The sequence below is a fragment of the Atractosteus spatula genome, chromosome 14 (genome assembly GCF_055471065.1).
Source record: "Atractosteus spatula isolate fAtrSpa1 chromosome 14, fAtrSpa1.hap1, whole genome shotgun sequence".
Lineage (NCBI taxonomy): Eukaryota > Metazoa > Chordata > Actinopteri > Semionotiformes > Lepisosteidae > Atractosteus > Atractosteus spatula.
This window is the reverse complement of record NC_142719.1, coordinates 27,411,404-27,555,582: the sequence shown is the minus strand read 5'-3', so window position 1 is coordinate 27,555,582 and position 144,179 is coordinate 27,411,404. Positions and strand designations below refer to the sequence as shown.

Genomic DNA, 144,179 nt, shown 5'->3' with positions numbered 1-144,179 from the left:
ATCACATAACTCTATTGAGTTAGGTTTACATAAATGCTATTTCATGCAGTAATTCCTTATAAAATGCTGCAGTCTGGGCCTAAAATAGGTCTGGGGTGTCCCCCACCCACATCAGTAGTTGAAACTGTACATCTTTTCCCAAGCAGACTGTGACAGCTTGTATCTGCTTTAAACACAACCCTTGCACTCCTTCTCCTGTAGCCTCCTGTTACCTGTTAGAAAACTTTATATCACATCTTTATGCTGTTTTAGTCGAAGAACAGGACAAATGTGCTCCTGTGTCCCCCAGTTACTGCACACTGTAAGATTATTTCACTTTTATTTCAATCCTGAGATAAATTTAGGAAGGCTACAGAGGGGGTTACTAGATTAAAACTGTTAGTTCACACACGGCTCTCGTTTCAGCTTCTGACATGTTCTTTAATTGTGAAATCAAGCCTCTTTCTTCCAATTTCTCCAAAAAACACATTTTTTTTAGTAACTGCACACCAGCTTATTAGTAGTTTTGTCTTTGGGGTTTTATATCTCGGTATAACATTAAAGTCGCACAATAATTTCGACAAACTGGCGGCTCCCTTTTCTCCTCCTTGGGAGTCTTTTTACCTCCCATTTGCAGCGCTCGCACTTCTGCATGCATGCTTCGCGAGTTATTAAATCAAATCTCTCTCCGCTGTCCGTAATATCAGGAAAGCATAGTTGTACATTCTTGGCAACATCAGGTTTTAACACACTCAAGTAAATTTGTTTTATTACTGTGGAAGTATCTTCATTCACTTCCTTTTCATCGGCTAACCCCGAGTATACTATCCATAAAGCTATAAACCTTTCTGTAAAATCTGAAAACATCCTCACTTCCTTCTGCTGACATGCTGTTACTTTTCTCTAATCTGTTTTCGGTGGGTAATGCTCTTTCAAAAATCTCCACACTAATTCCCACCCTTCTCCCAGATTCTCTCTCAAGGCGTTCTATTTCTTCTTTTGCTTTTTCTTTTTCTACATATACAACTTCGTTTCGTTCAGCCATTGCTTTTAGCTTTTCCATCAGGGATTTTTCCGTCTCATCTATGATATTCTGTTGAATTCTCAAATATTCCTCTAAATATTTTTATCCAAAGGTTCATACACTTTTCTACATTCCTGTTCAGCCTAAATTCCGTCTGACAGTCAATATTTCTTTTAAATTTCACTTTGGATTAATCAAACTTTTTTTCCCTTCACACCAAACCATTTTCACGTCTCCCACGCGCCCCGCGGAATCCCCCAGTCGAGACAAACTGACGAACTATCACAATACGGGAACACGGACCAGGTTCCAAATCCTGGCTTTAAACACACAGTTGAATCGAGTTACCATTTTCGGCTCTTCTGCGAGTACAGTTCTAGTTACTACCTTCAGCCGTACTGCAGTCGTGTACCAGGATGCAACACCTGGATTTTTTCGCACGGGCAGGGCGAGATGCTATTCCTTCAGCAATCCCTCCTTTTCTACCCCACCTTCACAAAACAGACATCTAAAACACATACATCATTAACTCATTTTTTCTGTTGTACTTGCTTCAGCTTCAGGAAAACCCTGAACCCACCACAGCAACATGGAGAGGACAAGGGACTTTTTAGAAAAGAGGAGTCCTTACCTCTTTTTAGAAGCGGCCGCCTATCTTTTCCTCTCCATGTCCGTGTGGTTTAATTTAGATGGACACTTCTTCATCATTTGGGTCATGTATCCGCCAATCTGCCTCCTCCTTTTTAGAGGACGTTGTAAACCTTTAGGAACAATATGATCTAGCAACAAGGTTATGTCACTGTAATTAGGCTTAAGACAATCAAGAACAAGGCGCTTGCCTTTCTTCTAAATTCTTTACGATCATCAGGCAATTTAGGAAAAGACTTAACTAATGCAAATAATTCACTAGGAGACCAATGTCAATGTACTGTACATATGCTGGAGTTCCTTCTGGACCTGGAAAAGTGCACATTGGCGTTTCACAAACAAGTGAAAAGGCTTTGGCTCCGGACCGCTTTCTAATTTCGGTGGAGACTTTTTCTTTTTAGTACGCATGGCCATGACTTTAGCTGCAGCTTGCTGTTCTTTACTTTCAAGACTAGTCTTTTTTGAAGCTTCCCATTATTTCTGTGATTCCTCTTTCCATTCCATAAGTTTTCCAATTCAATTTCTTTCCTTTCTTCTCCTTCTCTTCTAAGTTTCCCCTTCTTCAGGAAACTTCTTTTTTCTAATTCAACTTTCCTCTGTCCATTCTGATTCACTTACAAAGATCCTTCATAGTTATGGGCCCCTAATTATCATATATAAATTATGTGCAAGTTCCCTTACACCTATTACCCTAGCTTTACAGTTCATGAACATACATTTTTTTTTACTCTAACCCAGGCTATAATTGTTTCTCCGAATTTGTCGTACATGTACTTTTGCTGGACTGCTCGGCCCCATTTTCGTCTTTGAATTCTAATTTCCCATTTTTACCGATCGGTGCCTTACTTAGAACCTTATCACATTAACTACTCTGCAGAGCAAAAACCACACGTCTGTGTTAAGATAAGTTCTTTATATGAGTCCCAGACTCATCAAACCCGCGTGAGAACACCCTTGTGGCTCGCTTCTCAAACTATTAATTTTAAAGGATCACTTACTGACGTCAGACAGCTGCCAATTCTCCAGACGCGTCTCTGGAAGGATAAACAGTTTATCCTCCGAGGTTCGTCCAATTTGCTAAAATTCTCCGGGTCCGGATGGAGTTTCAGCAGCCGTTCGCGTTCAGGTTTGTGATCCCGGACGAGCCCCCAAATTGTCATGGAAATATAACTATCAAGGAAGCCACAAGAGAGAGTTCTCACCTGAGTAAGGTCTTTATTTCAATATTGCAATATTGGGAGCCCTGCTGCCACTTCGCCAAGTGCAACCAGAGACTCAATTTGTTACAAGCAGTACAGGGTTTTTATAAGACGTTGCGCTGTAAAAAAGTTCAGCACTTGGTCCCTTCTAAAACTTCCCCTTTCTCTAAGAGAAAACAGATTACATCATAGAGCGAGAGAAGAAAAACTAGATTTGTTATTCAAAGCTTATCGGTTACTTTCAGCTAATTCAGCTAATTCTAATGACCCAGACAGCATATATTGTTTTGGTACATTGTCTTCTAAACTAACCTAAACAGTGTACTTTGTTGACGAACTGTTTTCTAAAATTCTGCACGCACTGTAGCACAGCAGTTACATCCTTGAAATATATTATCTAAAAGCACCAATATATTTCTCTACATTTTTAAGAATCAATTTACTTATTAGATTTCCACTTCATTGGAAATTCAATATCCAATATGTATGACTTTCTGTTCTTTTAAACTGTTTTAAAGTGTAACGGCACAGACACACCTGATTACTGTTGTCTTAACCAATGTTCTTGAACTACAAAAGAGAAAAGGCTGTTTCTCAACAGGATACTAATACTGTAACTGATTACCAAGTTCTCATAAATCATTTTAAACAGTTTCTTTCATGCAAAACTATGATTGTGCTACAATTTTGATTGCATGTAGCATCAGACATACAGTAATACCCCAAAACACATTTTAATGGCACTAATACAAAAAGAGTTTTATGTTGAATTGAATACAGTTTTAGAGACTATGATTGTGATTGCAAATAACATCAGCCATAGTACACCAAAACACACTTAAAGCATAGTGTGGCATTTTTATATAATGCGGTTTCTGTTGAATGGAATAAAGTTTTGCATGTGCTGACTTCGAAGACTAAAGGTTTGCAGAGGAAACTAAATATATTTTAGGTAATGTCACGATTGTAGTCCCTCCCCCTTAAGGGCACTCTGGCTCTTCCTTGTTTTGCCTCATTCCCCGCACCTGTTCCTTATTCCAGCCCCTTTTCCTTATTCCAGCCCCCTTAAAAGCCAGACGCTGACACTAATCAGGGTTCTGCATTGGTTTCCACATCATGCGAGCCCAGGTCCTGGATGTGTCTGGCTCCGTTATGTTTTTTACTTCCTGTTCCTGTTCCTGTTCCTGTTCCTGTTCCTGTTCCTGTTCCTGTTCCTCCTGCCAGTCCTGACCTGGTTCCCGTTTTTAATCTCCTGGATGGATCGCCTGGCCATGGACTTATGCTTGTTTTTGGATATCTCTTTGGTCTCGTCCCTGGATTTGTTTGCCTCGCTACACCTTCCCCAACCACCAGCACTCCTTGGACACGCCCCCCTGTTTTTATTCCCGTATCCTGCATGACTTTTTCCTAGTGTTTCCTCACTCAACCCCGGATTGTGTCGTCCGCATAGAGTCTGGAAAGAACACTTTCATTACAGAAGAAGTGTACAGAAAGAAATATAGCATGTCTCTAATGCAAGGTGATTCAATGTATCTGCAGGCTTTCCTTTGAAAACACTAGCACCTGAAGAGCTGGGAGAAGTTGGTAAACTCATCCAAATAGGTCTTTTACATGTTGATTTATGCCTGTAAGATCTGAGTTGAAAAGAAAACCTGTTTCAAAGAGCCACAGGTCACTCAGGTGTAGAAAGAACAAAACCTGCTTCAGACATGTGAAAATCATATAGCATCAGAAAATCATATTCCAATAGCAAGGAATCTACGTTTTTGCCATGATTTGTAGAATGTACCTGCTAAGAAAGAAAGGCAAATATTGTCTGTTTGCAATACCCCTTTCCAGTTCAGCTCAACTGTTCAGAAGAACTAAGGAGCACATCACCTACAGTGTTGAGGGGGAAATAGTCCTGTATGAAGTTTTCTCTCTAAGCAGCCTTTCTGAAAAATCATTTTAAAATCTTACCTTAAGCCCACCACTGTTTACCTCTCTCCTCTTCGGGATTGCCAAGGAGGGGCAATTGTATTTATTAAACGTAGGGGTCATTCAGAACTTACCTGCAGATGTTATTTTGGGAAGGGATTTACCGGTCTTGATTGATTTGCTGACAAATGTAAATGCTTCCATAATAATGTCTAATGTACAAATATCATGTCCAGTGATCACGAGGGCCCAAGCAAAAGTCTGCAACCCTTGCCAGACCTAGACGATAGTCTGTGTGAAGGTGGCACCAAAGGGCCTAGGAAAACACATCAACAACATCGTTTGGCTAAATATATACAGTAGATACACCGGAACCCTGGAACACAGTGACTTCAACAGAAGAGGAAGAATATGAAGACTTGGGAACCACAGGTTCAGACATTTGGTGCATGTGCTTAGCTGAGGAGCCCGCTTAAACAGCATGTAGCCCCCCCCCGGAACAAACCTTTTCTCCAATTCATTTGCATGTGGTTTTTCTATCTCCATAAATTAAACTTGAGAACTGGGGTTAGGTTTGGCCTTCTGAGGCCACCATAGGCTGACCCACCCTGGAACTACCAACACCAACCAAACAGTGAGTGTCATCCATTTTGAGAGCACTCTCCATTCACACCACAATGGTATGTGTTTTATGTATGTGAATGTATATGAAATTAAGTAATAGCAGTTACTAGTCAAGCCCTGAGTGTGCACCCTCAGGAACTTATCTAGCAACCGCTCAATGGAAAGTGTATGAATACTGTATTTCCCATGCTGCCTGTACCTCGTGACAGGCTCCTCTGTCACACTATAGGACATAATGTGCATATCTGCTGTCATGTTATAACACAAAAAATGAAGGCATGCCACACCATGCATTAAGTGTTAAAGGTTTTCTCAATTTCTAAAATACAATTTTAGACAAATAATAGTTCCAGAATGTTCACAATTGCCAACAATAAGCTCTAAAATCCTCTATTTAAAAAAAAGTTACGTAGCATAAATGAATACAGCATGTATAATTTGAATGGAAGCAGGACGATCCACTTACTGTATTACAATGAATGCATGAATTCAATGCTTGCATCGATCTTTGAGAAGATTACTTATCGCTTGAGAGGCAGGCCTCATGTGTTTGCTAAATATTGGACACTGGTTTTAATGTGCTCACTCTAGTTACTATTTCATCCTTTTTTTCTGTCACTCAATGTTTCATGTCAATATACTGTATAAGCAATTCCTTCCAAAATTACTGAAAAGCTATTTTTTGCTTTACAGTCACGTCATTTGTATTTGTGATCATGAGATTAATATATATCACAAGCACAATATAATACACATAGGTAACGTCATAATATGTAAATAACATGCTTTTTGTTGCACCCAGTGATTTTGAGTGACTGTTCATTCAAAGTACATTTCAGAGTGTAAATGTTGGCATTTGTTTGAATTTGGTCACTTTAAATGCAATAGCTGCATGAAGACTGACCTCTTGAGCTCACCAAACTCTGTGTGTAATCATTTAAAGGTTATCAATAAAGAAAATTGATCCATTTACATTCAGGCCATGACATTACCTCCACCATTTGCTCAAATGTACAAAATACACAGCTTTATCTTTGTCACAATATTTGGGGGGGCACCGCATGTGTTGTTATACTTCCAGAAAGCCTGACTTGAAATTTTCCAAATAAATAATGCTTCAGCTTTTTTTAAATGAAGTTTCCATTTCAAATTTTATTATAGATCTTTCATAGCTAAATGTCAGCTCCAAGTCACAAAATAATGAGATATGTTACGGCTGAGAATTTGGAAAATACAGCTAGCTCTTTATGCAGATACACCATGCAATTTCAAAACTCCTAGAATCAAATATTAAAGACATACAGAACTATTTTAGGATGCATTTGTCATACCTGATTGGCACTTAGACATACTGTATCAACTGCAAGTTCAGCCATTGCTTACAATGAAAATAACAGTAAAATACATAATATATATATAGTGCAGTACACACATTTATACTTATTCCTCATCGAGTTGCTTATTCCTTTCTTACCATAAAGAAGTTACACTTGTGATCACACAACAAAACTCCTCTTGTGGACTGGGAAAACAGGAATAGAAAAAAACAAAATAGTTTCCTGCAAACTATTTTGCAGGAAAACCATTCCCATACCTCCACAGGATAGAAGAAATTCACATTGTCCCAGTCTATGACAAATAGCTTTTCATCCTTCTTATCCTTCCTAGTTCAGTCTGGACAAGTCACCAACAAAGACTAGCAGCCTCTTTGTATTGCATAAGCCAAGAATTGTACTGAGCAAATAGCCCTGTTATGAGAGATGGCAGTACACATTGTGATAGTCCCTCAATGTGGGAATATCACAATGGCCAGGCAAATTCACTGCGACTCATTGTCAAGTGATGTTTCATCCATGCCCTGCAACCTTTTGCCAAGTTGAAACCAACACAAGATGCACTCATGTAGAGATATCTTGGCACAATTATGTTATAGTGCAACATAACCATAGTTTTAAAATAAATTTCTTTTAAAATAGACCAGCAGGAGGAAAATGCTATATGATAATAAATAACTACAATACCTGGAAACATAATAAGTTAGAATTTTAATTATTTTCTTTGTTTGGTGCACTGTTAAAATTTGCATTGTATTATTTTTGTAGATGCAGTATGAAAAGCCATGATTTGAATTCAGTTCAGTGAGCGTTTGGCAGATTTTCTAACTGCTCTGTACGCAGCTGAATGACTTGAAAGTTCAAATCTTGTGGACGTCTGACACCCACAGTTACTACCACGCAGAAAGTGAAAAGGTATTTTCAAAATGAATGAAAAGCACAAAAAGGGCCAAACGCTCTACTGTGCACACATTCTAAGTATCTCTTAGCACCTGCAATAGATTCAGTAGAAAATATCCCTTTAAGCGACTTTTAGCAATAAATACAATGTCTTATCTGTTTATTGGAAACCAAAGCTATGCAAATTTACAGTGATGGCTAAAAAATAAAATGATGACACTGTTTTATCTGTGATAGGCTCTCTCAACAATCTGTACAGCTCTTGAGGGACCTTTGCCTATTACACCACCATCAAAGCAAATAGCATTTTAAAGAGTTTTTGAAGTGCATTGTGAATATTAAACTGAAAGGAAACACACAGCAATGTATCAAAAGCTGACATGCCCAATGCCTGTCCTTATTCCATTGTCTCTTATCATATTGCTGCAGTAACTCTCTACCAGTCCTCTTTCTATCCCAGCTATTCAAACCCGACTGTTGAAGCACACCATCCCTCAATGACACACAGGGAAGGACTCTGAAGCAGTTTTGCAGCCTAAAGATAAAACTGCAATAATAAAAGTACAACTGCTGACCAAAGTCATTTGTTCTTCTTGTCCATGGCTTAATTATCTGAAGTCGAAAACAATAATGTCATGTATCATTGATCTGCTTCCTTCCTTCAAGCTGTTCAGTCTTTGATGGCCCTAGTCAAAAAAGTCACATCACTGTTGAAGCTTCACACACTTTGGTGGAGGATCAATTTTCACAAACATTTAAAAAATAAGATACTAGTTAAAAATCAATTTAAACGTTTGAGAATAGAAAACAGTAAGCTCCATGTTTATGCTGTCAAGATATCCAATCCAATTCTATTAGACCAAAGTCAAAGGAATGTACAGTACAAAGCCAAGTGAGTGTGAAACGTTTTAATGAAGAATTCATACCTGACAAATTAGATTTGTAAAAATAAAAACACTTCTGCTAAATAAAAAAAACATTTTGATAAATTGCTTAAGTAGATACCGTGTTTGCACTTTTTTGTACTGTCTTCTTTGCTACAAACATAAGGTAGAAAAGGAATGACTGTAATTCTACATGATTTTGCATTAACCCAGGAGGATATACAGTATTACTTATAAAGTGCATTCTGAATAAATGTTAGTGATATATTATTAACGATATCTCAAAGCCCAGCTGCGGAGATCTTGCATTTTTACCGTATGCAATGAAGGAAAATGTTTTAATCAGATAACATTTATTAACTATTCTAAGAGCAACTCCATATACAGCTAATTTTCAAAAGTATTTTTCACTAATCTGTCAATTTGAAAGCCAAATGTACAATTAGTTTGTTGGAAAAACACCCTCCTTCTAGCTTTGTTTAATTCACAGGGAGGAAGGCTGAAAGTAATCTTTTCTTTTCCAGGCATATGTTTTACAATACCATGTTATCCATTAGGACTGTTTCACAGCAGGAAACAAATGTTAGTTTTCCTTCCTGTTTAAATGTATTATTTATTATTAAACCTATACATTTAACACAATTGCATGATGAAAGTTTACTGTAACACTGCTGTTGAACAGGATAAATAATTTTATGTTTTATCCATTTTTAATAGAATATGTTACTTCTGAACTAGCCTTTTACCACTACAGCAGCTTAATGGGGGGAAACTAAAAGGAAGACTTTTTAACTGCTCAACTGGAAACATCAATGACATGTACAACAGCAGTAACATTTAGTTAACATTGAGTGGTTTTTATTTTGACAGTAATTTTTAACAAATTACAATCTTCTGTACGAGTTAATTTTTGCAGCATTTACAGTTAAACTGTATCAGTAAATTTTAGAAAATAGGCTTTTGAGTTTACCAAGATGCCCAGGTATTAATGTAAAAGGTTGCAGTCTTCCAAATTTTGTATCTTGGAATAACTGACTCCATACTTACTCTATGACCAACCAGGCTTTAGTACCAAATTACTTTATAACTGAGAAAGGTGATGACATTTTATGTTTATCTACAAACTGTAGACAATCTTCTCTTCAGAATCTTTGTATAGTGAAATCTCTTGTGTCTAGTAGAGGGGGTGGTACATCAAAATTGTACATCACCTTCCTACTGCTCTGAGACCATTGTCAATTTTTAAATCAGTTACAAACTATGCAATGAATTTCGTTTCTATTTGCAATGCTGCCTGTACTGTATATAGGCCATGAAAGCAAGCTTCCATTTTATTTCACCCCTGTTGTCTCATTTCACAAGGATTTGCAAGTTCAAATTTAATATTAAAAAGTTTAATATGGTGACGCGGTTCTTATTCATCAGAATTTTGCTTTCCTCAGTATGCGAATATTCCCATTCATGACAAAAGCCACATACATTTGAGATGCTGTCATGAAAGGAACTATAAAAACTACTGAATTAATTTAACCAGCATTTGTTTTATGTGATTTAAGACCAATGTATAAAATTGTGCTCTCAGCCAGGGGGTGCTTTAACGTATATCTCGAATAACAATCTTTTTTACTTTGTTGTTGTTGCCATTGTGTGTTTAAGTTGCTGTTCCCTTAATGTTTCTGTACTGGAGCATACATGTAAATAAACATTTTATTGCACTTGTTCATATGACAAATAAACAGAACTCCGAACTGAACTGTGAACTTTGAACTCTGTAGGTTATGCATATTTGCGGAGGAAAAAACACCAGTAGTGAATTGATGAAATCTGAAGGGTTTTGCTTGTTTGAAAACAAAACTGAACATTTCTGCTTTTGCCAGTACTACCCTGTACTTCGGTGATAATTATATTGTTGCCTCTGGAGATCTTAACGGGTACAGTGCCTTCATAGGTCTCCATGCTCATTTATTCACACACTCTTTGTTTTATTACATTGAGTTAAACCAGGCTGCAAAAGTGCAGGTGAAGCATTGTTTTTCCTCATTTCACTAATCCTGTTTACCTTTTCACTGTGGCTTTAAAGGTTAGTGCCACTCTTTGTTTTAGCTTTCTCATCCCTGAGGTAATCTTATTATCCATATTAGTGACTGAAGCAATGCTCAAAGAAATGACATGGATTGTCAGCCATGGAATATTTCGTGAAGGGCTTTAGCATAAAAAAAACTTTTATTTCTCACATTATGAGTTACAGTACACAGTGACCATCAAAAGACACCCATCACTATTTATACACATTTGGTAAGAGAAATATTGATAGATTGGATATTGATAGATATTGATTATGTGTGTTTGGTGTCATTTTGATTCGGAACAAGTAAAGGTTTATTCGATGCTGAAAAGAGAAGAAAGGAAACACAACGTTTTAGCTGTGGAGTCTTCTTCTGGTGTGAGTTGGAGGAAAGTCAGCAGCTGATAAAGCATGGGTGATCACACCTTCCCCCTTCTCTCAACGACAGACTCGTTTCCTGCTTATCCTCTCTATTCATTTTACAGGTTTTGATTTCACACCTCTCTTCACCTCTCTCGACTTCGCACCACCTGAATGCCCACTCTGCTTCCCCACTTCCTGCTCCCTCCTCCTCTCCACTCCCAGCTTCTGTTCTCCCACGCTTTTTCATCTGCTGACTTTCCTCTCTTTCTCACACCCAAAGAAGGTTCCACAGCCGAAATGTTGTTTCTTTTCTTCTCTTTTCAGCGTGGAATAAACCTTTACTTGTTCCTTTGCAGCCTACGCATGCTACTTGAACTAACTAAGTCATTTTGATTAGTTCATCATTCATGACTGACTGAGTGACTTTGCTCTACAAGAAAATAATCCCACTAGTGACTATTCGGGCATATTTGACCTAACCTGTTGAATATAAAGCCTGGTAAAAATCAAGAAAGAAACCCACAGAAAGGAGCTAATATGCTGTGCTCTATCAAGTGAGCAATACCTCTGTGTGACTGGTTTGTTAGAGCTTGTAATAGGTCAGTGCACATTTTTACCATCTTCGATGTTCAAAGCCAGAAATATCAAACTTGGTCAAATATTACATTTGCGCAGTCTGTCAATGACTGGCCATGATCTGTGAGGCTACGTGTCACAAAGTCACACCAAAATCATGAAATGCTAATCAGTATTGATTAATTGAACTATGTGTCATCAATAAAATGTCAGCAAGCAAATGTCGATACTGATATGTGAAAGACTGTCATTATCCTAATTACATGTTTTTTTTCAATTGCTGAAAAGTGATAACCTTTCTTGACACTTAGTATATACAGTGTCAGCAATATTTTAAAACTTCAGTGACTACCACTTCTTTCCAGTTCCTTTACTGCAATAATATTAGATTAGTTTCAGAGGAGAATAATCCAGTTTTGGATTTGTGGTGTAGAAAACATACTCCGCACTTACAGTATCAAACACCCACTGTTGTCAAACTGGAAGGCCTAACAGCAGGCAGCATAAATGTTGAATACATTGAGAGCAGAAGCAGAGAATGCCTCAGATTAAATAAAGTCCTGTATTTATTAAAACTAAATTTCATTTTTTTTAAAAGGATGATTTTTACATTGCAAGCCTAGGGTTTGTATACATAACAAACCCAGTGTTTTTTGTTGAAGTAAATAAGCTGTTTGTTCACCTAATGTATAGCTTCTGTTTCTTTCTAAACTAGAAGTTTAGAATAGATGATAAAGTTACGGATACTAGAATATATAAACCTAAATACATATTTATATAATAAATGCTTAAATGCAAACAATATATGTGATTTTTACATTAAGCTTTAGATGTATACTCTTAAACAATTAAGAAGATCTGCATAAATTAATAAATCTAAATGCTGTAGTCTAATTTCAGTGAATGGCTGGAAAAAAGCAATATATTCTGCTTAAATTCAACTACCATAACATCAATCATAATGGTAATTTTATGTCATGGCTGTGAATAGTACTGTGCAATAATATAAATTATTCCAATTTCTGCAAACTTGGTGTGAGCATGAAAGCCTTATGAGCTAATGCAGCTCCATCATTGATTCACTTTCAGTGATGTCCAGACACTAATTGGGAATATGAGTGCTATGGGAATTCATTATTATGTCCAAAGCAGTGAAAGTATAATAGGAACCTGAACAAAAGAAAATTAGTAAATAGTCAAATAAGATTAGAGAACAAATATATTCTGGCATGGTGCTCTGTGTCCTAGTAAGATAAATGGAACATCACATTCATCACATTTAATCATAACAGTAGCAGGTGCTAAAAGACGATGAGAAATCAGACTTTCCTTGACACAGGGAAGAGGAGTCTCTATCTAAGGAGAGGGGAAAGCTTGCTTAAACTGTTTAAAGATTCCTTCATTATCTGAGGTTTTGATAAATGACTCAACTTACATGATCCTTTATTCAATACAAGTACTAGCAGAGCTTGTGGGCCTATTCTGTGCAAAGCTTTTGCAGAAAATAAGGATGTGGTCAGTGTATACTACTGGCCGCCACAAGTGCCCGCACAGAGAAAGCTCACTCTCCCACATTCTGACCTAATTAATCTTTTTAGCACAGAGAAAAATAAGCTAAGATGCTATCTTCTATAGGTGTATAGGTGTTGTCAAACCTCTAATGTATAGCATGTCTGGAAATGTTTGACAGTGAAAGTGGAAGATCTGATGCAATTAATATTATGATGATATTTCGTTACAGCAACACCATTGCCTCTGCGTCTTCTGAGAACACTACAACAGCTTTTATTTATTACCGATGTTCTGTCTGGTCTGTTGTTGGTACATATCTTGAGATACTGTACTTTAACATACAGAAGCTTCTACTCCTGTGTCCAGGGAAGGCTAATAAACTTCTGCTCTGATCCCTCCTGAGAGAGACAGTGCACTTTCTAAGGCTGCCTTATGCAGGAGTACAATGGGATCAGTCACACCAGAAATCAAAGCATGAGCAGTAAGAATCCTGAACTCACAAGGCTTGCAGCCTGACTGGAAAATGGCATGTTAAAATTGTAAAGGCATGCCTATTGAGGAAATAAGAGCACATGAAGAATATGGACTGCACAGCTGAATGCAGCATGCTGTTGGGAACAGCTTTGTATAAATGTTTCCAACTGCTGCTGTCTTCTGCTTTTCAATCGAATTTTACCAAACATTTTACATCCATCTACACTGAATATTCCAAGAGTCCCAGCATAAGCACAAGGGCTGAGAACATGCTGATGCTATACTAGTGTCACTTGGAAAAAAGTAACATAGGCATCTTTTTCAGAAAGTAGCAAGTTCTGAACTCACGCTGAGAAACCTGTAATTTATTGTGATAAGACCTCAGCAAAACCTAACAAATTGCACTGAATTATCAGATGGATAATCTAAACCGGGGCAGCACAGTGCAATTGTGGCACTGCTGCTTCGCAGGGCTGGGACCCTGGGTTTAATTCCTAGGCTGCTATCTGGGTGGAGTTTACATGTTCTGTCCACGTTAGTGTTTCCTCTGGAGATCCTGATGTGCATGTGTGTGTGTCTGTGTCTACCCTGTGGTGGACTGGCGACCCATCCAAGGTGTATCCTGGACTTTGCACCCATTGCTTGCCATATAGGCTCCAGCTCCCCTGCAACCCTATATTGGATAAAGCATCTTGAAAATGCATGGAGGGATAATCTAAACAGTTCATCAGGGAAAGTAGTAGAATCTCTTGAAAAGATGTAGGACAACATTCCCATCTCATTACTGCAGCTGCTTTAAAAGGGATCTCACATGGAAATTTCCCTCACTGAAGAAAGTGAAGCTGATATACTGTACTGCAAATGCGTCCTTATCAATCATTTCAACAAAAAAGTGATCACATAGTGTATCACAGCATTCATACCACATAAGTGCTTGTATGAAATTAAGATGGGGTTGTTAATATTAGTACACAGTAAGAGATTTGCAAGCAGACTGCAGCAGCACTGAGCTATAGTTTCTATTGTACTGTAACACGGTATACTCAAAAGTCAGGTTTACACTTACCTAACAGTTCTGTCATTAAAGCTGATTACATTCATACACATTTAATTAGAACAAATTCAATTTAACACGGCTGAAATGAGTTTAAAAGCTTTTAAAATATCAGGAGTGTAGTCCTGATATTTTTTGTCTGGCAAATGAAGAAAGAGAAAGATGTTTAGAGGTTACATCGATAACAGAAATGTTTGGAGGTTACAGCAAACAGATTCCTTAACTCTAATGGAATCTAATTATGACTAATATAAACTGATATTAATAATTCAACCCTTAAGCCCCACTTTAACAAAAGAAATTGAAACAGTTACTGCGCCAGGTGTATTAGACTCTGACAGTAATTCAGTTATACCTCACCTTTCCCTGTGCAACAATAATCTGAAAGCTTATTCAAACTTCCAGCCATTTAAATGTGAATAAATCTGGCTCTGTGTTAAAATGAAGGTCAGTGACCTCACTGCTTAACTCAAGAGCCTCATCACCTAGAATGTGTGAGTGAACACAGTTCATCTTTTTAATTAGCATCGACCTAGCCCCCTTCCAGATATGGCTCGAAGGAAGGTGTTTAATTTCTGAAACACCTGCTTTATCTTCACTTGACTTAGGGGCAGCGGTGACTTCATTTATCACCTCTTCATTATGAACTGTCTGGAGAAGAAAAGGGAACCATTAATCACATTTCTGCAACTATCTGTACGACAATGTGCAACAAAAATCTTCTGAATAACAAATAAGAGTAGCAATAATAAAATGCTGGTATATAAACATTAAGATTAGTTATTTGAGTCGATATACAGTACCTGTATGCCATTATTCTGATGTAGTAAACAGTAACAATAGCACAACACAGCATGTACTGTGCCCTCCAAATTTATACAATGGACACTAGACACCGGCCAATGTAATGAAAAGTGAGAGATTCAGTTTCAGGAGCTCTCTGACCTTAACCACAATATCGCATGCCATGCTGCATGTTTTCTGTGTATTACTTTACTTTTATACCCCCGGGAGAAAATACATGACTGGGGGGATTCTTTATAGCTTCCAAAGAGCAGAAGGTTACTGCAGAATCTTATTATAAAGAAATTTCTTAGAGGTGTGAATAAATGTGATCCCCTTATTTTCTGGAATTCTCCTTATTATCTATGACAAATACAACTCTACTCTGTGCAATTCAGTTATGATTGCTGTATAACATTATCAGAGTGCCACACTGGGGCCCTGGGTTCAGTTCCTGTAATGCTATCTGCGCTAAGTTTGTACGTTCCCTCTGTGTTCGCATGGGTTTCCTCTGGGCGAACCAATTTCCTCCCAAATCCAGACACACTTAACTGGTGCATGGGAAAATTGGCCCTGGTGTTTATATGTGCTTTTCTGTGTCTGCGTGTGGCTTCCCTGCGATGGACTGGCATCCCGTCTATGGCGTACCCTGCCTTGCTCCTGTTGCCCGTCTCCATACCCACCACAACCCTATGTGAGATAAAGCAATTAGAAAATTGATGGATGGAGTATTAGAGTCCTTTAGGTGAGAGTCATTATTCAATCCATAACTCATTCTGTTATATGAGGGGTATGACTAAATTGGAAAGGCACTGTATATATAAACATCTGAAATGAATAAAGCAGACAAGCTGCTCATGTCAAAGTGGAAGCACCTCAGGTGGAGAATGACTTTTGTTAACATGCCTCTAGCTACAGTAGACTTTCTTTCTCCCTGTTATACGGCTTCACCACACATGCTCCTGTTTGACCACACATGCTCCTGTTTGGCTGCCATTAGAGCCTGCTTGACTTAATACTAGTGCCTCTATTTTATGTCAACTGTACAAAATGCACAAAGCAGTGAACTTGTGAATTAGCAATGATATTGAGCTGAACTGGAAAGGGGTATTGCAAACAGACAATATTTGCCTTTCTTTCTTAGCAGGTACATTCTACAAATCATGGCAAAAACGTAGATTCCTTGCTATTGGAATATGATTTTCTGATGCTATATGATTTTCACATGTCTGAAGCAGGTTTTGTTCTTTCTACACCTGAGTGACCTGTGGCTCTTTGAAACAGGTTTTCTTTTCAACTCAGATCTTACAGGCATAAATCAACATGTAAAAGACCTATTTGGATGAGTTTACCAACTTCTCCCAGCTCTTCAGGTGCTAGTGTTTTCAAAGGAAAGCCTGCAGATACATTGAATCACCTTGCATTAGAGACATGCTATATTTCTTTCTGTACACTTCTTCTGTAATGAAAGTGTTCTTTCCAGACTCTATGCGGACGACACAATCCGGGGTTGAGTGAGAATACACGAGGGAAAAAAGCCATGCAGGAAACGGGGATGAAAACAGGGGGGAGTGTCCATGAAGTGCTGGTGGTCAGGGGAGGTGTGGCCGAGGCAAACGATCCAAAACAGAGTCCAATGCGAAATCCAGGCTGAAAGCAAAAGGTCCAAAGCCGGGCGGTCCATCCGAGACTGACGATTAAAAACAGGAACCGGGTCGGAACCGGCAGGGGGAACGAGAACAGAAACAGAAACTTAAAACCATAACGGAGCCAGGCGCATCCAGATCCCGGGCTCGCACGATACGGAAACCAATGAAGAGCCCCGAACTGAGTGGGCGTCTGGCTTTTAGGGGGCTTTTAAGAAGGAGGCTGGAACAAGGCAGGTGCACAAAATCAAGTCCGAAGTGAAAGAGCCGGAGCGCCCTTAAGGAGGAGGAACTACAATCGTGACATCTTCACCGTTACTCTTTCTCCCTCTTTTTTTTTGGAATGATATAATCATTACAAAGGGTGGTTATTGGTGAAAAGTATGATGCCACAACAACTTATTAGTTAGAAAAAAGTAATAAGTAGAATACATAGAGAAAGGTCCACCAAGGTTGCAGGTAATGAAGCATTAAAAATATATTTTAGTATAGATCAAATAAGATGAGTTGCAACAACTAAAATGAACAGGCTGATGAACAAATAAATGAAAAGTAAAGATGGTGAATTCTGCAACATCAAAAGTATCCGTTGATTACACTGTCATTTCTCTCAAATTAATTTCATGCACTTGGGATTGACACTCCTTTGCGGACTGCGCACTGCGAATCCATTAGTTGTCTCAAGCAGAAGAAAGGCGAGCTGGAGTGAAATATTTAATAAAAAATGAAATTGGTAGAGAGCAAAAAAAAAAAGAACTCTAATCACATTCATGCCTCCTTTCCATAAACAATCTTGGCAAGTGCTGAAAGTCTCCAATAATTGCAAAGAAAATGCTATCAGAAACTTCATCTTGCACCTCTGCCCCATTTATCAATTTATCTGTGACTGTATTTCTGACATAAAATAAACAAAGCAGCACATTTTCCTACCAAGAATGCTCCTCACGAGGATATTCAATTATTTAATCTTTTACAGAACCTTTTTTATTAACCTGTGTAACTGTCCCTGTCAATTTATGGGTAAAAGGGTCATTCTCTATCTCTGCTTTAAGTTAGCATTAGATGCTTCTAGAAAAATCAAAGTGATTCTTAGACAATAAAAGGCTCAAGCCTCAAGATACAATATGTACAGTGACTATGGTATATCTAGGAAGAAAACGTTTGTTTTCAGTCAATTTATTTCTCAGTCGTTAATGAAATGGTCATTAATACTTTTACTTCAGGTTCATTTCATTATGCACAATAAAATCTTGATTAAAACAATTTCCACAAAGTATCAGAAAAATCAATATCCTAATCTGTGGGAAATGTTTGTTCTGTGTTGGGACTTCATAGCTTTCCTTTCTTACAGACTGATTGGGATCCTACAAAGGATCTTATAGAATGCTGTAAAGGGTCTTGTACAAGATTCTATTGATCCTTAGTGTGTTCCTTTTGCATGCTCGTACAAGATTTTTAGCAGGGTTTGGCACAGTTTTCTGTACATAATCCCTACAAGTAAATTCAGGGAAAGCAGATGTAGTAAATTTCACATGGACAGCTGCAGTACTGAAAAGCTGCTTAGATGAAGCAAAGCAGCCATGTAAAAGGTATATGCATTCATACAAAATTTGAGTCACATAGAAACCATTGGAATTGTGATTCATGTGTCTTTATATGTTATGTGGATTGTCACAGGTTCCCACAGTGTCTTTCATTAACCCCTGTGTTCTGGTTAAATTATTTCATTTAATAATGCTTTATTAATAACTCTCTAATCATTGTATCCACCCTGATGAGCAGAAACCTTACTACCTGTCACAATAGGGAATACATTTTTATATTCTTTAGAGACTGCCTTTCTATCAATCCTTTTTACCCATCGGGTTTGACATGACCAAATTTAATCCTGGATACAGGCACAGCTCTCATGGACAAAGCAAAATAAGAGAAGATGGACTCCACAAAATGCAATGGTCAGCATGGAATATCATTAAAAAATGGAAGAAGCCAGCAGTTTTACCCAACAATAGCAGAAACAAAAAATTCCAGGGTGAGTGGAATGTACGGGAAATTAAGTACTTGGAACAAGCAGATGGGAGAGCAATGAAAAGGTAAAAACATTCTGGCAACAGAAGGAAAAGACATGACATAATACAGTTTAAATAAAGCTTGAAGGGAACCACATTCTATTTTCAGTGTCGCATGCCTTTTTGAGAGTGAAGCAAGATAGCTCTCATGAATATAAATAACGGATCATGGCAAAGGGTTAAGAACACTGACACTGATCTGAGAAAGACTTTTTCCAGCAGGGTTACAACACTGTCTCTAGCTCCTGTGATCCCTCTTGGTCTGACTCTGTGTCGTCTTGCAAAATAGTGAATTCCCCAAACTCTTCTCACTCACTGGTTTCACTGCAGCCCTGAGCAAATCAAACATTCACTTTTTGTCCCTGTTCATAGCTTATGGTTTTCAAGCAGCCTTCTTCTTTCCCTTTTGAATTAATTTTCAGATTAATCTTCAGGAGCATTGATTCGCTTCTGAATTTTTTCCCCCTGGTCTCCCCAGTGAATTGTGTTGTGCTAATTGAGCCTGTGAAGCGTTGCCGATACCTGCCAGGAATAACATGCGTTTTAAAGTTACAGAGTCTGACACTTAGACTAATACAGCTCCTGCTGTCTTTCCTATTTTGAAACTCATTTACCCTTGCCTTTTACAGTCAGTGAATTTAAACAGTGTTTGAAAAAAATACAATGAAGTTACACCTCACATGTTTTAGACTGCATATGAAACCCTTGATCTGCTTGTAAAACTTTCCCAGTTCCCAAATACAGGAGATATTTTTTGCAATGACACTGCAGTATTCCAAAGAAGTAGAACACATTGCTAAATGACCTCTAATGTTTTATTGACATTTGTTTGTCATAAACCTACTCATCTCCAACACTTAAGTAGCTCTAGTTATAGTGGTTTTCCTGATTAAAAGCTTCCCGTTTATTAGGAAACATTAGTGTGACTTAAAAAAAGACCAGAATAGGATTACCAAACAGATGGTTTAGAAGTTTTACATGGAACTACGATATTTCTGTCCATTTAAAAAAAACACTGCCAATCATCAAAACAGATGGAACTGAGAAACTAAAACTTAACTTCAACCAATTATGTCAGCAGTCACTCCTACAAATGGTAGTTGCAAGTTTTTTAGTTTTTTTCTGGACTTTGAAGTTTCTGACCAGACTGATTTTTTCTCATCCCCAAAGTATAAAGCTTGGACTTCCAAGTTCATTATTTTATCAAGACAGGCTACAATGTCTTTGCCTCCTCCTTTAATTTAAACCCCTTTTTAAGACTGCAGTAGAGAGTTTTTTCCTCAAGGTTGCCTTGGTTTTACAAAGCCTGTTTTTTTTAAACAAGTTTGGAACCCGGGGAACAATAAAGATGTGCCAACTCCAGCTAATCAGATCCTTATGATATTCCTAACAGCCTGTGTGTGTCAGAACAGATGTGTGTTTAAATTGTCTCTTCTTTTAAGTCTAGTGTAATCAAGTCAAGTCAGAAGTGATACAGTGTCTCCATTTTGCATTCTTTCAAGTGTCAGCTAAGCCAGAGATCCGGAGACAGCACTGTACAGCACTCTTAGTCCTTTTCTCTGTTGTCTTACCTCTCTCCCCTGACATCTCAGCACCTGGCTTGACATGTGACTCTTTCCTCTGCTTCTTCTTTTTTCCCCTTTCAGTTTGCCTCAATCCACATGCCTTGACACTCTTTGTTTTGCCTCTCCAGATAAAGATTTTTGGAATAACATGAAGCTGCTATTAAAAGTAGCTGTAGACTTAATTAGCCTAACTTTGAAGCGAAAAGGCTGCTGTCAGTGGTGTGCGAAAGCTGCAAACTAAAGTTCATGCCAAAAAGCTTCACCCGCAGGGGTAGATGAGGGCAACGTTTTCTGAAATCATTACAGAGACTTTCTTTCTTGTTTTGTAAAAGCTTGCTTACAGAGAGAGAGTATATGAGGATTTCATATAGTTTAGTTTGCTTCTTTTTTTTTTTTACTTGCTTGAACTGGAATTTGTATGGACATCCAGATATTTCATTTTGAAATAAAGTACTTACATGGCTTCCTTTAAGGAACACTAGATCTCATTTCTCTTTATATAACTCGTTTGAAGAACCTGAAAGGCTTATGCTGACTTTTGAATCATGCAGGAGGCACAGTGTGTGAATTAAATTATCTCAAGTTAAGCATGCACTGCTGCTGCCATCTACTGAACAACCAGGAACTGCATTGCAGCTGGCTCGCATCAAGATTCCAAGTAATATTTCAAACAAACCACAACATTTCTGGCTTTTTAAGTGTAACCGCTCTTAGGTTCTCTAGGATATAATATTAATGCAAAACGTGAAGATAAAGTAGAATAGAAAAAATACTAACACCATCCTAAAACAAATTGCATGTAAATGTTACATAGTGCACCCATCTGAACATAGCCCATATTTACAATGATGACACTAATTCTTAACTGTGGCTTGGGAGCCCAGCAGCACTGAATGTTATCCTTATATGAGCTTTAAGTCTAGTAGCAGCTGTCTTCTGCCAATTAGGAAGCACAAAATGAGCACTCATCTCTCCTGCCCATAGCAAGTATTCAAGCTTAGCAGAATAGCTAGTATGCTATTTTATGCTAATCTGCCTGTGGATAAGAGTGCAGCCAGCCCCGTAGTAATCAATTTAGACTTAAATGTGAGCTAAATGAACTTTGGGCGAAAACATCATAATGCGATGGACATCTTTGGGTCACAGGTTTCAAATCATAGATTTACTTCAAACTGTTTAATTGAAAAATGCAAAATATTTTACACTCAAAAGTACAATTAATCAAGAGAGTTGTATTCCTCCACCAACCAATTTTTATTTTCCACGTTACCGTGTTCCATTTGCCATGAACCTACCAGAAAGTTGCATTTGTTTTTGCTCTTCTGAGGGCTCCATCAAAAAACTCCACCTTTTACACCAGTCAAAGCACCTTCATTCTTTCATCTGTTAAAGATGCGCAGTGTCTCTTTGCTTTCTCTACTATTCCAGATTCGAAAGCTATAAATTCAATTATGATTGCATGAGTCATTCAGCATCTTTTTTTACACACAGTCTGGTACAGTTCATGAGTAGATAAATGTCCTTTATCTTAATTAACTGATAGCACTTGATGTGCTCATTATTGGAACACACCTGTCGAAAAGCACAAAGGCAGGAAAATAAATTGTTCAACAAATTGTCAGATAATTGGAGTGAAGAAAGTACTGGTAATTTAATGTTATACTTGTAGCCTGATCTAGACAGATTTCCAAAGTCAAGAAGGTGGGCCTGGTAAGTAAGATAAGGTCACTTTATTGATCATTTACAATTTCTGGTACTAGGAATTTGTCTTTTTGCATACCCCATCTTGCACTCCATGAGACACACAGAGAGGGAGAGAAGCTTGGGGTCAGAGCGCAGGGTCAGCCATTTATAAGGCACCGAAGGAGCAGTTGTGGTTAAGGGCCTTGCTCAGGGGCCCAACGGAGTAGGATTCCTCTGCCAGCTGCGGGATACGAACCAGCAACCTTCCAGCCACAGGCGCAGATCCTAAGCCACAAAGTCACTGTACCATACTCAGAATGGAAGGGAAACCAAGGAAAATGAAGTTGTTGCAAGGCCAATAGGTGGCACTCTTTCCTTTGAAGCAGAAATTCCAAATCCAGTGTCACAGTGTGGTGACTGGGGACATTGTGCTGGAGGAGGTAATAATAATAATTGCTTACACTTATATAGCGCTTTTCTGAACACTCCACTCAAAGCGCTTTACAGGTAACTGAGACTCCAATACAGCACCACTAATGTGCAGCATCCACCTGGATGCTCACCACACATCAGCACATTTCTCTCACCACACTATCAGTGGGGAGGAGAACAGCGATGAAGCCAATTTATAGATGGGGATTATTAGAAGGCCATGACTGGTAAAGGCCAAATAGGAAATTTGGCCAGGACACCAGGGTAACACCCCTACTCTTTTCAAGAAATGCCCTGGGATTTTTAATGACCAGGACCTTGGTTTTACATCTCATCTGAAGGATTGTGCCTTTTTACAGTATAGTGTCCCCATCACAATACTGGGGCATTAGGACCCATACAGACCAATCTTTCATTCCAACTCAACTCTTAGCAAGATAAATCAGTTAGTTACTGGCATGACTAGATCAATTTAACTGTTTCTCACAGTTGTTTGAGTGCTGCTGTATTAACAAACTAAGACAAACAGCCCTGTATTATACCTACATTCAGGGCTGACAATCCTAGTTTCCTGGTTGAATTCACAATCCAGCTTCCCAGAATTACACCACAATTCTATTGCTAAAACAATTGAATACAGGAGGGAATTTTGAGAAATGTCTCCACTTGATCTGCTGTGCAATGAGGCCATATAGAGTGCATAGTAGTAGGTGATCACGTCACCCAGGTGTGTGCTACAATTCAGTACTGGAAGACATGGGTCTGCCCTGTTTGTAAAACTCTATGAGATCCTTTGGAATGAAAAGCACTATATTATCACAAGATATGATATTATGATTCCACTTTTCCTCCTATGAAAATAAAAGATAAATAAAACAGTATTCTATTCAGGCGGAGTGCATAAGATTTAAAGAATGTATCGTCTACACTAAATTACTTCCTTCAAGATGTTCAAACTCTTAAATTTTGTAGTGATGCCACAAGTGGCCAATGTCTTACCAGATTAAAGACATCTGTGTCTACAGTAGCTTAGATCTTTGCTCTGCTTCAGTCTCAGAAGCTAACAACACTGAACGTGTTATCTAAGATCTCCAAGGACAATCTGATCAAGAAACAGGTGCTGATGTCACCCTTCCTTCTGGGCCAGGATGTTTACAGCAACATGAAAGTTGAAAAATAAACCCTCTCTAGGCTGGGGCCCTTGTAAACAAGTAATTGAAACTCTTTTTGTAGGAAATTTCTCCTCCAATCCAATTGTTTGACCAGACCAGTAGTCTTCACCTTACAGGTTATGAAAGCTTTTGAACAGATTGTGAAAAATAAGATTGTGGCAAAGATACAGGATCAGATAGACAGATTTCAGATTGCTTACAAGGCAGGCAGGGGTGCTGGAGATACCGTGTGGAAGATACAATATGCCTTCTTAACCTTGTCCTCCAGCATCATGAAGAATATAAGACTCATGCTGGGTTGCTAGGTTGTGGATTTTTTTAGCATTTAATTATCTTCAGCATTATTTTCTGGCAACTAAGCTACTGTCTAATTTTGCTGTTGATCTTAATCTTGTCAGCTGGGTGACCGATTTCCTTACAGACTCAGAGGGTTAGAGTCAACAATGCTTTGTCTAATAAGATGCATTCCTACTCTGGTTCCTTCCAAAGATGTGTATTGTCTCTCTTACTATTTGCTCTGTGTACAAATGATTGTAAGAGTTATCACCACTGAAGACACTAAATAAAAGTTGCAGATGACTCTATTATTGTTAATTTGTTGCCAGCAGATGAGTGGGCTCATGGGCCAGTTGTAGACCGGTTTGCCACTTAGTGTGAAAACCATTTGAAGTGGAATGTCTTTAAGACTAAAAACATAGCAAGTGATTTTGGAAAAAACCCTCAGACCCCCACTCAAACCTTCATCAGCGGTGAATCACTGGAGATGTTAGATAAACATAACTCTTTGGGAACTACTGTGGACTGCTGTTTTCGAAAAAAGGGCTACAGGGTCTTAAGGAAGCTTAAAAACTTTGATCATTGGTTGTTGGTCATTTTTATTGAATCTTAACTTTTACCTGATTTGTTTGTTTGGGAATCTGAGGATTAAGAACAAACTGGGGAGTATTGTCAAACTATGTCAGAAAGTCTTTCGTGGTGATCTTTCAGCCCCAGCCCACGCCATCAGTTTCACATTTTGTGTAAGGCATATTGCATTCTAGCGGACCCTTCACACCTTTTGTTCAATGAATTCCAATTACTCCCCTCAGAACACAGATATGGATTTCCCAATTTAAAAACAAATAGGCTTAAATTCTCATTTCTATCTATGGCTATAACCTTGTTTAACAGATCATTCTTTTGTACATGTTTATGTGTTTTATTTATATTGTCTGTGTATATATTTTATATATGTATGTGAGTGTAACAACCTTAATAATTTTTGGTAAATGTTATGATAACAGAACATATAGGTAATACTACGTAGCCTGGCAACTAAATGTTATAGCAGTTGCTGTGTATAAAGAGTGGGAATAGCATAAATCAAATAAAAGTAATTAGTCTAATGTTTCTCTACCCACACTAAGGCTGTCAGCTGCATGTGTTATTTAAAACACATAGACCTTTGAAATGTCACTTTGAACAGCAGCAAAAAAGTCTATACACTGGCTAAAAAGCTGAATAATGTGCATTAAGTTAGAGAGCATGGCTGTTGTGTGCAGTATACATTTACACAATTTGGTTGAATGGGTTGTTATGACCCTGATTATCCCAAGTGGCAGTGAATGAAATCAGTTAGGCCCCAGATGCAGTGCAGTATTTCAGTACAATGGACTGACAAGACTGCCTGGAACAGCCAGTCTACATTACCCGTGATAGATGACTACAAAAGCTCATTTTTGTCTGACAGAAAAAAATGGTGGTTATGAAAGTAAGCGCAACACTCAGTGCCTTTAGTTATTAGCTTCCCCCTGAGTGCAATGGTGTTTAAGACCAATAAATCTGTCAATGACTGTCTCTTGGGTGTTGCTGTAACAGAGACATTGTCCGAAAACATACCTGGAAGGTTTTAAAACCTAGAAAATGTACTTAACATCATGTTGAGGAACTACAAGCCTGCTACAATGGTAAGAATAAATTAGAATTTCAACCCCATACAAAACATATATATTTATATTCTTAAATAATTCATTTCTTCAGCAGAGAAAAGCCAAAAGAAAAAAGACACAGGCTTCACAAAAGTGCAAGAGTGAAAAGACTGCATTGCAGAGAGCATCAGGGATCATGACGATGTGTTTGAGAAAGACCGGCAAACCGCACCAGACGTCAGAGAAGCAGAGTCCTGGGAGAGTGGAAAGGTTTGCATGAGGGAAGAGAGAAAGCAGTCTAGTTCAATATGCTCCATGGTGAAACAAATGACAAGTGAGCTGTCTGCTGTAAGCCTGAGAAGGCCTAGAAGTGACGTGGGAGAGTTCAGGATTTATACTCTACTATTGCACAGCCTGGAAATCCACCCTTAGGAAGGAGACACTTGGAAGCTGTTATATCTAAAGCCGAAATGTCAGCTTGTGAGTGTAAAGTGACAGGATCATGTCACCAACAATACACTGTGAGGCTGGGAGGACATCACTGTGACACAAAGGGCTAGAAAACATTCGGTACATGGCATATTTCTCCAAAGCTTGGCGAACTTAAAGTTTAAGTCTTGATGGCATTATAGTATTCTAACCAAGGGCTTAGTGTCTTTTAGGCCAATGTGCTTTGGCTCAGTGAACCCTGTGAAGATCAATACCATCTATCAATGACACACCAGGGTGAATGTTACCATATTCTGGACACATCAAGCACAGGCTCACCTTAGAAGAGCCAACATTCTCATTAAGCACTTAAACATACATTTTTTATACATTAAAAGTAGGCAAGACTTTAACATATTAAAAGGAACACAAGGGAAAGGGGCAGTGTCAGAAGTCAAACAAACAGGACAGGAAGGTGTCATTTGGCATCCTGCAATCTGTTTAATTTCTCCCTGGCTGAATACAAGGGTGTGAAGAATCACAGGCTTTAGTTGCAGAAAGACAGTGGTCTTAGGTGCAGACAGAAAACCTTTCTCGCGCATAGTCACTTTCTTGACCTTTTTCACTCCGTCTTCCACAGCAGTTTACTATGTTAGTTATGCTTACCCTGTATTTCAGAAATGGTTCTACGTTAATAAATGCTTTGTTTTCAGATCATTATGCTTTACAATTAGTTCCTTACTATACCGTACATAAGAACTTAAGAAGAGTTACAGAAGCCATTAGGTCCATTCAGCCCACCTAGCACTTAGTAGTTAATTGATTTGAGGGTCTTATCCAGCTGTTTCTTGAAAGACACCAGGGTATCTGCTTCAACCACATGGCTGGATGGCTTTTTCCTCACTCCTGCAACCTTTGGAATAAAGAAGTGCATTCTGTTCTCAGTTTCAAATACACTTAAAATATCATTTCCACTTCTATCCTATGATCTTCTTCCAAGATTTCACTTCTAGGATAAACAGACAGTTTTTCTAAGCCGTTTTCAATATTTCTTTTTTAATTTGAATCTTCTATTCATTTATATTGGTCCAAATATACTGCATATTTTTGTATTGAATAAAAATACTTCAATGTTGAATGGAACCAGTTCTATATGGATGAAAATGTATGGATGTGTTGTACAAAATGTTTGTATAATTTATAATTAGTAAGGCTACACATCTAGATGTGTGAGAGCTCCTTTTCCAAAAACTGAAAATCCTTTTCCAGATGTTGAAGGAACCATCTACAATACATTTAGTACATTTCTGGTGCATTTCTGTTGCATGTATAACATTAGAAAATTCCTTTGGGATTACTGTTGATCTCTGTGAAGGCATTTTTAGCTGTAAATGTGTTATATGGGATATTCCATTATGCATAAAATCATATCCCTATACTTTCAATATAAAATCACATTTTATTTCTAACACTAATTAGTAATGCATTGCTTGCATTTACAGTATATAGCACTTTTCATCCCAAAGGATTCCAAAAAACATATATTGGAGCGGACTCACATTAAAGAAGTATAGGTTTGGACATTCGGGTCCAAAGAGCTGAGCACCACCTACTGGCCCAACAATACCAAATGTAGCAGCAACCTGGTTTTCCTTGGTGGTCTCACATCTGAGTACTGTGCAGGCCCAGCTGTGCTTAGCTTCTGTCATCTGACAAGACCCAGACACATGGTAGTAACACTGCTTCCTCATCAAATAGCTTAATTTATCACATGCAAATGCTAAATTGAGGGTTGATGTAAGATTCAGAAAAATTGTAAGTTTGGAAGGTCAAGACTTCTTTATAGTCATTTATACTGGCGTTATCATGGATTTATTTTGGCATTGTCACCACCAGGACGTAATCATGTTCAATGAGCCTTCTACAGCAACTGAAATATTAAATCAACAATGGCTAACACTAGCCTCACTGGTAGATTCCCAACAATAATATAATAAATGATATTTAAAGTCAATTGAACTACTCTGACATCAATCTAACAGAATTTGGCACAAAATCTCACAGAACACCAGCATGGGATGGCAAGAATACTATAATAACAAAGGAAAAAATTTCAAAGAGGGAGATAAAGCCTAAATCTCAATGAACATTTAAAGATGTAAATTATCAACATGTAGACTATAAAAGTCAAAATGGTTTTTGCTCAATTAGTGATTATCTGATGTGAATTAACATTAAAGAAAGCTTTTCTAATACTTTTCAGAAAGTGTAATAATACCAAGCCAGGTTCATAAAGTAAAAAAAACTGATGAAAGAAGGGCATGCTAAATTCTATAGTCATGCAATGTTTACATTCTCAAATCATGTATCGCCAGACCCATTAAGAGACAGTTTGGAAAAAGCGTCAAAGCAAAAACATGTCAGTCTAGCAAAAGTCAGAAAAACACAGTTGTGGAACACTAAACCTCTGCCCAAAATAGTGCTACACTATTTAAGGGCATAAACCTAGAGGCTCAAATGCCTCTTTGCATTAATGGAATTTTATGCAAAGGGATGCCAGGTTCTTAGCCATTGCCATATCATATCATCATCACCATTAGACCCAGTAGGTAAATAAAATGCATGCAACTTTACCATCTCAGATGCAACATCTGCTCTGCCAAAAGCCGTGATTAGCACTTTCAGGTCTAAAAAGCTTTAACGTGAAACTGTAGGAGAATAGTACCAGCAGGTGACCTCATAATTAGTTTCATCTTCTGTGTGCTGCTGGTTCTCTGCTTTAAATTGCATTGTTCAAAGCCCAGCAAATGTGCCAAGTGCACATACTGTACAGTGCCTGTTCAGACTAGCAACATTTTCAGCTTGTTACCAGTGAGAATACCCTTTAAAAGCACTCAGCTCTTTTTGTTTTCATTTTGGCTGCACTATCTCAGTCATTTCCGGTTCACTTATGTGTCTGAAAAGAGCACTTTAAGTTTTATTCATAGGTTTTTCAAAATACCTAGAACATTACTCAGGAACAGTCTTGCCCATATGAACTAGCCAAGTATCATATTTATCCAAGCCAGAACTGAGTGAATAAGCTGTAGGTGAGCTTTGATTTTGAAACCTATAAACAAAGTATACACTGTACCTAGAATGATCACGATGGTAACCTTTTTCTTATTTAAAGAGCAATTTAAAGAGCTGTTTTAAAAGTATATAATGTTTTTGTTTAAAAAATCAATGCTTAGATTAGATCATAATAGAGTAAGATTATTTCACAGTATTAATGCCCTTATATTTTATTATATGAATTATAATAGATTAATTGGCATCCCAATTAATCTATTATAATTCATATAATATAATATAATATATCCAGGGTGCACCTTGCCTTGTGCTAGTTGTTTGCCGGGATAAACACCAGCTCCCCCCTGTGACCCTGAATTAGATTTAAAAAAATGGACGGACATATATATTGTTGTATTATTGTTGTATTATCTTCATTACTGTCTTACACTGCCTTTACTGCAAGTATAAAATAAACTTAAGAGGTGCTCTCGGGCAGGCTAAAAAATTAAAACTTCAGGGTTTTTTTCTTTCAACACTCCTGCACACACACAACACACACACACACCATTTCTTTGCAGTCTTGAGCAATCAATGTTTAATTTACATGTTAACACGAAATCATTCAAGCAGAAGAAATATTTATTTAGAATTGTAAGTCTCACACTAGCTGATCTGAAAGCCATCTTTGTGGCAGGTTGCATTAGGGACATCCTTGTCACATCCTGCGCATTCAGCAGTTCATTGTTAATCGGATTTAAGACTGATACTTAAGGCAGTTACTTTTGCTGCACGTAGGGATGAACTACAGTGCATTTTATTAGATATCCATTTACGAAGCAATAAAATTCCTAATCAGCTAACAAATGGGTGGATTACATGTAATTAAAATAAAAGTGATGCAAATGGTGAACAGCATAAATATCAGAGACTGTCTTGTTATTTATCTTGCTTTTAATTACCTACTGGCCAATTGTTTTTAATTCTGAAGCTAATTAATGTTTCAATTGAATTAAATTACACTGAAACAAATGTTAAATTGAGCTACCTATTGCGCTTACTGGCTTCAGACACCCAAGAAATACAACTGCTTCCACAGTGATTAAAGCATGTCTATAAAGAGCAAAGCTGGCTTTGCTGTTAAGGAGATACTATGCTAGTAACTTCTTTTATGACAAATTCATAAACCTTTTTTCTAGTGTGCAAAAAGAAACATTAGCATACAAATATACCAAACAATCTCTTTTAGCTCTACAAGTAACTTTTCTTACAATCTTTTTATTTAACAAAATATATCATGAGTTTAGTTGCAGCTGGCATTGAAAGAGGGGCTCCTATGTGCCAATACAGATAACATACAACTGGCCAGTAAATCAAATAAATCACTATGCGCAAGCTGAGCAAACACTTGCTTGTGACAAAGATGTATGTTACTTTCCAATATGCACGCATTAAAGTTTATATTTACATACAAAATTGTAAACTGAAAAAATAACACCAAGGCTAGTTTTTCTGCTCAATAATTTAATATTCTTTCATCAACCCATGGCCTTCCTTGAGAGGTTTGTTCTGCTGCACACACAGAAACCTGGTTAAGGACAGTGATTGATACACACTTCAAAAAAAAATTTTAAAAAAAACTCCTGGGACATCAGTCATTTACAGTGTACGGTAATCTGAGGAAATCCAGGAGCAGATTTTAAAACCCAGTGTTACTGAGGAGGCTGAAAGCTACAGACTGCAGAGGCACTTGATGGAAAATGATTCAAACTGCAGGAGAGTTTAAAGTACTTTCTTCAGGTTGTCTACAAATTGAAAAGCAGTTTCTGAAGATGAAGTGCTGAGATTGCAGTTGGCAATAGGACGATTCTATCAACTCAACTCGCTTTTTCAGGTGTTGAATCCCACGAGCAAAAGGCTAGCCACTTCGCCCAATCTCCCCTTGCCTGACTAATCAGTTCAGAACAGTGCAGTGGCCCCTATTAGTAAATGTTTGATATGCTCTCAAGAGGTACAAAAAGGACCTCTTAGAGGCAAGTTTGAGCATTCTTTATTAGTAGTGAGAATTATAAGTTTCAAAGAACATTTCTTCCTTCTTGGATAATGATTAGCTACTGGTCAGCTATTTCAGGTTTTGAGTTAATTAGAGCTATAATTAGATCACAGGGCACTCTTTTCTCAATCCTTTTAATTACCCTGTTGATAATTTGATGCAAGTTCTCAAAAGCTTCTCAAAATAAAGACTTTTATTAATTAAAAAGTTGTTAAATCTACACAAATTTATTGTAGATCCTAATGAAGCAATTTTTAAAATTCCAAGGGTGGCTAATCATAGTTTCATCAAGCAGAGTGTTTCATGACACTATACAATCCCTGACACAGGACATTAGAAAGCAATTGCAGCTTTGGAACCCAGTTGGTGAACCGATCTATGGCTCATTAAACTCCACAACTCAGCTCAATTTAAACAAAACAATTTTCTGTTCCCCTAAGACTGGAGACATCAAAGTTCCTTCTTAAGGAATTCTTTGAAATTAAAATGTTTTTGCTAATGTCCATAACTCAGAAATTTCAAATACAGTACTGATGAATGTGGAGACAGGTTTTGTGTAAAAGATCTCTGCATGGTATTCAAAAGTCTAGTTTCTTGTTACATGTAAAAAAATGCCAAAAGTCCTGCTTGATTTTAAAAGGTGTCATTATCCTCTTTTAATATGAATTCTCAAGCATTCTCAATAGCCCTTATTTAGTTACAGGAGAAACCACAAACTGTGGGAAGTCCATTGAAACTTCAATATAAGATACGCAATTTTAAAAAGGAATAAAAGAAAGCAATATTTACATTTTCAAATGTTTTTAAATATTAAAACATTTGTCTCCATTTCACGAGTTGAGATACATAGTCTAATTACATTAGTGGTGTAATACAACAGTTCTATTCTATACTGTATTTTGTTTTGAGATACACAACAGGATTGCCACCTTGTAGTCTGATTTTATCATGTCTCGGAAGCTAAGAAACATGGGGCTTGATCAATACTGGAATGGGAGAAACTCAGATTGCTGCTAAAAGTGGTGCTGGTGGGCTAATAGACAACACTTTTTCCTCTGGGCCAGAACTTCCAAATCAATGCTCCAGTATTGCACATGGGGATGCTGTGTTGCAGGAGGTGTGTTTAACAGTTAAAAATAAAGAACATATTTGTAATGTTTACATACAGTAAACATTACAAATATGAAAGTATTATAATAATAATAATAATAATAATAATAATAATTGCTTACACTTATATAGCGCTTTTCTGGACACTCCACTCAAAGCGCTTTACAGGTAATGGGGACTCCCCTCCACCACCACCAAAGTGCAGCATCCACCTGGATGATGCGACGGCAGCCATAGTGCACCACAACGCTCACCACACATCAGAATATTACAGCTATATTTTATGCAAGGCCTTCCAGTGTGCCAAAATATGGCATGTGGAAGTACTGCTGACAATCCTTCAGAATTCCAGGATGAAAAATCTACTTGAATTTGTTTTTTTTTCATTCCGTGAAGAGCTAAAGGGAGAAGAATCTTAATACTTCTGTTTATTATTGGGAATACTGATTACACCATGTTCATATTTGTTTAGCAAACATTTCTTTGCACATTCACATTGTGAAGATTCTAAAAAAAAAGAAGAGCTTGAGGTCCCTTTAGAATGACTTCACAGTATCCCAGGGATTTTTGACAGTCAGATTCTTTTCGAGGTCCAAATTCAAGGGTGAAGAAAAATCACACCATTGCTTTGTACACCAGCTTTAAAAGAAGTCTCCTTGTCTTTGATCTCTTTGACTCCCCTTCAATAAGACTTTCCGTAGCAGTTCATGTGGTTATCACATGAATCTCATTCCTTTCAAATCACTTCTTGTGCCTTTCGGAGGATTTACCCAGCACCGCTTAATTGATGTAAATAGGGATAAAGCTGTCAGATGAAAGATGTCCTTTTCTTTGTAAGAAGGCTGTTTAACCACAAGTGATCTTCAGCAGTGCTTTCTTTTGAGAGATTCGAATGACACTTTTTATGCAATTTCTAAATAAATGTATGTTATTAATTGGATTATTTATATCTGGCATTCACAGGCATGCTGGAACAAATTCATCTGAATATTGTATATACTATATTGCAACCACAAAGCTAATTTGTATTTTCAGACCTTTTTGCTTATACTTGATTAGTATTTTCTTAATAAAACAATTGCAGTTCTTGGCACACCCGTGACCTGGTATTTGTCACTACATGAATCAGAAGCACCTCCTATGGGGACTGCACATTAAACCTAGTTGACCACTGCTGATCCTGTAGAACATCCTAACAGCCTACTCCCCTTCCCTCCTCTACTTTCACATTAAATGGAACCATAGCATGAAAAATGATCTGAATTCAATGTAGTACTTTTGATTTTTATGATCTTTTTCTGCTTGGTGAGTAAGAACTCGTTTCTAATTAAATCCCTTTGAAATTTTATGAGAAAAAGGTAAACTCCAGCCCCTCGAGCTGCCATCACATTATTTCTGTTATTCGTATTTGGTACTGAACAAGAGCAAAGCATTACCGTCACCTTTTTCTGGTGAGAGAATTGCTCAGGCTCATTTCCTTATTTTCTCCCATTGTACAAAATGAAATTGGAAATAATCCAATCTCTCAGAAAATAATAGCAACCAAAATGCATTCTGTCAGCACTGAGCTGCTATTAAAAATCAAATAAAAAAGACATATTTATGAGAAAATTAGAATTTTGTAGAACAAACAAGCACCAGAATGCAAGTGCAAATGGAAATCAAGGTTCATAGAAATGCAAGCTAAGATGATGAACTCAGATTAGTATTCTGAATCTAAGATGAAGTCACACTTCCTAGTGCCAGCTAAATAACACAACAATCAGAGGGAAATTATCCCACAGAATAGGGAAATATTCCATGCAAGTGGCTCAGGGGGTGAACAGAAACTGTTCAATATTTATTGTAATTAGCTTTTGGTTTCATGTCTATATGTTAACAGGCCTTCTGCTGTATTACTCTGCCATGAGTCTATTCAACAGAAATGTCTCTGAAGCATAAGGACCAAAAAGCAGTCCATCACACCAAAGATTCCCGGTCTGCTCCTCAGAATAATATTACTGCTCTGTGATCACTTCAGGGTCTCTTTAAGACAACTTGTGAGCCTTGAACAGTGTACAATCAAGTACAGCAGTATAACTGATTGCAGTGGAAAGTGTCCCTCTTTGAGTAAAGAAGAAAGAGTAAAGATTCTAATCAGGACACAATGTGGGATAAAATAATGTTTGTTTTAATACAGAAGTAAACCTGGTTACACAGAAAGAGAGAATCTGAGTGTGTTCGATATTCAACACATTATCACAAACATTATTCATGGACTCCCAACATGTTAGAACACGTGCTGTAGGTGAGAAGAAATTTTAGCAGCACCCTTAATAAAACCGCTCTGTAACGCACACTAAAAACAGATCAGAAGGGAAACAGATCCCACATACATTTTGGAATTTCTCTATGTTGTCAGTTCCCATCCAATGTGTATAATTCCCAACCCAATCCCATACTTACATTTCCTTTCACAGCTTGTCATTGTGTGATATTCTCTTTTCATTCCTGTTTCATTCCTCCATACCACAGACTTCTAACTCTCCCAGGTACAGCACTACGTATCCTCAACATAAAAGTTATGGGATAAAAGTGCATTTCCAGAGGTATTTCTTGCCAACGTGAAAAGTGAAGAGAAATGACACAATTTGGATAGAGTAAAACATGGTTTGTGAATTCATAACCATCTATTTGGCAAAAGATGAATCATTCTAAATGAAAAAAAAACTTGAAAGCATTCAATTCTACACAATGTTCTGGTTAAACCTGCAAACACAGACAAAATTACCGTGGTCATTACATAAATCTAAGTGAATGAAATCCAACCATTCACAATGGATTGGAAAGCCTAAACAATAACATGTTCTAATCCAATACCAAAAAGCACGTTTTTATATAATGCTATACTGAAGTAGTTTCATCAAATAGTCAAAACATAGATCCAAAAGTGTAACGTGTAACAGAATTTAATGTTTCAGGCTGTACCCTTTGTGGGCCACAGCTGATCAAATATATATAACCATTTACTCTACAAATGATTAAAAAATACATAACTACGGCATTACATAATTTAGTTTCTACATGTCACACAGTTTTATTTTCCATCAAGCAAAAGCAATTTAAACTGCTTTTATCAAGGGAACCAGAACCTGTTTTCACTGTGCTGGCTTGAAGTGGGATTGAAAAGCCATTTTTGTTGGCATGCTAAAACATCTATGGCACTGCTGAGCGAGCATATGGACAAGGCCTTGACGTGAACCAGCATGACAACATGACCAGAATGGAGTCGCGTTGAACCTATTTAAGGCAGATGTGTAGGAGGGAAAGCTGAAGGAGTGGAGGGAAAAAAAAGGCAACTAATGGAACAAGCAGTATGCATGGATGCTCCTGGAGTGAGTGTCGGAGAAGGAAGCAAAGGGAATTTGGGAAAGGGTTCTTATTTTTTCTGGTCCTTATTTATATTCATTTTAAAGAAATGACAGTCACTCGAAGCGCACCCGATCATGGCCGTGTCATGGGTTCGAGCCTGACAGTGACTGGGATTCCACAACTGGATCAGTGCCACCAGAGGCAGAGGTGGAAGAGTCTTCCAGCGAAACACCACCTACTACGACCCCTAAGGTTTCCTCCCAGATTATACACACACACAGTCAAAAAAGAAAAACCTGCATTTTAGGTTTAAAATCTGTGGGTTATAAATGGGACCACATGTAAGCAATTTTATTGTGTATATTGCAAAAAAGTTACTTAATCTCTAAACAGTTCCAGATAAAACTCAGAAACGTCATGCAATTAGCAAAGGCTAAGAAACACGTTCCAATGTCATGACAAATGTAGCAAAGCAATGTGGTTTACATATTATTGGAAGTATCAATTAGCAAGTGTCCAGGAAGATAGTTGCCATTACTGAAGTTGATTGGTTATGCGGGTTCCACCATGGTGATCAGGTGGCTATATTGGTTTACACAGAAATCTCATTTCAGTGTAGTGTAATTGCATTGGCACCAGAATGATCCCTACTTGACTTGTGAAGAACCTGGCCAAATGGTTTTTATGTTCCAGGATGCCATTTGCCAAACATTTTGCTTTCCCATTGTGGGCATAAAAAGTATGGCTGCAACTTGTTGCAAAGCTGAAGAAGGTTTAAACTTAAACCTTTCAATTCATTCAATCGATTCATCAGTTCCCAGTGTTTTCAAGAACTTGGGTCAGGCCACCATTTTCATTGAAACAGGACCCCAGTGTTTGTCACAAATATTATGGCTTGTGTCCCTGTATACCGTATGAGGTAGATCAGCAACCCAATCAGTTACAAAAAAATATTTTAATCCTTATTGGCTTCCACTTTTAGGATGGCTACATATGCAGAATTTGGGGTTTTCCACATCATTGTTTTGTTTACTTTTTAGCATCACTGTGTTTTGGATTTATGCTTATTTCTCTGAGCTGCTGTGTAACAAAGTCATCATTATAATTTGATCATCTGATAAAATCAAATAACACAGAGTGGAGGAGTATTTGAGCCACAGATTTGTGCCAGTATGTGTGTTGCATGTATCATAGCTCTGCCTAAACACTACGATGCGTTTGTGGTGATAGTAAAATAAAACTGTGCACCTGTTTCTTAGATTTACAATCAGAATTACAAATCAGATAGGAAACCTTCTGGCAAATACATAAAAAGGTATTAAAGAGAAAAGACTGCTAAACAGGTGGGAAAAAATATTATTGGTAATTACAAGAAAACAAGACTTCCTTTAGAGTACAAAATAAATTCAAGTATATGTGTATTATATTAACTATATTTGAAATGCAATTTATAGTTGACATATTGAATCATTTGATTGTACATCCTGGAATTAAATTTGTATTTTGAAAAGAGTCAAAAGCTTTTAAGCTTTTTTAAACGTGCCATTCAGGTAATAAATAAAAGTAATAAATTCTCTTGGTAGCATTAGTATTTGTGGCAGTAAATTATAGCCATACCAGACAATTCCTACATGCAACATCTTTTCAGTTTTCTTGGGAAGCTCAGATTATATTGCAAATTGCAGACAGGGTTCATTTGAACTGTGAGCCAAAATGTGGAAATTTGCAGATAAATAAATAATAAACAAAAATGAAAGGGGGTAATGGAAATTTGCTGAGATGAAAGCCAGTTTGGCATGTTACTCTTAAGTAATTTATTCCTTAAGGACTGCACAGACTTGTTTTCCACTCAGGTACAGCGAGAAGGGCATTTTAAGAGTGTAAATTAGCATTAGTCCCTGAAGTAATGACTACCATTTTGTGCACAAGCCTGCATATTCACTGGCCACATTACTTTAAAAAGCATCAAGACAGAGATGTACAGTACACTCAGTAGAACAATGTTCTTTGCTTTGACCTCTGTAAGCCTGAGACTGTGAATGAGACAGATCTAATGTCAAATGTCTTTAGCTGCATATTTAGCTGCCAGTGAATACTTATAAGAATGTGCACGTTTCTCAGCAGAACACAACAGTATGTCTCTTTACTTGTCAAAGGCCCAGTATTGAAAAGGACTGAGTGTTTGGGGATGGGTTGAGGGGTGCTTACAGACACTTCAGAGAAAGCTCTCAGTAGGCTTTTTCACACCATGCCCAATTTCCCCCACTGTTTCAGTCACTTCACAGAACTATCATAATTTACCATTATTAAGGTGTGATATACATAAAGGGTATTTTAAAAAAAAATGGAAATGCAACATGCTTCATCACAGCAGGGGCTCTAGGAAACCGGTTCTAAACAGCTCTACCTGCAAGGCAAATATCGATTGGCCTCTTTTCACGTTTCGAGCATTGTGGGTAAAAAGCTTAACACGGATACACAAGTCTCCATGGACAAATGGAAAGTAGGTTAACTTGCATTGACAAAGACAACAGATAGGACAGCTTGTCCTTTGAAAAAGTGAACTAAATTAACCAGACAGTGAACATCCATTTCTACATATGATTCCCTATGGAGAGTTAAACAATGTCATCTATTGTGTTAGCATCCGGACAGCTGAAGTACTCTCACTCATACAAAAGGCCTTGCTTGATGTATTTCAGAGGCATTCAAACAGTGAAGCACAAAAACCTTTAATATCCCACGAATGCCATTTATTATTGGAGCAGCCTGCCTCTCAGATAGAGAAAAAAATAACAGGGAGAAAAAAGTGTCCGTGGAATACAACTGTAGAATTCATTCAGTTACTTCCAGCACATTTATGACATTGTGAACATCACAAGAAGTAACATTGTTTGCCTAAATTCATTAATTGACCATCATTTGGTGTTACAAATTAAAATATATTAATGAGTTATGTTGTGTTTAGTGTATAGTTTTATTCAATGCAAATGCTTTATGATGCCAGTGGCTCCAGGAGATGAGTGAGGAATAGAGTGAAAGGCATGTATGGACTCACAGTGTTTCTTTAATTCAGATGGTTTCTGTAACATTCTTGCTAGTTAATTAATACTACTGAAGTAGGACTACATGCTTCCATTTGAAACCTTTGCTTGTAATGCATTATCAAAAGTCATAAAAGTAGGGGCTTGTCATATCTGTCCAAATTTAATTTCCCCCCTTAATTCAATTGGTGATGTACCTTCTCACTAATTCACCTGATCTGCTGTATGGTATAATGGCTGCCAAATGTCAACCAGGTTTGAAACACCTTGGGATTCTTTAATGTGAAAAGCATTATGTAAATGCAAAGGGTTATTGTTATTGTTGTTAACATTATTATTAAATATGATTAAATATAGGACATAAGAAAATGCACAAACAAGAGCAGGCCCTTCAATTCATTATTGGCAGCAACCATATTACCCTGCAACTCACAACTGGCAACCCACTGAAGCTCAGCAGGTGTGAGCCAGGTCAGTACCTGGATGGGAGACCTCCTGGGAAAAACTAAGGTTTCCACTGGAAGAGGTGGTGTTAGTGGGATCAGCAGGGGGTGCTCACCCTGCAGTCTGTGTGGGTCTTAATGCCCCAGCATTGTGATGGGGACACTAGACTGTGAAATAGGCGCTGTACTTTGTAGGTCCATAAAACTGAGGTCCTGACTCTCTGTGGTCATTAAAAATCCCAGGGCGTTTCTTGAAAAGAGTAGGGGTGTTACCCTAGTGTCCGGGCCAAATTTCCCATTGGTCTTTACCAATCATGGCCTCCTAATAATCCTCATCTATGAACTGGCTTCATCACTCTGTTCTCCTCCCCACTGATAGCTGATCTGTGGTGAGCATACTGTGCACACTATGGATTATTATTATTATCATCATCATCATCATCATCCACCTCATTTGTATGTTAGTAACTATTTCATCTGAGGATCTCTTCCAGTTCTCTATTGAAAGAAGCCATGGAATCAGTGTTACAGAAAGTTATCCACAATTTACCCATGTGTTGTGGGTAAGCCATTCCATTCACCCACAACTCTTTGCATAAAGAAATGCCTCCTGTGTTTATATTTGCAAAATGCTCTGAGGAATAAGGCCATTTATTATTTCCATGTTTTTAAGTTGAAGAACAAGAAATCTATCCACTGAAAATCAACTGCACAGTCACACTTCATGCCAAACACAAAGATACTACAACCAACACAACATTAAATGCACAAGATATTATTGGATGAGCCAGGCTCTTCTGTTGCCCAATTCATCACACTGTTCAGCCATTTGAAACATATCCAATTGTAATCCTTTCTATTGTCTCAACTATTTCAATATATTTTGTTTTAACCTTTGTTAGGTGTCATACTTTTTAAAAGTTTTTTTTTTAAAGTGGGCATACACTTAAAAGCTATTGAATTAAGAACTATGGGTATGTTTTCCTTTCGGAGACAAATTGCCCATTTTATCACAAACCAATCAAGTCATAGCATTTATCACAAGCAAAAAAAAACTGAGGCTGCTTCCTTAATTGTTCTGGTTGATTTAGCTCAGAGCTTCAGGGATAGAAAGAGGCAAAAAGCTGGCCTTCTTCTGTTCAGTTTTATTGTTTTTTTCATCTGGCTGTTAATATCTAAGAGTTAAATAGAAGACTGAGAAATAAGTTTCAGGCTTTTTTTATTGGCTATGAAAGCATGTTGTTAAGTGATTAAATGAGCTATATAAAATAAGAAAAAAAGTTTTTCTTATTGAGGTGAGTACACACACATGCTTAAAAGCATATGAACCCTTCTTCCACACGAAAACTTTCACATCTAAGACAAATTAATAAAAAAAACGTTTAATCTGAGCCCCAAAATTTAATGAAGATTAACCAAATAATGGACACAAATACACAAATATGATTTGTGTATTATTTATTAAATAAAATGTTTATTTAACAGAAACTCAATAATCCTTATGTGCGAAACAATTGAAACTTTTAATTCAGTTAGTGGTGGCAAATCCACAACTATGGCAGTAACCAAACATCATTTCTAATCAGTCTCTTACATCTGCTTTGATTATTTTTCCCATTCTACCTTACAAAACTCATTCAACTGCTTCAGATGTGTTTCTTCCATGAAAAACCTGTTTCAGGTCTTGCAACCATATTTCTATTGGGTTGAGATCTGGACTTTGAATCGGCCATTCCAAAACACAAAACGTCTTCTCCTTAATTCATTCTTTGGTAGATTACTGGAATGTTTAGGGTAATTGTCATGTTGAAGAACCCTTATTTTGGCTCATCCTTAACTTGCAGTCAGAGGGCCCAATGTTTTCCTCCAGAATATCTTATGATTCTGAATTTATAGTTCCCTCAAAGATGGCGAGTTTGTCCAGGTCCATGAGCATAAAAGCAGCCCCAAACCATGACACTCTCACCACCATGTTTGAAAGTGCAGATTTTGGGGTTATTCTGTTGGTAGGTTTTTTTAACATTGCATTTTTGTTTTGGCCAAAAAGATCATTTGTAGACTCATCTGTCCACAGACCATTCTTCCTGAGAGAAAGGGTTTGCTCCTGGCTACCGTCCCATGAATGCCATTGCTATTCAGCTTGTGTTGTATTGGTGAGGTGTGAACATGGACATCAGCTTCTGCAGGAGAGGTCTGGAGATCCCTAGGTGTGGTCCTGAATTTGTTTTGGACATCCTGTATGAGTTTTCTTGTTCCTCTGAGGGAATTGAAGGACATCTACATCTAGGATATAGTTGTAGTCTTATAATTTCTTCATTTGTAGATTATTTGTTTTACAGTAGATTGATGAATTACGGAACATTTTGCTATGGTTCATAACTTTCCCCAGTTTAATTAGCACTTACAACACTCTTCCTGAGCATATATGTGATCCCTTTAGATCATGGCATGGTATATTACACTAACTTGTATGGGCAAAATGAAATTGACTAGGTTCCTTACCTTTATATAGTAGAGAGCTTCCTAAATATTGTCCTGGTGATTGACTCTTTGATTGGTGAGCTTGTTAACTTGTGTTGGTTAACTTGTATTTTAGGACCTGGTAGCTCATGGACTGAGCTAATGAACTTTGTGGTTCACTTATGTTTGCTCATGCATACTTCTTTATTTCTTTTTCGATTAATGCATCAATTCATCTAAACAATAGATTTTAGAAAAGTAAGGAAGACTTTTGTTTGAACACGGATTTCTTTGTAATAATGTAACATTTAAAGAACTACAGGAGGAATTCACAACCTTTGAAGCAGCACTGCATGTAACTGCACTTGTAAGTGGTTTTGCTCACTTTATTAGGATCTGTACCTTAGGAAAAGCCACTGTTTGCCCTTGTCCCCGTCCTGACTTCACATGCACTTCCACGCTTCCACATATTTGCACAAGAGAGAAATCCCTGTTAATGGCACATTACGTTAAACTGCTAAACTTAAGAACAGTGAAGTGTCTTTAAATTGCCTTGCACTTTGCAATGTCACAAGCTCTTAAGTTGCTTTCTTGGCACTTCAGTGGTGATTTAAGAAATGTTTCATAAGGGACCTGCATCCTGCTTTCATGAATTAAAAATCCTATCACGTGTACCCTTCAAAAATGTGTCCAACATGAATAGAATGCTTCATACCGTATTAAAAGCAACAGTGCAATTATTAAAACTGACATCTGTGTTATCACCATCATTGTTCATACACTAAGTTATAAAACTTCATAGTTCTGCTTAAGGAAGAAGTGTCTGGCTGAAGCAATAGAAACCAGTTTAAGTCGGTTACTTTAAAGGTCTTCCTTAGTGAACTAAACAAAAATATTAACACTGTGCAATGTTGTTGTGTACTGAGGCAGGAGAAGGAACAGTAGAGACATCCTTGTTGCCAATATGTTGGGTATTAAGGCAAAGGAAGGCAATAACTAACAACTGTATAAGAACTGAATAAGTAAAAGCACAGAACTTACAACCACATTCTGCTCTGTACATACAACAGCACATTTCCAGTAACTAACTGCACTTCGGTATGCTAGTAACTATCATAGCAACATGCAGCACTGCACCACGAGAGTCCATCACAATGTTAATAACCACTTCACATATAGGAGCCAATTTAAGAACACATCACAGATAAAATTGCAATTAGATAAGGCCTAACTATAGGAGAAACAAATGAAGTAAAAAGACTGGAATTTCTATTTGAAGATCAGCAGCCTGGGTTCTGTAGCTCCTGGCCCCAACCCAAACCTGGTTGACATCAGACCAGCTGTTTTGCAACAAAAAAAAACACTCATTGCAACTTTTCCTGAGTAGAAGGCCAAGTGCAACCCACAGATCAGAACCTGAGGTGTGTGTGAAACAGTCCTGTCACGAACTGTATCAGCACCTCTGCGGATGTGCAGAGTGTGATATTATAATTGTACAGTGCATTTCAAGCTTGTCTCGTACAAAAGGAATATCACTAGAGGAACTTTATCCTCAGATGAATGCTATGTGGACTGGAACGACTGAGGTTTAAAGGAGAATCAGCCTTCCCGACAACCCTGCTCCACAATTATCCGTGGCTTTTGAATAAGACTTAATGAAAGCATCCAACCTTATAACGTATATTTTAAAGTTTTTTGTGTGTAATTATTTATGCTTATCTGCAGAGACAAAGTAAAAGAGTGACCTAGTTGCCAGTATTAAAGCCAGGCTTAAAACATTTAAACAGTTCTTTATGCCCCCTGCATCTAGTCCACATTGTTTATCAGTCACCTGTGAGAACAAGTACACCTATAGAAGCTATTATTTCATGTTCTTCATGTTCCACGTGGATAGACCTTAACACTGCTGTCACTTTAATTTGTGTGTGGTATGTTCACAATCCAGCTTCGGCAGGCTAATGCGGCAGTTAACTGAAGAGATCTGTTAGCTGCAGCAACACTGCCACCTAAGTATCTCTTAGAAACCAGGCCAGATGTGCACTGTATTATTCTTTTCTGTTGAAGAGCTGCATTAACACATTTTTCATGAGACAGTTGTTTCATACCTGCTGTAGTATGGCACTTGGCTTTGGTGAATGCAAATATTAAATTGATGTCAAGGGTTATCCATATTTTGTAAATGACTATTGTTTGTAAATATTACAATTAGTGCTTAAAAATACAATCAAAAAACTACCAAAAATATGTTTGACTGACAATTAATGTACCAGTCTTTTTGCTCAATTCATTCATGTAGACGATATTCAGATTGGAAGCATAAAGACTTAACAACATAACAACTTCATAACAACTTCTCTATAGCTAGGACAGTGAGTGGAAGCTGGTAATGAGAAAATATAGATGTCTGAACTATAAAATCTACTTTCAAAGTCTTGAAAGAATCTGGGTAAGGGAAGGTTTACAACTGTTGCCAAAGGAATTATGTCTCGGATTTTACTTATCTTATTTACCCAAAGCCCAAACAGTGTCACATCTTTCCAATCACTGTGGCAAGGGACACCATTCAAGCGCATACAATAATACATTCTTCTGGGTATTAAATACTAACTTTTGCTGCATTGTAATAAACTTTCTTAACCAAATCGGCCAAATGAATTCCAAAATCTCCTTCTATGTATTGGATAACCCACATCAGCTATTTATCTGAAATAATAAAAAGCTGTGAAACAGAACACTGAGAGATTGTTTATTAAACTTTCATGGGAATTTTGGGGAAGGGAAGACAATATAATAATAGTTTTGTTATCACTATATGGATGTATCATTTTAAACATAGTGAACTTTATCTTCCAAAAATTCCTCTAATCAAAGACAGTCCACAATATGTAATATTCAATATGTAATAATCGATCTGTAGAGCTAAATATGTAGATAGACTTGTATATTGAGTCTTATATATGAACTGCTCTTATTCTTTAGTTTATGGCGCCCTCTAATGGTTAATCTGTGATTCATTCAAACAGGCAATCTGTGTAAACAACGCGAAATATCCGGCATATTTAGGTTTGGAAACGCATATCCAAAATGGAACCTTGCACCATGTACACTTAAAATTATATTTTATGAAAGCCAAAAAAAGTTTATGTTTTCCCAATTGATGTTGTTAATGATGGTAAGCAAAGACCCTAAACTATACTGAACATTAAAAATTCTTCACTGTACGTATTTATTTCAGGGGAAAAAAGTGTATGGATATAATTTGTTGAATAAATGTTTGGGGTGTCACAATTCATGACTGACCATGACACACTTTGAGTGGCTTAAGTTGCATCAATACTTAATCACCTCATTAAGGAAATAGTGGCTTGGGCTGGAGCAGCACAGTGGTGTAGTGGTTAGCATAGCTGCCTCACACCACCTGGGCCCTGGTTTCAATTCCTGGAGGGCTATCTGTGTGGTGTTTGCATGTTCTCCCTGTGTTTGTTTGGGTTTTTTCTCCCACACTCCAAAGACATACTGGTAGGTTAATTGGTCCAGTTAAAATTGGCCCTGTTGGGAGTGTGTGTGTCTGTGAGCACCCTACGATGAATGTGGTGCAGGCATGTGGAACGATATTCTATTTGTTGTGTTCAAAAGACAAATTGATGGGGAGGTCTAAGTGTGATTGTCTGGGCAGGAGTGTCTAGTCAGTACAGAAATCCCTGCTTATAGTGATTGATGGCCGCCTGACTGCACAGAGCCACATTGTTCGTGTCTTGTAATCTCACTTGCTGCCCTTCCTGCGGGCTTGTCTGAATGTGACAACATTCAAGAAGGACAACACGTGTCTAACAAAGACTTTCTTGCAAAAAGAGAAGGTGACAGTTACGCCATGGAACCTTGCTTGACAGACGTGAGCCCCACTGAACACTTGAGGGGTGACATGTGGTGTCTAAAGCTCAGAAACCTGTGAACAGGCACAGGCTTGTCCAGGAATAGAAATGAGAAACAATTTCACAAGACAGAAACCTGGTATAAAGAATGTGTCACACACGTACAGCTTGTATTGCTTCTAACAACACATAGATTTCACAATCACTCCCTGTTGATCAACCCTGTTGATGAATTTATCTCTGTCTTGTCTGTGCACTAAAATGTCAGCATCCCCAGCTACAGCTGTCAACTTCCTGGCAACTGATGTTTTCCTTTGTCGTTCAATGTATTAATGTCTTGAAGCTTTATCTGCTTTTTTTTCCTTAATATATCTTCCACTTTCAACAACAAACAATCCACTATATATAATTTTCACTTCAGTGGACCACCATGTTTTTGGCTTCACATGGAACTAGAGATCCGATAATATAGTCATGTGACTGAGGCTGAGATAAAATCAAAACCTAGACGTCTGATGGCAAGTTCAAGAAGTCACTAAACAGCCTGATAAACACCATCATGCACATTGTGGTTGCCTGCTGTGTAGATGTTTTTGTTTAATCAGGGACTAATTCAGGCTCCTGGGCTCCTTCCCCAAAACGCTACTGTGGGTTTTGGTCTTCCCTGCAGCACGAGGAATGAATGACTTAATTTATCGAATTACCTGTGCAAGGTTATTTACCATGTTTTGTAATGATATCTTGCATTTGATGAATAAAAAATTGCAATTGCTTAGGTACAGTCCCCATAAAACATTATGAGGAAGGAGTGTTCACTTTGTTCCATGTAAATTAATAACTAGACGCACTGAGAAGTCACATACTGGAACAGAACATAGAAAGAACTGCTGCTTTTCAGAAGCTCATCTTCAAACCTCATGTGATCAGAGCATTTGGACAGTTTCCATAAGTTCTCACACCTGTACATGAAGATCATGATCATAACAATTATTTTTTCAATGATGGACATTAACGTAGTATATAATTATACCATAATATTATATAGAAGCAGGTTTTTTGCATCCTACATTTTGCAATGCAAACATCCTAAGCTCAACACACTTTAAATGAGTGCAACACTACAACATTGAATACTTTTGGTTCCCAGGAAGAGCAGGATGTCAAGAAACTCTTACTGTTCTTTAATTTAAGTAATTTGGCTTATTTATGCAAAGTTCAGGTTCTGACACTGTAATAAGCCTGTATACCACCTCTAGTGCAATTCAAAGCAAGAACATGCTGTGAACTGAATTAATGATTCAAGAGCTTCTCACATCACACTCAGCAGGAAACAGCTCTTTCCACACTTTTAAGGTAATCAGTTAACCTCTGGAGGCAACAATAAGTGAAATGTAGCATTTCCCCAGCAATGATGAACGCAAAAAAATCAAACAATCACAACAAATTATAGTGATGAACCAGAGCTTGTAATTATGAGAAATCCTATCCCTAACCCCTCTCCTTATTAAATCTGGTCCAGAAAAGAAATCTGAATAAAATGAATAAATGTATCACAGAAAACATCTCCAATATTACTTTTAAAAATAAGGCCTAGAGACTAGTAATGATCATGTTTTAGCTGTAGTTTATTGTCTGCAAAACCTTTCAAAGGTTCTTGGTCCAGTATGCATTGCGTAATTAAATCCAGATAAATATAAATATTTAAATAAATGTATACAAATGTACATTATTTTTTTAATTAATACGTTTTCTCCGTGGGATTTCTCTTACTAGTCATCCATTTTCAGACTTTTGGTCTTATATTTAGATAATGAAAGCCTAATTGTGCTCTAAAACAAATTGCATTGAAAATCACCCACCTGATATATTCTCCCCAGCTGTAAGAGCCCTGCTCTGTAACACTTCAGAGTGCTAACATTCACAGTACCAGTCCTGAAAAAGTCAACACTGCATATGGGGATAAGTAAGTGTTGAGTGGAGAGTCCTAAATTGCTTCCCTTTATATAGTAGTGGTTAATTACCTTCATAAAAATGAGGAGTAACTAAATGCATTAGGAGAAACATGCCATTTTTTACATTTATTTTTAATGTCTGAGTGTTGCAAAGTGCACTATACATCTACAATAAACCTTATTACTCTCCACTTCTTGGAGTGCCACAGAATATTGTATGTAGCAATGTGACTAAAAGAGACCCATGGATTGCAGAGCTTGTGAAAGAGGAGGCTATTTTTTGTAATATATGAATCCCTCAGATCAGCTCTTCTATTGACAAGACCACTGGGGTTTTAACGTCAATGATAGACCCCGTGGCATTTTTGTAATGCACCTCCAGAGGAGGCAGAAGTGTTTAATGGTAAACCTATGTCACTTTACAAAGTCTTGTGTTATTGAAAAGACCCAAGGCTATTTTGTTGCTGATAGGAATTCTGTGTTATCGATAATACTCTTGCTTCTTGTTTTGATAAAAGGAAGCCTCGAGTCTCCTACCCTACAACACATGCAAAATTAGAGCAAACTGCATATTCTGTGAAAATCTGCATAGTCTAAGCAAAACGAATACGTTTTGCTGATGTTTTTCACGTGTTTTACACATTAAATCTGCTGTTAAGTGGTAACAATGTATAAGGTAAATAAGCATCCGAAGCTTGCATAAAAACGGGCATCGCTTAATATCATAAACATTAGATAGCTTTCGCTTTGGTTGTTCCAGTGTATACTAGCGTATGCGCCAGACTTTGAGCACAGATTTTATCAGTGCTCTCAAACTGGTAAGTAAACGCAAGCACCGCGTCTCAAAAGACTACATTTCCGGGAACGAGCACGTTTCCGCTACGTTCATGTGACGTAGAACGTTAAATGAACTCACTGGCGCGTCTAGTGACGCATGTTTCTAGATACAGGTTATGAGGTGACTGCAAGTTTTAAATGGAAAGAAACTGAGATATTCAGGAAATATTTCGTTTATTCTTTTGTGAGCGTTAGCGCGTTAGCCAGCAGCACCAGGCATGTCGGTCCATTTTGATGAAAGAAGCGGGGTGATTCCCTGCAAAACCGCATGGGGTGCCTGGTATCAGACCATGGAGGAGGTTTTTATTGAAGTTGATGTTCCTCCGGGAACTTCTGCTAAAGACATAAAGTGTAATCTCGGCAGCAAACAAATTGAGCTTGCTGTAAAGGGACGAGACATTTTTAAGGTAGGGTTCAATCGAAATGCGTCATCTTCTTCCAACGATTTGACTTGGGATCCGGGTTACTGGCCAGGGTTATGTTTTGCTGTCAAGATTTACCAAATCATCACAACGCATGACTGCTCAGCATGATGTCATTGAACTCTTCGGGACCCCAGGAATGTTTTATCTTCCAATTGATAACAATACACCTAATAACAATACACCTTCTTGGACAGAGTCACTTCACGACAGTTAATGATGCCCTTCCCAGATAAACTCCTAAAGCGGACACAGTTTCGTAGTCCATTTTTTTTTTAATTCTGAAAACATTTTTACTTCTTTTGAATCACTTGTCTTAAAGGCTTACAGTTGCTTTGGACAAATGTCTTTCGACGTTAAAATAGGAAATGCATGTTGCTGATTTTTAGTATTTCTTTTAGGGAAAACTGTTCGGTTCCACTATTGCAGACGAAGGAACCTGGACATTAGGTGAGTCATCTTATTTTAGACGATTAAATTGAAGATCGAGCTTATACATTTAAATCATTTAATCTTTTTGCTTAAAAGACTGAAATTGAGTCAATTATTTGATTATTTAATCTGCTGCAAAGTGACTGTTGAACTGTTTCAACAAATATATTCATGTGTATGTTAATAGATTATATAACAAATAAAACGCTTTTGAGTTCTGTATTTTTCTGCAGTTGCCGAGCAGGTCCGATAACTAGGTGCATTTTCCATTAAACTGCAAAATTGCAAGTAGATGCATTTTCCATTTAACAGTCTGTGTTGCAATCAAAATATTGTATTTTGACTACTCAGAAACGGAAATACATTCTGCTTGTTCTTCCGTGTGTTATCAGAGGATAAGAAGCTTATCCGGATTATTCTAATGAAGTCCAATCGGGAGGCAGGAAACTGCTGGCCTTCGCTGTTGGAGGGAGAGTACTGTGCGGACCCCTGGGTGCAGGACCAGATGCAGAGGAAATTAACTCTGGAGAGATTCCAGAGGGAGGTGAGAATTACGGATCTATAGGATTTTTTTTTTCCTGAGAACATCAGTACTACATTGTTGTGCTTACATTTAATATAATGCTAATTTGTTATGAAGCTCAGCAGGCTTGATGGGTATCTAGACTGGTGCTGTCCTTTAGATATTCTCACCCTGTGGTTCCATCAGGGGCTTGTGGGGAGGGCATTGCCTTGCAGCAGTGCACACCTGGCGGACTGTCTCCTGTGGTAAGGCTGGGATCAATGGGTTCCAGCGATTTACTGAGTGCCTGCAGACTTGCAGTAATATTAGTAAGGTGTGCCAGTCTTACATTCAGTGCCAGCTGTCCTAGCAGACACTGTGGAGCTCAAAAGATTAGAGGTTAGTACCCTCCCACTCACCTGCCTGGTATGGCTGTAGGGAGTTCAGTAGTGCTTGCTGTTTGCATTTAACGTGTCTATGATATCAATAAAAGCATAATTCAGACAAAAGTCTGGTGCTACCATTTAAATCACTTATCGGAAGAAGGTTAGCTTAAAAACCATTTAAAATAATAAAAGCTCTAAACCAATCATTAGTGCATTTATTGATTAACCATTGCCCGTCCCAATACTTGGGAGAGGAAATCCGTATAAATGCACATCTCCTAGAAATAGCCATGTGTGACAGTTTATGTTCAGCTGTCTTTGTGCACATGTGCATTAGGATGTGAACATCCAGCTACAGTGTACACCTAAACACCAGAAATGTTCAGAAACCTGGCTAGCATGCCAGTATAGGGCAAAATAAGTTTTGGATGGGAATACTCCTAATTTTTGAAACCACATATAGGAATGTTAATGTACAGTTGCAAGAAAAAGGTTGTGAACCTTTTGGAATTACCTGGATTTCTGCATTGATTACTCATGAAATGTGGTCTGATCTTCAACTAAGTCACAATAATAGACTAACACAATCTGCTTAAACTAATAACACACTAGCAATTGTACTTGTTCCTGTCAGTACTGAACACATCGTTTAAACATTCACAGTCTAGGTTGGAAAAAGTTTGTGAACCGGTAGGCTAATAACTTCTCCAAAAGCTAATTGGAGTCAGGTGTTCCAATCAATGAGATTGGAGGTGTGGGTTGGAGGTGCCCTGCCCTATAAAAAAGACACACAAAGTCTGGTTACTGACAGTCTGCTCTTCTCAAGAAAGAGCTGTTCATGTCAACCATGCCCCGATCAAAATAAATATCAGAGGACCTTAGAAGAAGAATTGTAGAGATGCATAAAGCTGGACAAGGCTACAAAAGCATTTCTAAAGGCCTGGGTGTTCATCAATCCACAGTAAGACAAATTGTCTACAAATGGAGGAAATTCAATACTGTTGCTACTCTCACTAGGAGTGGGCGCCCTGCAAAGATCACAGCAAGAGCGTAGAGTGCCATGCTGAAGGAGGTGAAAAAGAACCCTAGGGTAATAGCAAAGGACCTGCAGAAATCTCTTGAACTTAATGTGTCCACTATAAGAAAAGCAATAAACATGAATGGTTAATGGAAGGATACCATGGAGGAAACCACTGCTCTCCCCAAAAAAACATTGCTGCATGTCTCAAGTTTGCAAAAGACCACCTAGATGTTCCACAACGCTTCTGGGACAAAGTTCTGTGGACAGATGAGATAAAAGTTGAACTCTTTGGCAGAAATGCGTGATGCTATGTTTGGAGGAAAAAAAGCACTGCATACCAACACCAAAACCTCATCCCAACCATGAAGCATGGTGGAGGGAGCATCACGGTTTGGGGCTGGTTTGCTGCCTCCGGGCCTGTATAGCTTGCTATCATAGAGTGAACTATGAATTCAAAATTGTATCAAGAAATTTTACAGGAGAAAGGTCCGTCACCTGAAGCTTGATAGAAGTTGGTGATGCAACAAGACAGTGACCAGAAACACAGGAGTAAATCAACAACAGAATGGCTTTAACAGAAGAAAATTCATCTTCTGGAATGGCCAAGTCAGAGTCCAGACCTCAACCCAATTGAGATGCTGTGGCATGACCTGAAGAGAGCTGTTCACGCAAGGAATCCCAGAAATATCAATGAACTAAAGGTTTTTTTTGTGAGAAGGAATGGTCTAGAATTCCTCCTAACCATTGTGCAAGTCTCATCAGCAGCTACAGGAAACGTTTGGTGGAGGTTATTGCTGCTTAAGGAGGTTCTATCAGTTACTAAATACAAGGGTTCACATACTTTTTCCAGCCTGGACTTTGAATGTTTAAACGATGTGTTCAGTACTGACAGGAACAAGTACAATTGTGTGTTATTAGTTTAAGCAGATTGTGTTCGTCTATTATTGTGACTTAGTTGAAGATCAGACCACATTTTTATGAGTAATTAATGCAGAAATCCAGGTAATTCCAAAGGGTTCACATACCCCGAACCCTTTTTTTTTGCAACTGTATGTATTAAAGTAATAGTAAAACTATAGTTTCATCTCCTGCTTTATGTGGCATAAGATTGTGTTTCCTGATTTGAGATCCATTTAGTCAGATATAATAACCAAATACTTTTTAAAAACACTACATTAGTAACTGCCACAAAACAGATTACCAGTGAGTTTTTACTATACAAAACAATATATCAGTAGTCAATATTTCTAAGTAGCACCTATGCTTTTAGCTCAGATATCATAGACAAGAATGTGGATATCGTTTACAATATTCTGAAAGCCTACAATTACATTGACAATATCTGTTTTTCCTGCAGAATCCTGGATTTGACTTCAGTGGTGCAGAGATTTCTGGAAATTTTGCTGGCGGTGGACCAGACTTTTCCAATTTAGGAAAATAGAATTGAAGAGTGGTTTTTGCAGATGAAGGGACTGATGTCTTTTGGAAAAGGAAAGAAGCAAAGAAACTAAAGCGGTTAACAAGTAGAGCCCTTTCTACAATGTGGCCTTCCTGAGAATGGATCTTGGGAAACTTAAAGATATGCCATATGAGCACTCTAAAGAACAGAGGAAATCAGAACCATATTAAGGACGTTCTGTGTTAGTGGCTTATTTTGTGTGTCAATTTATTACACAAGATGTCCAAACATCAAATATCAGGAGAGTAGGAATGTTTTTCGTTTTTCTGCCTTTATTTTGTGTATTACAACTCCCAGATTACATCATGAGTACTAGGTAGTTTATATTTTTCAAATATATAGCAGTACTAACCTGCATTCATTTAGACTGTTTTAATTAAATTCATGAAGTTATTTTAGGCTCTGAGAATGAAAGAAAAAAACAAATTTGTTTTATGATATGTCCATCAACCTAATGTATAGAAAAACAATGGAAGGATCTGCATAAGGGCTGTTCTTTCTATTGCAAATTAAAACACTATTAGGTTGGGCAGAAAGAAGTTCTGGCTACATTTCCTTTTTTGCATTTTGAGTTTAAGGAGTATTATCTTGTAAATTAAAGTATAAGGTAACAATGAGACCTTAAACTTTTGAAAATATTGTTTCTTTTAAACTGTAAAGATGTTTGTGCAAAGGAGTTTGAGCAGTGGATGATTGAGCCTGTTTGAGATGCATCCAAGACTGATCCAAGATCCAAGATCATCAAGGAAAGTGTTCCCACCTTTGTATCTCAGAATTAAATGTTGAATGATTTAGATATTAATACTACTTTAAAGGTGAAACACTTAACTTTCATAAAATGTCAAATTAGTTTAGCAAGCCATGTGTCAGGATGGATCTAGTTTTTCCCCAGAAGATGTGCACCAGATGTAAAGGAAATGCTTTCTACATGATGGTGTGCAAAAATAAATTTGCTTCAATTTCAGTTTTGTTTTTCAGCATTTCCGTGAATTAGGATGTTGACTTTTAATTGGAATAAAAACCATAATATGAAAATTAATCAGTTAAAATGGAGTAAAACCATGAACCGCAATTAAGATAATGAATAAACAAAGCCAGTCACGTGAAGTGCAGGTTGAGAATTATAGCACATTTAACGACTAGAAGTGTACTTGCTGTGAATGTGTGCTGTGTGTCCAAGATCTACTGCATTGTGAACACACCCTTTCACCACACTTGCAGTACTCCATGGCTGCCAATGAAATAATAATAATTGCTTACACTTATATAGCGCTTTTCTGGACACTCCACTCAAAGCGCTTTATAGGTAATGGGGACCCCTCCACCATCACCAATGTGCAGCATCCACCTGGATGATGCGACGGCAGCCATAGTGCGCCAGAACGCTCACCACACATCAGCTATTAGTGGAGGAGGAGAGCAGAGTCATGAAGCCAATTCATATTTTTTTTTATTAGGAGGCCATGATTGGTAAGGGCCAATGGAAAATTTGGCCAGGACACCGGGGTTACACCCCTACTCTTTTCGAGAAACGCCCTGGGATTTTTAATGATCACAGAGAGTCAGGATCTCGGTTTTACATCTCATCCGAAGGACGCGCCTGTTTACAGTATAGTGTCCCCGTCACTATACTGGGGCATTAGGACCCATATGGACTGCAGGGTGAGCGCCCCCTGCTGGCCCCACTAACACCTCTTCCAGCAGCAACCTTAATTTTTCCCAGGAGGTCACTGTAAACCCCACTGTAAACCCCTAAACCCCACTGTAGGGGGTACTCTCTCGTGGGTATACAGGGTTCATACACCATTATTCCCAGGTACTGCCCAAGTATGCTAGGCAATATTGGCAAAACTACAGTGACTACAGTATGTAGTAGGGGGTACTCTCCCATGGGTATACAGGGTTCATACGCCATTATTCCCAGGTACTGCCCGAGTATGCTAGGCAATATTGGCAAAACTACAGTGACTACAGTATGTGTTAGCATAGCATTTCTTCCACTCCCCCCCCGCAAGGCACTGTCGAGCTTCATATAAAACAGGTGAATGGCAACAAGAGCTTCAAAGAAACTCATCTACGTCTTTTTTTTCCCCCCCTCAGGTTTTTTTTACCCAAATGAAATCTGCAGTCAACATGGCAAAATCAGCCTTGTGTGTATTTTTGAATTACAAGACATCTACTGCATTTCAATAAGAGTTTATTGAAAGGTTCACACTTCAAAAAAGTCATCATCAGATCAGTCTTTAAAGAAGCCACCATCACATTCTGCAGTTACATAAGAAAATGTTCACACAATACTGCATTGTAAAGCCATCATACCTTAATGAGTACATTAGAACAGACTGCCTTTATATGGCAATGTGGTTGTAACAATTTTGTGTTTAGGACCGTTAGTTTGAAAAGAGATTTTCTCCATTTAGGAGATTTTGCCAATTTCAGTCCTTCAAAATAAATTTGAAAAGGGGAGCGGTTTACTTTTTTCTTGCCATTAGGCAATTGTAACTTCAAAGGCAACACGTTAACTGAGCATTTTACAATATCTCACTTTAAACACTCAGAACTTTTTACTGCAATTTCCCTCACGGGATCAATAAAGTATCTATCTAACTCCATTTGGTTTAAACCAGACAAATCCAATTTTGAGATGCATTTAAAACGTGTTCTGCTGTACTTCAAATAAGGTATTCACAAAGGTTTTGAAGTGGTGTAGCCAACAAGACTTTTCATTAACAGTTTCCAAAAAACTTAGAGGGGCTATTTTTCCTGTACTTTTCAAAAATAAAAAAAGTTGTTAGTGTAACGCCTTTCATGTTGCAGACTTGTGACAAGCAATTACAGGACTATTAAACAGGCACTTAACAATAACAATAGCCCAGACTTAGAGCTGTACATGTATCCTCCACATATACATTAAGGATCATTTTCATTTTCCTTAACCTGGGGGATACATTGCAGTGTAATAGAGAAATGAAAAAAAATATATATACCATAGGGTAGGAGTGTGCAATAGGCTTGTTCAGCTACCTAGGCTGGAAGTTTAAGGGTTTTGGGCCCAGTTTCTTGGTTCCAATGTTTTAAATCACAAAACCCTTCTTCCTCCTCTTCCACATAGTGGACTGAGGACCTAGGTGGTTCAATACTTTTAGACCAATCACCAGTGCCAAGGTCTAACTTAACAACCATAGCACCGATTTCAGAGCACATACATACACATAATGCAAGCCTTCACCCACTATAGAACAAGGTTCCCCCGGTCTTGTCTGACATTACCAAAAGATGTCCTTTGCTTTGTAACTGAAGGTTTGACATTGAGACAAAAGAAAAAAAACTACTTTCCATTTTGGCAAAAGATGCACAGAATGTCATTCACCTGGCTTGTTTGCACAGTGTAATAGCAGTATTGTCATATTAAGTCTCGGGTATAAACAAGTTTAAGCAATTTCAAAATATCAAAAGTAACAAAATGCAAATGCTATTTGTGTGCAAATACTGCAAAACATTAGATTTTAGTTTTAACTACCTGCTTACATTTTTTGTAAAGTCTACCTCAAAACTGAAACATGTATTCAATGATTTGAGATGATATAAGTCATGCCCAGTTTTTTTTTTTAACCTCACAGGGTTAAAAAAATTCACAGCTTTAAAATAAAGGGTTAGCTGGACAGACCCTGATTAGCAGTAGTACTAGACTTCCTTACCTAAATTAAGATTAGGTAGTCCAGAGCTGGTGATAATCAGGGTCTGTAGAACCACTAGGAAATGTTAAATGAGACTTCTAAAGTGTTTCCAATTAAGACTGATCCCTTTAAAGCATAAAATGTGGTACTACTACAGAGACCAAATCTTCTAGTCTTAATGAAGCTGACCATTCTAGAAATGGTCAAAGCATATTGAAATATTTTCCCTTTCATAGTTAAACTTCACTTTGCTGTAACTAAATTAGTAATGTCATAGTAACGCAACTAGCAACTATCTTTATTCTTTTCTGCTGGGAGAGAAAGCATTCTTCCGTACCTGCAAAAGTAAAAAAAAAGCAAGTTAGTATTTTAAAAAAGCCACATAGACAAAATATGTTAAGAGGCTTTGATGAACAGGGAGCTTAAAAAAAGCTCCATACTATGAAGATGCTACCTTTAAGCTTAAGACAGGACCAGACATTTTAACCTTTTAAATGCAAATAAAGATCTTCAATACTTCTTAAAGTTGAAACTGAAAATCTATTTGGGTGGGCCAGGCTGCAGGATCAAAGCTTCGTTATAAAATAAATTTACCTTTATTTCATCCATCTTAACAGGCTGCTTCAGGAATTGTGGGCAGATGGGCAATCCTGTAGTAGCTGTGTTTCAATTGTCTTGCAGTCCGGCCCGATACAATCCACCTCAGCTTGTGGTTGTCTGGCTTTGTGCACTTTGTAGAAGAGTACTCAGCAAGGCATTTTGCCACCATCTCTCTCACACAGATAAGGTCCCCCTCCTTAATCTAGAGAAAAACAGTGATGGGCAATTCGATGTTTTCATTAATATCAATTTGTACGTTTGCAAAACTGTGAGCCTACATGAAAAAGCTTTATAGCAACTCCAGCACCTTTTCTACCACTTCAATATGGAAAATCCCACTGCACTATGGAAATACACAACTGGATCAGACCATTCAAGCAATTGTCTTAAAAGGTTTCAATACAGAGCAATATTAACACTACAAAAAAAATGGATTTTACATCCCAGAAATGTATGTTGATAAACTTCATCAGATAAAGAAATAAAGAGTCTGGACTGGCTTAAAGTAAAACATTTACTACTCCACAATTAGAAACCCCAAAGATTGCTAATCTAATACATTAATACATTATCAATCAAGGCATGCCTAGATATGCTACAAGTTAAATCATATGTTGAATAATTGTGAAAAGGCGATTTCAATTGAAAATTGAAATGTACATTCAATATTTTCCCCAAACTTCATCACTCAGACTTGTAACTTTGTGAATTAACCGACTCAGGCTCGTTATGTAGGTGCTAGAGTACTGCTAAATTTAATCTACACATCCAACAGTAATTCAATCTCAAAAGCAAAATGTGCAGCATTTGACTCAGCTGCTTTAAAACGATCCTTTCAGCTACATGTTCTTGAAACATGATTGCAAGTTTAACAAAGGATCCAAAACTTAAGACATAAATTTCCCATCAACACTGATATTCATATTACTCAATAAGTGCTGGTGCCTCTCACTAAAAACAAGGAGAAACCAAGTAATCTAGATGATTCAGATAACAAAAAGACTTGAACATGGCACAGGAAATCTTGGAGATTGTTGGTGGCAACCATTCTATCACACAGGATGAATATGATGCCATTGACGAGCATATCCACTTCAGAAAAACATTTAGAATTTAGTTTGTGCAAAAGGTTAGGTTACTGTTTATATCCAGCTCTGTCCCCCCTATTCAATGCCTTTGTCCAAACATTCCTTGACACTTACATTGGAATACTGCTTGAGCCTCTGGAAGTCTTCTGTCAGTTCATGGAGGCTTTGCTCTTGGATCTCCAGAGCTAATATAGCCAGTGCAAGCAGAGAGGGCTGTAAAAAGTTACACTGGTTAGAGCTTTTATCAAGACGAGACTGCAGCTCAACCTTTATCAATACTGAAATGCCAAGAAAATCCATAAGTAGCAAACTGATGAAATGCCTTCAACTAAAACACAATCTATAGAGTTTGAGACATGTGTAATCTCAACTAGTCCACAGATGCATTTCAACTTATCTCAAGCACATTTGATTTTAACTGCAAGGTAATTACATCAAGTACCTGGAACTAAAAAAACAAAACAACTATACCTAAATTGCAACTCGCATACAATATCTGAGGCATAATTACAATAGGTCTAAAAACAACCTTACAATATAGACATCAAACAGGTCAGAACAATTTAGAGTTAAGACTTAAAAGCAAGAGAACACTGAACTATGGAAATTGACGGTGTCCTCAGACTAACCCTGAAAAATGTTTCTTATATGATTCACTGCATTTTACCAGCAAAATGGACTTACACATTACATTTGCTACATTTGTACCCACAGCAGAATCTGATAAAAAAGGTAAATGCTTGAACATTCTGCTATATTCAAATAGCTGACAGATGCTATGGTAGTACTATATTGGTTTGCATTAACCTTAACAGCTGCTGAAACCTTTTCAATTCAGAAAATAAGTTACTTCCTTTAATAGGAAGTTAGTAACAGTAGATAATATCAATATAATACTTTAGATAACTAGCAAAGGTTCTCTTACCTTTACTTTGGAGAAGGAAAAACAACAGTAGCAGGCTTTCAGTTGAGCTTCTAATCGTTCAATGTTCAGCATCTTCTTTCTAAAATGTGAAGAGTAAAAACCTTTATAAATCTTGGTATATCTTAGACATAAAGCATTCATTCATTAAAGGAAGCTTAATGTATGCACTTAGTTAAAAGACAAATATTTTGAAACAATGCACAACACTAATACAGTAATATTTTTCCTTTTTCCCCCCCTCAAGAGAACTTGTTTTGCATTTATTTTAGAACCAATGGCTCTTTAGGTTTCCTATTCCAAAAATTAAACGACAAGCTATTATCAGAACACTACAAGAGTGGCACTCTAGAACATTCCTTGCTATTTACACAGATTCTGTACCTCTCAGCAGGCATCTGCTCAATGACGTGCGAGTAATACAGCCTCAGGAAATGCAGAGAAGTTGTGGCTTTTGCCTTCCAGTGCAGCTTTTCCAGAACAATCTTCTCCATTCTCATCATGTCTGACACGGTAAACCTGTGCTGGCTTATCCGTATTAAATCATTGGCCAGAGGAATATTCTTCTCATCTTCAGACACCTTCACAGCAATGTAGAAACAGCAGAGTCCCACACAGGATAGATGTTTAGGCTGCACCTGGACAACAGAGTTGTACAATTGTGAGTCATCAAAGCCAGAAGAAATCCATTTTAACAGCTTAAAATAAAATAAAAAAATAGCAGATGTCCAGCACTACCCTTCAGTTTCATTACTGCTTGTAGAAGATATGGATCAAGATTTAAGTCTGATGCTCAGGAAACTATTCAGATGGTGCAAGATATTAAATGCAGAATTTAAGAAAAGTGAATGTGAAAGGACGTGATAAACTTTCAAACACCAACAAGAGCTACCAGCCCCATTAAGTCTCAAGATATTAGCTTGGTGGATACTTTTAACACGGTTTAAAACGGAACGTTAAAAACAATGATACAGGTTTTTACTGCAAGCATCAATAAATGGTTTGCAAGCACTAAAACACTGGCACACCGCCTACAGCAGGTCTACAGCATTTTATGGTCAATGAATGGACACATACCTTCATCTGAGCCAGGAATCTATCCAGAAGGTTCACCGCCAGAGAAAAGCTCTCTGCGCTGAAGCCGAAGAACCGAGTCAGGGACAGCAGCTCCTTCACCTGGAAGTCGCGCAGCGCCGCCGTCATCCTGAGCCCGTTGTCCTGGGCGGACTCGATGATCCTCAGGCCGCAGAGCTTGGGCTGGTACCTGGCCTCCTGTTCTAGAAGCATCTTCAGCTGGACTGGAAAAGTCGTCTCGGGAGCCGCCACCGTGTCAATCATCTGATGCGGCAAGAAAAGTAAACGCCTTTCGTAAACTTTCAAACAGACTCCATTTGGCATACTTCTTATTCCTACGGGCCAGGCATCTTAAAGACGGAATTCCAGAGACGTTGTATTGAATGCATTTCTAAGAGTTATAGAAAAGTAGACTTTTACGTGCCATCACGACCTTCAGCAGTGCCCGTTTAGACATCGAGCCTGGATAAACAGCTCAAGTTAAAGGCTTTCGTTACATAACTTAAAAATTGAAGGGGGACACTTCCAAAAGTGTCAAAACTCATAAATACCATAGAATAGACCGCCACTGTCTTGAGTAAATAAGTTGATATAACGATCTCCCCGCTTTCAACAATAATCGTCGATTTTAAAATTAATTCGACGACTAGCAGAAGGGCAGAAAGCGCAGGTCTGCGCGTCATCAGACAGTGCCCGTCTGAGAGAGCCTTGTCGACTCATGTCTGAACATGCCCGACTCCACTCAAGTCAATGACGGCAAAGGTTTTTACTGAAAAATATACAAATTTGTCAAACGTTCAAAGTAAACACACATTTAGAAATCAGCGTTAAGGTTTTTAAGCTATTCGACATTTTGATTACGTTCATGCAGTGGTCTGTCAACCGATTCTTACTGTACCTTAAGTCATAACTTACCTCTATCCTTAATGGAATAAAAAAAAGATGTGAAAAGCTGGGTAAATACAAAGTAGGTTTATTCCTTTTCGCAAAGGTAAATAAAAATTGCACTAAAGTACATAAATATGTGTAAGCATGAATTTATTGAGGAGCCTGTGTAACCCCCAGAACTTCAGACCCCTGCACACTCCCTACCCTTGGCTAAAAGCAACAAAATGTCCGTCCTTATCTATATATAAAGTAGTAGGGCGGGACATAGCTTTCAAAACCATCCCAGGGAGCGGTGGGATTGGTCAAAATCGTAGTAATGCGAGTTTGTATTCACCACTTATTCGCTAACTAAACTATCAATCAATGTAAAGATTGCGTCTTCATCAGAACTGTACTGCTCATGTGACCAGACAGCTGAGACAGCCAGAGCTGAGATCTGCAGGCTCTTACTACTGCATATTCAGAGGCATATCATATCAGGCTGGAAAAGTCTGTGCCATACAAGTACAACTCGTCAGTGCTAAGGTAGCATGCATTTCCAACAGCACAGCTGTGATTCAAATTAAACGCTGTGTGCACCCAGAAAGATTTACCACAAATTGTTTCTTCCCAGTTCAGCTAGTGGTAAAAAAATTGTTTAAATAAGTCATAATATAATAAAAAAATAAAAACTACTATATTATATATAACTATATTATAAAAATATTTTTACCCTCTCCTTTTACCTAAATCTTCTGCAATTTAAGTTCATTGTTCAATGGTCCAATTTTCACACACTTTCGATGAAAGATTGTAGGATGCCACCTTCTCTCTGTAGACTTGCTCTACCTCTCTAGACTGCAATTCAAAACTTTCAAGATCATCTCCAACCCTTCCCACCCTGCCTAACCCCCATTTACTTCTCTCCCCTCTGTTCTGTTACAGCACCTACCTGGAGTAGGTGAGGTGCTGGAACTTTGCACTTTGAGATCTTGCACAGCATGTCTTTACTCCATCAGGCCTCACAGTTATTTATCATGTGTCTAGGATGTTTGTTCTTGTGCTGGGTGGAGGCTGTCAATTATCTGCTTTATGTTACATATTTGTATCATGTGTCTTCAATTGAATGAGCTAGCCAAACCAAATTCCATGGAACTGGTTGTTATGGCAATAAAAGTATTGAACTTGAAAGATTATTCAAAATCTGTCTCCAGCTCTTATTTTCAGGCCTAATGGAAGTGTGTGAGTTGTCTCTTGATATTTCCATTAACTATAATCCCACACTCGCTGTGCATTTTAAAGAATGCCACTTGTGGAATGTTTTAAAAAACTATTTTTGGAGCTTTCAGAAAACAGCATATTGAAAGTTTGATATCAACAAAATACTGTTCATGGCATATTCTTGTAGGTTATAGTATCTAAATATATATTCCATGTAGGCTTTTACTAAATCTATGTATTATTTTCCTATAAATTACAGTTTTGAGGAGAATATTATTTTGCAATGGGTATAATAAAAGATTTGAACACTGAACCATTTTTCACTGCTCATTGGGGACCAGCTAAGTGGATGGCTAAGAATTCATGTTGTGTTGCTCTGAAAAATAATTCATGGTTTAGGTTTTCAGATTAAGCTGTCTCTGTTATGCTATCCAAGGTTATACCATGTGTAATCACTGAGACGAAGACCTTGAAATCTGAAACTTTTAGAAAGGCCACAGCTGACAGTGTAGCACGTCTGGAAGCTGTCCTGCTACTTTAGAGCCAGGAGAACAGGCTCTAGGCCATCTGCCCCAGCGCCAACAAACAGAAGGTCACTGTGCAAATTAAATCTGTGTTCTGTTCTGTTGCGTTGTTACATGAAGTGACCAGGAGGTTGCAAATAAAATAAAGAATGCATCCAGCAATCCAGTTCTTGCATACACTGACTTTATAATCAATAGGCACACTTTGATGCAGTTCTTGCTAAGTATTTGTCAGAAAATTCGATTACAAACCAAAAATATATACGAATTTATTATACTGCATGGACCAAAGTGTCAGTAACATGGATGCTACTTATAGCTAGAATATACAGTAGTCAAATACAGTTTCACATTCCTCGTAATTCTTTGACAGGGACATTTTAAACTTGAATTGTGTGTGTATGTGCTTACTATACAATATATGCCTAAAAAATATATGCCTTATGCAGAAGTTGCCTTTCTTTTAATATAACACTTTGCAAAACGTCAGTGCCTTCACCAGCTTGTCTGACCGATTAACACAATTCGAGCCCTGAGCTTGTTCCTGAAACAACTCACGTAGCCCAGTGACGACAGTGTAGGAGGAGCCAGCCTGTTCAAATATCATACATATATTGCCACAAACTGGCGTACGCCTCTTAAGAGATGGGTGTTTTTGTTTTGATTGTTTAGCTTTACACTATTCCTGTGTTTTTAATCCTTTTTTTTATTTTGTTGCGTAATCAGAGGCATTTTATGATGTGCCAGAGTTTTTGTTCGGAAGCTGTACAGCGAAATATTCCAGATTTGTTTTACGATCAACAAAAGGTCCCTTCTGCTGTGTTGTAGATTTTCACCCCTTTGTTTATGACAAAATGGACGAATGAAGAGAGGTTTAACTTGAAAATTTTAAATGCGCCGTAGGTCGGAGGATATTTTCGTGATTCGATACGGAGAGGTAAGGGGGATTTTTTTTCTTGAATTGTGGCTTTTTCATATCAATGTATAGGTTATGGGTGTATATACATACATTGCCAAAGAAATCTCGTCCCGCCCATTAGTAGGTATGTACTGTACTGTGGTTACATTAATGCTAAAGAAGCGTTTTTGTCATAAACGTACTCGTATAAATAATTTAAAAAATAAAACTAAACTTTTTAATCTTGCATGCAATATCATAACTTATTTTCTTTTTTGGTATGTGCGTATCCCTGTTTTGTGGTGGTCTGTTCATGCATTCTCTACTTATTGACAATTTGAGGGTTAGAATGTTAGTAAATTCTTGGTGCATGAAAATAACAAGTAACAGGACATTGATGTAATTTATGTAACCATGACATCTGTTAGGAAAGAAGAGAGTGCAGTTCAAATTTCTTTCTTACTCTTGTTCTTCCTGTGTTAGTCTAACATTTATTACGCTGGCTTCTCACAATACGGGTAGTGACGTTACCTACGCGGCTCTACTACAATTATTATTGTCGCAGTGTTGTTGCAATTATTGTTATTCGCAGCTCTTTCACTTTTTAAGTTCAGCTACAAATATTTTACCGGAATGTTTTTCACAAGTTGAAGATTTAAGGCTAGTCTTGAGGAGTTGAAGTAAATCCGCAGAATTAAACCAGGGTGCTCCAAGGGAAATCAAACATGCAAATTACTACAGCAGCCTACTATTACACGGAAATGTCTAATATTTGATAAACAAATATTACGAGGAATATAGCATGCATCGTTCAACTTCTTTCTTGGTATTGTGTAGGGAGTATACAGTACATAGAAACTCGTTTAGCAAACTGCGTCCTCCTTTAGCAGATTAAGTCAATAGGGTGAATGTTTGAGTGCACCGGACAAATTTTACCCGCTGTTTTTGCTTTGGGAATTTGGAGGGTTCCTAGTCTATACACGTATTGATTTTTTATGGATCTAAATGAATTTGAATCTGTCCGTGGAGTAATTGTTTAGTCCGGGAACTACAGCGATGAAACAGTAACTACTTGTTTCAATTCTGATGGGAAAAAAAAGGTTTAAAAAGGAAAAGCTGCTTTCTTTCCTCTATAGAGCAAAATGCCGATTTGACTGTTGAGCCTTAGCTAAGTCTGTGACTAATGTAGGTTCTGCAAAGTTTGCAATCGGAAAATGTTTCTCATGCACAGGAAATCACTGACAATTTTTAATAATAAAAAAACAGCAGTATTTAGTTGTTAAACTTTGAAACAAAGCAGAAGATGTGATCCACTTTTGGAAAACCCTGAAATTCTCGCGTTTTAACGCAGACTGGCTGCTCTTCTGTAATCATAAAGTGAAAGTCCCCGTGAGTGGAAAATGTTCTGTAAAAACATGAGAGCCGTAAAGTTCAATTTTAGATTTTTTTAACGCACTAAATGCGGATGACATACCCTGTCACAGGTAGCTGGCCCCCAAGGGAAACCTGGCCAGTCCCGGGGGCGGTGGTACGATGAAGTGTCCTACAGGATCAGACGAATGCCGACTGGCAATCCTGCTGGAAGACGCGCTTTCCCGAGAGTCCCGGCTCTGGAAAGCGCCAGTCTTCAAACACAGCAGATCTCAGGTGAGCTCTATCTTCTCCTCATTTTACGACTAGTAACATGGGTTGTCTCCTCTGCATTTGAAAACTAGAGATCCTGTCGAGATTTAATCCGAGATAGTAATTATTTCAGAGTATAGATATTCTGCCTACTGAAATGTGAACGTTTACGCTCAGAAACTAATAGTTATAAGAGTAGTTTCAATTCTAAATCTTAACTGAGCTCAATGACCACAGCTGTCTCTAATCATAATCGCCATTGTAATATTGTTTCTTGTTTTTAAAAAGTTCTTGTATTAAATTAAACGAGAACCTAAAGAGTAAAAGGTTTTTGTGCATGCAGATTAAAGAAATCTTTCTTCTATAGAACGTTATTTATTTCATACAGCACCTATGTTATTTGTACAAATAATAAACACATGTATCAGTGTTAATTTATTTAACACTGCCTGTGGGGGAATCAACCTGGATCGCTTTCGAAAGGATCATTTATTGTTAATAGGTTTAGGTGTAGCCGTTTTAAGTTTTTCTTCTGCAGTCTGGAATACCCATGTTAATGATTAACACCACAGTCTGATGTTCAGGTTTTTTTTAAATATGTATGGATTTTTTTCCCTTCGTTTGATGTTTATTAATTTTAAGTATACACTCATACACCATTCCAGATTGTAGAGATTTTTTTTAGTAAGGCTGTATTCTCTAGCTAATAGACCTTGTGGTGGACTTTAACCTTAATTAATCCTACACATTTTTTGTTCTCTTCTCATGATAGGGCACAGATATCTCTCCATCTCAATATGAGGAGGTGGTTTTGTGGCTACTGGAGTTGGGCACCTTCTTTAAATTCTGCCCAGAAACCTTTGCACTCGCTGTCTGCATTCTCAACAGAATGCTAGCATCAGTCAAGGTAAGTACTTGGTCTCCTCCTTGTACTTCATGACACACGGACATTCACTGAGCTAATGTACATTGAGCATTATTGCCAAAGGTGATGAGATTTTTAATCTTTTAATCCTTTTGTTTAGTTTCAGTTTGCACACTATTTTTAGTATGAACTTTGATTAATTTATTTCAATGCATGTTAAGAAAATACTATATAGTGGTTAATGCTGCAATTTATCAAAAATTGTCTTCCTTTCATTTACAGGCACAGCCGAAGTACCTGCGCTGCATTGCTGTCACCTCCTTGATTCTTGCTGCAAAGACCAATGAGGAAGATGAAGTAAGTTTACTTAAAAATACATTTTCATTACATCTTCTGAAGTTTACGTACTGTGGCTGAGCAGACTTGATCTTGAATTTGAATGTCTGAAGAATTCCTTACATGAACAGACTGCTTCAGGTCCTGCAGTAACAATGGGGCTAAGGTTTGGACAGTCAAAAATGCAGTCTCTTCTTCGGCAATTCTGTTGTATGATTAGGATTTCTTTGCCACATAACTCACTTTTAACTCAGCCTCAGCTGATGAATAGATGGCCTGACATTCTCCTCCAGAATTTGCTGCTCTAACACCAACCACATGGTTTCTTCAATGATGGCAAATGACTATGGTCCTCCTACGACCATGTTTGTCAGTCAGCATCTTTCTAAGAAGACAGTGTTTGGTTGTTGCGAAACAAAAAATTTTTCACTGTGGCCAAAAAGATTCACTTTTGATCATCTGTCCAGAGATCACTCTTTCAGTAGTTTTGTGGGTCATCCAGGGGTTCTTTGGCAAACTTGAAATGAGTGGCAATGCTCTTTTTAGAGAACAAATCTTTCTTCCTGACAATCCTCCCGTGAAAATCCAACACATTCAATCTTTTCCCGATGGTTGATCACTGACCACATGATCAATGACGTCAGCCACACTGCGAGAGACTTGCAGATCCAGAGGTATCACTCAAGGGTTCCTTGTGTTCTCCTGGGTGATTTTCCAGGTTCCCATTGGGGGATCTTGGCAGGATGGTTGGTCCTGGGTAGAGTCATCATGGGCCTGAGCATTTTCCATTTCCAGACTGACATTTCTTTTCTGAGGTCCTCTGGAAACTCTCTTGATCATTACCTGACGCCTTTCCACTAACCTTTATGGTGAAGACAAAACTCACAAAGTTTCTGATGAAGTTATAGGACAGGGCTGCCCAAACTCAAATTCAAAATGAATCACCTGAGTGATTAATTAATGCCTTCATTATGCTAACTCAATTAGTGCTTTACTTTTATTTTACATGCACTACTTCATAAAGATTCATTTTTTCTATGTCATACACTTTTTTATCTAAAAAAAACATTGATTTGGTAAATGTATAAGCCCTTTTGATTACTTAAAAGACTGCATCATAGCGCAAAACTAGAATTCTCATCATTCACGAAAAACTGTTTTACATTAAAAAAAGATGTAATACAAAATGTATAGTTCGATAGAATCGCATTTATTGTTTTGCTTATTGTTTATATTTCTTGTAATAGGTGATTGTGTCAGTTAAGGATCTTGCAGTGCAGAGCAGATGCAAATGTTCACCAGCAGAAATTCTAAGGATGGAGAGGACCATTCTCAACAAGCTGCACTGGGACCTTTACATTGCAACACCAGTCGACTTTGTTAACATTGTAAGTAAGAACAGTGCTCCTTTCTGGTTCTCTCTGAATCTAAACTGTGGAATAAAGATTAAAAAAAGATTAGAATACTTTTTTTTTCCGACCGTGGTGCTTAAATACTGACAGAGTACAAAGAGAATCTTGATTGTTAATAATTTGCATAGGTAAGATTGAATGTCCAATCTAAAAAAATGGGTCAGTAGCTAATGTGGATATGCTGTTTTTCTCTGCTATAGCTCTGCATTTCAACAATTGAATCTGCTTCTCTGTAACAGGAATTTCACACTCATAGTATACTGAGGCAATAAATATGCAACAAATGCTACAGCTTCCAATTCTCAACTGTTGCATCTTTAATGCTTCTCTCTCTACAGGGAGGCCACTTTAGTAGTTCTCACATTAGATTTATTCTAATTTGTAAGCCTTTTACAGTGGATAAGCTTTACAAAATAAAATGATCTATTTATATGAACAAATTCAAACATTTATATAAGAAAATAAGGCAGTTGGAAATACTTAGTTCTTTGACTTTTTTTTTGGGGGGGATAATACATTAGTCTTTCAGACATAATGTAATAACAGGTACTGGTGCCATCATTGCAAAATGGGTTGTCTGTATTGCTTCGTATATCAAAACCTGACTATTTTAACCACATAGAGGAATGCTCGGCACAGAAGTTTGAAATATATTAATTTGTCTAAATTGGATTGGTGAATTCACTCTCTGGTTGCTTAACACCATATCTCCCAAACACCTGAAATTAATTAAGAGAATACTGTTAAATAGCTAACTTTCATCTTTAAAAGGTTTAAAATACTTTCTGTTAGACACAGGGGTGTCATTTTTCAGCATTTCAAACTTTGTAAGAAAGTCTGACATTTCTGGAGGATTTTGCAGAGATGGCTCGGCAGCAAGAGTTAATAAGTGATCAAAAATTGACATTTGTGTTTCATTAGCCAGGTTTTCCTCTTGTATAAACTATATCTAACACCCTGAATAAGCAGCAGGATCCACCTTATGATATGACTGCTGTTTTTATATAAGAATAAGCTAAGACACTTTCCAGACATTATTAAATTACATTCCTTACAAAAGAGGTTGCTTTCATCATTTAGGGAATGTGATCCTCCCTCCTTTTTAGAGGTAGACGCCTATGAGATTTGGCCAATCCAGTTAAAGACTTTCAAATTTCTAACATTGGCCTTGATGATAAACCATCCTGCCAACAACCACAGTTCTCAACCTCTGTTCAGTCTGATAGGATCCTTAGCTGTGCAACCTGTAAACCGAAGTACACATGGCTTATTCGCTAAACATGTAAAGCTTACAAAAGCCAAAAACCATTTTGCAAAATTACAGAACGTAATAGTAAGACAATAGAAACAAGTTTGGCAAATACAAACAGGCTGGTCGGCAAGACCAGGATTCCAAAAATATGTCGTCTTCCCTTAGTTAATTTACAGTGACGGTCCAGGCAAGTCGATGGACAAGTACAACATGTAGCAAAATGGGAACGGCATCCCACCCCCCAGCTTGGATGTGAGAGACACACAGACGAGAAAATGAAGCAAGGAAGGGCCTGAATAACGTTTGTAGCAATGGAGGGTGGGAGATTGCTGATGGGTCTCCATTTCATTTGCAGTTCCATGCCATGGCGTTGTCCAGCCACCCCCGTCTTCCTGGCATGCTTGCTCAGAAGATCCCTTCCCTCCAAGCCGAGCTGTGGACCAGGCAGGTGCAGCACTGTATGGCCTGCCACCAGCTCTCGCAGTTCAAAGGTTCCACGCTCGCCTTGGCAACCATAACTTTGGAGCTGGAGAGGCTGACTCCTGATTGGTTCTCTGTTTTTACCGATCTGCTGAAGAAAGCACAGGTAGGAGTACATCGTAATGTCAACTGTTTTTACTGACATTTATGTACATTTTACTGACATCATGTAACATTTGTAACAGTTTAAACAGAAACGTTGTGGACTGCATACATGAAATTTCCCTTTAAAAGCTTCAAATTAATCTAGGACATTGGCTGTTTAAGGGCAAATGCTTGAGCGTGTCACTATTCTGAAGGTTAGCTCAAAAGTGTAAGACCTATTGGTACAAGTAAAGGTTTATTCCATGCTGAAAAGAGAAGAAAAAAAACAGTTTTGGCTATGGAGCCTTCTTCACTACCTGAAAAAGGCTCCACAGCCAAAACTGTTTCTTCTCTTCTCTTTTCAGCATGGAATAAACCTTTACTTGTTCCTTTGCAGCTTTTGCATGCTGACATAGCTAATTAAACTTCTGCAGACCTATTGGTATTACACTTATTGGCAGACTTGTTCTCATGTGCCTTTATTTTCTGTTCCAGATCGACAGCACTGAGCTCATCCGTTGCAAAGAACTGGTGGATCAGTACCTCAGTGGTCTCCAGTTTTCTCTTCCACCCAACACGGTGTACATTTTCCACCCAGCTAACAGGGACGCTCTGTATTGTGAAAGAAGTAGCCCAGAGCTCTGCCCTGCAGTCCTCAGAAAGCGGGCCACACAGCCCAGTCTTCCAGGCCACGTACTGTGCCAATTCAGGAAGGCCCAACAGCACGATGGGGAGGTGGAGGCAGATGAGTTCTATGATGGCTTCAGGTGCTTGTACAACGAAGGCATAGCCGTGGAAGTTGGAGGGAACGATACTGTGAATCCACACGAGGCCTTGCAGGAAAACGGGTCCCCATGCCCTCCACTTCAGCCTCCAGTCAGCTAAGGCCTTCCTGGGAACGAGGCAGAGCTGAGGGGAGCAGAAGTAAGGGTGTGTGCAGCCTGCACACAGACATTGGTGCTTTCTAGTCTCTGAACACGCAGGGAGTCACCCCACATTCAGAAACCATTTGCCATAATACTGTTTCTTTCCAGCTTGAATTCTGCGTCTTCTGCCGCGAAAAAACGTGTTCAATTTCTAGGTCAGAGGCTCCAGCAAGTACTTGTCCTTAAACACAAAGAGCAGTAAGCTTACCACAGTGGAAAATGCTTTGTGTGTAGGGAATTATTTTTTTAATTGCATCCTGATTTGTAGCTTTATATTTTTTTCCCCAAGAACTCTTGTAGTATCTAGGATGTAGATTTCACTGGGGGGGAAAAAATCCAAATCCTTTAATACTTTTCTGTTTTCTAAGACACTCCAAAAGCTGATTATAACAGTATTTAAGACTTTTAAGAACTGTTTGTTTTCTAATTTCATACATCATTTCTACAGATAAAAACATTTTGGACTAAGAGGTTCTTTCTCAAGGTATGTTTAAAATCCAAATTGAAGATGAAGGTTTGTTTTAAAAGTGGCAAAAGAGTGCCAAAAATAATGGTTAAAGATATTAAAGCTACAGTACGTCTTATATCTTACCATGTAAAATATTTTGAGTATTTCTAGAGATCATTATTTTTATAGATTTTTACTGCTCTTGATTTATTTCTTCAGTTTTGTTTTATCTTTTTTTGTTTGGTTTAACATTGCTTTATTGCAAACCTTCTTTTTTCCACAACTATCTGGTTAACCATTTCCTTTTAAAATGGCGATTCCTTTTGAAAGCCTTTAAATTACACCTTTTAATATTATGGTGTAGAATCATAGTATTGCTTGTTTATTATACTGAAAAAATGTGGTGCTTAATGTACCCAAATATTACTTTTCATAAGCTAAGTACGTATGTGGAAATTGTGAAATGTATGAATCAACTTGTTTGTCTGTTTAGAAATATATATATAAAGGCAGCTAAAGACTTTGTTGCAGATTGCGTGTCCTGTTAACAAGTATGAAGTTACACAGGAATATAAATAAAAACTGTACCACTGAACTAGATGTTTATTACTTCCTCCCTTTATGATGGGACCAAAAAATATAAAAAAAGCACCTTCAGTTTGTTTTATAATATACTGTGAAGTTCAGGTCTAATTTTTTATAAAGACTCTTTTCCTTTGCCATTTAATGAATAAAAATGAATTCACTACAAATTTGTTTCCTGAATGTTTACTTAAATGTGACTTTAAGTATTTAAAATTTTCCCTGCTTTTACACGTTTACAAAAATCACAAAGTTTAATTAAAGCTATATAAAGTGTAAGTACTTTGAGTGCACCGCAGTCATACAGTTACATATCCATTTTCAAATACTCTACACTGCTTTATTTTCATTTCCATAAAGCAGATCTACAACAGTCAGGCAAGTCCTGGACTCTTTCAGGTTTATAAATCTGGAAGCAGGGCATGTTTGAAACTTAAGTATATTCAATATTTTACTCATCAGTATGATCAAATTAAATATTTAACAATATTTTTAATCGCCGAAGTGTATCGGCTCTTTCTAGCAGAAAACCAATCATACAAGCTATTACAAAAAAGGGAGTAATGATTGACTGCCTATGGAACCTTTTGTTTTGAAAAAGGACATTTTTCCAAAGGGAAAATATTATAATCAAGCTGAGCAAATATTTCCATGTTTACATAAATTATAAATCATCAAATCAAATACAAATGAACAGTTTAAAAACAAGTTTTTATTGGTAGCAAGCATATGAGATACAAATCTGGACCATTTTGGTTTTTAGCCATCAGTAAACGGTGGCCAAAATCAGTAGGGGGCAAAAGATTAAGATGCATTGATTTTTAAAAAAAATCTCCAAAATACTAAACATTTTCTTCCAGGTGTCCAATATATTTTTTTTCTTTTCAAAATGAAAGTATTGCAGTTAATCTTTATGGTATACCCACGAAGGCATTGTTTGTCAAGTTGTGTTTTTAAGTGAAGAAAAAATGAATGCATCTTTAATCTGGCAATACAGTATACAGTATATTAACAGCAAGTCAAACTATCAATCATAACCCTTCCCACTTCAGGAACTCAAACAAGACTCTTAAACACAGCAAGGAAAGGCTGAATGTACTCAGCACTGGTGTACAACAAGGTGAAGTCACAATGGAAAGTGCTTATTGCTCAGGAATGCTGGAACATTCAAATGCAGGAGTGGCTGGAAAGCTTAAAACTGCAATGTTACAGTGCATGATGTCAGGCTATTACAAATCCAAAGCAATACAAAAAAGCTCAAACAAATGCATCAGCCACACTGTACATTATGTACTTAACACTTTACGAAAGCATTTTTAAGTGTAGGAGAAAGCTTTGGCTACAGAAAGAAAACATTTCTCAGGAAACCACGTTCTCGTGCATCAGCAAATGAATTTGGAAATGACAGGTCAGCAGAAACCAATCCGAAGTCTACAGGAAGCCCACTGGAGGGCATTGCACAGGAAGCAAATGGCAAGAGTTTTAGTCTGCAGCATTTACACCAGTTAAAGTGGTGAATTAATGGAAGCATAAAGGCGACAGCACCAAATGTAACTCCTTCAGCATGTGGCGTTTTGGTTTTAATAAATCTTCTAATTAAAATGTCTTCCTGATGTTAAGGAGCACGCACTTGGAAGACTAAAGAAACTACAGAAAAAAAAAACAGAACAGCAAGTCAGTGACTAGCACATTGAACATAACTTAACAGATGGGCAGCACATGAGGCATGCAATGAGTCTCTATATTGTCTTGCCTGCATTAAATGTGCAGTAAAAAGTTATTAATGAAGCAGAAATGCAACATAAGTAAAAAACAACCTGACTAGCTAATGAAATGCATCCAATTATTTCTAAAGGCTCTTGGCATGATTATGAAATGGATAGGAAGTGGTAGCTGATTGATGATGAGCAAGATACATAAAACACATTTCTGCTGTCAAGTTCCTGGTTGGGGAATTACCATGGTCTTGAAATTATTGCTTACGTAAACAAATGAAATACATTTGTTACAGTTGGTTTTAAAGATTTATTTTAGAATTGCTAAGGATCTACTGCACTATATATCTTCAAACTGATCTGTAAATGTATCCTCCCTAATATGAGATACCTAATATAAATGAATTGCACCAAGGGATGTTATAATGTAACCTGTGAAAAATGTGGAAAAATAAAAAGAATTCTACCAAATCAGAAAAATCTGGAGGTATAATCATAATCATTCTAAATGGCCAGAATAACATAACCCTGAACACCAGGTTTGACTGGTAACACAAGCTTGACTAAAAATGATGTGGTGGGACATTTTAAAACTAACCATAACTTTTAGTAAATATCAAGAGATAGAACGTGTGAATTAGAAACAAACCAAAACAAATCATCCTACATGTGCCACACAGTTGTTGTCAAAATACGTTACTGTATAATTTTGTTTAAAAAGAAAATTCTGCATGTCTAAAGCGCAAGCAAAAATTTAAAAATGCATCCGCAGTCCCTTAGACAGGTCTACTTTTGAAAAGGATGGGTATAAAATATGAAAGGGTGATTAAGTACAGAAGGTTGCATATATAGAAAAATATGGTCAAACAGTTAAAAGCAACATGATTTTATGCACAGAAAGCCAGAATTTCTTGCTCCACATTTACACAACTGCAGGAGTAATATTTTAGTTAGGACTTGTATTAGGTTGCTTGCTGTATATATGCAAAGTAACACCCAGAGAAGCTGGTGAAGAACAAGTGTATATAGGGAGCAATAAAGCAATGTCACTCATTCATTCATCACTGATAGCAGCATGCCTGCGAAGACAATCATCACCGTGCAGGTTTGCTGTCTGCACTGCCATAACTGAAAGCACTTTACTAATCAATTTTATTTTATTCCCTGTCCTCCCTCTTACCCGTTTTGTGCCATCCAGTTTGTATTGGCTAGACAACATGGAACAGAAACTGGTATAAATTCAAAGGTCACATTTATCCCTTACCATAAAATTATGTAAACACCAGTTCAAATCCCTCTTACACATTGCAGGAAAAAAAATAATAAAGACAAAAGGCTGTTAAGCGGTTTTTGTCGGAATGAAAGATTTACTACTCCTGACCGAAAACAATGCAGGAAACACGCACATTACCACAAAAAGAAAAATAGAGATGAGTGATTGATAACATAACAAAATCGTTTATTATGATTGTACACCATGGAGATATTTTACAGTAAATACGGACGTGTGCACCTTTATCCTGTAAATATGTCATTATTAAAGGTCTTGCAAACAAGCATGGCTGATTTACTTTACAAATAAAATATAGATACAAAGAAATGAGCCATTAAACAAAAAATATAGAAACTGTAATTATTCATGTAATGCCATAATGTATGGAACTGTAACATGCATTATACTGCTCAGACATATTCCCTTAAAGGGCAAATCTATTCCCCCCCCCCCCCCCCAAAAGAATCTTGGTTACAAAAGTAATTCTCCTCAGTGTCATTACAAAAACACAATTCAATTGCTAAGTGAATATAAAAGTTATAGAAAAATACATATATAACAGTGGAGATGAAGGGAATTTGAAATGTTACTCTCATTACTAACTTCTACAAACCTTTATATAGAATACAAAATGTATAAAGCTAAGAGTGATTATAAAATTATATCCTTTGTGCAACACTCTACACCCACCCCTCTTCAGCATCTTTACTAACAAGATAGGCATTTTGATTTCGCCGTATAATCTTTTCTGCAGATTATCTTTACTAGCAAATTATTGTGGACTTTAAACATTCTTTGCAAGAGCAGGACACCAGAAAACAAAAGAACACCACCATTGACCAGTAAGATTGCTATCGTAATATGCATCAAAGAATCCAGCAAGAAAGGGTTCATAAGTTAAAGCTATAGAGCAAGCGATGGCAAAGACCTACTACTCAGTTTCAAACAAGGATTCTGCAGAGTTATTGAAACTTCAGTCATTAGGAACAACCTGTGCAGGGGAATACTGAATTGTGGAATGCAGGTAGTGTAAGTAAAGTGAAGAACTAACAAAGAGAAATGACTGGAAAAGACAATGGTCACGTTTAAGAAAGGGATTAAAGGGGGGGGACATGCAAACTCCACACGAATAGCACCCCAGGTCTGGAAATGAACCACGGCCCCAGCATTATGAGGCAGTAATGTTAACTACTACGTCACTGTGCTACCCATAACATATTCTTAAATGACCATTTTTTCTCATAAACCAGTTTTAACTATATTAACATAGGTGAAATGTTTAGTACTAGTGAATACAGTACATAGGCCCCAATTCAATATGAACCATTTTGGTTCTAAAGGTCCTCACTAAACTTAATAAAATTGATGTTACTGGACACATCACTGATCTGTATACTACATTTGTAAGAACTATTTGTTGCACACTTTTACTCCTATAGCAAATACATTCTCCAGCAGGTTACATTCTTTTTATACAAGACCCTTCTTACAATTACATAGAAATTTTATTTTCCTATTTCCTGAAAATATATTCCAAGGGAGGAATACTTAATTCACATGGTACACAATTTATCAAACAGTATCAGTCATGATGATATACTTTTATAGTAAGTTATCTAACCAGAATTATTTTGCCATATTACAGTACGTCGAACCTGAGTTACTTAAATGACTGTGCTTGGAAATAATCTGAAATACTGAGACAGGTTATACAGCGCAATAAGAATTTTGATGTGATCTCTTTAATGTTGCAATCAGAAACTACAACAGCACTCCTAGCCCTGGGCTATCCTTGCTTGAACTATTTATCTGAAAGAAAAATGGTTTTGTAAAGATCTTTGAAGTCAGTGGTATAAAACTTATCACAAGCTTAGCAAATATTAAATCAGTACTGTCAATGGCACGTTTGTTGTGAAATTCTGATATCCTGCAACCCTCTAAGACTCCCTGTGCAACTGAATTTGTTCCCCTGTATAAGAAATACAAGTGAAGAATTAGGATGCTGAAAAATTCATAGGGCATCTTCACTTCTCAGTTTTCATATTATGACTTATTTTATTGCATTATAACACTGGCACCTTGCACTGCTTGTCTTCAGAGAACTCTTCCTATCATAATGTTCTTTAAATACACTGAATACAGAGTATGTGTTCAACCAAAGTACTCCAAAAGGGCTTAATTATATCAAATTAATTAAGATATTTCTGAAGGTTTAAGGTGTAAACAGAGTGAGTCAATAGCCACTTGGTATACTCACACATAGTGCATTTGCGACGGTAAAACATTAAAGAAATTAAAACATGTTTTCATGGAATTTGAACAAATGACGACAGGACAGGAAATTAAAGACTAGTGTAATTTTATAAAGCATAATAACTTCTTATTGAAACTGGATCAATTCAAATGTCTATGCTTGAGCTGGTATAATAGTAAACAGCACATTCTGGTGTAAAACTGACATGGAGTAGAGTTGGGAGGATGTACCTGTATAACAAGTCCCTGTCAAAGACTGGGGAGTCCTTCACAGAACGGGACAAAAACATTAAGTAGGGTAAAATAACATAATTCGATTCTTCTCACATGAGCAATAACATTACTCACTCCACAGCAACAAAAGCAGCCTCTTCAGGGCCCAGTATGAAGAAAAGTTGCATGGCTGAGTTATTTATTCATAGTAATGTTGTCTTCATTTTATTTTTAGTACAAGCAAATACACAAGACTTTCCTCCACCAAAAAATAAAAGAAACTAGGCTCAAGCTACATACTTCCTCCCCTGCATGTCTTCTGAGCGCTGTAAACGGTCAAACCTCTCATACTACTTACAGAATCTCAATTTCCTATATAGCTTATATGTACAAGATAAAATCAAACAGCATTGTTATTTTCTAGTGTATAACAAAGTCATAAAGTAGAAAAATGCGATTTGAAGTATAATTCTTAAATATAACTAAGCCCTTAAGACATCCACAGACCTGGATTTGTTAATAAAAAAACATTAAAAAGCACCAGAGTAAGTCATATTCTCTAGACTTGTTGTAACTAGTCGAATTTGGTGACAACTATAAACTCTGCTTTATCCATAATCATCTTGTATTGGAATAAATTACAGGCCTGACCTGGCTCAGATTCTGAGGCGCTCTCTACTGATAAAGACTTTGAAATGTCCTCTAAAGAAATCTTGCAGTATATGGAAATAAGTGTACATAAACTTTATTTCTTCAATAAAACCCTTATGTGTACGACATTAGTACCAAGAAATAAAAAATGTTACCCATTTTATCCTCTTCTCTTAAATCAGTCATTACCAGCCATACATAAAGGAAAGCCTAAGGCTTAAACGAAACAGAAAAGGTGAAACTCTCGATAAAATGTCCCCATAGACTTACAACGTTATTAATCATAGAAAAGAGCACATAAAGCCATTATCACCCATTGTCTGTATACAAAGCAACTGTTCTTGCCTCCCACAATTTTCTTTGGTCCACTTACAAAATGTCAATCAATGTTGGAATGTCAGGAAAAAAAAAGTTCTTGTTGTTACAGTGATGGAAGACAAATCCATGTCCGGCCTGGGTTTTCCTGTGCCATTAATTAACTGAAAGAAAACATGAAATAACACAAAAATTAAATAAAAACACGAAGTGAAATTAAAAAGATAAATCAACAGAAATATGGAGTGTCACATAAAATTAACTGAATGAACTTGATCGTTTTAAAAACTATTATTGTTTTTCCCACATTTTAAAACTCAAGACAAAGAATTAATTAAAAGGTGCTGTTCTATTGAGTTTTTTTGCATGTTATATAATACTGGATATACGGATTTCATTTTAACAGTTAATATCAGTTTAAATAAATCAAACAATAGTTTGATCATTTATGAATAAATGTATATGAAAACATGAATCAAAGAAAGAAAAAAAACAATGAAGCCTGTAGTTTTACAATGAAAAGAAATTATCTGCCATTTTCTGCAGTGCTCAGGATTGATAAATGCCTAGCTTCCTGATCGCAATAAAAAACTCTTCATTGCAAAAGTTCCTCGATGAGACTATAGGTGGCGCAACGAATATAAGTACTTGAGAAGACCTTGAAAAAAGCTGCATTTCAGAGTTGAAAATGATTTGAATTCTTAAATACTGAAAGTGAGGTGTTTATATTACCAGTAATAATGTTAAAACATCTGAGGAGCTGCAAGATTCCAAAACGTTTTTACTTAATTTAGAGTTATATTAGATTAGATAAATGGAAAAAATATAAAAGACGGATTTGCTAAACCTTATTTCAGAAGGCTGATTGATAGGTGTATCAACAGTATTTGCTATACAAAGACCAATCACATTTTTAAATGTACATAAAAAGTCTAAGACTGGCATGTCCAGTACAACCAACAAAAAGTTACAAAGATTTTTAAAAATTTACTTGGAAAGATGTACTGTGCAATTAAATGATCTTTTGACAAATTCATAACAGAAGAAGTTGTAATAGAAATAAGTACCAAGACAACACTGTGTTGTACCCACATGAGAGCCTGGAGTGTCCATGCCAATAAAAGTTAAATTTTCCCTTACAGGCTGAAAATACTAAACTAAATATTAAGGAGTTGAAACTATGCACTTCTTTTAATTATTTGTTCCAGGTGTGTAGATGAAAAACAACACTTAAATGTAAATGTAGATTTGTTTTGTTCTATGAAGTGTCTCCAGAACCACACCTCATTGTTCAACTGCCAGGTCATCACTCAGAATACGATTTTTGATTTAAAGGCCTGGCTTTCCTCAGAAAAACAGGTTTTGTCACTTAACAGGTATTAAAACCAAACAAAATCAGAATCTCAGACTAATTTCACCATAAATGTAAAAGTGTTTCAGTTTTTTTTTCCTTTTCCAAATGGAAAAATATGAATCCCTTCATAAGCCAGGACTCATTATTTTAATAACGGTATAAAGGGTAGAAATTGAAAAGCTTGTCTTGCATCGGACAGAAGTATCCACTCCTTCTCTGGTTCATCTGCACATTACACGTCCAGTTTTCATAGAGAAAAGACATTTGTTCTACTGTACGTGTTCACACTGGCCCCTCATGGCACAGCCCAGGAGGAGAAAAAGGAAGTGGGGAAAAAAAGAAAAGAGATAGGACTTACTTTTTCTTGTCCTTGTCCTTCTTCAGCGGCTGTTGTGCGGTGGCCTGCAGGGACTGCGCCTGTAGCGTCTCAGCTGCCACCTTCCGCTTGTTGAAGGCGTTCAGCTCCTCCTCCAGGTCCCGGCGCTTCTCCTCCACCTTCCGCTTCTCCTCCAGGTGCATCTTCTTGAGCTGCTCAAACTTCTCGTGCAGCTGAAAGGAGGGCGGGGAAATAAGCAAGGGAAAGAGGTTGACAGTTTAGTCAGGTCGCCGATGAAGAGTCGCCAATCAATCTCTTCAAAAGCCTCTACGATGGGGGTGAGGGGAGAGCCAGGCGGTTAAACTAGCCAGAGTTCTCAAACACAGCAAAGCATGAGCACTAGTCAGCTCATCACAGGTTCAGTCCTCGGCAATGCTACTGCTCCACTAGACAGCAGCTTCTCTGTGGACACGTAACCAAAGATAACAGTCATTAGAAATGATGAGTCGAAAATAATTTTTCAAACAGCTGATGTTCTGGCTCTCCATTTTTGTAATCCGAAACTTACAAAAATGGACAGTCAGGACTCATCTTTTGAACAAGCACTTGGACGGTCAATGAAAATGTGTGCCCATTTCAGAACAACGCTCAATGCTACACAGCGCAGAGAGACAGCCGTTGCGTCTTGTGTCCTGAAGTTTAGCACTGGGCACACCCCACCTCCATCTCTCACCTCTCTCTCCTTCTCCTTCAGCTCAGCTTCTGTTTCCTTCACTTTGTTAACAAACATCTGCCTCATCTCCTCCTCCTTGTGCTGGAGCTCCCCAAGGAATTCCTTTCTTTTGGCCTCGTACGTCTCCTGCAAGCTACACAAAACGAAGACATGAGCTTTCTCTATGGACTCTGGCTGGTTTTACCTCATGAACACAGACAGAGATGACTGCTGGCATTTATTCCAGTGATTAAAAAATATGAGTGGGGTATTTCATTTGTATTTTTTGTTATTCTAATTATAAAATTATTTCAGTCTTAAAACTATAAGTTTAATTTTGGTCTTTAGGTTTCAGTTTGTTGTGTGCTGGAAAAGGTTTCTATATTATTTGTCCGTGTGATCTGGTGGGTGTCCCTTAAACCACAACTTATTGATCCACTAACAGGTAAAGGCATCCATAAGGACTCTCTAATCAGGAAAGAGGTAAAACTGGGATTTGTTTGGATCTTCTGTAATCATTCAAAATGTTTGATCTCTGAGAAAAAAATTGAGAATTATTTTTAATTAACTTTTAGTCCAAGCTGTCTCTAGAGTTAATTTTCTTTTCAGACAAGTAAAGATTAGTACTTAAGGCTCTGAATCTACTTTACCTGGATTACTCCAGCAAACCCAAAGGTATAAGCTATGATCAAATTTGCACATTTGCAAAAAACAATAATTGTAATGTTATGATAATAGCATAAGCTGAAATAACACAGTCATTTACAAGATGGAGGAGCTGTGTGAAGGGCCAGTTATGAGGGTCTGTGTCTTTGTCAAGATGGAGGAGCTGTGTGAAGGGCCAGCTATCGGGGTCTGCGTCTTTGTCAAGATGGAGGAGCTGTGTGAAGGGCCAGCTATCAGGGTCTGCGTCTTTGTCAAGATGGAGGAGCTGTGTGAAGGGCCAGCTATCGGGGTCTGCGTCTTTGTCAAGATGGAGGAGCTGTGTGAAGGGCCAGCTATCAGGGTCTGTTTCTTTGTCAAGATGGAGGAGTTACCTGAAGGGCTGGCTGTCAGGGTCTGTGTCTTTGAAGCCCATTTCCTCCAGTTTGCAACGCCTGTACAGCTCATAGTGCCGGGCGTGTGTCTGCTCTCGAAGATCTTCCATATTCACCCGAATCAGCATCTCGCGAAGTTTCACAAAATCACAGTGACTTTCATTCTCCACTATTTAAGTCGAGACAAAAGAAGAAAAATCTTGTGTTATCATAACATTTTGATATTCAAACTAATTCATACAGTCTCTGTAACTGGGAAGTTACTTTTGAATTTTTGTCTTTAAGTGTCATATTATAACAGGTTAACAGGTTGTTCTGAGGTTTCTGTGATTCCACTTTGGTAGTTTGGAAGTCTTAATTTCTGATGCAACAATTAATATTACACTATACACACTTTTTAAAAATATATTTTTGGTATATTTATTTTTTATTTTATAAATACATAAGGGACAGAAAACACTGTTCTACACTAATTAAAATTCTTGATATTTATCATTTAAATCATTTAAATGTAGCATGCATTATTGAAGTTTAATTTTATAATAGATACTAAATAAACTCATATGACTAAAGATGAGATATGTCAATTTTTATGACTAATCACTTCTGTGGGTGATACCCCCATGTGAAGGGGTACTTTGCAGTTTCTCCACAGAGCAAGAAGGATAAAAACCTTAATAATTATTTAATGTAACCATAAACCAAGATGCTGTAGTAATGAGTTATCAATGCATGAAGGTATTCAATTATTTTACAAATTCCAGAAAGGAAACACTACATTCTACCGACTAGCATTTGAATATACAGTGATCACTTGTCTTTTAGAATTTTCCAAGCACCAAGAAGTTCAGCTAAGTAACATGTGACCAACTGCTGTGCAGGCCGGTTTCTTCTGATAGGATCTCACGATTACAGCCCTGAAGCTTCAGTAAATTTACAGTGAGTTTTCTAAGCCTGATCCTGTCATGAAATGACCCTGCGTGTGGAGATAAGCTCAGTTAATAATGGGCTTTGTTTTGTTTTGGTTTACTCCTGTCAGATAGAGGAAAATCAACAGTTCACTGCTATTGGGATACCCTGGCTAGGCATTAGGCAAATATTAACGCAGGCTCAATTTATTGGAAAGCTCTGTTCAGAAGATTAATTTACTTTTTTTTTAAGTAAAGCCTCATTAAACCAGTTAAGTGGTCCATTCAGCTCCCACCCATCATAAATAGATGGTGTGTCCTGCTAAATTAGAAACTATTATATCACCAAGGGAGGATTAATCCTGTTTCATAAGAGAAGATGGGAGAGCAAGAATTCTAAGTAACACTAATCTTTATTCTGATATCACTCCAGATGAACTTTACAATGTTGTATTTCACAGCAAGTTGAGTGGATTTTCATGCATTACATGCTTAGCTATTTTATCAGTTATATTTAATAAACATACATCAACAGATGGTAAAAAATACATTTATTGAGTGTACAGTGCTTTTTAAGTAATGAACAAAAGCTAGTCTATTACATAATATTGAAATGCTTACACAGAAAATTTTAAATCTTGAAATGTATGGGCTGCAAATACAACCAAAATAATGTGTCTTTTCTCCATTCTCCAGATACATACCCAGACCTCTTAACTTGCCATAATGCAAACACACAAAAATCATTAGTTTGTCATCTGATTGCAACAATCTTATGAAAGCTTTCCTGCCTTGTAAACCAGAAGAAAATCTGGTGGCTTCTCTAATCAGCTTCCCTAAGACCATAAAGTGTTTTAATATGAAGGTAGAGTGCCACTGGACCATCAGTGAAGAGCCTCTTATTAACCTAGTAGTCCATAACATGACATACTGTATACCAGTGCAAGATTAAACAACTAAAAAAGTTCTCATTTCTGGAACATGCACTGTCCCAAGACACAGACTTTACATTTATCGGGGTCATTAAAAGCCTTTTGCATGAAGTTTTAACTACACATCACAAGACCTTTAACGTAAGCAGAGAAGAGATAAACCAGCAAGTCCTGTGAGCTCACATGATCTGTTGTGCATCTGTCATCAAATTCACGCTAACTGAATTAGGAACCTGATGCCGTTTTGACTCCGGTCAGAGCAAAGTAAGTCATAAAACAACTTTCAGTTGAACAGTATCTGATTAATTTGGGATTTTGATTCTAATGCCCTTTTAATATCAGTTCAAAAATCTGAATTGGCAACTTGCACCTATAACCTAGTAAGACTTCAGTTTGACAAGTGTGATATTGTAGGCTGTGCTCAAGTTAATAGCCCTGAGAAAATGTCTGTTCTAAAAGTGACAAAATCCAGCATGGCTTGCAAAATACTTACCCTGAACAACTCCCCAGGGGTACTGTCTGGCTCTCACCAGTTTATTACCTACTTTCACTTCTTCTATGCTTCCAACAACCGCAAAGGGAAGATGAGCCTTTGAAATATATATTTAAAAAATTACCACTTTTCAAGAAATATCAATGAAACAATTTTTTTGATCCTACTCGATAAGGGATCACCAGGCAGAAATTCAAGTTGATTGCATACAAGGAAACATTTTTAAGGGGGGTAACAAAATATTGGATCAAACTTAGCCTGCCATTTTTAAACTTAAATTTAAAAAGATTTCAAAATGTTCTGTGAATACAACAGTACAAATGTTTCAGGCTAATGATAGTTAGCATAGTTATTGCTGACTTTTCGGAAAAAAATAAGAGTAATCCATAACCAAAAGAGAAATCACAGTCTCTTAAAAATATACCTGAAAAAAAGTCCATTTGCAGGAGACAGTTTCATGAGTAAGTATATATGGGACTATTTCATGCCTTAATATGCATTCCTCTGCTGCTCTGAGCAATAAATTCTGATGTAAAGGCAAAGTACTAATAACGATTGGCTTCAGAAACAGAGACTTGAGCCAAGAATGTAGAAGTAAACTTCTAAAGTAGTTTTCTTGGAAGCAAGGAAGTTCTTAAAGAGACTGAAAGAAAAACAGCCTTTCCTGTTTCACAAAGGAGCTGCCTACTTAGGAAAGCTCATGTTTAAACCATTATAAAGCTGTGGCAGAGCTTCATATACTGCCAGAATACTTATTCCATTTAGACTGAGATAATCCTCACTACTGATAATTTCCCCAAATCAATTTTTCCACAGAGTAAAAAGGAACAGATTTATAACAAAGGAAAAGCTGTGAAGGGAAACTTAATTCTACACTGAGCAGCTTCAACAAAGGCCTAGATCTGTCTTTAAAAGGGATGGTGAGTAAAGTTTAAAGCAGTTTAGAAAAAAAATACTTACATTCATTGATGCATTGATTTCTGTGACAGCTTCATCATCAGTTGGGAACTGATAAATCTGAACTCCATTGCTGACCAGCTCACTCATGATTTTAATTTTAAATTTGTGTAGTTCGCTTTTGGAAATAGTATCAGCTTTTGCAATGATGGGGATAATGTTCACCTATGCAGAGAAAGGGGAGAGGATTACTTTTAAGCTATTATCATAGGAACTCCTTGAGTCTTCTGCCACACCACCATAAGAACAGGCTGATACTAGAGCATATTTGTGAAAAGCCTAACATCAAGCTTTGCAGACCAATATCAAAAAACAATAAATCTTTGATTACCAAGTAACTCATGAATATCAAATTCATGGCCACAGTAAGGTAGATGCCACTTGCTTGTTTCCTATTAAAACTAAGTAGGACTGTTAGAGCACAGATTATAGGTTGCAATTTACCTTCAAATTGATAAGATCCACACCACCCGCTGCTGCAATAAAGCCCAATCCATCATTCAGGATCCCAACCATCACAGCCACAAACTGCTCTCCCCCCCTGCGCTCTGGCAAGCAGTACCACACTATAAAGGCACAGACCACTAGACTTAAGAACAGCCTCTTCCCTACTGCCGTAGGCCTCCTTAACAGCTAACTTCAATGCCTCAGACTCAATACACATCTGCACTATGTACTCAACTTGCTTACTGATCAGCTGGTACTCCTGTGTATTTCTAAAATGTCTCCCTCTGCACCTTTTCTCTATTGAAAAATCAGATTCCCAGGTGTCCTGATGCAACTTCATCCCTGCTGCGTTAAAGAGACTACAGAAAGTTTTTAGTTTTTTTCAAATGCGAAACAAATAATGCTGTCATAAACCATTTTGTGACGGGGCAGCACTGCAGCTCTTTGTCAAAATGCTGAAGCTGGTAACTGCGACATTTAAAGTGTGATCTTACAAGTCCTGCATGAATGTCCAATATCCACTACAGTACATCTAACACTGGACAATGAAAAGAGGATATGCGTCAACTACAGGAGCTGTAGAATTGCTCGAAGATAATTCAAGAAAAAAGCTTGTTTTTTGACCGACAAGAAAATTATATTTTTACGTGATCTGTTTAGGTCCATTTATTAAACATCAATACCACTATCAATTACTAAGCAACTAAACATACTCTCAGATAACCAAGAGAAAAGCTCTACTCAAGAGTGTGTCATTACATAGGACAAAGTGTCATATAATTACAGAAATACACTACTACTGTATATACATTGAGGATAAGTCATGAGTAGCAAAGATCTCTTTGGACTTCACTTGAAAAGAGAAATGATCTCATTTCCTTCTAAAAAGCCCTTGTTTCTTTGGCCTTTACCGTCTGTGTGGAAGCTAAATTTTGAGACATGTGGAACTATAAACATCCCCCTGGGCACCCCTGTATCCCACTGCTCGGCACCCCCTCCCAATACACGACGATTAGCAAATCCGCTCACGTGAGCCCCCTCCCTGTATTAAGGATATGTCAAGTACTAAGGCCATAAAGTCAGGGGCCCAGCAGCGTCTGCTCCAATGGATTTTCGGGATTCCATTTAGAATTTCCTTTCAGCTGCACCAAAACCATCTAACAAAGTGAGAGGAATTCGGAAAATCCTACATAATGTAACCTAAACATCTGCCAACAAAAAAAAGGACTGCCAAAATATGGGCAGCAGACACTGCTTGTGTCGGCAGTGAACAATCTGTCCTCAAACGTTTCTGAACACTGGTTGAAATAAAAACAACAACAGGGGTTTGAAAGAGAAAATTACCAGTACATCAATTATCTAAGTGCTCTGAAGTGTATGAATCAAGTAATTCCATGAAACCTTTACAGCTTACAGTTAAGTGCTTTTCTATTTATAACACGACAACATTGCCACTTCTTAAAGCAAATTAAGCAGCACACGTAAGCAAGGATGGAATAAAGGCAGTTTTGCGAAATTAGTAGAAGATGTTGAGCGCAAACTTTTCTATGCTAAGAGCTGGCATGCTGCTTCAATACCTTGCTATCCAGTTTCTTCATGGTGACTAAATCCAAGGATTTGAGGGAATGCCCTGTCGGAGCGATGAAGTACAGGCAGATGTGAATTCTCGTGTCATGGTAGTTGAAGAGGGAGCGCTTGATTTTCAGCTCTTCTTGAAGGTAGTTTTCAAACTGTGTGTCAATGTAGTCCACAATCGGTTTGTAGCTGCAGAGAGAACACAGCAGGCAAGATGAAACGAGAGCATTTGTTTTGAAGTAAATTAATATATCCCCCTAAAACCTTTTCATTTATTATTTAAATGCATAAATATGCTACTATATGTTAATAAATCTGTATGTTTACATCCAGTAAAGTTATGTTTTACTCTCCTTAACGACAAAATAATCATAACCTCCAGCAACAGTCTTCAGGAATCATTAAATTGATTGCCATTTTTTATCTTTGCACTCTTCAGATTAATCATGCTAATGTATCTTTAACTTTTAGTGAGCCTTGAATGAAATATTTAGAAATCTGATACAGGGGTTATCGCTGAAGAGGAATGTGAACAAAACAAAGGAAAAACTGAAATAACACTATACTCTTATAACACTACATTTTATGGTTAGTCTATTACCTCCTGTTGAAATCAATGTAGTCGTGGCTGTTTTGGGTTTTGTTGAATATTATTTGATTGCATTTCACAACTTATTAGCTGTTGTCCTTTAAGAGCTTCTTCAAAAGCCCCACGGGGAGTATCAGACAATGCACAATGTCAGACCGCTTACAATCCGCAATCAATAACCTCATAAATTATATATTTCTAGACATTTAAAAGTCACAGGGCCATTCAAGCCAATCATTCCCTTCTTCTGAAAAATGTATTTTTTTATTTATTTATATGAAATAGCCTTGGCTAAAAAAAACTTGACTGAAATATACCAAAGGAAAAGAACCAATGTCCAATGTCTGATCAAAGTGAGAATTGTTAGTATTTACATTGTATTTTATAAATCAGTCTGCTAAACAACTGTTTCTGCAAGAAACATTCCACAAAATAAATCAATTTTGGAGACTTACATGGGACATATTTAATATTCAATATTCAGTGACAAGTTATTCCAATTATTAACATTTTGTGTTTCTTCCACATTTCACCAAAAGAAACTGCCGGGCCAGTCCATGTGGAAAGCAAAATATTTCATTCACAAAACTCCCCGTCTCATTTCTTTTAAAAAATCTATACAACACATTTTGCTAAAGAAGAAAAACTGTGTGAATGATCTCCTGCCTTCATATGTCGCCAGGCGCAGAGTAGTGTCAGGCCCTTCAAGGCCTTGAAACCAGAACACCACCCAGCTGGAGCTCAATGGAAGAATTACGCCTTCTCAAAAAACATTCTAGTATCTTTTTTACATTTCAATACACCACCTTCTGTTTCCCTTACCTGACTGGATTCTTTTTCTGCCTTTATTTTTCCTCTAAAACACATTATACCACAAATGAGAGTCCATTCTTTACTTCGGTATACAAAAAAGAACTTAGAAAAAAAACAAGCAGAGAGTGTACTGATGAATTTCTGCTCTACAGCTACAGCTTTTCACTGTTTTGCACACATACCTGTCCTCTTTATTTATCTGATCTCCGAACCCCACTGTGTCGACAATCGTAAGCTTCAGGTGGACATTGCTCTCCTGCAAATCGTATGTTCTGGGGCGTAAATACACTCCATTCTGATAGTGGCTGGCCTCTTCATTTTCAAACGTTGTGTTAAAAAGCGTATTCATTAATGTTGACTTGCCAATACCCGTCTCACCTGGTGCAAAAAAAACAGACAAGTGAGAACATTCTGCAATGAGAAAAGTGTTTGGAAAATCATTGCTCACTTGTAGATGTGAACCTATTCTAAATCATTCTAACAGCAATTAAGATCAAAATACAAAAGTTAAGAATGAGATGAGGCTTTTTCAACTCATCTAGCTCATTTGGGTCTTAGTACAGTTGCAAGAAAAAGTTTGTGAACCCTTTGGAATTACCTGGATTTCTGCATTAATTACTCATAAAAATGTGGTCTGATCTTCAACTAAGTCACAATAATAGACAAACACAATCTGCTTAAACTAATAACACACAAACAATTGTACTTCTTGGAAATATTGAACACATCGTTTAAACATTCACAGTCCAGGTTGGAAAAAGTATGTGAACCCTTTTATTTAGTAACTGGTAGAGTCTCCTTTAGCAGCAATAACCTCCACCAAACGTCTCCTGTAGCTGCTGATGAGACTTGCAAAATGGTTAGGAGGAATTCTAGACCTTTCCTTCTCACAAAAAAAGTTTCAGTTCATTGATATTTCCGGGATTCCTTGCGTGAACAGCTCTCTTCAGGTTATGCCACAGCATCTCAATTGGGTTGAGGCCTGGACTCTGACTTGGCCATTCCAGAACACGACTTGTCTTCTGTTAAAGCCATTCTGTTGTTGATTTACTCCTGTGTTTCTGGTCACTGTCTTGTTGCAGCACCCAACTTCTATCAAGCTTCAGGTGACGGACCACTACCCTGACATTCTACTGTAAAATTTCTTGATACAATTTTGAATTCATTGTTCCCTCTATGATAGCAAGCTATACAGGCCCGGAGGCAGCAAAGCAGCCCCAAACCATGATGCTCCCTCCACCATGCTTCACGGTTGGGATGAGGTTTTGGTGTTGGTGTGCAGTGCGTTTTTTCCGTCTAAACATAGCGTTGCATAGCGTCTGCCAAAGAGTTCAACTTTTGTCTCATCCGTCCATAGAACACTGTCCCAGTGTTCAATATTGACAAGAAGAAGTACAATTGTTTGTGTGTTATTAGTTTAAGCAGATTGTGTTTGTCTATTATTGTGACTTAGTTGAAGATCAGACCACATTTCCATGAGTAATTAATGCAGAAATCCAGGTAATTCCAAAGGGTTCACCAACTTGTCCACTTCTTCTTTGAAGGATCTGAGACTGCTTTTACACCATGGTTGGGCAAACCCCCATAATTCTCTATGATTTGGCCCATCATTCCCCCTTAAAATCTAATCATTTTCCTAAGTGAAAATCTTTAAGATTTCTTAAATTTCCTCCCAAAGACTGTATCCCACTACTGATTTCCTCTTGTGCACATAAGGTGATGCAAATGATAAAACCATTCTGTTTTTAATCCTTTTATTTCCAAACATCAAACATTCTAGGGGTGAAAGCAAAAACTAAAAACTTCATGCTCAAATAAAACCTTTGCAAATGATACATAAGAAAAACAAGTATGACATTCAGGCTAAAACAAATGCACAAAACAATTCTAAATCTAAAAAACAAATCTGAAATGTAACATGTATTTGAAAGATACTGGAGGGAAAAATCACCAACATACTTACCTACACAGAGTATATTGAAACAGAACCCCTGTGTCACTGATTTACTGACAAGCTGATCTGGAAGACTGTCAAACCCAACATGGCCCGCAAGACTGAGGTTCCGTTTTTCTTCATTCTGTTCAAACAGGCCAAGCGGCAAATGTAAATGACACCCCAGAAACATTGCCTGTCAGCCCCCCTCCTGAAATAACTGCTTTTAATTATGTCGATTATATGACTGTGTAATTAAAAATGAAAATAACTATAAAAGTACAAAAACTGGATTGTTTTGATGCCTTTTTTTAATTTGTCTTCCTTTTAACTATTGTATCATTAATCCAAAAAAAGTCAGAATAGTACCAATTGAAACAACTGAAATTCTTCCCATCAGACTTCACAAAACCTAGACAAATTCTTACAGCATTTTTACCCACAAAATACAGGAATACTAACATAGGCAAATTAAGAGGACAATTGAAATATTTAATATATTCATTCTGTTCATTTTCGTACAATGCTTAATTTAAATATGAATAGCCTTAACACACCATAGAGAAGTGTAGAACTATTACTAATCAATAGTATTATATTAGACTTTCCTTCTCATCTTTCTAAAAACCTGAACTCTTTTCTCAGGCTTGCAAGCCGAGCCACTGTTCTGACACTACACATTCCAATTACGCTGGTCATAATGTCACAACACGGGAAATGAAGATGTTAGTATCTCTGGCAAAACTCTCACAGCTAGTGCCTCAGACCCCACCCCCCTCCCCATTCCTCTGGAATGTTTTTTTTTAAAGAAATGTGGGTTCCCATGAATAAGCAAGGCCAAAACAATCTGTGTGTTCCAGCTCCTTTAGTGATAAGTACTGTAGAACACAAGGGCATGTTTCTGCATCTCAAACTGAAACACACACAGATCCAGCAAAGGTATGGCCTTATTTTACATAAATGAAAACACCTTGAATACATCTCACCTACACTTATTAACTATATACAAAGTATGTGTATAACTTTGGTTGAATTGTTTTTCAAAGGGCAAAAGCTGTTCCTTCATGGCCCCTGTCTGTGCAGCAGTGCAGTCCTTTCCAAGGTCTTGAGAAAATACTGATAGTGTCTCACTGTTTGTAAAAACAGATAAAAGCCTTTGTTTATGGGATTGCAGAATTTCCAAATGTTTCATTATAGACAGTGCATAAACAAAAGAATATAATCAAATTAGAAAATAAATCTTTATTATTCTGGTACATTTAAGCGTAAAATCTTACTGTCCACCCCTTGAGCTGTGGGATTGTCAAGCACAAGCTTTCTCACTACATACTCAGTAGATGATGTAATCTGAATCTGCTGCAGATCTCAGACCACTCAGCCTGTTATGACTACAACACAGGACATACACTATCAGTACACTACCTTAGGGAACACAGCAATTTGCCCAAATTATTTCATCAGGCTGATTGATGACAGAGTAAAACACCAACCACTGTATTGCAAATGTTACCATCAAAATGGTAAGAAAGCACAAATATACAGATCATGACAAAGTAAGATTTCTAACTAGGAGAAAATAGGAAAGGAATTTAATATGCATTTTTTTGCATCTTTCTTAAAAACGTTAGTAATGGACCTGACAAGAAAAAACATTGCAATTCACACAGTAAAAGAGCAGAATTCATTCTTGTATGAACTGGCTACTGATGTTAAATGCAATTAAATTTACAAACTAAAAGGAAGTCTGAATGAAACATAGTAAGGGCAACAGGCCGGACTGGGGAGACCAAAGGCTTATTCACACAAGAGATTCAGTTCAGTAACTAAACATCCACTCAGAAATCATTCATTCTTACTAACACCAAGCAGATGGATTTGCGGATTTGGGTAACAAGCTCATATCCTGCAAAATATCATCAAGGATAACAGCTTATTTACCATCCCTTGAAACATATGGAATAACTGGCTCACTGAACTGGTGTGTACACAGCAAAATGCAATACTAGGGGAATAAATGCAAGATACCATCTCAGGGCGAAGGCTGATGACTACACATGTTCACACCTGGTTGGTAAGCAGCAATGTGCACAGATGAAAGCTTAATCATTCCCGACCAGACGGCCAATGAAATCAGCATGTTCAGGTGGGACGATCTCTTTACTTCCCACCGACTGTGGAGAACTCACTGGCACCAGCTAAGCCATTCTGCTGCTCCATCAAACACTGATAAGAAAAAAATACTGCAATGGTGCACGTGATTTGATATAATGACAATCCAACCAGCCACCTTCCAGTAATCCTCAAAGGATCTAAATATTTATCTATTATACAACAAATCCATCAAGTTTTATCAATTTCTCTAAGGCTTTTTTTTAGTTCTCCAGACTAGATAAGAAGAAAAATAAGTTACACTGTGGTGTGAAAGTCTTTTCCTTAGTTATGAGTGAGAAGAAAATAAGCCTTTTTGTTTTATCTTGATGAGCTCAGCAAAACCAAATAATGTGTTGGCAATCAATGGTGCTGAGGTCTTACAATTTAATTAGTTTTAGAGCACGGTCTTTGGTTCACTGAAATATATGTTATAGGCAAAATAGAGAAAATAACCAAAGGCAATGTAGAGAAAGAAAAGACCGTTTTAAGGATTTGGTAGTAAGCAGAAAACGTTTGTCCCAAAACAGGCAAGCAAAGGCAATTGGAAGTTATATGATTCAGTATACCAAATCTTCCATAAGTCTTGTGTGCTCTTTAGCTGTATTTAGTCTATGGTATCACATAATAAGAGTCACATACAGTACACAATCAAAGGAAACTTCAAGTTTTCTCTGTTTGGTTCGAACCATTACACACCCTGTATGTATTTGTGAAAGAAAGTGCATATAAACAATAACACAACAAAAAAATGTTTTGAAAAAGGACAGTGTTGCATTGTAACTCTACCAATAATACAGTCACAGGTAACAATGACTTTCATTTCATATGGGGGGGGGGGAAACCTGAAGTGTTTGAAGTTAATAGCAGCTGCAGGCATCTGTACTGACAGATCAGCCCTTGGGAAAAGGAGAATCTGTCTCCCTTGGCCAAAGGGAAATGAATTCTTCTTGCACACATATTTGTTTCTTTTTTTTTTTGCTGCTATCTTTTTATTTCATTAGCATAGCAGTTGTCATCTTATTCCATTTATAAGACAATGAACCCATTCTCTCCGATCTATTACTTCTTACCTCACCTGTTAAACCGAACCTCAATTGAAAATAACAGTTTAAACAGTTCAGTGCAGCCCTCCACATCCATAACAAAAGTGAAACCTTATTTCAATACCCTGCCTTGGCGCTTAGACATTCAGTAGTAAGTGGTGTTTAGCCTCATGAGTTAAAAACACCCGTGCGATGACCTACCTACTATAATAAATTCATGAAAAGGGAGATGAGTCATCTATATTGGCTGCCGAAGCAGAAGAACTACCCGCTCTGCATAAGGAGAATCAGTTTTTGATTTGTTTCCAAGTCATTGTAATGCAGTATGAGGGGGTCTAAAACAAATCAACAGTAATTGCAATGAGGGACTCAGCAATGCGCTGTGATGATAGGTTATTTTAACATGAGCAGAGAATAAAGTTACTGTACAAAAAGACACCAATACATTGTTCTTTCAGAGTGTATTTCTAGTTCACACAAGTACAAAGGCATTTTAATGCATCTTTAGGGGGGCATATACCACTTTAAGAAAACTCTATAATTCTTATGCGTTGCCCGATTTTCTTTTCTACCTGCCTTCTTCATACCAGTACAATGGCATTGCAGACTATAGCTATACATACTTCATTTAAGCACTATTCTTAGATGTACAACTACATTTAGTACTGCAGCTATATAAGTAGATATATTTTAAGCCAGATGAAATCTTTCTAAATGGTGACCAGCTCCTGGTGATTTCTGCACCACAATAAAAAAAAAAGAGATGACGCCTTCTGTGTGATAAAAGCAACTACATTGAGAAACCCAAAATAGAACATAAAATAAAGCTAAAAAGATGCATGCATCAAATAGAAGTCAATTGATTGGAAGTGCATGTGATTGGCACTATCCAAACATTATCCAAATGCTCTGTGCGTGGGTTTTTTTTTCCCTTTGACAGATATGGGAACTACTACTGAAATACTCCTGGTAATGTCACGTGGATTCACTGATGCTGTATTCCAAGCCCAAAGAAGAAATCAAAAATCCCTGATGAAATTACATTTTAGAATAAAATATTTAAACTGTAAGAAAAACAGTCCAGATATTGTACTTAGGAGCTATCCCAAGCAATGCAGGAATTCAGTGAAGAACCATAAGCAGCAAGTCACTCAGGGCAAAGAACAGGGCACTGTACAAACCCAGCCCAGTCTGTCAACTAACAATCGCCTATTCTTCTGGAGCTCTGCAGCTCAGCACTCACACAGCAAAGAAAGATAATGAATGTTTTCTTCATCTGTTATTTCATGGGGTCATTAGATTTTCGTTCTCATTGACTACCGACATTAATCGTGGAGATGTTGTCATACTTAGAGGCAATTTAGTCTGTCCACCTAGAGATTAGGCAATTGTGAATGGTAGTTGGAATACTATTATTTCATATTTTTCTCATTTTCTTTATCTGTTGTACTAATGATATAAGGACCTTGAGGAAAAACATTTGTAGATTGACAAATTCGTAAACTTATTTGATTAAGGGGAAAAACCATATTAAGAATTAAATAGCCTGGAGAAAGTAAGTAAATAAGCACATACTAAGATCTGCACATCACTTCCCACCAATTAGCTTTAAATAGTCTTGATTTCTTTGAGAGCGCCATCAAGCAGATCTAACGAGCTTGTTACACACTTCAAATGGTTTCACAACAGGCAGAGCTGTTTATACCATATGCTGTGTAAAAAAAGCCTTTGTTCCAAGATTACTTTAAACACTAAGCAAATGTAATCTGGAGTTACATTGAAGAAACACTTCAACAAAGCAGCGCTTGTCTGATATTGCTTGTATTTTTGTTAGCTGTGAGAACTACCAATCTCAAACTTGGTATGTGGTTCTGAGACAACTTCCCATCATGTGAAGGTACAGATTTATCTGTAAAAAGTTAACAGTTTTAACTGCATTCACCTACCATGCTGAAGGTTGTTGATTTCACTCCTGCACTGTCTTCATCACCCCTTTTTTCGTATTGCGAGCTACATTACCCCCTGGTAAAGCAAGATGAAGCAGGACCTATCCTTCTGCTTCACAGTCTCAAAGGCTTGCAAACTTCCTCCATTTAGGAAATGTCCGACCACTAAAAACGTCTGAAGATTGTTCAAAGTGCTGATATGTTTCTTGTTGTTTTACCTTTCATCCTCTTTCAAACTCTGCTTATTTTTGATGACCACAATAATTGGACTAGATGGTCTTAAATTCATATGCCTCATTATAATAAAAGACTTAGAATAAAAGCTGTCATACCAATCTTATTCAAACTGCATAAAAGCTTTTAAAATGATGTTACAGTGAGAATTTCACAAACTCAAAGCAGTAGGAGATAACTCACATATTTCTTTTCACAGGAACTATGTTTATAGCAAAGGCATTTTGATGTAGACTTGGTGGGGGGCGGGGGTAACTCTCTTTATAAACCTAAGGGGGCAAATAACGATTTAAGAATTGTACCCTTTATAATACTGATTTTTGAATTACATAATAACATACACACATCGTTAGCTTCAATTCTGCTTAAAATCAGTACGAAAGTGGAATCAACTCTCTAACCTGAAGGGAAGTAGCTTGGTGCTAATCTATTAATCCACTTAATGCCTGCAATCCGGCAATTCAAAAGAATCTCTTTTGCGAATGCTTAATGTCAAAAGGAAATATTCGGATTTTTTTTTAAATCAAGTCATCACATATGTACCAAGTTGCAGGCCAGTAGTCCGCATCACTATACTTTACTAAGATTTATGGTCTCAAAAAAAGCAATCTCGTATTATAGAACAGCTTCACTGTGACCCCAACCCTCTCAATCTCCAGTCGCAGTCCGATTGTAATTTGAAGGTCAATGTGTATTATATAATTGCGTTGAAAGATTTGTCCGTTTTTAAACTGTGCGTTTCCAGTTCAGAAGCTAATCAGACAGGCACAATTTATTTTAAACAACATGCTTCCTTACGTGACATGTTTTATACACAAATTCTGACTACAGACACGATTAATTTAGACGCAGTTAATCTAAAGAAGGCAAAACACTGATAAAAATGAAGGCTGTTTTCACCCGGCTCCATGCATAATGTATGGAGATAAGGTGTGTCTCCCACTCCGTTAAGATGATTTAAATAAGATACTTTTCAACGCTGCCTTCATTCAAAATCTGCGTACCTAACCACCGAATTTCATTAACAGAAGATAAGATAACAATGTACCGTTTTATCCTGTGTAATTCGCTTTAGAGGTAGTTTTATTTACAACTAGTAATCATGATTTCATCTTTTAAAGACTATACGTACATGTGCGCACGGTTTTCAATGCGCAAAACCAATTGTTAAACTTTTACATAAAAGATCACTTTAAAACAGCACAGTCGAATTTCTTAACATTTCAAAATAATCACAACATTTAAACATTCAGAACCATCATTAACCTAATACAGCTGAATTTATAAAACCTATAAATTTGCCTGCTTTACACCTATAATTTTGTCAGTGCGTACAGTACAAGCTAACGGTTTTAAGGGAACACCTAATTTCATTTTAGATCTACTGGATCTCCAGATACTGAAAGCTAAAATTTTCCTATAACCACGCATTATATTAGTCCTGCCAACCCAACAGAACACAATGCCAGTAACGTAGTAAGGTTATGGTCGGATCCACACAGTAAATGACAATTATCTCCATTCAGGCCTGATTCGTGCATCTAAATGTATCCTAAATATTAAAAACACCAGACTACTAACACATCAAAATCAGCATTAATGTGAATCGCTACTACTAGGCAAGCTCGCTACTCTGTATTTCTTAGGCTAAGTGGCGGTGGTGAACAACGTTAAAGAAAAACCGAAGGGGAAAATAATTAGTTGTCCAGCTCATCTATGAATTTCTGATGAATGCATACTTACTGAAAATCTGTCTATATCCGTGGCAGCCATTGTAGTATGTGTGAATATTTGATCAAGCAGCAGAGCAAACAGGGGCTGTCTCCGTCTTTCTCTCCCTAAACTGACACAGTGGAACTGCTCAATGAATCCAATATGGCTACTTCCTGGATACTCCCACTGTTAAGGAATACCATTCCCACAAGTCGGAGCGTTTTATGTCGGGACCGTTTGTAATTTCATCATTCAACCCGCCAGGACAGATATGCTATGATGAAACAAGACAAAAATGGCCAGGCGCTTGAGTTCTCCACTTTCTGGAAAGACAACAGAGCCCGGGTTATTGTGTGATGATGCGAACGTCTCGCCCCAAGCATTCCCGGGATCTGTAGTTTCCTGTTGGCTCTTCGAAATACATCAAAAAGTTTGAGATTTGATAAGAGTCCAAGATGTAGGCCCGTTAACAGCTAGTTCTGAAGAACATATTATGTTTCCATTTTTACACCAGTTTCATTGCACACGTAATAAGCCTATTTAAAAGTCCAGTAGATTTTCTCTTAATTGCTATTCCTAACTACAGGTATTAAGAACTACTTTGTATGCAACTTCTGTTTACATAACACGGTTTATTTATTCAACATTTTTATTTAGGTTTGAGTAATACTTTAGTATGGGTGTTTCCCATGGAAAACTATTCCAAGGTTTTGTTAAGGTCTAGATCTTTAGACCCCGTTTAGATAACAATAATGCTGAAAATACTAATGGTTACATAGAACTAAAGGGTTCGGCACATTAGTTAAATGCAATATTTATTGCCGATTAAGTTTTTTGGGGGGAAATGGAAAAAAGCATAAATAGCTCGTTAGTTTTAATAGTACTATAATGTAAACCCAATATTTTCTGCAGCATCATCTTCTGATGGTGAGACGTTGCTCGGCCAATGTAAATTTGATCAAATCGTGTAAGGTTTCTTTTTTCCAAACCTACACAAATCTTCACGATATATGGGGCTAAGGCGATTTTTGAGGGAATCCTGCTAACCTACGACAGGCTACTGCTCTGAACAATTAATTCAAATGGACACTTTCAAACTACTGCATCACACTGATGGTAAACTTTTTTTCTGATGCTGTTCTTTAATATATGTATGTATTTATTTTGCACGTTCAAACTTATTCCCTGCTTAATTCTACAGCCTAAGTTTGAAAACTGACGTAAATAGACTCAATTTACATATTTAAAAGGCTTCTAACAGTGTTTTTAAAAGCCAATGCAATTGACTACACTTACCAGAAAGCACTGTGACGCGAAACACCCTCCCTCTTTCACTCTCTCTCTCTGTTATCGCATATATTATTCTAATGAAAGCCAGATGGGCACTCTCCCCGGAAACTCCAGGTAGATCTGAAGACACCAACTACAGATTGCGTGATACACAAGCAAGTAAGGAAACTTGGTTGAACTTTGCATGTGTTTTCTGCACTGAAGTCGTTATTATTGTAGCAACAGTGTATCACACAGGTGTGAAAAAATGGATGTGATTCTGACTCAAGACACAGTTTTAAAATTCCTGTTGGACAGGGGCGGCAAAGCTAAAAACTCCGATATGCTGAGCGAGTTTAAAGGTCTACTAAACTGCGGCGATCCCGAGGAAAAGAAACAAAAAAGAGACCTCTTTAAGAGGTTTGTGAACAATGTCGCGGTAGTGAAGGACTGCGAGGGGGTTAAATACATTGTGATCAAGAAAAAATTGCAGCATCTGGTGAAAGAGGACGCAACTGTGCCTGCAGAAAATTCCAACGCAGAAAAGAGGTCAGAAACAGTAAGTGAATTGGCGTCACCTAGTACAGGTGAAGATCACAGTGGACAATATGAAAGTGCTGTAGGTAAGACCTTGACTTCCGACCTTGAAAACAATAATGTGACAACGCTTTCAAGCACCAACGAAGGCTTTTTAAAGATAAATTCAAGTGATTCGTTCCTTGAATTGGCGTTACACAGAACTCGGGCTTCGTCACACACCCCGGCAGCGGTTCTTGACGGTAGCGAAGCCGCTTCTATTAAAACCACACAGGACAAGCCTTCAAAGGTTAAGTCCACATTTTCTGGGGACGTCGGGTGCGTAATTGGGAAGACTGGGAAAACCGGTCCTGTTTTCGCAATTGTGGCTGTGCCCGATCGTTTAGCCCCAAACTCACAATCACAACCGGATCTTCCTGCTCATTACCAGGAGGAGAAACAGGAGAGGTCATTGGGCAGAGACTCGTTAAACCTAGGCAACCAAAAACCAGTTCAGAAACCCTATATGCTCCCCCTCAGAGTGCCTCCACCCCAGATAAATATTTTATCTTCTGGTGAGGAGAACAAAGAGAAACTTCAACAAACGAGCCCATTAGAGCATGAACATTACAGGTCGCCCCGAACCAAGAGGAGACAGCTAGAGGAAACTGCCGCTCCTAACTCGCCATACTTGAAACGCGTTTCCAAGATCATCAAAGCAGGCGAGGATCAGGTGAGCTCGGATGGGATACCCCTGGACCCGGCAGAACATGAGTGGCTGGTGAAAACGGCAGCAGGACAGTGGACCCAAGCCTATGGCCTCCTCCTGCGGGACACCAGCCTGGCAGGGAAGAGGGACTTCATGTCTGGTTTCACGGCCCTCCACTGGGCAGCCAAAAGTGGAAACAGCTGCATGGTGGGCAAAATCATTGAGGTCTCCAAGAGAGGCGGCACAGAGGTAGATGTGAACGCCAAGACCTATGGGGGCTACACACCACTGCACATCGCTGCTATACATGGCCACGAACAGTTACTGGCGACGCTAGTCCAGGACTATGGTGCGAACAGCCACATCCGAGATAACAGTGGCAAGAAGCCCTATCAATATCTGCAGAAAAAGGTGTCAGCAGAGGTCAAAGAGTTGTTAGGAGACCCCCACATAATGCATCAGGATAATATTCAGAGAAGAAGAGAAGACGAGGACCGGCTTCAGGAACACCTCAAAACCTTTAAGAGCCAGACACTCAGCAGGCTGTTCAATCCTCACTTGGGAACTAAAAAGAAACATGCCAAGCAAAGGCCAGGCTTCTATTCTATTAGTGAGGAACAGGATGAAGAGAGGAAGGGGGGTATGGTCAAGCGCAGACCTGTGTCCGAGTTGTTTTTGTAAGTAAGCAAGCACTGATGTCTCAGTGGATTCCTGGACTGGACTCTATATGGGGAGAAACTTTTTTTTTTAATTATGAAATGTACTGTCAGGAGAAGCAGCACATATGGCTTTTAGAAGACTTACAAGAAACTGGACTTGAGCTGGTGTGATTATATTTTTTAGGTGTATTCTTTGAAGTTCATGCCTGTCACTGGATCTAAAGGTTGGGAAAAGGGACAGGGAGCACAAAGAGAACGGGAAATCTAGCTTTTAGTAAGAGTCAGTCTGCCATGCAATGAAATTTACATCATAAGTATTTTTTTATGAACTAGTTAAGAATTTGCCTTGTTTGAGTGTTTTGCAATGTCTGCTACACTGTACTCATTTTGCTCACTTTTAATTTTACTTTTTCAGAGGACCACAAACACCACTCATACAATATTAGTCCTAGAGTTCCAAGTCCAAATCCACCCAATATTGTTTTATTGTATACCACAGGGCGGAGCACATCAGATTACATATAGGCTTGTATAACTTACTCTTTGTCTCGTGTTATACCTGAAATATTTAATTTCAGTATAGTAATGTGAATTGGTTCAAATATTTTAATATGATTTGGCTGTGGCATTTCGTTATCAATGACAATAAAAGTTAAGTTTTAATTTTTAATTAGTTTCTAAAACATCTTGTGTTCCATTGCCACATTTTATTATACTTTTTTCCTATTATTTCAGTGTCTTCCTTGGATAGAGTTCAGGAACCATCTGGAGCAGCTAGATATATTAATTTGTAGTATAACTGACATTATTGTGTAATATTAAACCCAACAAGAGATCCTTTGCTGGAGAGAAATGTAGAATGATATGGGCCACATTTCATAGAAGACGCTACCCTTTTATTAATGCAATTAACCAGTGATTATTTCAGTTGTAGCTAAGGAAAACAATATTTGAAAAATCTGGATTTGATCATTCTATCAATTATTCAGCCGCCTCCTGGAAACTAGACCAATAAGGATCATGCTGTTGAACTCTAAAATTAAACACTCTCGTCATTCTGTGCCAACTCAGTAATGGAAACACACCATTTAAAAATTTTAAGAAGTCTAACGTATACTGTGAGACATTAAAAACTCAACAAACTACAGTTAGAACAACTAATGTGTTGTGTTTTGAATGTCTAGTTTTTTAATGTTTAGTTTAGGTACTATTTGCTAATCTATGAAAAATATTTTTCTTATTCTCTTCTTTCAGATAATATAAAACACCAGGGAAGATTTGCCTTTTAAATACTGGCAATTTATAAACTATTAATGATGCTAAGTGATTTATATGAATGTGTAAAAAAGGGATAAGTGATTTTACTGGGGCTATCAAAAAGGCGCAACTCCTAGCTAAGAACAAAAATGAGCTACTGTATATTAACCAAAACTCAGAGATTAAAGTAAATCTGAAGACTGTTTAGGGACAGTAGATCCAAATATGAATGATAATGTGCTTTTGGAATGAAACTAATGAGAAAAATGTCTGATATTCCAGATCCATTGATTCATGTCACTTTGGGTATTAACATAATAAGGTAATACAATGGGGTTTTTTAATTGTATGTGCTTTGTGTCTGCAGATAAACAGTGAGATGATAATATCCATGCGAGGTCAGTACAGGAAATGTTCAGGTATAATGCATCCACCACTTCTCAACCACACCATCCCCCACATAGAGACACTTTTCCAATTTTTCAGGCAAGCACTTTAGAGTTTATTGTATGAACTTCTGTCCATTTCTGTAACTGTTTCAGCTCCTATAATAATTTGTGTTTTAGTGCCATGTTATGCTTTTGTAAAACTGATAACAACATTAGCAACCTATTATTAGAAGATTGAAAAAGTCAGAGGATTATTTTCATGTCATAAGTTCAATATCTTCTGCAAAATGCAGTTGCGTTGTATTGTATGTGCTGTTCTGATTGTGTTGATAGTTTTGATTAAGGTGCAGCATGGCATGTATAGGCAAAATGTGTTGTTTTCCCTAAATTCCTGTCTTCCCTCTTGTTTGATTATGTCTGGGCTTGAAGTGGTTGTAGGAACTGTGTGAGAGGGCTGGAAAAAGAGGAGCGCAGGTGGGCAGGACTTGTGGTGCACTAAATGCAAGCTTGTGAATTATTTTCCTTTTTTTTTTATTCAATAAACTTCTGACTTGAACTAGTTTTAATCAAATCACGTCTACCTCTTAAGTAAGCAATAAAAGTTTAGAAAGTTCACAAGACTCTATTCCATTCCAGATTCCTGTGGATTCGCCATATGCAAAAAGACAATGAACTATTCACAGGCCCAATTAAGAAGAGAACAATGTACGTTCCAGAGCTGCTCTACATCGGCACAGTTTTTTCTCATATGGTTTTTAAACGTATGCAGGAGAGGTTTATTAATTCCAATGGAATAGATACGCGATACAAAACACTGTCAGACAACATGAAGAGCTGCATGCACTTCTCTGCAGACTGAAACTACTTTGGAAGGATATCGTACTGTTTTACATATATTTGATATATAATCTGGTATGGTGAAAGTACTGGACTGGGGAATATTTTCATAAGATAATATATATTTAAATTATTTTTTTTATCATAATTTAGGGAAAAAGTTATTCTTTTAAAAATCTCCTGCCATTGCTGAAACGCATAAGGATGTGTTTCTATATGAATAGTAGCCCTTCTTTCATACTCAATAGTCTTATTGTCCAACCTAGACCACCCCTGCATTCCCTTCACAGTTGGGCTTGTCTAGGGGGCCTGTGCCCTTGCATATCTCTTGACCTGCCTGCTGGCTTTATTTTTTTATTCTTTTTCATTATTTGACTTTGCCACACTAAGATCATCAAACATAAGAAGGCTTAGAAACAAGAATCAAGTGTTCAATCCATTTGCTAGCCAGTCACTAACCGATCCCAAAATCCAGCTGCTTCCAGAGTTGTGGTCTAAGACAGTTCCACAGCTCCTGAGAACGTGTGGCCTATTTTCAGTATTAAATCTGATTTGAACATGAAGTTTTCATGACACAAGTACAAGGAAAACTGAATAGTGATACACACACTAACATAACGAGAATGATTAAATATTGGTTCAGGTGGGTAGCTGCGTCAGCATGTGTAGTCCGCAAAGGAAAAAGTTAAAGAGAGAAAACGCAACATTTCGGCTGTAGAGCCTTCTTCTGGTGTGAGAAAGACAGGGCAGACAGCAAAGATTAAATAGCAAAGGAGAACAAAAGCTGGGAGAGTGGAGGAGGCGGGAGCAGGGGAGAGGCAGTAAGGCCACTCAGGTGATGCGAAGTGGAGAGAGGTGAAGAGAGGTATGAAGTCGAAAGAAGATCACACGAAAACGAGTCTGTCATTACAAGAATGGGGAAGGTGTGAACCTAGTTTCAGGATGAGTTTTGTTAAATATTGACTTATACATTGACTCATTTTACAGAATGGTCATTGTTGCTTAATCTAGTTTTTTTATTAACATCTCTCATGAAAGACAGATATTGCCTAAAATGTATATAAAAATGAGTCATTAGGTCTTCGAGTCTGTGAAAGAATCATCAGATGGAATTATCACCCCAGACTGACTGTGACAATCTTGTTAATGGCCACTGAGTTTAAACTGATTTGATGAAAGAGATTTATTCACTAGGAATAATAACACTGGAGAATTAAGTGTACTAAAAGGATTATTTAGTCCAAATTTGACTTGACCTGCTTAAATCTAACCTCATGGCCACAGGACAAGGAGGCTGGGACCCCCAGGCAGAGTTAGGAGTGACCAAGGGGCAGCTGCAGAGGTGGAGGTGGGATGCAAAAGACATATGCAAGGAAGGGAATGGGAATAGGTATAGTATTTATAATGGTTTAGGTGAGGAGATGATGTCAGGGGTGATTAGAAATTACTAACAGCTGAGTGTGATTGAACTTGGCTGTTGTCATCCCTCCTGAACTTGTGTTATAAACTCCATTTAAAGATCGAGCCAATTTTTGTTTGGCTGCTGAAAACTGCAAATCCACAGTAAACGCAGCATAGCCACCCTGTCCCCTGACACCCAGTGCTCTGCACTATCCATTTTTCTTTGATTAGGTCATCAGCCTTGGAGGACAGTTCTTATTGCAAACTCTTATCACTCCTTAGAAGAGTGAAGCTCTCGTTGACAGCTTCATTAATGCTATAAAAGAAAACGTTGCCAAAAGCAAATATAACACAAAAAAATTGAAAACGTTTACATTAATAATTATTCCTGCATTACTGTAGTTTGAATGGATATGATATATTTACGGCATTTTGTCAACTTTTAAATTAATTTTCTGAATTTCATTTAAGCATTTCAGCTTTGACCCGTCCTCTGTTTCTTTGCCAATTTTGAAATCAATGAGAACACCAAATTGTTCGCCATATATATCCATAACATTCAGCTTTATATATATATATCATATATTATGAGTATGTTTGTTCTACAAACCCCGCTCCTGCGCTCCAGTCGAGTTTCAAATACCTTCAAATGTTACTAACAGGGCGCGGTGAAAAATATTCTGACGTAATACAATAAGTACGAAACCTAATGAACAACCGTCGTGTATCTGCAAAGTGACGAAAAGCAGAATGTGTTCTGATGCAGGGGTGTTTATACACCTGCATCTGTGCCCAAACTGCAATGCAGTATGCTCACTTCGTACGGTTTTCTGAAAATAAGGAAAATGTCGGTTGGGATGAATTGGCACACTGTGATTACCAGGACGGTTCGTCTCGCAGTCCTCCTGTCACTTTTGATTTTGTCAACTCCCCGTGATGCCGGCTGGAAGCTTAACTGCTGAATCGAAATACACAAAACACAATGGCTGCTCTGTACGGCTATCAGCATCGTCACGTAGCCTGTGCAAAAATGAATTAGACCCGTCTGTTACAGCCACGACATTCACCTAAACTGGGAAGAGGTGTTGCGAATGAAATTCAGCTGCAGGCGTATACGCGTGATATAAATTCAAGTAGGTAGCTGCGTCAGCACGCTCAAGCTGCAACGGAAGAAAAGGTTTATTCCATGTTGAAAAGAGAAGAAAAGAAACAAGGTTTCGGCTGTGGAGCACACCCGAAGAAGGGTGTTGATATGATGTGTGAAAGTAAGATTTAAAATTACTGGAATTGGTAAAAATAAATTAGCTAAGTGTAGCCATACTGTAGCTTCAATAATCTGACCACTTTTAATTTATCTTTTATTTTAATTCAGATGAAGAAATTCTCTGTTCCAATGCAGAACTACAAAACTCACAGGAAACAGAAGTAATTCACTTTAATTTGTCAACAAGTGTAGTTTATTCACATTGTAACAAAAGTCTCATGTATATATCTCATGTTTTCATACAACAGATACAAAGCCATTACAAAGCACAAGACCGACTGGGTGCTTTGTACAGGTGTCTGAATCAAGCACACTCTAGCTAAATTAAACAGTCTGAGAACTACATGAGAGACTGCCCTTCTCCCCTTATGAACCAGAAAAAAACAAACTCATGGACATCATGAATTACACATCCATTAATCAGTAGCAACTCATTTAAAGTTATGTGATGCAAGAAATGTCAGAAATAGCCATTTGGAAATCCACTAACTTAGAGCTTCAGGATACCAGTTCCAGCAAGAACAACCCACCAACACAAAATGCAGACATTATACACATTATCTAACCCTTAAAAAACAGGACAAGGAAATGGCGTGGAGCAGTGTGAAGAAGTTGATTTGTCTTATTTTGCTGGTGTTAATTTCATTTGGGACAGTTGTCCCATTTGCCCATACATCACATCCTATTACAGGGAATGCCACAGTCATTTTTATAATCATGATAGTTCATCATACTACTGGAATTATCGCTCATGTAGAAATTATATTGAAATATGAAGTCAGCACTGTAACAAATCATGCTACAAAGGTCTTTGAAATATTTAGTGGAAAATACACATATATAGTATTGCATATTTCAATATTACAAAATATTTAAATTCCAAAACACTTTTGCAGATATTTTGGTCATCACACTTTCTTTATCTTTTGGTCCTGGAATTATAGTGGCATTTTATTTTGTTACTACATTTTCTCCAGAGTCACATTATAAAGAAAATCTTCCCATAAACTATGGGATTAGTCCCTATATTGCTCTAAAATAGCCTGATCAGACAATTCTATCTAAAGACAAGATTACTGATAGATACAACTAATATATTTTACAGTTTTTTTTCCTTTAAAATAATACAGCAATAATTAGTTTGACATTCATTATATAATTACAATAGCATTATATATATTTTTTTTTTACTTGGATTTTTTCCATCACCAGTTTATGGACCACAAAGTTTATCACAAAGAAATCAATATAATTTAAAATTAAAAATCTTTTTTTCATATGGAAAAAAAATCTCAATGAGCCAGACATTGTTTACTGATTACAGATCCTTTTATTGAATTTCTGATCCAAGTGATCAAGACACTTATTTACAACAAGCTTCACTTGGATGGATGTGTGCCTCAGAAAATGAAATATAACCACAGTGAGATAACTGTCTCTAATCACAGTGTGATATAGAACTACACTATGTCAAACTCTTCATCCAACCAAATTTAAAGTGGGCTGTTTATTTTTTTTAAATCACACACCATTCTGTATGAGCAAGCAAAGGTACAGCAAATATCATACACAAAATGCTACGTTGTTTTTACAAAAATATATTACAACATTGCTCTTAAGAAGCTGATACAATTCAAGACAAAAGAGGTGAAAGACAAAACATCTCCCTGTCTTTGTGCATTAAGGCAGGTGAGTGATGAGCATATACTAAGTGTCATTACTGTGCTGTGTTAAAAACATCAGGTTCCGAGTCTGCTATGAAGATGCGCAGCAGCACTGGAAATTAATAACAGCAACTGCTTTCAACACATTCAGTTCTAGTGCCAAGTTCAGTGCTTTCCACGAACCAAGTTCCATGGATGCCTGGCTTTCTTTGAAGCTCTGTGTAGGCAAAACGGATGATCATGGGCATTATTCTGCAAGCATTTCTGCAATGATGCTGCCTCAACACTATCCATTTCTATTGAACAGTGTGAAAAAAGGAGAAATCTATCAGTTAAAATGAGCTTAAAATAAATAAAATACATGTGTATTTATGATTAATACAAAACATGAACACTTGCAAATGGATATCTCCATATAAATTACAAAAGTGCCTTTTAAACCAAAATTCTAAAATTTTTAGTAAGATATCGACATTTGAACGGCTCAAAAATTAATTATACATTCCTTCTTTGTTCTGCAAGTAAAAGCCTTCCCAAAATCTAGAATTGTACAGCTAGTTATAATAGTTATAATTTCCGTTGAAGGAAAATTGCATGACAAGGAAGTGCCTTAAATGGATGTTGGAAACATGGAGGGAGAGTGTCAAACTGTTAACAGCCCCTGTGTGTGGTTGTAGTCCACCAGCAGGAGGCACTGTGCCCTGGAAATGGAGTGGATGGCAGAGGTCAGAAAAACAGTGGCAGCTGGGGGACAGTGGTTTAGAAAGGCATGCTGCTGCAAAGTGACTCGAGCTGCTCTTCACCGATGCGAATCTTTTCCTCCAGGTCCTTCTGCTCTATTAATAGCGAGGCTTTCACCTTGACAAAGTGCTTGTAGTCCCGGAGCTGCTCCTGGGTCAGGTTCCTGGAGAGGATGTCGGACACCAAGCGCTCCCTGCGGTCCAGGTTGTCCTTGAGATCTTTGGCGTCATCCCTCTGCTTGCACAGCAGGCGGTGTCGCTCATCCAGCGATTGCTACGGGACAGAAAGTGTTGCAAAGAACATGAACACTTGACATCAAATAGTAAAGGTCATTTGGTGCTTTCCTCTGAAGTCTGGTTCACCTATAGCACAAACCCGAAGAAACATCCTAACTCTGCAGAAGGTTTATGTCGGATGAGACATAAAACCAAGGTCCTGACTCTCTGTAGTCATTAAAAATCCCAGGGCGTTTCTCAAAAAGAGTATGGGTGTAACCCCAGCATCCTGGCCCTTACCAGTTATGGCCTTCTAATAATCCCCCTCTATGAGTTGGCTTCATTACTCTGCTCTCCTCCCCTCTGATAGCTGATGTGTGGTGAGCGTTCTGGCGCACTATGGCTGCCATCACATCATCCAGGTGGATGCTGCACATTGGTGGTGTTGGAGGGGAGTCCCCATTACCTGTAAAGTGCTTTGAGTGTAGTGTCCAGAAAAGCGCTATGTAAGTGTAAGCAATTATTATTAATTACTATTGATTTTTCCACAAATCCATAACTCTAGTGTACCACCCTGTTTAACCAGAAGGTGGCACTCTAGTTATACAGCTTTCAGATTGAAACAGGTTTCGATGAGTCACTTCAGAAACACTGAAAAGTTAACCAAAACATCAGGTAGGCCAGTTCTTCCTTCAAGTAAAAAGTAATGGTTTATTCCATGCTGAAAAGAGAGGAAAGGTTTCCGTTCTTCTCTTTTCAGCATGGAATAAACCTTTATTTGTTCCTTGTCAGCCAACGCATGCTGACGCAGATACATACTGTACTTGAACCTGTTCTTCCTCCTACAGCTTTCTAGGGTAATTCCCTTACATTTTATATTTCACTCATTAACATTACAAAGACAAAGTAGAATTTCTTTTCTAACTTAGAATCATCATATATACTGTATGTCCATTCTAGCAGCACCCAGCAGTTCCTTCCAGCAGCAGAACTGCCAATTAAGTGTCCACATGGGGGAGAATGAAGACATTCAGGCTCCTCTGACCTGCCAACTCACTGAATCAGTCTTTTTGTAACACACTGCGGTACTGTGCCACAGTTTCTGTGCTAAGTGTAGGAGCGGCACATCCCTCATTGACAACTGGATGGATGGAAAATTGTTTCAATTGAATTAATCCTAATACAAATTAAAGTCATAAGAAAGATGTGCACAACTTTTTAAGCCTTCAATGCCTTCTGGGTTTATTTCAGGGACAGCAAGAAAGGCGTTTTTTTGTAAAAAGCGATTGTAGAGATGAAAGTCCCCCCCCGATGTTTCTCAGAGGAAACTAGCCCACCTTCTCCTCTGCATCGGTGAACTGGTCGACGGCGCTCAGGGCATTCTGCACCCGGGCAAGGCGGGCAGACAGACAGAGCAGTAGGCTGACCACTTTCTCTAGGTCGCCAATGAAGAGTGTGTAGCGCTCGTATTCACTGGGCTGGCAGCTGTCCCTGACCAGGGCCTCCACAGCACTGCCCAGCTCGCCGTTCGCTCGCAGCTCTTCCCTCAGCGCTGACCGCTGCTTCTCCAGCCCCTGCAGCCGGTGCTGGATGCACAGGATCAGCTCCTTCTGGAGAGACCAGGGCAAGAGGGCCTTTTAAAACAGTTATGGTCACCCCTCATTTCAAAGCCTGCTTTTATTTCCCAAATCAAAAAAGCTGAAAATACTATCCTATATGCAAAGTGTCACAAAAGCTCTCAAGATGAGCGAATTACCTGAATGCATGACTGTATTTAGTATCCTTAGCTTCTTTGAGAATTTGAGTGTGCTGTGGTTTAGTTCTTAGTATTTACTTGTAAAAGACCTGGCCTTTCATGGTACAGAATGATGTAGCAGGAAAGGAGGTACTACAGATTCACTTCTGTTCAATGAAAATTTCCTGGTTTTAATATCTAAGAAAAGGCTTATCTGGAAGTTAATTACCTTCTTCTCAGTGATGTCATTCAGCTCGCTGTCCTGTGAAAGAACAGTCTGCTGTGTGGAACTATTCCCACTGTGAACCTCAGAATTCCAGTTATCAGGGTTTGGGGGAGTTTCCGAAATCCTGGATCCGGCATTTCCTTCGGCATTGGAGCTAAAAAACGATAAAGTAAACTTAAATTTGTGCATTTTTTGTCATGGAACAAAAAATAAAATCACTGTCACCTATATTTTTGTAACAAACATGCCAAATGAAATGTACTAACTGTTCATCACACTGGTTTGACAGGTGTTTCTACTTTAACGTGCAAAGGAAACTAAACAAAAAAAACATCATGTCCAACCACCTGTACTTCATAGCTTAACTACTGTGAAGTAATGGTCCTGTTTGAGAAGATTTTCCACTTTTCAGTTACTGATGCAATCACTGTTCAAAGACAAAAACGTTAAATAATAATTACTTCTCCCTGTTGTGTGATCTGCAGACTCTCTTCCTCCTGTAATGTTCCTCCATGAGCAACGTGTCTTCGGACAGCAGCTGCTCCATCAGAGTCACGGTTGTCCTGCGACTGGATTTGGGAGCCAGAACACTAGCTAACGACTGATCCTTGGTGATAATCACTTCCACTAGCTCCTCCCACTGCCCGGGTTTTGGCAGATGGGGTTTTGCGCTGGTGGAGGGACTGGGCTGCTCTTCTGAATGACCCCCCTTGCCATTTTTTGCCTGTTCTTTCTCTGAATTCTGGACCTGTTCCTCTGCTGGATCTGTAGAGGTGGTGGCTAGCTGTTGCCCAGTGGACTGAAGTGAAGGCAATGATGAGCTGAGTTCATCTGCATCACTTGCTGCTCCCTCTTGAAAATCTTCAACTGGTGCACTCCCCAGTTCCTCTGCTGTGGGCCAGGCACTCGGATCTGTCGTTACTCCTCTACCGAGAGAGACTTCTGGACTTCCAGATTCCTGCCGGTCAACCACAGCATTTTCTAATGGCAGAGTCTGAAGTGTAGGAGTAGTCTTCATTCTGTCAGAAAAACATGCAAAAACAGAAAGCACAATTTACACAAAGAAAGCAGAAACCAGTGAACATCAATCACTAAGTTATGTGTTGCTTAGGCATTTAATTCCTCTAGAATCAAATCTGTTTAATATCGTGTATTAATTGCTGCTAGGTCAAGCAAACATCTGTCATTATATGAAATATTTAATCACATGAGATGTACAGGACAGGAAACATCGAGATTGTTATTTTGAATAGAAAATGCTTATTTAAATATATGTGAATATATTTACAAAAAAAATGCTGTCAATCTCACATAGTATATAATGTATGTCCATCCATTTTCTAATCACTTTATTTTTTACAGGGCCATGGGGAGCTGGAGCCTAACCCAGCAGGCAACAGGCACAACCCAGGATACACTCTGAATGGGGCACTAGGGCAGATAGACACACACTCACACCAAGGCCAATTTTCCCGGAAGGCAATTAACTTTCCAGTATGTCTTTGGTCTGTGGGAGGAAACCAGAGGACTCAGCGTAAACCCATACAAACAGGGGGAGAACATACAAATGCTACTTAGGTTATGCCCCAGAACTGCGAGGGTGCAATGTTAACCACTGCACCACCCTATGTTGTTTGGAAGAGTTGCAATTCTAATACTGTAATACACAAATTATAAGAAATGAAAGACAACCTGGTGCAGGACGTGCTCTCCTCAGGTCCGTTCTCAAACTGAATATGCAGGTGTGTGCTTGTCGAGGCTACAGACTCCCTTTCCGGCGTGCTTCTGCAGTAGAAGGACTGTCCTGAGGGACTATCTGTGTAGAACACACTGCTCTCCACAGAGTCACAGAAAAGGGGGCTCATGTTGGGTGACTCAATGGGAGTGGAGGAAGTCCTGCTCTCTGGAGAGGAGGCCAGGTTTGGAGGCTCCGTGTCAAAGTTAAGGGGTTCCAATGACTGGGAATGTCTGCCATGGGCTGTGGTCCCCAACAAATCGTCACTGCTCCTTGAGTGCCAGCTTGTCCCCGTCTTCAAAAGGGGCCGTTCTGAACTGTGGCTGGTTCCTGTGGATTCTTTGCTTTCTCCGGCCTTGCCTCGGATTTTCAGTTCGGCTTCCCAGGAAAAGGCTGCGTTTCCCTGCCTGTGCTCCGAAGCCGCGTGCCTGCTGTGGATCTGGTCTAGCTGTTCCGAGCTCTTGCTGAGAACGGGAGTCGCAGGGACACGGGAGGTGCCAAGCTCCTCCATGGATTTGCCTCTCTGTGTCACGGCGCGGCGTGGTCTGCCCTCAGCTGCAGGGGCTCTGGTGCCACTTGACGCCAACTGAGCTTCAGCTTTCTTTAGGGAGCTAACAGGGAAGGAGAACACAAGCTCACCAGCTGTAGCAGCAAACCTCACGCAAGGGGTGCAAATGCATTGTGATTTTTTCTTTAATTAGGAAGACAGTGGCAGTATCTGCTCACCATCACATTTCACGGATTGTACTTTTTTTTCCCTTGTTGGGCCATCAGAAATCCTCAAAATCTAGCTGTGTTAAGGGGGCAAACAAATTAACAACTGGTTCAAATTACTAAAGTCAGTCGCTTTTATAAAAAGACCGCCAATTGAATAAAAGTGAATTCCCAGAAATAAAATACACAACTGGAAACTCTGGGATGTTTTAAAGAAAATAGTTAATAGGTTTCATGTAGTTTAGAACACTATGGACACCGATGTATTCTATTCCTCTAATTTCATGTATAGTAATGTTTTATTTCATTGAAGAAAATGCATCTTAGTAATTTATCATATAAGAACATCACAATAGAGCTTATCTTCATAAATCTTAAATATTTTAACAGTAAAAAAATAAACATATTTGTCTATATACAGTGCCCTCCATACGTACTTGGACAGTGAAGTAAAAATGGCTTTTTCTGCTGTATACGTAAGCTTATGTGGATTTGAGACGAAGAGCAAAATTACAGAATGTCACCTTTTACTTCTGGATATTTATGTACTTGTATGTTGTACTGTTTTAGAATAACAGCACTTCTTGAGTTTCACACTTATATGTATCTGAAATGGAAGGATCGGATAATTTGCTACCAGATGTTTCTTATTCGTCAGGTGTTTCCTGATGCACTGATTTGTGCACATATAAGAGCCGTGAACGTGCAGGATTTGGCCTTAGCTCTTCACTGTGCTCTTTAGAGTCAGTAGGCCGAAACCAGCATGAACACTAGGGAACTGTCTGTGAGGGAAAAGCAAGCAATTTCGATGCGGAAAAAAAAGAATTCAATCAGAACCACAGCACAGAAACTGGGCGTTATAACAGAATTATAAAGGCTACACTGCAAGAGGCAATCCTTCCATCAGCACCAATAATAGAAGGGCAGATTACAATTTGGTCAAAAGTACAGAGATGAGCCAGTATATTTCTGATACAAGGTGTTATGAACACATAAGACAAAGATAGAAACCACTTCATCTGTGAAACATAGTGGAGGTAGTGTCGTGGCTTGGCCACCTATGGAACTGAATTACTCACCTTTATTGATGTTATAACTAATGATTATAGCAGCAGAATGCCTTCAGAGGTATACAGAAATGTCTGCTTATGTACAAGAAAATTCCAAACTCATTGTCTAGTGTTAAAGGTTCAATCATCCCTAAAACAAATACATCCAAGACTGACTCAAAAAATAGAAAAACCTACAGGTGCAACTGAGGAAAGATATTAGAATTGTTGTGACAGAGACAGTAGAGATAGTACACGACACTGCAGCAGACGCTGAAAATAAAGCAAAGTTTTTTCATTGCTATAACAGTACTATATACTGTAGCTATAACTTTTACTAAAACAGTAAAAGAGCTGTAAAAGATGAAAGAAAGGGTTGGTGAGATAACATGGGATTAAAGCAAAAGATATTACTGCTAAACCCATATAAAAGATATTTCAATCTGAACTAGAAGAATGCCTCCTGTATGTATCTAAAATGGCATTTTAAGACACAATGTTGTTTTACTAGAATTGTTTGAACAGACAACAAAGTCAGTTGATAATTCTAATGTGCATAATATGATTAGAGTTCCTGAAAACAATAAGAAGCCCTCATAAAAGATTAATGCTCAAAATAAAATCTGTAGGAATCCAAAGCAACTGGTGCACATTGATTTAGAAATAGTCAATTAATAGAACATGAAGCAACTTAAGGGCATAACCTCATTAATAGGGCAGATATAAGCAGTGGTGTTCTGCAGGGATCCACTTTAGCCCATTTTCCTCTCCTGAACTTTATCAGTGATTTAGATTGTGCTATAACTGGTGGATTAAATGTTCAGTTTGAAATGATGATTTGGGCAGCCATTTGGCAAATTAAATTGAACATTGAGAAGTGCGATGTGATCCACGCAGGAAATGGAAGCAAACACAATCCCTATCACGTGAGTGATTGAGAGTTACAGGAAGCTACATGTGAAAGGGATTTGTGTGTTTATGTAGGTTCTTCAATGTCTTCATCAAGACAATTGAAGGAAGCAATAAAAGAGCAAACAGAAGGTTTGGGTGTATGTGGCAAAAAAATGGGTAATTTAAATCAAAGGAAGTTATGCTCAACCTTTAAAATGTACAGAGAGCCCTCATTTAAAAATTTGTGTTCAGTTGTGGCCACCATATCACATAAATAAGGATCTCTTAACCACTGTTTTATGGAGAAGTAAATTTGGGTTTGAATGGGTCAGTAACCCTCCCATGTCTCCTTACATCTCTTGTTAAATGCTGTACAGAGATTGGGGTGAACATACCACGACAAAGCACTGAGTCTAAATAAGAAGAAAGAGAGCGTTTAAAAAATGGAATTCTTAAAATCTGCACATTTCATGCAGGGCATGATAGATTCCAAAACTTCCATGAAAAATCGGCAGACCTGCATATTTCCTTTGGCCCTATGGATAAATTGTGCTTTGTTTTTTTTCCTGTTATTTTGTGATACAAAGCTCTGTCAGGATTTGATCACAGCAGCTCATGGGAACTAACTCCAAAGCCACACATCACCTCTCCTCCAACAGTGGAGAATTCCACTGTGCCAAAACACTGGGTCTCCCATGGCAGGAGAATTCAGCACTATCCAGGTCCTAAGAGAGGTGACTTCGCCTTCTGTCCCCATGCCAGGTGAACCCTATTACATCTGTACTCGCTGGCCTGTAACATGGTGAAAATATACATATACAAATGTGTATGTAAATAAAAGGCAAAAGTCACACACTGTGATACTGCCTTTTATGCACCAGCTGAGGACATCAGGTTGCAGGTTTTGGAAAGTACAATGTATGTGTTTCTGCCTTGGAAACAACAACAAAGGATGTTGCTTGTGTACAGTACATCTTACAGAAAATAAGAGTTACTCAGATCCCAGGAAGTCATTTTTCAATCTCTGTATGAATGTGTGGGAAAGGTTACAAATGAGAGGTTATGTGGTCCATGCATGTTTTAATTTAGAACAACCCGTACTGACACATGCGAGGTTCAACAAGGGTAACTCATGTTTATGTGACAGATAAGGATGTAAGGTAACCAGCTAAGGCTCTGGAGTAAATAACACGCAACCTGATTATGACTCAGACGTCCTGTTTAATATTCCACAGCTTCACTCACCTGGAGTTCCTGGAGTGACAGACTGGAGATGCTTTATGTGTGAGGCTCCCAGGCTGGAACCAGATTAAAAGAAACTACATTAAAAAAAAATCACCATATGCATTACTTAAAGAGAGCAGAAAGTAGGTAATTATTTTTTAGATACTTGGAAGAAACATACAACCAAACATACAAATTGTTAACTTCAAAGCTAGTAAAACTGTTTTGGCATAGACAGCTAGATTGAAAACGCTGATGTTTTAGTGCCTGTTCCTAGTAACCCCTCACAAAAACTGTTTAATGTTCTGCTCAGTAGATCTTCTGTTCTGTTGTTATTATTTATTATGTTTGCAATGTAACACTACATTGTTTGGTGTTATATGTCGTAATGTGTCATATGTTGTACTGTGATTGTCTTGATAAAGAATTTCAATACACATGTACATATGGCAATAATTTCCTCTACAACTCTACTTCCATGGATAGAGAAGGAAGTGAAAGAGTCATCAGTGCACCTGTAAATTGGTAGGCGATGGCGTTGTCTGAGATTGATGGAAGCCTTTTTGCTCTGACTGCTCAAGGAGACTTTCCACAGATATAGACAGAGCGTGGCCTGCTGTTTCAAACATCTTCCCGGGACTTGCGTTAGTCATCTTCTTCCAGATGGGCTGGCAGCGGAGTTCGACAGGATGCACGGTGTCCGACTGGGCATATCTGATGGAACTTGAGGAAGAATCCAAGACACGCCCAGCTGACAGTGGTCGGGTGAGTTTCTTTCTGGGCACAGCATTCTCACAGGTGGGCCTGGGCCCAAATTCCAAAGGCTTCCCAGCAGTAGAATGCCTCATGGCAGGATTTTGTGAAGGGGGTTGTTGGGGTTCTGCTTTTTTCTGTCCAGTCTTCCGTTCCATGTACGCGACCAGGGCCTTGTGCTGGATCTGTTTCAACGTGGACTTTGAGATGCTTGAGGCCGACATGGTTCGGCCTCTCATTTCAAACATCTTTCTCCTGGCAGCAACCAGACCATACTCACCGAGGTCGTCTTTGGACAGTAAGCCCTCCCCCTCATTCCCCAGGGACTGCTGCTCGGAGTGATGGGCGGAACCCCCCAGCTGGTTCAATTTCTCTGGCTCGGAGTAACACAGCTTCTTTTGCTCAGGTGTGAGCCTCTTTCTTCCACCGATCCGTACTGCCTGAGGCTGAAGAGGATTTGAAGGCTTCCCAGTTTCCCTCTTGGCTGGAGGTTCGGGTTCCGAAAGCACTGGGCTGTCTGATATCATTTGAGAGGTGTGCGAGAGCGAGCCTAATCTTGAGTGCATCACTGAAGGCCGCTCCTCAGCCCTCTGTTTGATCCTGTGAGGCCAGCTGAGCTGCAGGTCCCTCCTCTTGAAAGAGGTTTCCCTTAGGACCTTGGTCTGGGCGTCTTTTAATCTATCCTTGTAGTATTTCTTGTAGAACTCATCTGTGGAGGACCCTGAGCTGCTAAAATCTTCACTCTGGGACTGCTGTAGATCTTCAGCCACTTCTTCCAGGTTGCGGTTTCTGCTCCCAAAGTGGCACTCGTCCCTGGAGGTGGTGTCTGTGTTCTGCAGTTTCAAAAAGGGGGCACTGTTGCATCTGATGTCTCTCCACTTCATCTTGGCCCAGTTTTCTTTTGAGGTTTTGTATGCAAGGGCACCTCTGCTCTCACCTGCAAGATGGTACAACATAGGGGTTGTTTCTTTGTTGATTTTGTCATTGGCTACTTCGCCCAAAGGCCGCCTTGTCATTCTTTCTACACAGTCCCCTCTTTCAGTCTTCACTTGGCCTGTGCACTGAGGGGGAGGAACTGAGTCCTTGTCGTTTGGGTCCGGCAGTGGGACACTGTCCTCAGGGCCACAGTAGAAGATGTGATGGTTGCTACTGTGGTGCCAGCGTGATCCAGATCCTATCTCCCGGCCCTGAGGTTTCTGGCTTTGATCCAGGACATCAGAGGTATTACAGATAGGCGATGCACTATGCATGTTTTTATTATGATAAACACCCTCTCTGTTTTGTGCTTGTAAACCTGGGCTCATTAAGCCACTTTTATTATGAATTTCATAACTCCGCTGTTGTCTGTGCTTCGCATTGTTGAGGAGTTCATCAATGGTGCTAGGTGTTTTTTCCTCAATTTCCTTATGTGCAAGAAGGTCTTCTGGAGAATGCCCCACGCAATCTCCTTGTCCGTTACCTGAAAGGTTGTCTTTCACCCTGGGCACAGTGGGTTTACACACACCAGTGACAAAATAATATTGCCCCTTGTGTTGGATGTTGCCATTGATGGTGTTCTGCTGCAGATCCCTCAATTGCGCCTGTTCAGTAACGTTGCTACCGTACACAGCGTGGTATTTATTGCTTTGATCCTCCGAGTGGCTGCCTGTTCCACCAGCATGCCATTTAAAGGATTCCTGAAGTATAACGGATGGATTGCTTAAAATATGACCCAACTTTGCCTGCTCCAAAGTCTGATCCGCACCGTCTCGGTACACTGGGTCCTTCAGATTAGACTCCGAAACCCTGCGGCGGTAGACTGGGTCAGTTCTGGGACAGGCAAGTGCAGGATTAGCTGTCTGAGTCCTCTGAAGAAATGTCTCTGCCAGCTGGCCCCCAGGGCTCTGATACGCGCTGCTGTTCTCTAAGTTTCTGATGGTTATGAAACTGTCCAGGCGGGATGGTGGCTGTGGGGGAATTTCCCTGTTGCCCTGACCTGAGCTATACTGGCTGCTGAGGCAGGAGTCCTCGTGACACTGATGACCGAGGACCTCTGTCGACTTGTACAGGTGATCCGCATTTCTGGAACTGGAATTGAGGACATTTGGATTGTAGACAGCCCTCACATACTTCAGGTCCGTGTAATGCAAGCTGTGAGGCTGCATTTCATCTGGTAAAGAGGGGGAGGAGTGATCTGGAGCATTGGAACCTCCTGAAAAGGAGCTGTAAGCCGAGTCTCCTTTACCATGGTGATGGGTAAACTGGTCTATACTGCTTGTGGCAGGAGAGAGTCTACAGTCACTAGAAAGGAGGCCCAGCGGGTTCAGGTTCAGACTGTTCATGTTTTCAAACTGGACGTCATGGCCGAAGGAATGCATTGGGACTCAGGACAAAAAAAGGGCCAAATCTTGGCAAGGCAAACAATCCTCCAATTTATTCTTCCAGGAATGTCATTCTGTCACTCTTTTCAAAGACATCATGTCCTGTTTAAGATACGTCTGAACACATCATTTTGACTTTTCCCTGTCGAGAAAAAATAAATATTTGACATTTATTTTTGTGATCATTTACTTTTAATGACTGTAAGATCGGTGGACCCATCTGTTGATGTCTCTGTACCATTATTGACTTATAAAACAGTGTCTGGATTCAATTCCAAGCATGACATATCTACGAAAAAGACTGAACCAAAAATATTACGGTACTGTTTCTGGATTCTTGTATCTTGTGGTAGATCGGTACAATCAGACATGTTTTTTAAGCTCACTTACAGAGATTTTTGAGCATATTTACCAGATCATAGGACAAACTATTTATATTCACCTCCTGGGGCATGTGACAATTTCCTAACATCCAAGGAGCAATGCAGCTGATAGAGAGTGCCTGCTGGGTTCTAACACTGCACGCTGAGTGCTCCCAGAGAATGAAATGAATACGGCCCAATCTCATTTCATCTCACAAATACACTCAATTCAACCTTTTAGAGGTCCTTGTCAGTCTGCCCCTTTGTTCAGAGGAAGACCTTGTTTATTTAATTGTGTCCACTGGTTCCGTGTCAAACTTAATCACAACAATTAAGATCACCGCTGAAACAAAAGGTTAAGATAGAAAGGAACCTTCCCCAGTTTTCCCCACTATTTTCCTATTGTTAAAAGCCTTTTCTTAGGTCAGTTAACTAAAAGGCGAAAACCCATGCCAAAATTGTCAATTGCTGTTTATAATTATGCTTCAGGAATTTTTACTATTTTTTTCTCTACAAAATACTCTGTCAGCAGAGGAGAAAGGCTTGTGGATTGGCTTACTGTACATAGTAACAGATGAGCAGATCACAGGGCCTTAGGAGAAGCATTAATTGGGTCGATCAATTGAGTGACTGATACAGGTTGAAAAGAAGACAGGTTTCATAATCTTGCTTTTTTCATTATGCTTTCATCTTGGTTTATTAGAAAATGTCAACATATATCAAATGTTCACAAGTGGAGAAAAGAAAACAGGTCTGCAAAGACCAGGCTTAAAATTTGTATTACTGCTAGTATAACTAACCAATACTTTTACTAAATAATTACTAGTTTATTATTAACTTAAAATGCAAATCAATAACATGTACATAAGAATAATTACAAAGAAGAGGAGGCCATTCAGCCTATTTGGTAATTATTAGCTACTTTATCCAAGACATTTCTTGAAAGAAGCCAGGATATAACTTTAACAACATGCCCAGGTAACTTGTTCCACACTCCCACAACCCTTTGGATAAAGAAGTTCCACCTGTTCTTGGTTTTAATCTCCACTTGTGCCCTCAGGCTCACATTTCACTGTTCATTCTGAAGAAGTCGGCTGGGTTAACGTTGTCAGTCTTTGAGGAATCTGAATACTTGTATCAGGTCACCTCGTACTCTTTAGTGATTAAAAAGGTTCACTTCCTTCAGCTTGTCAGCGTTAGGCATTCCTTTAAGTGCCAGAATGTGTCTGGTCTCTCTTTTCTGGGCTGATTCCAGAGAAGGAATCATTTATTTTATAACATGGTGACCAATTTTATGAAATATGAATATAAACTCTACTCAGGTTTCTTTATGTATTCTTCAGAAGAAACATACATGCATATAATATGACACTTGTATGGTGATACTATAGGAATAGTTAGTAACAGTAAAAAAGAAATTCCTGAATCCAAATTGTAATTTTAGAAACTGAGTCTAAAATGTAAAAGAGGAAATTTGTAGTATTTAGGCCGTTCACACTTTTTTATTACTCAAAAACACAGGATGATGGAGGCTGCAGGTTGTTTATTGTCAACCTATAGGTCCTTTAGTTGTGAGGTAACACCTTTGCACTGACAGAGATCATTGTAGAAAGTAGAAAGGTAGCTTAAATTAAAGGTAGAGTAGAATGCTTTAATGAAAAGCCTAAATTTTAAACTGTGTTCCTACATTAATAACAATAAAAAAGTTCATCATTCTTGGAATAGAATTACAGGGAAATTAAGAGGAGATCTATGAGCAGGAAGCATTTACTGAGTACAAATATAGTATAAATGTATCCTGAATTTATGACTGCATGTAAATATTGTTACCAGTTATTAAATGTTTCCTCCGGAACTAAACCAACTTTTGCATATTAAGCATATCTCCCCCTTCATTTCAGGTGAAACCCCTGCAATGTGCAACCCCTGGTCTCACTACAGGTGAGAGTGAGAGTTCCCACAAATTGCGACATGATACAGCCCTTCCTGCTCACTAGTTACTGTAATGACTAATGTATTGCAATGTACAAGCAAATAAATACAGGTTGTGCAGCAGACATTTCACCGCAGAAATGTTACAAAGTGATCTCTGTGATTTCTGTTGGATTCAAAGAGATGTATTCTCAAGCCTGCTTGTTTATAATGTAATAGGGCCTTTTCGCAAAGGCGCTTTTGTTGCCTTGTTCTGAATGTCAGATTATGGAGCTGCGCATATCTGGAAATTTTCTCTATTTTGGGATGTACATTCAGGTTTTACAAGTTATTGTGTACATTTTACTTTTATGGGGGTTTGAAATGCCAATTCTTTCTAACCCCAAAATATAAATATAGCGTTGCAGTTCCCCTTTAAACTTATGGTGAAAGTTTGATGTCACTTTGATGTCAGCATCAAGCATATGGCTCAGGATATCAGATAAGTTTTCCTATTTTATCTCAGTCCCATTCAAGCGGTTTCCAGGGAACAATGCTTTATCCTCTCATCCAGTGGCTGATCTAATAGTTTTATCACTACTAGGGGTCTAGTTTCTTCTCCATATAATTTCCTTATGTTTAAAATCAGTCCTCTCTCGGCCACCTTCATTTAAGATAGAAAACCACCCAAAATGGCAGCCCTATTTAAGACCAGTATGGTGCAATACTTTCTCTTCCTCTACAAACACAGCCCACCAGCTAATCCTTTTTAACTCAGTGCGTGTAAATAATTTATTTTCTTTTTCAGATGGATTAAATACACTTTGAATGCCTTGAGACTGTTGCATACTGTATGTGCACTGCAGGGGCTGCCGGGGTTACATTTGACCACTTATTGCATGGAACACCACTTTGGCAGTTCCTATTCCTGATCCTTGCTGTCACATAAACATTTAGGGTGTACCCAGTACTTAATTTGGGAGTGCCCTGTTACAGAGAGCTTTTGGGTGTATGTATCTAATGTGTTTTTTATGGGCGTGACTATCCTGCTGAGCCCCACTCAGAAGCACTCCTTCTTGGTGACAATTCCCAAGTTACTATCAATTTTTAGGCACAATGTAATTTGTTCACAGATCTAACTTCAGTCCAAAACAATTTTACATGATTGGATACAGACAGACTCTCTTGAATCACACTTGGGGGGCCTTAATTTCCAGAAGTACAAGATGAAAGATGTATATCTAGATCATATTTTGCTAGTGCGAGATCACCATGAAACTCTGAAATGTTTTGAGATGTCTATTTCTCATCCTCCAATTGTGATAGATTTACCTCCATCCTCTTTTCTTTCTTCCTCTCTCTTTTTTTGGTCCGTGTCATATTTTGTTTTTAGTGTTTAGTTTTTTCAGAATTCCACAACAAATGTTTAAAAAAACAGATCAGAAATATTTTACCCACATTTTAATGTATGTGCCCTGCTGCAGCTACAAATCATGCTTAAAATACAGACAAAGGACTACAGACAGGATTTCTAGTATACATACCATGATACCAGTGGTACTAAGATATCACAGTTGAAATACCTATCATTTACAGGTGGATAATACGCGAAAAATTTCCATGTGCAAAATCCTTTCTTAATTTTGGATGTTGAACTTTTAGTTCTAGCATCGTAATGGAGTGAATTGTGTAGGCAGTAATGAACTGAATAATGAATTGACTTGCAAATGGTCTTTTTTAGAGCTTTGCGTGTCTCTCTGGAGCACATTGCAGTACATGTGCAGACAGCCAGGGCTCATCTCCTCACATTAGCGCACAGAAGCCAGTAAACTGGAAATGACAGAGTCAAACGTGATGGCAGAATGGGCAGAGGGAGAGAGCTGTGACAGCAGAGGACATGCAGAGGACTTGAGGCTTTCACCCAGTTTCTGTTTTCCACAGATAATTCAGTCCTGCTCTCTACATTGGCCTCAAGTAACATTATTATTATTCTGACTTATTCTACTGTAAAGTACTAAGTAAGGCTTAATAATCCACTTCAAATGTGTTGCATCCCACGAATGTTTTGTAAGAAAATAATTTAAGTAAATATTTTCTTTCTGCTCAGAAAGGCTTTTTAGATAAAACTTACAAAATAATGCTATCTAGAGAGAACACAAGCTGGAATGATATGAAACAGATAGCCTTATCTCCTAAAACATCTCGATCTAGCAAAATGCAGTATTTCTCACCAATATTTAAGTTAATATAAACTCTCTAAAAGTCTTTTAGTTCCAAATTTAGTAGTCTTATACGAGAATGAAAAATGTTCTTGGCCACCCATGCTTCTTCTCAGAGATGTAAGGATATAAAGAAAATATGTTGACCACTTAAGTCTGACCTTCACAATCAACAGCTTCCCATGTTTTGCAGTTTCACACTTTAAGAAAACAACTAATGTAACTGTCGTGCTTTAATAAAAATCCCCAGCATTTCACAAAGTTTAATTTCCCTTGTGAATCATTCCTATTTTATTTTCTAAAACTTGCATATACTCACAATTCAACTACAAACTTGAAATATAAAATGTATGAACTTATTTTGTTGCCCTGTTTCCAATTTGAACGATATGTTTCTCTCTTACCTTGCTCCAACAAGTCTCAGGATGTGAAACCATGTTTTGAGCACAGCTTTCGCCACAGTCCAGTCTTGAAACTAAACAAATCAGACGTTCCTAAGTTTTTATTGCAGTTAAACACAAAGGAAAATTAAGTCGTGTGAAAGCCAAGTGGAAACCACTGTAGCACGCCTGTGACGTCCGCCTTCTGAACATACAAAGAGAGCTACAGAAGACATATTTCACCGCTGATACTGCTGTCTGAACAAAAAAAACGCCTCACATTCCTGGTTGGCTTCAAAGAAAGAAAGGCCTGGTACCATTCATTCAGAGCCAGGGTACAGATGGAGAGCAGCCAAGTAGCTGGGGCAGGGAGCCCTCAGTCAGGCCTTACAAAGAGACAAACGAATGCTATTCCAGATATTGGGGCCCCCTTTTTATTGCTTAAAATGACGTGTTCTTCCACCCCATAAGATCCCTTAGGAAAAAAACAAACATGGTTCATGTCCCGCCTTTTCCAGTGCTCTGGGTTTAAGATCGAATTCCAAAGATTACAGAGTGAAATCTTTCTGAGCCCCCCTCAAATGTTATTGTCAACAGTCCAGCATATATTATAATTTACAATGGGCTTTGCTATTGTTTTAGCTTTTATGTCTTTATACTGTTGCCTATTCATTGTCCTTCACAGCCATTCTATGGTAACAGAGGGAGAGTTGCTATGTTTTACTGCAGCAGAATCTATAGCCGTCTTGAGAGCGACATAACAGGTTTGCTAAACTTGGACAGGACAAGCAGCAATTCTATGAAGTGCCCCAGGTGAGATTGACACATGTGGCATAACTAGCTCGGCAATGGGAGAAGAAATGCAGAAGAAGAATCCAGGAAGATGAAAAACAAAGCAAGCACTTTTAAGGGAGATACCACAACTATTTATTTCTGAGAATGCTAAATCCTGCAAACCAAATCCTCTTTGCTTTTGTGTGGGAAATAAATAGCAGCAACTTAAATGATAATAGCTTAAGCTTTCAACATTCAGCTTTAGAGATGTTTTCAGTTAGTCACATGATACTCACACACAGAGTTCAACTCCTGACCACTACTGCTTTTATTATGTGGATTCATCCCAAATTACGGCCTTCCAACTTTCCTGTGTCCTTAGGGGCCACACCAGGCATAGAAATGTTCCTGCTATTTTCACCATGGTCACTGACTTTCCAAAACTATCAGATCAATAGGTCCAGTTATTTAAATAGACTGATTTAGAAACAAAGCAGATGCCCAAATAAACAGAACTATGATATTCCATACTGTGTCATTACAAGATTATTGCTGTCTCTATTTCAGTCAAGTTCTCTCTCAAAATAACCGAGGACTTCCTTCACTGAAATCCCTCCAAAAAGATATACAGGTTAACTAGAACTTAGCCCGTGTTATTTGACCTGCTTACGATAGAATACAGCAAACACATACTCAACAGGTTTTCACCAATATTACCTTTGTGAAGAATCTCCCAGAGTCACTTTTCACACCTGAAAAATGACCCTGACCACAACATTCACTTGTAAATGAAAAAGACAGGTCTGTTGCTTTCTGTCACTGACACACCAGCTAAAAAAACTGCAAAACCCATAGCCTTCTGGCAAAACATAGCAAGGCCATTATTGACTGGGAGTTTTTAATGGTTTTCCTATTGCCTACTAATTGAAGGTAAACAATGTTTTCAGATGGCACAGACTTAACTACATTCCACAAAACCAACCTCAGATGCGCCTTTTAGAAAAGACTGGAATGCAATTGTTTAAAACCTGGAGGTGTTTGAGTTCAAACTTGTGCTAAGCAGACTTAACACAAGCCCTGAAGGAATTCTCAGAGTGTGTTTCAGTATTTCAGATAATTTATTTGCATGGTTAAGCTTCATTCCACATGGTACCATAACAAGACACAGTTTAAGGACCAAATATTGGTTTGATTCAAAACAGAAAAATTAAGAAATTACTAGTAAAGTGATGTATTTATTGTTGCACATCTAATTTTTCAGGTGCACTGGTAATACAATTATTTGGACTGTTTAGATAGATAAGGTTGTTTAGGGAGATTGTCTAGAGACCCAAACAAGGAGTATTTTATTTGCTTCTGGAAATATATATGCTACTATATATAAGATCAACAAAAAATGTTATGTAATAGAATTGATAAAAATTATAGTTGAAAGTGTCTAAATGATAGTAAAAACATACTTCATTTAGAAACACCTGACAAAAATATTTTAAAGCACATCTCTTAACTGAAATTAGTTATGTCTGATAATGCAAGACATTTAATTCAGCAGGTTGTATTGTATATATAAGTTGTTACCCATGAAACAGCAGATTTTCAATGGAGGTTGTGCTGAACCTTCATGTTTAGCTGGGGTTCATTTGAGAAAGTTTTGTTTTAAGAAACTGTGCCCTGACAGGTATGTTCACTTGATATTAAAATAATGTTTTAGGATTCAGAGCATTTGACGACTACGTCTTTGATCTCACAATTTCTCTCTGTTCCATCAGCTAAATCACACTGAGTAAATTTACATCCCACCTTCCGCATTCCTGCTAAACTAGAAGAGCAGGTTGTCCAACGGATTACCAAGTTGCAACACAGAAGGGAAACTTGCAGCTCCCACAAACTGGCATCATCACTATTTGACAATTGTTTATTTTGCCAACGTTCAGACTACCAGCCTGTAACAGCACTGCAGTAGTCATTCCAATGTAACCTTTGGCCAGTATGCCTACCTCAAGATAGCAGACAATTCAAATTTGTCTTCGGACATGAGCAATGTGATTAAAGAATACTGCCGCTGTCAACAGCAGTTTTGACTGGATCATAACAAATGCTCAAGCAGAAAGATTAAACTCCTGCCACCTTAGCCTTTTCACAATTCATTTAGACTTATAAATTAAAACGTGTTTTTTTTTGTGGTGTACTGGAACCCTCAGCAACACGTGTGGCAAAAAAGCTATGGCTACACATTAGTTCATCAGTGACCCAATCAATGCAAAATGATGCCTTTGTATTTCTAAGCTCCTGGGTAGTTTAAGCAACCATATGGAATGCGGTCTCTGTGCATAAGAAATGTCTTGGCATTCTTACAGCTCACAGCTCGGAGGCTGGCCTTACATTCCACAGGGGAAGGTACTGTTGTCATTGCAATGCTTTTCTTACCCATGGAGAAGAAACTACTTATTTCGAAAAGGTAAAAAATGTTTAGGGGAGATGAAAAGGGGGATTAAAAATGTTGCTACACTGGTTCGTATGAATTTCTACAGACTGGAACTGCTGTTAAATGGTTTAGGATGCAGTGTATTTCTGTGGTTAATAAAACAAAAAAACCTAGCTGCCCATATGCATTAACTGAGAAGGCAATTGTTGTGTTTCTTCTGGAGCATGTCAGCGGACAACTGATTAGTAGGGCACACAGCGCATGTAATGGAATTAGTACAGGCCAATATTTAACTTATTTAAACACTGAAACCTTTAAGCAAAAACTTCACAAATGCCTACTTGAAATATAAACACACTGCAAAACTGCCTGGTTTAAGCATTTGATTTTGACTAGTTTAGCTAAGTAAAAAAAGTAATTGAGCCACTATGTCTTAAACACTTATACACAATTTCTGTATGTTTTACAAATGAGCCTATTACATTTTATAGAGCTGAAATGATAACCTGTACTTTTGAGAAAAATCACTGTATAAACATATAAAATGTATTCTTTTATGAAATTGCACCTTCAACAGAATAATAAACCAAGTGTTCTCCTTGTATTAAGTGACAGACTTAATCATTAGTATAAACTCCTAAAAAAAAAGGATAAAGTGACTAGTTTGTAATAGTAAAAACACAGCAGGTGAAAAAGCTCCAAACAAAATAGAACAATTGTGCAAGTTACTCAGAACGTCATTAAATATTTAAACAGGCTGCAAAACCTCTAGTTGTAAGACTAATAGATTGTAACACAGCACTCATGCTCAAAAACGGAGGAAGGATAAGATAGATTTTGCACTTGAGTGTGTCAATGAGTCCCTGCCCATCATTCAGCGCCCTCTCTGTAAACTCAAGGTGTCAAAAGAAAAGCTGCCCATGTAACTGGGAATCTGCCTGAAAGGAAGCCCAATAACCAGGGGTCACCCAAAGTCAAGAGCAGAACAAACAAACAACCCCCACACCCCCTCTCTAATAGAGGACCCACTTCTCATAGTCCTGCAGGGGTTAGAGAAGATGAACTCTACTGGGTTAGCAAGCAGAGTGGGCAAATCAGAACATCAGTTCAAAGCCTATAAAATGTGCTCAGCACCCTTTGAATTCTCTATGATGGCACCCAATGCAGAATAAACATTATTTCAACTATTGTCAGCAATGCAATTTGCTGACACATGACACATGCAATAAAAATGCTGAGGCATTAAAAATATCCCATCCTGGTATCAATAAGCCCTTTATGTTCATGCACAAATTAATTCCTCCGAACCCAGAAAAGAGCTCAGGTAATGGATGTCATCTACAGATGAGGGCTACAACTTAAAGAAAACAATGACTAGGGAGAGGAATCAGTCATGGCCTGAGAAAGGAGACAAAAAGAAACTCCACCCTCATTCTGACAGGTAGTTGATACAAGCACATGGGCTGATGAAGGCAACATCTGAATCGGACTCTGTTCATTGAAATTATTTCACACTTGGAACCAACTGTTAGAAGCCCGTGGGTGAACTTAAAAGAATTTGTAAGTCTGTTCCCTACCTGCATGATTACATTAAACACTAACCAGACTTGTGGCCATATTTCTGCCACACCTGTCCTGTTGCAAACAAGAAGCTGTGGGAATATCTAGTTTGCCAAACCCAGCCCTGTATAAACATGGAAATCCAGAGTGCATTACAATCCCTGTGTACATGAAGGTAAGCTCTAATGACAAATGCATACAAAACAGAAAGATAATGGCATGTGTGATATTAAACTTTGTTATTGCCACTCTCATTTGACACCAGCGAAGACAACTGAATTTTGAAAAAGTGGTTTTGTTGTTCCTGTTATTTAACACTTATTTGGAAAAAATTGAACCACTGAAACAATTGCTTAAACTTGCATTCTGCTGACGAATTATAGCCCAGGTTTAGAGTGACAAATGTCATTTGATAATGAAATCGTAAAACTTATATGGTCTTTTATGGACATATTCTGAGTACCAGTCTTAGATGTACAGTAAATGTAAATAGGTAATTCAAGATGACACGCAACCTGGTAAATTCACAGATGAAAAGTTTCAGGGAAACTACAACCTTTTTAAGATACGTTTTGGTCAAAACTGGTTCACTTTTGATCACTTAATCTAACTATGTGCAGACGCTAAAAAACAGAAAACAAACATTTTCAATTACATATTTCTCTAGTTTTTTTACAAATTCGAACAATACAACAAAAATTAAAATACTTTAAGGTAGGTAATTAGATTTGTAATTTTACCAGACAGAAAAATGACAAAGGTCTATGGGATTTTTCCCATTGCCCATTTTAACTTATTTCATTTGAACTATGAGAAAGATGAATAAGGATATACATTTTATTTAAAGGAATAACACAAAAATCTCTAACTGTTAGCTGCCAAAGAACAAAGTGTATTACTCCTTAATTCAGGGTACAAATTTTACCAATGTTGCTGTTCGCCATACAGAGCCATTTCTAGTCAAATAACAGACGGAATTACTGCCTTGTATGGGAACTTATGCATTTTAATGACAAGGGATGAAAAAAAGACATGATTAACAAGTATGTCACACTTCAAAATGCAAGGTCAGATGTCCAGTACTCTCCAAATACCATTAAAACAAAACAAAACAAAAAACACTTATCTCTCACTATTTTTAGTTCCATGATTACAATCTCTATAATTATAGAAGTGTAAAGTTAGTAAAGTGGTCAGTCTGCCTTTTAACAGAAAACTGTGGAAAAGATAAAGGATGTTTTACTGCATTAGGATAGAACTAAGATTCAGTATTATCTGTCTTGACAATAATTAGTTTGCTCAGCAGATCTTGATTACTTATTGAGCAAAGTGTGTCATGGGAATTTTCTTTAAAAACGGGAAAAGAATAAATAATGCAAAAGATGGTGAAAAGATTAAACAAGATTAGCTAGATATGTATATTTAGCAATTATGGCAATTATAGACAGGTTTTTTTGCATGGTGCTTTGCAAAGTTTATATTACCCAGGCTTCCTCAAATATCATTTATTGCAAGTCAGCATGCTGGCAATTATATAGCCAAAGGAATGCTAAAGATAAGCTCAGGAAAGTAAAGCAAATACTGCTGCTACATACTATATTATGTCATGCATTTCCACAAGACTAGCTAACACCTTATCACAGAGCAGAGATCAAAAACAAATATTTGCTCCAATTCTAAACATTCCAATTTTCAGACTGAGGTTTGAAAATGCAATGGACAGAATAAATTCTGCTATTTCTGGCCAAAACCTTTTACACATATAAGATATTAAAAATTGGTAAGAAGTTAATTTTACAGTGTAAAACTGTATATGTAAGACTGTTCCTATTTCTATATTCTTGAAAACAAATGAATAAACTGACAAAATAGATATTTTTTTAAAATCCATTATTACAAGCTATAAACCTGACACTTTTTTAAATTTGAAAAAAAAGCAAGCAAGTCATGTCTGGTATTCAGTTGTTCTACTTTTGCTGGTTTCACATGGTGCGATACAACCAATATGAACATTTGATCTGGATCAGAAATGGGAAATATTTAGCATGAACTCTAGAATTACTCATTAGATGGTTCAATTTCACTTTACACTTCAAATGCATTACTCAAGATGGCTTAAATAACTAATACTTTCGCCAGGCTTTAAAGACTCACAATGCGAAGATGGTAAGAACTAACTGAAAGCTATAGAGATGCTGTACGGTGTCTCACAGCATAGCCAGAAAGCACCTCCAACAACAATTCTCACCTTACATTTACCACCTCTCCACAGAATAAGAACATTTCAATATTATAAACGTTTTTTAGTATCTCTTACTGCAGTAACGGTATTTCTCCAAGTTGCCAGCATCATTACCAATGCAGACACAAAACTCCTAGCTATTAGATGACATGATAGAGTAACCTTACCTGTGCCATTCTATACCACAACTAAATCTGATTCCACATTCAAGTTTCTCTTCCTTGTAGCCCTTTCTTATTTTCTGCTGCGTATGCTTTCAAGAGTGATCTCTCTGCTTTTTCCTCCTTCTCAGTTCCTCAACCAGCTGTCTTTTTATCCTTCCCGGTATGAAAGACAGCACAGACTGCTTCTACAGTTTATTCCTTAATCAGGTTAATAGTTGACAGGGGTTATAAAATATTTGTTTACTTTCAGCTCATATTTCTTCCACTACATCATTCAGCTATTTCTGTCCAAAGTATTCACCTTCAAACTACATAACTCAGCACAGTTCCATCATCTTCAAGAATTTGTTGTTTCTAGTTTAGGTTACTTAAATGTTCTAGGCTATTTTTTCCCTGATTATGGTCATGATACAATAGATACAATATAAAACTGTCCCTTTTCCAGCAGCAATGCTGTATGCTAAATGTTATCTAACATATTAAAAGTAGGACATGAATTAACAATGGATTCTCATCTAGTATCCCTCTCATACAAGGTGAAAATAAGATAGAAAAAAGTCAAATCCACCCACATGAAGTCATACAGAAGCCTAAAAAAACCTTAAGTGTTTACTGACATACTGAAATAACAGAAGAATTTAAGTGAATTGTCTCATTTGACTTATACTAAACTCACAAACTCTTGGGACAGTTGTGCTAGTGGCAAGGATCTCAAAAATACTTATTTTTCTGTCAGTGTCCTTCACAGCCCACAGTGTGATGAGGACAGGCAGAATGTCAAGACCCATCTCCCAGTCTGCTAAAAACAGGTCTGCTGACATAATGTCGACATGTCTACCACAGCCTCCTGGCCTTTCTGTTTTGCTTTTTTTTTCAGGCTGTGGTTAAAACCCAATCTCAAAGGTTTTTTTTAACATTCCTAGGGAATGATGCCATCCCTTGAAACTAGATTCTCTTCATCTCAAAGCTAGCCTCTCCCTTGGATGGCTAAGTATCGTCAAACATCACTTCCTTTCACACCGTACACCCTCCTCTTCTCTGAAACCTCATCTCCAGACCACTTAAAGTGCTGGCATCCATGTATGAAAGATCAGGTGCTGTATAATAATCCATGATTTGGCTTTCCTTCTATACATACTTGGTCTCAAAATGACATTCTTATAGAACAATCATACTTACGAAGCACTTTCAAGCTCCCCAGTAGAGTGTATATTTTCACACAAGGAAGCAAAGAGCCTATATTAAAGAGCCAGGGCAAATTACAGTGCCTCATAAACTGTGAATAATTAATAAATAATTTTTAGATGACAAAAGCTTTTTCTATTGTGTTATCTGATTTCAGCCAACCACAGAGGTTCACTCTCCAAAACAGATATTACAAAAAAAAATTGCTGCCAGTCGGAAAACAGTATTTTCTGTCTATGAAGATTATACTTCGTAATTCCACACTGCCACAGCGGAATTCTCTCTGAACTTTGTAACAGGGAGAAGGGAGGAGACAGATATCTCCTAGGTGGGGGGGTTAGCAATTTTAAGAGAGATCAACTAAAACACAGAGTCTCTGTGCCAAGGAAGGATTTGCAAGGGTGCAAATATTTGTCATTGCACAGAGGGGCACGGCTACGTTGTATATAAGATAAACAACACTGCAAACAAAATCGGGAATTTTGTTGGAAACATAAGCAAAAATTAAAATCCGTTGACTTGACATCCTGGAAATCGCTCCTGAATAAGGTTGAAACAAAAGTGTTAACTCATCAAACTATTGCCATCAAGCTACTACGACAGCTCACAGAGGCCACCTTTTCATTTTTACTCAAGCAGCCTTTTATACCCACTGGGAAACACTGTGCTCCAAAGTGTGGAACATCACTTATCACACCAGCACCATCGAACAAGAGAGGCAGAATAATAAAAGAGAGGCAATGCCCTGGGTGGAAAAATAACGCCCCGCGATACAACAAGAGAGCCACCAAACGGTGGCACAAATGCCTTTGCTTCTCTTGGTCCCCATTTCCAATCTGTGCAAGCTCACTTTTCACGCATGGTGCATTTCACCGAGATACATGTGAGGGTCTGCTCAAGAGATTCCATAGGTTCTGTAAAGCACTCTGTGAAAGTATGTAAGGAATGCGTGTCTAGTTGATTAGAGATCATGGACATCTGGATCAAAAACACCAAAACCGCGCAAAGAATGAGTGGAAAAGTGTGTTCTTCCATGGGATACTGACTGATCCGATTTTTATAGGGCTTTTTTAATGGGTATTTTAATGAAGAAAGAGACAAAGGGGTTTGTAAGCACACCTCCATATAGGGAACTCAATCTGTTACTGAATTGCACTATGATGTATCGATGGACACTTTTATCCAACATTTTTTTGAACGATCAAATTAGAAATTTTATGCAGAGTATTGTCTCGCAATGCTGTGACTGTGTCACACATTTTTTTTTCTATAAAAAAGCTTTCCAATTGCAGTCCCTTAATATATCAGCTGTTTAAAGCCTCATTTGTTTGACATACATTATATTAAACACACTTCAGTACTGATCACCTCACACAAAGTGAGCATGGAATTTCAAATATTCAGTTCTCCTCTGCCTGACTTCTTTGTCATTCTTAATCACTTGCCAAGACGGAACCTCTCCAATAGACTAATTGGAAAGAGAGGCCTGCTGTGCACAAAAATCCAGTCACATCTAATAAACAGACTGAGGTCTGGGATTGTTTGGGCAAAAGATCAAATATTTTGTGTAACACATCATTTCATTTTTGTACAGACCTATCTAATATGAATGTTTCGCACATTCCTAGAGCGTCAACTCTTAATGTATTACAAAAAAGCAAAGCATTCCATACCAAATTCTATGTACTGCTGTGAACTTTGAGGAATCTCAAGCACTTAATTGAGAAATTATACTGTAATCACCTAAGTACCCACATAAGTATCCTATCAGAACAAAAGGCCAGCCTATTACATAGGAGAAATAAGTAAAAATATGAGATCAGCTTCAGGACACAAAAAAAAACAACTGCAAAGCACAGCCATGTAGAGCACAAAAACAAAAGTATTTAAGCATGGACTCCAAAAACTCCAAATACAATACTGTAGAGTCATCATCTCAGATAAATTCCAAATCACTCTCCCAACTCCCAATCTCATGAATCAGAAAATGTGATCTCACAGATTAGTTTCTAATACGTACTGTTACTCTCGACATGGTGAGTGAAGAAATGGAAAGCAAACGTTTTGGCTGCAAAGAAAGCACACAACGTTGCACAGTATTATATATTTCAACAAATTTTGAACCTGTAAATTTCCAACAGCTCTGCTACACAGACCAATAAAAAGTTGTTTCTAGCCAGTGCTTCAGGAAGAGACCAGAACATTAGAATGTCTTGCGAGAGGAAAACTGCCTTTCTTGGAGTCATACTTTAAAGTGGAATTTTAAAAAATGCAACTTGCACACTTAACTTTTTATGTCTACATGTTACTGTTACTAATGGCTGAGACACTCTCCTATCTCACTAGATAACATTTCAGTTTGGCAGTAATGTGAAAAGTAGAACAGTTTCACGAATTTAGCTGTGTGCTTTAAGCATCCAATCCATGATGCACAAGACACTCTATTTGCAGACCAGATGTGCAATTAACAGCAAATCCTAATAACAGGACATCTTATTCCTAGCTGTAACAGGTCAAATGCAATTTATAAAAATGAAATATATTGTTACACAGATTAAACCATCGCATTACTGCTGTAATGCGCAAAACACGTATGTTTCATGCTGGACACACACAAGTGGAAACAGTTATCTATGTACAGTATGTCAAAATGCTCGGACATACTCAGACAAATATCTGACAAATGCAAATTTCTGACACTAATTATGGGCACCACAGTAATACAAATATTTAATTTCAGAAGCACTAAATATGTTTTGTAATGTCAGCTAACTATAAGACATCTTATCAATACAACAGTTTGTAACTCAGTCTCCTTTCAGCCCTATTCAGTTAAAAAGGTTTTCTTTCATTGACAGCCCAATTACTGAAGAACAGCCATCTTTTAAATTCTGTCAGTGACTTTAACAGCTGCCACTGGAATTCTGCAATAACAAACAACGTTACATTCATTAGTCAACCCGAGGGATTACATTTGGCTTAGGAACAATATAATTTCCATACCTCCTCCCTCCTTATCCAACTTTTCTGGTTCCCTTCTCTAAAGCTTCTCTCTTCTTGACTCAGCATTCCTCAATAAACTAGTTACATGCATGAAACCCACCACATCTATTTTAGATCCCATTACCACCCCTTTATTTCAGTCCTGTTTCTCTCCTCTCTGTCCCATTGTCCTCAATATTATAAATGAATCCTTGAGCACTGGCATAGTACCAACAGTCCTCAAAACTGCTGCCATTACCCCCATGCCAAAAAAGCCTAACATGGCTCTCAACAATCTTAACAATTTTTGCCCCATCTCCAACTTACCCTTTCTTGCAAAAATTCTAGAACGTGCTGTCACATTTCAGTTACATAAATCCACTTTATGACAAATAACCTTTTTGAACCCCTCCAATCTGGCTTCCGTCAACTTCACAGCACAGAAACTGCCCTGATCAAAGTCACTAATGATCTTCTAATAGCTTCTGATTCTGGTTCTCTTTCTATACTCATCCTTCTTGATCTCAGTGCTGCTTTTGACACTGTTGACCATGACATCTTACTTTCTCATCTCGAGACTTTGTTTGGAGTTTCTGAAACTGCTCTCAAATGGTTCAAGTCTTACCTCACTGATCACTGTCACTTTGTCTCTCTTAATGGGTATAGGTCTGAAATTGGTCTTGTTAAGTCTGGTGTTCCTCAGGGCTCAATACTGGGCCCCTTGCTCTTCAGCATTTATATGTTTCCACTTGGTCAGCTTTTAAGATCACATGGCCTCAGCTATCATTTCTACACTGATGATACTCAAATATACATCCATACCAAAACTGACACTGATGTGGCTGTCTCTATTCTATCTAACTGCATCCCTGACATAAAAACTTGGATGACTCAAAATTTCCTTCATCTTAACTGTGACAAGACTGAAGTCATGCTTATTGGCACTCCCCATTAACTTCGTAAAGGTAATCCTGTAACTCTATCTGTAGATGGTTCTGTACTTGAGCTTCAGTCTAAATTGAAAAACCTTGGGGTGATATTCAATTCTGGCTTAACATTTGACCCAATATGTGCAGCATATTGTCAAAACATATTTTTTTCACCACAGAAATATCGCTAGACTACAACCTATGCTATCACTAACTGTGGCTGAAAAGCTGATCAACACATTTGTGTTCTCTCAAATTGACTACTGTAATGCTCTACTCGCTGGGGTATCTAAATCTACTTTGAACAAACTGCAGTATGTCCAAAATACAGCAGCCAGAATCCTGACCAGGTCTAGTGCAAGTGATCACATTACTCCTATCCTGGAGTCCTTGCACTGGCTTCTGGTCAAATTCTGTGTGGACTTTAAAATCCTCATGCTCACCTATAAGGCTCTGCATGGCTTGACACCACATTACCTGTCTGAACTATTATCGCCTTACTCTCCACCTCGCAACCTTCGCTCCTCTAATTCTGGTCTCCTAACTGTCTCCCAAGTCCATGTACATTGTATGGGTGACAGGGCTTTCTCCTGTTATGCCCCCAAGCTCTGGAACTCTCTGCCCAAGGATATCAGAGAGTCACCTTCTCTAAACTCCTTCAAATCCAGACTCTTCTTCTTTAGAAGAGCCTTTACTTAACTGGTTCCATTCTTCACCCCTCTGCTTTTCCTAGTACCACCATCCACGGTCTCCTCTGTATATTGTAATTGTGTTTTATCTTGTGTATTCTTTTTATTTATTGTTCTCATTCTGTAAAGTGCTTTGAGAAGCCACCTTTAAAGGCCCTATATAAAATAAAGTTTATTATTATTATTATTATTATTATAACAAAATATGAATGTAGGATCACAATTTGAAACTAAGAGGAGCTGCATTTTGGAGACATTCAACAGATCCTACCTGTCAGCTCTGTATGTCTAGGTAAATGGGTCCTTATTTACACCTCTTTTCGTAATGCCCCAAACTAATGTGTTTTGGAAATATGAGGAGTCTGTGACGTACTATTCTCCTACAATCCCCAGAAGTGCTTCGAGTAAACTTGCTTTTCGAGCATTAAAAGTGCTAAGATACGTTGGAGAGTATCAAATTACCTCAGCACTATTAATGCTGAAAAGTGATTTTTGAAAGTGGGGATGGCAACAGCAAAGAAGACTATTCTGAGGATTTGGATAGAGCCTGCTCTTTCTTCTTTTGTTTGGTTGGGATATTTACATGATATTTTTCATCCACAGAGGTCCAAGGCTCATCCTCACCCTGTCACACTGCTATTGATAGAGTACTATAGATCCAACGATTTGGTGTTTCCAATTCCTTGTCTAAGTATGTTTCACCCCCTATGTTCCTATTTATTTCTCTCTTTTTTGGCTAAAACACTGTAATGCACATTGTGTATCTCTGAAAGAAATGTACAGTATGTTGTTTGTTTGTTCTGTTGTTGCTTCTGTGTTTTTGGCAGGGTTTAAATAAGTAAAAATAAAAGAATTGTTAGAAAAATAGGAGACAATTCTTCACATACAGACTCTACCTAGTAAAGGTGATGAAAATGTCAATCATGGATCTTTCAAGAAGAGGCTAGAAGAGTTTTTGAGATTACGTAGGCCAACTATTCAGAGGGTATTAGCCCTGTTGTCCTGCCTAAATTGCACTTTGAACTTGCTCCCCCTAAACTACCAAATTCATCAAGCTATTTTCTAACAGCTTCGTCCAATTCAAGGTCACAGGAAAGCCAAAACCCACCAGCAAGCGATGGACACAAAACAGGGTACACCCTGGACAGGAAGCCAGTCAATCACAGAGTAGACTCACACACACTCACACCAAGACCAATTTTCTAAAGACCAAACCAGAGCACCCAGAGGAAGCCCACAAGAACACTGGGAGAACATTTTTAAATTAAAAATGCTCCCTGCAAGTTTAGAAAAAAAACTGTAAAAAATACCTACATTGTATCAAGAATCCTACTGAGATAAAACAAAGAGAGATCTCCAAGCAAGTCTCTGAGATGGTTACAACCTTGGACAATAGTGTAGGCACCATAAAGTGCTCTGGCTGTCATCAGCTCTACCAGAGAGGACACAGAGGGAGTCAAAGTTTGCTCTGCGCAAGCTATTCAGTTTCAGAAAAGGGACAAAACCGGGGTGTCCAATTTCTTCTAAATTAAACCACAACAGTAGTGTCATTTTTTCAGCTACTTTAAATTAAACATACAAAAGTCATTAGCTGAAAAAAGGAACTCTACATTATTTAGAAAGCTTGCATTTATTTGACTGTGAAGGCAAGTTATTAAAAACACAACATAGACGGGGGTTTTTTCAACCATCCATTCAGACTAGAATCCCGTCACAATGTTTTTGTAGTCTTCTTAAGCAAGCAGTCAATTCATTCCACGGGTAAATTTCAAACAGCCAATATTTGCATAAATTGCCATTTTAAGCAGAAAACCTAGAACAGCAAGGAACGTTTTTAATTATGGTTGCTCAGCCGTCTCACTTTCACTGGCATTTGGTGTTGAAACTAATACTCAAGTGCTACTAATCGAACATTTTTAGGAATCAACTGAAGCAAAAGCTAACTTTATTTGTGCCTGCAGATATCTTCGTAGTAGCTCAGATTTGGGAAAAGTTATAAATTACAACCAACCTACAAATGAGTCTTAAGAGTACAAAATGTAGTCAGAAAACGGCTACTGACTTCAGCCTAGGATATGCTTCGTATTTCTTCAGAAATATACGTAAAGCTTATCGGCATTCGAGATCAATATCTAAAAATGGGATATAATGCTAACTTAATTAGACTAGATGCGCGGCTATGGACAAGAATTCTGCAAAGTGCATGAATTATTTCTCCGTGCTCACGTCTGACGAGTGAAGGTGCGATGATCAGTTTGTTTTTATACTGTATACGTTCTAAATGTAGCGCAGAATAACCACTGAACTATACAGCTGGAGGACTATAATTTTAACTAGGTCTAAGAAAACCAAATGAAAACAAGTACTGTATGATTACTTATGATGCACCATTCTAATGTAAGGTGGGAAGATTTCAAAAGCGTTTATTATGGGTTCAATGCTAGTCTGTGTAGACCTTGAACCTTGATATACGTTTTTGCGATAGACAGACGGAGCTCAATCGCCTTCTTCTCCTTTGCTCACAAAAAAAAATCTTACAGAGATAGCTACATTATTTAGTTATGTAAGAGGAAACGTTTTATATGGTCACAGTTTGAACCCAATATGTTCCTTCCTTCTCTGAGCTCTCTCGCTTGAAACTCATTTGTATAACGACCTGCTTGTTTGAAGAGTTTCGTTCGTAGAAGGATATCCTGTTCTAAAAGACAAATCTATTCTAACAAAACAATGAAACTCAATGATGCTTAAATCGGGATAGTGGTTTTCTTAAAGGAAAGGTTTACAATTGCATTTATTAAATGTTAATAGTACTGGCAATTTACATACTACTTTTTCGTCTTCAAAATAATAGCGCTCCAACAAGATCCAGTTTTACTGAAACTTTTGACCCGAAACCGTATCACATGTTCAACAGAAAGCGCGACGAGTAGCGACACACTACAAACACATGATAACAAATTTCATAAACATACCTGGAATTTGCTTTTAAACAAATCTGGTTTCGTGTTCTGACAACAAAAGACGATAGCTGTTTTTTTTAAACAAGATCAAGCACTTTTACTTTTAAGTTAAATTAAAACGGCACAATCCCATAGACCTGATGTATACCTTACTAATAAACTTAGAAGTTTCGGTCTCTTTCGTTCTCTAAGTGCAGCAGTAGATCAGTAGATCTTGCAGAAAACTGCGGCTACCAACAGTATCAGTTTTCACTGTACTTCTCTGGCAGGAGCACAAACTCACAAAGGTAACCGAGTTACCGCTGAACCAATCAGCCACAGAGAGGCGGGGACAGCACTGTAAAACGATGTTGGTCCCGGGGGCTGAGCATTGCTTCAGTAATCCCGATTTAAAAGACCTGAACATATGATTCACATGCTGTTATGAGCAGGAAACATGCTGGGTGTCTGATGCAGACATGACAGTTGCAGCTTATTTGCACTTTTAAGACCCGAAGGCAACAAACTACAAAACAAAGTATCGCTTTTGAGCGGGTTGTGGCTGTGTTAATGACTCAAGTGTTACTGTTGTTAACATTTTTTCGCTGGCAATGGTTAACTCTCTGCCAACACTTTAAAGTAACTGAAGGTCATACAACAGGTTTTAAATCGACATTTTCTAGTGTATCCAGAATGGGCTGAAAAGCCCGATATTCCATCCTAAACTGGAGGGTTAACGAGGTTGGTGTGATCCTTCTTAATATTTTTACCATTTTATTTCCGAATTAACCCCAGGGGCCACGTTTCACACTCCTTTTCTCGCTATGTAAACATGAATACGTATGAACAGATGAGATAAGCGTAAACACCAACCCAAGTCTGGAAAGAAACTGTTTATTTTACAACCACATGAAGTACTGGCAAAATATGAGTATGGTAATACTCAGTAGTGCCCCTCTTCGCCACCCTAAAGGCATAAAGGCGTTAAAGCGCTATGTCAACAAAACGGCTATCGTGTTGTGTGAGACTACAACCTGTTCCTGATGTTGGACCATAAAGCATTTTGTACACCTGCGGTCTATACTACACCAAACCTGCCGCCAGCTTTGTAGTAAACCTGTTTTCTGGAACTCCCTCATACACATTTGGCAAGAAGAGGCGAAGGGCACCAACCGAATATGTTAAATGTCTTAAACCCTCCTACCTTTCCAGTGTTGTGTTTTCAGAAGAAACAGATGCTCTTTCCAAACTTGGCTATTTATCTATATACACTCAAATAGCGAGTTAAATGTACAGTCACCGACATTCAGCTAGATACTAGCACATATATATATATGAGTGCACAAGAGCAAAAGCAGTGGTTACATAAATGTATCAGTACGTATACCACAGTATAACCACTTCAAAAATGACATTCTTTCCAATTCTCCCAGGCTACCTAATCAGCAGTTGCAAAGCTCTGACTGCTACAGCTGAAGTACAGAAAGGAGTCGGCTTCTTAAATTAATAATGAAGACCTATTTTTAAACCGCAGCCAGTCCCTCATTTAACAGGCTCCCAGACAGCTGCAAATGGCATTCAAGGTTTCATCCTACAGGAAGAATGACAAGGACATAAATATTAAAATCTTCCAAGACCGATTCCATATCAGCTGATGAAACATTTCAAACATATTTTGAACTTGAACAAGTTACTGAAGATTATATGTAACAGAACATGGGCCTGAATAATTTTGGCCTATTCAGCTGGCGCCAATGGCCACACTCCTAAACATAGCAACACTACATTTCTCTGTTGCACAATGGCGCTGTAATTACTTTGCCTAATTAAGTTAAATAACCTTTGTACATGAAGGCTATACAAACCTCTTTGAATATAACTTTTGTTTGAGCAACGCGTGCAGCCTCAGCTGAACAGTATTTCTAATTCTACAGAGCCAGTGGCGGTGTTTAACCTATTAAAATAAAGTCCCCTGCCCAACAGCTAATGACAGATCCTGTATCAAATCGCAATGCCATGTTCCTTATCAGGGGCACTGTCACGAAACAATCCAACCACTGTGCCACTTAAAAGGAACGTTTTCTGGGGGGGTTATGTTTTTTAAAGAAACCGTGTTTCAGATGCAGGCTCGCTAGGATCTAACCCTGATTATTTAAGCACAACAGTCAAAGCTTAAAACTAGTCTTAACATAAGAATATAAGATCGACTCAAAATGGCTTAGGAACTGCATGATGTTCATATTTATTGATTGAGTTTTTCTAGTTATTCAGATTATGAAAACATCGAATCAAGCAGCTACTACAGTTCATACTATCTAGACGAGCACATCTATATCTTTATGTTCAAGAGCTATTGCGTTGAGAAATTTAATTCACAACTGCCTTATCTTATACTTCCAACAGATGGCGGTCTGTGCCACGCTTAACTACTGCGATTCCAGAGATATGCGCACAATCTTTTAATTTAAGTGATTAATCGCTTTACAAAAGGTTACTTTAGCATCATAAGAAGTCACATCTTCCACTGTATTTGTTATGCTTTGTTTGGCAAAACATATCCTACATAATATTTCATCAGGATAAGGAGGGAAACGCGTGATTTCATCACTTTAAATCATTAATCGCAGTAATGAAAACAGATGAAGACTACATTGATTAAATATTTCAAACTTGGATCTCCAACATTTAAACACGTTCTTAGTTTTGTGTCGCAGTAAGAAATTTAAATATTCATGTTTTCGGATCCTCTTTGGCGAACAGACATAGCACAAACAAATGATTACACAGATAATGCAAGACAAGTATCCAAATGTATGTTTTCAAGTGGTCAACATGTTTCAAGTGAGTAAAGAAAAAATGGAGATGGCTTGTCATTTCTAAATATTATCATCTCATTTTTAATAACCAATGAGTTTTGACTCTGCTTAACAATTTGGCCTGAAACCCATGCAATTACGTTTTTGGCACAGTATGAAAGAATAAGGTTTACTCTTTTTTATTTGATAAATGTCTAGAACTGAAATTAAACACCTGCTAAAGTATGAGGACAGTCTGAAAGACACATTTCTCTGTTTTTATAAGCTATGAAATGTCAAATGCTGCCATGCCAAAGTTCATCACTATTCAAATAATGCGCCTCTGTTTCAGTATGGACACATGCAGCCAAGACCCCAAACTGCTTAGGATTTAATTAACTTCTTGTTACAGGCAGAAATAGTTTGGGTTGACATTTGTAAATTTAATTAAATGACCTTATATCACACAGTGTGATCTTCAATGTCTAGGAATATTACCGTGAACAACAATTCACAGAACACATATGAAACCTAAGAGGAGGGAAAATAACTATATATAGACACACAAAAATAGTACATTTCTTTTACATTACAGTACAAAGACCATACCTCCTCCCAATGATCAGGTGTTTTGCCTGTCTGCAGCTGATGTGAGGAAGGAACTAGCAAAAGTTAACCCACGTAAGGCTGCTGGACCTGACAATATACCTGGTCGCGTGCTCAAGGAATGTGCAGCACAGTTACCTGATGTTTTTACAGACATTTTTAATATCTCCCTGTGCCAGGCGGTCATGCCTGTATTTTTCAAGACTACCATGATTAAACCAGTGCCGAAGACGTCTACTGTGCCCTGTCTCAATGACTATCGCCCCGTGGCACTCACACCAACTGAAGTGAATTATATAAGCGTCCCTGGATATGAGGGACACTTATGTAAGAATGCTGTTCATTGACTTCAGTTCCGCATTCAACACAATCATCCCCCAGAAACTGATAGAAAAACTGAGCTTGCTGAATCTTAACACCTCGCTCTATAACTGGATCCTGGACTTTCTGACCGAGAGACCTCAGACAGTCCAGACTGGAAACAACGTCTCTAGTACCACGAATCTCCCAGGGCTGTGTACTCAGCCCACTCCTGTTCACGCGGATGACTCATGACTACACTGCTAGGCACAGTGCAAATTACATCATCAAGTTTGCTGATGACACAACAGTGGCGGGCCTCATTAGTAACAACGATGAGGGACCATACAGAGAGGAGGTGGAGCAACTAGCGGACTGGTGCTTCAACAACAATCTGTCTGAATGTCGATAAGACAAAAGAGATGATAATCGACTTCAGGAGGGCACGCGCTGATCACTCCCCACTGTACATCAACGGCTCCTCTGTGGAGACAGCTATAAGTACTAAGTTTCTTGGTGTGCACATCACAGATGACCTCACTTGGACCATAAACACCACCTCCCCAGCTAAAAAAGCACAACAACATCTCCATTTCCTGCGGCAACTGAGAAGGGCAAATCTCCCCCCTCCCCATACTATCCACATTCTACAGAGGTACCATCGAGAGCATCTTGACCAACTGCATCATTGTTTGGTTTGGGAATTGTAAGGTCTCAGATCGCAAGTCCCTGCAACAAATTGTCAGTACAGCAGGAAACATCATTGGAGCCTCCCTTCCGTCCATTCAGGACATATACCACAAACACTGCACACACAAAGCCTCCAGTATTGTGGACGATCCCTCCCACCCCTCCTGCAACCTCTTTGCCCTCCTATCATCTGGTAAAAGGTATCGCAGTATATGGGCCAGCTCCACCAGACTCCATAATAGCTTTTTTCCACAGGCTGTCTGGCTCCTCAACACCCTGGTACCTACTGCACCTACTCCAAATCTGGAAACTTAATTCTTTTTTGCCTAATGT

The 144,179-nt window shown here is 38.1% G+C and overlaps 6 protein-coding genes across 10 annotated transcripts; 3 read left to right on the top strand and 3 right to left on the bottom strand.

Moving 5' to 3' along the window:
• The first annotated feature begins 48,489 nt into the window (after window positions 1–48,489).
• Window positions 48,490–53,060, top strand: nudcd2 (NudC domain containing 2). The gene is made up of 4 exons (XM_088931653.1): window positions 48,490–48,819; window positions 49,236–49,284; window positions 49,659–49,810; window positions 52,533–53,060. The coding sequence occupies exons 1-4, from the start codon at window positions 48,631–48,633 to the stop codon at window positions 52,614–52,616; spliced, it is 474 nt and encodes a 157-aa protein (XP_088787779.1). The 5' UTR covers window positions 48,490–48,630; the 3' UTR covers window positions 52,617–53,060.
• A 1,754-nt stretch (window positions 53,061–54,814) lies between these two features.
• ccng1 (cyclin G1) lies at window positions 54,815–61,124 on the bottom strand. Its single transcript, XM_088931652.1, has 7 exons — window positions 60,911–61,124; window positions 59,999–60,259; window positions 59,306–59,559; window positions 58,925–59,003; window positions 58,114–58,212; window positions 56,906–57,113; window positions 54,815–56,648 (listed from the first exon to the last, which is right to left on the bottom strand). The coding sequence occupies exons 2-6, from the start codon at window positions 60,257–60,259 to the stop codon at window positions 56,922–56,924; spliced, it is 885 nt and encodes a 294-aa protein (XP_088787778.1). The 5' UTR covers window positions 60,911–61,124; the 3' UTR covers window positions 54,815–56,648; window positions 56,906–56,921.
• A 2,099-nt stretch (window positions 61,125–63,223) lies between these two features.
• Window positions 63,224–67,828, top strand: ccni2 (cyclin I family, member 2). The gene is made up of 5 exons (XM_088931651.1): window positions 63,224–63,544; window positions 64,990–65,152; window positions 65,901–66,035; window positions 66,276–66,350; window positions 67,577–67,828. Exons 2-5 carry the CDS (start codon window positions 65,039–65,041, stop codon window positions 67,826–67,828), a joined length of 576 nt encoding a protein of 191 aa, XP_088787777.1. The 5' UTR covers window positions 63,224–63,544; window positions 64,990–65,038.
• On the bottom strand, window positions 67,521–97,417 carry septin8a (septin 8a). Of its 4 annotated transcripts, none has more exons than XM_088931647.1 (10): window positions 97,117–97,417; window positions 90,030–90,144; window positions 88,249–88,444; window positions 86,667–86,853; window positions 84,646–84,807; window positions 83,686–83,782; window positions 81,353–81,521; window positions 80,337–80,469; window positions 79,646–79,836; window positions 67,521–69,564 (listed from the first exon to the last, which is right to left on the bottom strand). In XM_088931647.1, exons 1-10 carry the CDS (start codon window positions 97,144–97,146, stop codon window positions 69,399–69,401), a joined length of 1,446 nt encoding a protein of 481 aa, XP_088787773.1. In that variant the 5' UTR covers window positions 97,147–97,417; the 3' UTR covers window positions 67,521–69,398. The 4 variants fall into 4 exon arrangements, with proteins under 4 accessions (XP_088787773.1, XP_088787774.1, XP_088787775.1 ...); XM_088931648.1 differs by having other exon boundaries at window positions 67,521–69,561; XM_088931649.1 differs by lacking the exon at window positions 67,521–69,564 and adding an exon at window positions 72,208–78,097.
• A 1,053-nt stretch (window positions 97,418–98,470) lies between these two features.
• sowahab (sosondowah ankyrin repeat domain family member Ab) lies at window positions 98,471–102,441 on the top strand. The gene has a single exon (XM_088933137.1). It carries the CDS (start codon window positions 98,624–98,626, stop codon window positions 100,259–100,261), a length of 1,638 nt encoding a protein of 545 aa, XP_088789263.1. The 5' UTR covers window positions 98,471–98,623; the 3' UTR covers window positions 100,262–102,441.
• A 3,116-nt stretch (window positions 102,442–105,557) lies between these two features.
• shroom1 (shroom family member 1) lies at window positions 105,558–139,740 on the bottom strand. 2 transcript variants are annotated; one of them, XM_088931645.1, is made up of 8 exons: window positions 139,489–139,740; window positions 116,097–118,836; window positions 115,603–115,655; window positions 111,661–112,314; window positions 110,430–110,987; window positions 109,972–110,122; window positions 109,345–109,617; window positions 105,558–108,065 (listed from the first exon to the last, which is right to left on the bottom strand). In XM_088931645.1, exons 2-8 carry the CDS (start codon window positions 118,689–118,691, stop codon window positions 107,811–107,813), a joined length of 4,539 nt encoding a protein of 1,512 aa, XP_088787771.1. In that variant the 5' UTR covers window positions 118,692–118,836; window positions 139,489–139,740; the 3' UTR covers window positions 105,558–107,810. The 2 variants fall into 2 exon arrangements, with proteins under 2 accessions (XP_088787771.1, XP_088787772.1); XM_088931646.1 differs by lacking the exon at window positions 139,489–139,740 and adding an exon at window positions 130,735–130,895.
• Between the last annotated feature and the right edge of the window lie 4,439 nt (window positions 139,741–144,179).

Coding starts and splice junctions, on each gene's coding strand:
- nudcd2 (XM_088931653.1), top strand. CDS start 48,631: ATGTCGGTCCATTTTGATGAAAGAAGCGGGGTGATTCCCTGCAAAACC. Junction 48,820..49,235: donor AGGGACGAGACATTTTTAAG/GTAGGGTTCAAT, acceptor TATTTCTTTTAG/GGAAAACTGTTCGGTTCCAC. Junction 49,285..49,658: donor CGAAGGAACCTGGACATTAG/GTGAGTCATCTT, acceptor GTGTGTTATCAG/AGGATAAGAAGCTTATCCGG.
- ccng1 (XM_088931652.1), bottom strand. CDS start 60,259: ATGATTGACACGGTGGCGGCTCCCGAGACGACTTTTCCAGTCCAGCTG. Junction 59,004..59,305: donor GAGCAGATGCCTGCTGAGAG/GTACAGAATCTG, acceptor TTCACATTTTAG/AAAGAAGATGCTGAACATTG. Junction 57,114..58,113: donor GGCTCAAGCAGTATTCCAAT/GTAAGTGTCAAG, acceptor GTTTTTCTCTAG/ATTAAGGAGGGGGACCTTAT.
- ccni2 (XM_088931651.1), top strand. CDS start 65,039: ATGAAGTGTCCTACAGGATCAGACGAATGCCGACTGGCAATCCTGCTG. Junction 65,153..65,900: donor TCAAACACAGCAGATCTCAG/GTGAGCTCTATC, acceptor TTCTCATGATAG/GGCACAGATATCTCTCCATC. Junction 66,036..66,275: donor GAATGCTAGCATCAGTCAAG/GTAAGTACTTGG, acceptor TTTCATTTACAG/GCACAGCCGAAGTACCTGCG.
- septin8a (XM_088931647.1), bottom strand. CDS start 97,146: ATGGCTGCCACGGATATAGACAGATTTTCA. Junction 88,445..90,029: donor TTTCAATATACTCTGTGTAG/GTAAGTATGTTG, acceptor TTTTTGCACCAG/GTGAGACGGGTATTGGCAAG. Junction 83,783..84,645: donor AAATCAATGCATCAATGAAT/GTAAGTATTTTT, acceptor TATATTTCAAAG/GCTCATCTTCCCTTTGCGGT.
- sowahab (XM_088933137.1), top strand. CDS start 98,624: ATGGATGTGATTCTGACTCAAGACACAGTTTTAAAATTCCTGTTGGAC.
- shroom1 (XM_088931645.1), bottom strand. CDS start 118,691: ATGCATTCCTTCGGCCATGACGTCCAGTTTGAAAACATGAACAGTCTG. Junction 109,618..109,971: donor ATGACATCACTGAGAAGAAG/GTAATTAACTTC, acceptor TGGTCTCTCCAG/AAGGAGCTGATCCTGTGCAT. Junction 108,066..109,344: donor TCACCGATGCAGAGGAGAAG/GTGGGCTAGTTT, acceptor TCTGTCCCGTAG/CAATCGCTGGATGAGCGACA.